The sequence below is a fragment of the Xiphophorus maculatus genome, chromosome 10 (assembly GCF_002775205.1).
Source record: "Xiphophorus maculatus strain JP 163 A chromosome 10, X_maculatus-5.0-male, whole genome shotgun sequence".
Classification (NCBI taxonomy): Eukaryota; Metazoa; Chordata; class Actinopteri; order Cyprinodontiformes; family Poeciliidae; genus Xiphophorus; species Xiphophorus maculatus.
The window spans coordinates 24,170,081-24,272,316 of NC_036452.1; the positions used below are offsets into that span (position 1 = coordinate 24,170,081).

General features: G+C 40.8%; 6 protein-coding genes across 19 annotated transcripts; 4 read left to right on the plus strand and 2 right to left on the minus strand.

Annotated features, from left to right (window-relative positions):
* Positions 1-545: 545 nt before the first annotated feature.
* Positions 546-5,938, plus strand: dcxr (dicarbonyl and L-xylulose reductase). 2 transcript variants are annotated; one of them, XM_023341375.1, is made up of 9 exons: positions 546-716; positions 834-919; positions 2,335-2,432; positions 2,683-2,837; positions 2,943-2,985; positions 3,290-3,389; positions 4,352-4,464; positions 5,051-5,168; positions 5,629-5,938. In XM_023341375.1, exons 2-9 carry the CDS (start codon positions 868-870, stop codon positions 5,730-5,732), a joined length of 783 nt encoding a protein of 260 aa, XP_023197143.1. In that variant the 5' UTR covers positions 546-716; positions 834-867; the 3' UTR covers positions 5,733-5,938. The 2 variants fall into 2 exon arrangements, with proteins under 2 accessions (XP_023197143.1, XP_023197145.1); XM_023341377.1 differs by having other exon boundaries at positions 551-716; positions 4,400-4,464.
* Positions 5,939-6,444: 506 nt separating this feature from the next.
* Positions 6,445-18,277, minus strand: LOC102224880 (Rac family small GTPase 3). Of its 4 annotated transcripts, none has more exons than XR_002753405.1 (6): positions 13,903-17,197; positions 13,013-13,130; positions 11,907-11,969; positions 11,070-11,229; positions 10,047-10,254; positions 6,445-9,927 (listed from the first exon to the last, which is right to left on the minus strand). XR_002753405.1 is itself a non-coding variant. In XM_005814356.2 (6 exons), exons 1-6 carry the CDS (start codon positions 18,084-18,086, stop codon positions 10,124-10,126), a joined length of 579 nt encoding a protein of 192 aa, XP_005814413.1. In that variant the 5' UTR covers positions 18,087-18,262; the 3' UTR covers positions 6,445-10,123. The 4 variants fall into 4 exon arrangements, 3 of the variants coding, with proteins under 3 accessions (XP_005814413.1, XP_023197146.1, XP_014330150.1); XM_005814356.2 differs by adding an exon at positions 18,052-18,262 and having other exon boundaries at positions 6,445-10,254; positions 13,903-13,974; XM_014474664.2 differs by lacking the exon at positions 6,445-9,927 and adding an exon at positions 18,052-18,277 and having other exon boundaries at positions 10,194-10,255; positions 11,067-11,229; positions 13,903-13,974.
* Positions 18,278-19,110: 833 nt separating this feature from the next.
* lrrc45 (leucine rich repeat containing 45) lies at positions 19,111-31,165 on the minus strand. 3 transcript variants are annotated; one of them, XM_005814360.2, is made up of 18 exons: positions 31,081-31,165; positions 29,138-29,418; positions 28,737-28,798; positions 28,553-28,623; positions 27,483-27,661; positions 27,160-27,288; positions 26,677-26,789; positions 26,466-26,524; positions 25,744-25,821; positions 25,332-25,467; positions 24,774-24,851; positions 23,969-24,080; positions 23,829-23,899; positions 23,366-23,458; positions 23,176-23,268; positions 22,929-23,102; positions 21,604-21,751; positions 19,111-20,521 (listed from the first exon to the last, which is right to left on the minus strand). In XM_005814360.2, exons 2-18 carry the CDS (start codon positions 29,364-29,366, stop codon positions 20,322-20,324), a joined length of 2,025 nt encoding a protein of 674 aa, XP_005814417.1. In that variant the 5' UTR covers positions 29,367-29,418; positions 31,081-31,165; the 3' UTR covers positions 19,111-20,321. The 3 variants fall into 3 exon arrangements, with proteins under 3 accessions (XP_005814417.1, XP_023197142.1, XP_023197141.1); XM_023341374.1 differs by lacking the exon at positions 31,081-31,165 and having other exon boundaries at positions 29,061-29,230; XM_023341373.1 differs by lacking the exon at positions 31,081-31,165 and having other exon boundaries at positions 28,947-29,230.
* Positions 31,166-31,608: 443 nt separating this feature from the next.
* trub1 (TruB pseudouridine synthase family member 1) lies at positions 31,609-35,633 on the plus strand. The gene is made up of 8 exons (XM_005814359.2): positions 31,609-31,780; positions 31,852-31,950; positions 32,204-32,259; positions 32,395-32,476; positions 32,554-32,626; positions 34,358-34,497; positions 34,587-34,643; positions 34,727-35,633. The coding sequence occupies exons 1-8, from the start codon at positions 31,636-31,638 to the stop codon at positions 34,906-34,908; spliced, it is 834 nt and encodes a 277-aa protein (XP_005814416.1). The 5' UTR covers positions 31,609-31,635; the 3' UTR covers positions 34,909-35,633.
* Positions 35,634-41,213: 5,580 nt separating this feature from the next.
* hhex (hematopoietically expressed homeobox) lies at positions 41,214-48,213 on the plus strand. Its single transcript, XM_023341478.1, has 4 exons — positions 41,214-42,146; positions 44,773-44,951; positions 46,946-46,996; positions 47,072-48,213. The coding sequence occupies exons 1-4, from the start codon at positions 41,726-41,728 to the stop codon at positions 47,333-47,335; spliced, it is 915 nt and encodes a 304-aa protein (XP_023197246.1). The 5' UTR covers positions 41,214-41,725; the 3' UTR covers positions 47,336-48,213.
* A 21,760-nt stretch (positions 48,214-69,973) lies between these two features.
* Positions 69,974-101,707, plus strand: exoc6 (exocyst complex component 6). 8 transcript variants are annotated; one of them, XM_023340986.1, is made up of 25 exons: positions 69,974-70,110; positions 77,856-78,027; positions 78,944-78,991; positions 79,184-79,274; positions 81,952-81,997; positions 87,616-87,669; positions 87,964-88,114; positions 88,195-88,356; positions 88,556-88,624; positions 89,003-89,086; positions 89,337-89,383; positions 89,576-89,696; positions 91,201-91,272; positions 91,363-91,460; positions 92,890-92,995; positions 93,101-93,210; positions 93,528-93,639; positions 93,778-93,912; positions 94,586-94,765; positions 95,289-95,318; positions 97,327-97,468; positions 98,574-98,647; positions 99,902-100,014; positions 100,375-100,386; positions 101,488-101,707. In XM_023340986.1, exons 1-25 carry the CDS (start codon positions 69,974-69,976, stop codon positions 101,612-101,614), a joined length of 2,493 nt encoding a protein of 830 aa, XP_023196754.1. In that variant the 3' UTR covers positions 101,615-101,707. The 8 variants fall into 8 exon arrangements, with proteins under 8 accessions (XP_023196754.1, XP_023196755.1, XP_023196756.1 ...); XM_023340989.1 differs by lacking the exon at positions 69,974-70,110 and adding an exon at positions 71,305-71,460; XM_023340987.1 differs by lacking the exon at positions 100,375-100,386.
* The last annotated feature ends 529 nt before the right edge of the window (positions 101,708-102,236 follow it).

Genomic DNA, 102,236 nt, shown 5'->3' on the forward strand with positions numbered 1-102,236 from the left:
AAATTAATTGAATTATTTATTTTCAATTTCTTATATATATCAAGTATTGCATATGATAAACTTAAGTGCTTAAATAAAAAATCCACAGAATGTGGTTATGCGATTAATTGTCATAATAATCAATCGAATAATCTTTAGTTCCCGCCCTCTGTGAGGCAGAGCGGCAGGACGGATGGCCGTCCGTTTAAACATCCCGGACTCCCTGAGTAAGTGAGTAGTGGACTATGGTCAGGTTATGACACACTGTAACAACTTCATGTGTGTGTGTGTGTGTGTGTGTGTGTGTGTGTGTGTGTGTGTGTGCGTGTGTGTGTGTGTGTGTGTGTGTGTGTGTGTGTGTGTGTGTGTGTGTGTGAGCAATTTGTTGATGATTCCTAAACGCATCAGTACATGGAGTTGATTTGGAAGCTGTGGTAGCCCAAAACACAAAACTTTATCCTCATTATTCTGAGATTGCTAAATGATAATGGGAGATTATTTCAAAATGATGACATACACGTTCTTTTTTTGTTGCTTTTGTTTATTTATCAGAGTGGCAGGTGAGCTTCCAGCCCAATCAGAAGCTGTGTGCTGTGTTGAGGGTTAGTTGAACGGTCATGTAAACACCAACTCATGCTCAGTCGATGAGAGAGCAGCAGCTCTGACCTGGAAGTGAAACAGAACTTTCCTCCTGGACTTTCAGGTTGGGTTTCTGAACCCGGATCTGCCTGCAAAAGGTGAGTTCTCTTCACGGTACCAGTCACATGAAGAACTGTCTCAGTTTCAAATGAACTGGAACTGAGACGGATCCACCGGAAACTTGACCGAAGCTGCTGTGTGTTGTCTATTTGCAGCTGATCGCAGCCGAACCGAACCGAACCTCTCAACATGGAGATTTCATTTGCAGGCAAACGGGCGCTGGTGACAGGAGCAGGAAAAGGTGGGAATAATCCTTAGAGGACCGGGACGGTACCACCGGCATGCAGAGCGGGTTCGGTTATGTGTTTATGCGGAAGTTGTCTCTCATTCCAGTGTTTTTAATAACTTTATCTCACAATCAGCGCGAGAAAAACATGTCTAACGGTTTCAGTTCCACTTTACCGTGATATTCACAAGTCAATCCTTGACTGGAATATTATATAGAGAAAGATGATTAAAATGAATTTAGTGAAACAGATCATGAAGTGATTCTCATCTTAGACCAGAAGAGATTCCTGCACCACGTGACATCATAGGTCAGTTCTGAGCTGGATGACCTGAACCTCCACAATATAATCTGTTTTCACTTTTTGAAAGTCAAATTAGAACATGTTCAGATATTCTGCTGTCTGTTTGTCTGACTCCATTAGTTGGTTTCTCTGCTCTGTAACTCGGGTCTTATAGAAACGTTCACAGTTAGTGTTCAGTTTGCTGAATTCACCACAGGCTATTTGACTTTTAGAAACATCAGAAGGAAGATCAGGGTTATGTCATCACAAAGGCTGAATAGTTATAGACCTGTCACATTTAGTTTTTTTTTCACAAAAAAAAAATATTTTTTTCATTTTTTACATTGTAACTATTTGGTGTAGAAATGAAATGAATCCATTCAGTAATAAGGCTGCAGCCTGGCAAACAGTGGCTCACTGGGAATCTTTAGTCAGACGATGCTTCAGTTCTCTGTTCTTTATTCTCCATCACAATCCATTCTTCATACTCCGGATGGTTGAGGCTTGGTGGGCGTTAAATCGCTACCACTGATCCAGTTTCCTCACTGCTTTCAAAATAAATTGTTGTACAATATTGTTAAAAATGAAGTGGTGAAAATTTTTTTGTCATTTCAAAAAAGAAATTTTCCCAGAAATATTCGTGTGTGTGGAACCTCTGGATGAAGAAAAGACGGATTTGACATAAAATCAAGAAAATGATGGACAACCCTTACCTCGTCTTTATGAGGCTGTCATAGACGGAGAGCCTTCAGTCAGAAGCTTCTTCAGATTCACTGAATACAGGATGTACAATAACTCTTTGACAAATTTGAATTAATATGACTTACAGCAATGTTTAGTTTTACTTTGGGATCGATAAAGTATTTTTGAATTGAATGTGTGTTTGTTTGTAATACCTTGTGGGGAGCATTTTCTTGACACATACTACGTTGTGGGGACCAAAGCCTGGGAAACGCTCTTTTTGAATGGAAGTCAAAGGAAAGTCCCCACAAAAATAGCCATGCAAACATGTGTGTGTGTGTGTGTGTGTGTGTGTGTGTGTGTGTGTGTGTGTGTGTGTGTGTGTGTGTGTGTGTGTGTGCATGTTCGTGGATTTGTGTGACCTGGCAGCTTCAGTCTGGATGATGATGTATATTTTGTGTATCAGGTATCGGCAGGTCCACGGCTCTGGCTCTGGCACGCTGCGGGGCTCGGGTCACTGCAGTCACACGGACACAGGCTGACCTCAACAGTTTAGTGCAAGAGGTGACCCCCCCTGTGGCGACCCCCCCAGCACACACACACACGCACGCACGCATGCAAGCACGCACACACACACACGCACGCACGCACGCAAGCACGCACGCACACACACACACCACTCCATCCCCATTCTTATTTGATACGAACTCCCTGACAGTTTGGCTTTCTGTAGCTTTGCAGACTTCTTGTTCATTCTCTCTCTGCCTTCACCTTGAAAGTAAATACTCTGATTTCCTCCTTCACCCCCCTCCAGTGTCCAGCCATCGTCCCAGTGTGTGTGGACCTGGCGGACTGGGCAGCCACCGAGGCTGCCCTGAAGGACGTCGGGCCCATCGATCTGCTGGTGAACAATGCTGCCTGCACCAAACTGCAGCCATTCCTGGAGGTCACGCCTGACCAGTTTGACCTGTAAGGCCAGAATGACACCATTTTATTCTCCTAGATACAGGTCAGGCCAAAGGGTGAGAACAGGAACTGAGTTACTGGTTTCAACCAACTGTTGTTGTTTTTCAGATTGTTTAATGTGAATGTGAAAGCTGTGCTACACATTTCTCAGGTAAAACAGCCCTAAAGTAAGATCTGCTTATTCAGCTTCTATTTGCATCTACATTAAATTAATTTATTGAATTCATCTAAACACTTTATTCATATTCTTCCTCACTAGTGATTTACTCAGAATGACCCTAAAACATCTGCCACTGTCACTCTGAGGTGGACTTTATGCTGTGCAGAATGCAGCAAAACACAAAACTGCTGATGGCTGTGAATGCTTAACTGCGATATACACACACATAGTTAGATGGGCCATGCAATCCTTTACTGTAAACAACTGAAGCTACCTGTTTCTCTGTGTGTGGTAGATGGTGGCTGGTGGGATGAAGGCCAGAGGGTCGGGCGGCTCCATCGTCAACGTGTCCAGCCAGGCGTCCCAGCGCGCCCTCAGGGATCATACTGTTTACTGTGAGAAACAGACGGCTTGACATTCACTGTCTTCTCCTTCACCACACTTGGAGAAACAAACGGAAGAAATGAAATATTTCATAAAATAAAAGTGCAATATTTCTTGCCAGCCCTCTGAGAGAGTGAAACAGTCATTTTCGAAAGAGTCATTGACCACAGATTGAAATATTTCTAGCTTTTGTCCTTTGCAGTTTTAATAATTGTGGCTATAGGTGAAGAAAAGCCAAAATTCAGTGTTTCAGAAGGCTAAAATATCAGATTAGACCAATCAAAAACAGATGCTTTGAGCACAGAGGTCAGGACTCTGAAAGGTATGTATGTTTCTGTCCACTCAATGCTTGGTCAGTCTCCATTTTCATTTAAATAACTGGATCAATGCGCCGAGGCATGGAGGCGACCAGCCAATGGTTCTGTGTAGGTGTGATGTTTGGTTTGAAATCTGCCTTCTGCTCAACTGCCCTGTTGGGTCTGGTGTCTCTCATCTTCCTCTTCAAAACAGCCCAGAAATGATCAAAGTGGTTAAAGATCAGGGGAGTTTGTTGTTCATCTTCATCCAGCTGGTCAGCAGAGGAAGCATGAAGAGCTCTAGATTCTCCTGGTCGACACTGCATTGACTGTGGAAACCCAGTGGACCAGAACCAGCAAAACATGATACCCCAAACCTTACCATGATTGGGTCCTGCTGACCCAGAGTGACCTTGGAGGCTCAGGAAACATCTGCAGGTGTTTTAGTTAATCAGATGACTGGGGCTAACACCAGGAGTTTCCAATAATAACCTTTTTCACACTATTCTGATTTTCTGAGACACTGAACTTGCATAATCATCAAAATGACTAGAAACAGTCTTGGGAAATATCACTCTATATTATATGTGATTATAATACATAATGAGTTTCCTTTTCTGAGATGACTGGCCAGATATATTGCACTTTTTCACAGTATTCTAACTTTGATGTTCTAGTAATCCCTTCCAGTGAGAGTTGCTGTGTTATCATTCGGCCTTGCTCAGGTGCAACTAAAGGGGCCCTGGACATGCTGACCAAAGTGATGGCCCTAGAGCTCGGACCCCATCAGGTACTGCTTCACTCAAACCTGCAGGAGGGATTCGCTAAAGTAGCCCAACCTCAGTCTGTTTTAAACACCAGAACAGTCCCAGAGAACTCTTCTTGAACAGAGGACAGCTGCTCTTTTTCTCTCGTTTCCTGAAGCTGTTTGACCTCTAATCCAAAAGGCCACTTTAGAATTAAAGGTCCAAAAGTGGCCTCTAATCCAAAAAAGTAGGTATCATCAGCATATTCTAAATCATATCTATATATATTCGAGCAGCTGAGCTTTAATTAAACCATAACTTCAATAAAACTTTGTCTGTAAAGCCTAAGTTCAGCATGTATCCAGTCTACCTAGCAACAACACTGACAGTTACTGTCCGGAGTTTTTAAAAAGTTTTTTGCATGACCTCTGATATTATTTCCACACAGAAACATTCCCAGCTCATGTCTGCAGCAGAAACCTTTAACTGACAGAGCGTCCTCTAAAAAACCCAGACATCAGTGACTTAGCAACAGAAACTCCTGTCAGTGTGTGTGTGTGTGTGTTCTAGACACACATCGTGATGCTGCTGTCTGTGCTCACTCAGAAACTTGTTTTGTGGTCCAATCAGATCCGTGTGAACAGCGTCAACCCTACAGTTGTTATGACAAAGATGGGTCGCCTGGGCTGGAGTGACCCGGAAAAAGCCCAGACCATGAAGTCCCGCATCCCCCTGGGCCGCTTCGCAGGTCAGATACAAAGGTCACGACCTTGTGTGCTCACAGTGTTGTTTGGTAATCTGTGCTCTTAAACAAGCAGCCTTCAGAGATTTTACCAATACTTTTATCTGAAACCTGACATAAGTAATAAAAGCATCAAGGGCGTTATGGGGAAGATGATCCTTGATTTTACTAATCAGCATCAGATGATAAAACCTAGAGTGGAATCTGAATCAAAGATCATCGAATGGACACACAACCAGACGAGTTTAATGATCTGCTGCTTTCTGTCAGCAGGTTCAATTGACCAAATAAAATCACTTTTATTGTTTTATTGCAGAAAATTCTCTGGTTTCAAGTTTCTCTCACTTTCCTCCAAATTGAATATATAAAATGAATGCAGTTTGTAGAAGCTTGCTTGGAGCTGAAGTGTGTGTTTGTGTGTAGAAATCAATGGAAAGTCCACATGTGTATTTGTGTGTGTGTGCAGAGGAGGAGGACGTGGTGAACTGCATCTTGTTCCTGCTGAGTGAGAAGAGCAGCATGATTAACGGAGTCGCCCTGCCAGTGGACGGAGGCCACCTGGCCTGCTGAACATCACCACGAGTTCCAGCTGATCAGAGGCAGATGTGCTGACAGCTCAGGGTTTTACCCCAACATTCAGATGGTCCAAAATGAACGGGTTCATTGTTGTTGAATCATGATTTTTAATTTGTCTGTGTGGTTTTGAACATCAGAAAATTACATCCCAGATGTAGATGTAGATCTCAGTGAAATAAAAGCATAAAAAAGCCATGATATCATCCGGATTGATTAAAGGGATTTTATCTATTAGCCCTCAGACAATTAAATTATAATATGATTAATTTAAAAAATAATTAGAATAACTTTTTTGTTTTGTTCTGTGTCCTCCAGTTATTACTGGTTACTAAATTAGTTGATTAATTCAGGCATCTCATTATTCTGGCAATTAGCAAACAGAAATATTTCAGCTAACTGAGCTAAACCAGGAAATGCTCTGAGTTCATGTCAGACTGAAGGACAAAAAATGTTTTCATACATTTTAAAAAGCTTTCCAGTGAAGATTAAACTCCTCCCTTCACCACTCACCTGCACCACCTTCAAACACTGCAGCGTATCAAACACACGACACTGATTCCTCTGCGTATCATGTCAAATCACGACAGCAAGCCATGTTCTTTACGTATACGTTTGTATTTAGTATACAAAAATGAGTTTTTTTAACCACACCAACATGTGAATTAATTAATAAAAAAGAAGACAAACAGCTGAAACAAGTATACAAGTCATCTTACATACGTACATGGCCGATGCATTTCATCGTACAAGCTCTCAGAAGATTTACAGTGGGCCAAACAACCAGAAAACTTCCATGCAATAATAGTATTACAGTTTTTTTTTTTTGCTGTGTTTCTCAGCTACATATCGACACCTTAGCTAGGCAGGACCACATGACATGATTCAACCACACAGCATGACAGGCGGAGACCGCCCCCCTGCACCCACCCCCCAACGCAGCCCTGCAACCAGAGAGAAAATCTGCTCATAAAGGTGCAATCTGCACTGTTTGCTGCAATGACAAACTGCACAAAGATTGGCCCCTTTATCCTATACACTGTTAGCAACACTTGTAAATTCAACATGAGCAACTAGAATTTCTTTAAAGTTAACTGTTTTACTTTTAGGAAGGTACATATTTAGGTACATACAGATATTCCTAATGCGTTGCGCATTCTGTACATCACTAGATGTCATTAAAACCCTTTTTTTTCTGCCTTAATGTCCACACAATTTTTGAAAACTCCCGTGTATTACTACAATATGAAATTGTACCAAAAACTGGACACTAAAAAACTTGGCTTAAAACAATGTTATCTTTAGTCGCCATCCCGATCAACACCGTGTCACTGCTACCGACACGAGCCTGTTCACACACAAATACCAGCGTCTATTTACATGCCTGTGACAAACTCACTCACACGCACACACATGAACAGAGAGTAGATCTAATCAGTGGGATCATGAAGACAGAGCATATTAAGACCATGCAAGCTCCTCCCTTTCTGAAGGCAGATCTCAGGCAGCAAGGTTGGACAGCTCCATGTTTGGCATGCTAGTCTGACGCACGTCCACGGCTCCAGAGCAGGAAATAAGAGAAAGCTCTGCTGTTTCTGTAGGTTTACCTTCTTACTGAGGATCACATGGTTTGTGATGTTGTGGCAGATTCGTTTAACAGTCAGACACAGAATAGACCCAGAAACACTGAAGTATTTCTGCAAAGCGAATGGAGTTTGGGCAACCACAAGGCACACAGATTACAATCAGTTAATCAATCCATCAATAACAGATACTATCCAGGTGTTTTTTGTCTACAGAATCAGCTTCTGACAGCAGCCTACTCAGAGAGGACATCAGGGGACAAGAACTTCAGTCTGAAGTTTGGTTGCTAGGTAACGCCAGTTAAAGACCATGCAGTGTGTTCAGTCTGCTGCTCCATGAAGGGTCTCACCTCCAGGTGGATGACAAACGAGAGGCCAGGAGCATCTGGACCACAGGGGAATGGAATCACTACACTGAATAAGTGAAGGTCAAAGTTCAGCTCCCCATAGAGAAGGCACATGACCAGGTTCTTCATTCTGCAGGTGTTAGGTGGTGAGGAGATATTGAGACTAAAGCCAAGCTCTACGGCATCAACTCGACCTGCTGAGAGCTGATAGGGCCGAACGATACGGCAAAAAAACCTGTCACAATGTAAGAGTTTCATATCAGTGGATATCAATAATTATTGATGCGTTTTTTTGTTTTAAATATCTGAAGTACTACCAAACCGGTGGCGTGAATTTCCTGTTTTATCCAGTTTTCACTCCATGTTATTGTTTTTAGTTTTTAGCAGTTATGAGGAACGGTGGCGAAACCTGAAACAGCTGCTATGCATGTTACTCAACAGGTTGTTGCTTGGTAACCAAAGACTAAGTGAGTTGGTTGATGTCACCAATGTGAGCGGTTGAGCAGCTAAAGCCTTTCCCCTGCCTACATCTCCCAGAGTGCTGTGCGGTTCTGGATATTGAATGTTCTATCAGACGATATTCAGCTCTAGGTACAGGATGAATGTAAGGGCCTGAAAACGGAACCACAACCAGTAAGCATCGACTAGAACGCATCACCATGGCAATGGCTTCCAGAGCTCAGATCTGCAGAAGCACCGTGCTGAAAGGTTTCTAGCGCTCCTCACTCAGATCTGTCTGACCCGCTGATGGTCCATCAGGCCGCTGTGCTTCCAAACAGCCTCTTCCACCAACATCACAGCAGGTTTTGATCAAATACTTCTGAAGAAAATTTGAATCGAAATTGCATTTTGTTTTCTGGATCTTTCGCTGACATTTTGTCTCTCTATGTTAAATTTAAACTACAACAAAAATTAGAGACTTTTCATTTTCTGAAAGCAAACCTACAAAAGCAGCTCTGATTTCCTGACTGTAGTTGAAGTTTCCCACTGATTCTTGTCTAAGATCAGCTGCTTGCCAGAACTGAGTGTTGAACAGCAGAATCACTGGTTTGATGAGCCTCACTGGCACCAGATGAGCTCTCAGCCCAAATCCCAGCTTCTAGGAAACCAGGAAGTCGAGTTCAGTGTTTCAAGCTTAAAGAATTTCCTTTGAAAAGGAAAAGCTACTATGAAATTATGACTACACGTTGTTTCTATACAGATGTAAATAAAGGAAGGCAGGTGAGAAGTTACAGCTGAGCTAAATTCTCATGGATAAATAATTATAGCTTAATCCATCAGATGGCATAACCACAGTGTGTTACTCTGACTGCAAACAGGCTGGAGATTAATTATTATAATCATTGGGCATCTTTTAAAAAAAGCCTCAGATCACATGATACAGCTGTGTTAAATATTTTACCTACTTCGTTTAGGCCTAAAATATAAGCTGTGCTTTCTGCTTTGACCATAAAAAACCACATTAGTCTGAGCTGCAGATCTGAACTCAGCGGTCAGTAATCAACTTCTTACCATTCTCAGGTGGCCTGACCAGGATGTTTTTACACAGCTAGACATGTTTATTATCTCAAAGTGCAGCTCACAAAATGATAGCTGTGATATGCTGCATTCCAGTTGTACTCGGAACTGGGAAATTCCGATTTCCTGGTTGGAAAATTCAACTTGAACGCCATCCAAAGTCAGATTTCCCAACGGGAAAGTGGAGCAACTCCGACTTTCGCGCTTCAGTATGGCCGCTCCTTGAATCAACAGTAGTAAGCTGTGGTGGAAAAAATGTTTATTTTGCAAGACACACATGTAAGAAAAAAATCAATATTACATGTAGTGCCTGTAACTCTAAACCGCACAAATTAAAAATGGTGTTTCCCTATGAACAGTAAAGCTTAAAACTATGTTTGTAAGAGATACTGTGAACAAGGTTTATGAGCTTGCCATGTTCAAATCCCGACTTTCTAACTTAAACGCCAAGTCTGACGTCAAACCCAGCCCTGAGTTCTGACTTCCCAGATAAATGGAATGCAGCATTAGCAGCCAGAAGGTTTTCAGGGCTGAATGAGCTGATCTTAGACAGGGAGCTGAGAGGAACTTCAACCCTGAACCTATCAACACCTGACGTTCTGTGTAATTACCACTGCGTTAATTTAAGCAAGCATGTCTGAGAGAGAAGAGAGCAGTAGAAAGACGGTTGTGGAAAGCTGCAGTCCTCCTGGCAACAGTACAACGGAGACGGACAGTCAGTGCCATTCACAGGGAACCTACCATCTTATTCAGGAATGGTAAAAAAAAAAAAAAAAAGAATGTTGGTCGTCTAACCAATATAGTTCTGAAAAAGAAAAAAAAGACTACAGAAAACAATCACTGAACTGCACACTCACTCTCACCAGTTTTAGCTCTCATTCTCTCAAAGAAAGTGTGTGTGTTGTTCATGATGATGTGGTGTTGTAGCAGTGCCTCTTCCTCAGAACATGGTGCATCTCTTCCCTCTCTTCTTCACCGGTGGGGGGCAGAGCACGGCTCGGATGGCCTCGTCAAATACTGTCTTCAGGCCTCGCTGGGTCAGTGCAGAGCACTCCAAGTACTTCACAGCCCCTGAGGACCAGGAAGACATGGTGGGAGAGAAGGGTGAACGTCCTAACAGGAGGATGCCCAACATGTACTCTACATGTTTACAGACAGACTATCTGAAAAGGACATACAGCTTAAGGGTGTTTTTACACCTGATAGTCTGATAGACTCGGTTTGACTGAGGACCAAAGTTGCAATGTTTGTTACATTTTCAGCTGCTCCACTTCTCTTCCACACGACACTGAGTCAAACAAATGAAACCCTTTGAGCAACCTGTACCCCCCACCCTCACCTGTGGGGGCGCTGCGCCAAGAAACATAACAAAAAACCTCCACTGAGCACAATTTCCTTCTTCACCAAAATAAACAAAAAACAAGCCATTTGTCCAGCTAGAGCTAGACTTGCATGTTTATTTTGGTTGTATTTACCCAGAATGCCCTGCACTGTAGTCCGCTTCCTGCTTTTGGAATGCATCCACATATGCATAGGCGCTGCACAAAAGAGGCGGAGCTAAGTCCATCCATGCGTTTTGCACAGCTGAATGGTTGCCATGGGGATTGAAGGATTTTTCCCAAACACGTATGAAAGAATCAAAGCAACACTCCAGGTATTTTTTTTGATGAGGAAATAGCATAGAAAAGAGTCGATTTTCCATAATACTGTCCCTTTAAGACCAAACCACCACAGTGGCCACTACATCACATCTAAAGAAACATAAACCCTGCATAGTAAACTACCTAAATTACCCATCCTTCACTTGAGTTTCATATTCTCCATTCTAGGTGCATTACTCATAAATGAGAGCTAACAAATGTGTTTTGTCTGCGCTGCACTCTCACCGATCTCCCTCGCCATAGCCAGACCCTGAGGATAGGTAATGGGAGACAGCTTCTTGTCCCGCAGCCTTTCGATGGTGTCCTTGTCATCTCGAAGGTCCAACTTCGTCCCCACCAAGATGATGGGTGTGTTGGGGCAGTGGTGTCTCACCTCTGGGTACCACTACAGCACCAAGGGCGCACACAGGGGCGTGTGCACAAATGGATTTACAGAGAGACAACGTCAGTGGAGACAAGAAACGGGAGAGTTAGCTGGATGCAGAGGATGAGTGTTACACGCCTCTCCACAAGGATGAGCAACACGAAGGAGTCAATATGAAAAGTTAAAGCTGCAGTATGGAACTTCAAAAATCTGTTTTTTACATATTGGTTGAATCTGTCCCCATGTGATGACAATTTTTTCCACAGATTATCTGTCTGATGTTACACTGATACGGTGACAGTTTCAGCAAATACATAACAAATGTTTTTCATAAAAGTTATCTACAAATAATTTGAAGGTTGAACAAATTTAAATGACATGATGAGGAAGTTCTGCAGAGGGAGGTGGGACCTTGTTCAAGGTGTGATTTCACATGAGAGCGTCTCTCTACGCTCAGCACGCCAAACCTCAGCGGCCGCCTCTCCCTCCGCAGAGCGCCAGCACTGCTTCAGGCCTCGCTTTGCAACGGCTCTCTGCTCCGGCTTCAGACGGAGTCAGCTTAACTTCTGACCATTCCAAGCCGAGGACTGAGCGGCTGCAGTGGCCGTCTCTAATGCCAGGGGGCGCTATAGATGTGCCTCCTAGTGGTCAGACTGGGCTCGGGCGGGGTAATGGAAGGGGGCGGTCAGCGTACTGACCTTAGCTCGGACGTTCTCAAAGGAGGCCGGACTGACCAGGGAGAAGCATATCAAGAACACATCCTGGGAGAGAATCAGAGAGATCGCTGGTTGACAGGAAATCTGTATGTTTGTGTGAGTGTGTTCGTGGCAACGAAAAGGTTTGAGTTTATTTATAAAAGTACTGGATCAATTAATTTCTGGATCACTATCTATAGACCAATAATCAAATAATATGAAGCTTTAGATTCAGTGAGCAACAGGAAGTTGTTTAATTCTTCTTTTACTTTAATTTACATTTCCTTATACCAGACGGTCAGACGTGTGTTTTTCTAACATATTTGGATATGTGGAAATTTTATATACATTTTTAAAAGAACAAACAGTCATAAAAAATGAATAAAAGACTTATTAAAGTGTTCTGTTAAATATAAACAAACATTTCCTGGAGTGGCTTTCTGGCTGTCTTTGAAACAGACTTTGTCTTTACTCAACATTTAACACTATTGTCTTATTGATAAACCAACTGAAAGCTTTTTTCCACACAAACACCCCATTAGAGCTAAAAGCATGATTGTTTTCCATATTTTCCTATATGTTAGTTTCTTAGATGTGCTGATTTTAATCCTTTGCTGTGAATTTTATATTTCTTTGAATCATTTTGCGATGCTGTTTTCTTGACGCTGACAGAGTCTGGTCGGTGACTGGAGGTCCAGGGCGCGTTGGCAGGAATAGAGTTCAAAATGGATGTGGAAACATTCGTTTTTCAAGTTTAAAAGATATGACCCAGAATATGATCATTATAAGGAAATAGGAAAACCAGATGTTACCTGGCAGCTTTGTTGGGAAATTTAGTTGAAGACAAAAAAATTAAGCTAAGTAAATTTTTTTAAGTTGCTTAAAATATTTACATAATGAACATTTACTGTATTATGAATTCATTTTGATATAGTCAGTAATTTATTTGAGTTTTTATGGAGGGACACCCCACCTACTGGCTTAAATGGCTAACTGCATGTCCTAATTTTTCACTTGGTTATATAAACCTATATGTACATTTGTCCGTACAGTGGTTCCTGCATGACACAGAGAGAGGAAGTGATTTTGGGAGGAAGGAGTCGGAGTACCGTCTGTGGGTAAGACAATGGTCTTAATCTATCATAGTCCTCCTGTCCTGCCGTGTCCCAGAGGCCCAGGTTCACTGGCTTCCCATCCACCATTACGTTGGCAGAGTAGTTGTCAAAGCTGGAAGAGACAGGAGAGCACGGTTTGGAAAAACAAGCATGAATTGTACAAACTCCCAGCTGATCTGAGTCCTGATAAAGAATTGGGTGGCAGCAAAAACAGATGTAAACTTAATGATGAGATCAGAGGATGTTCAGACGTGGCTCTGGAGAAAAGCTGAAACACCCTTTAGCTACACTTCTAGCGAGGTCAGACTCTTTTTCATAAATTGGTTAGTTCTTTGACTTATGTCAGGTGACTTACATGTGTTTTTTTTTTTTGCTCTTCACAATTCACTTTTTGATCTATGTGTTATATGTTAAATAAGACCAATGCAAAAATCTATGTAATTAATTAATTACATTGATTTTAAGGCATTACAAATTTTAATGCAATTAAACACATTTATTTTATGTACAAAGGTTCCAGTCAATAAATACATTATATATTACATTATTGATGTGACCTTCATTAAGATCTACGCTTGTTCTTCACACCATGACTTTATGGCAGAGGGTTTCCACTCACTGCTTCGGTTTCACTGCCTGTCTCTGTTTCTGGTAAAGAAATAAAGACTGTGTTTTATGCTGGACTGTTGATTTGTGCTTATAATGATAGAGTGTGTACTTTCTTTTGTAAATTCGACATGCCATGCTTAACAGAGAAGGTTTACTAATTAGTATTCTACTCGTTATTTTGTAGCACCATCATCCCTAACTGTTAGGGTAAAATGTGTCATCAGCACGAGTTGTTTTTTTTCTTCCTCTGGTGGAAGTGTTTGCAGCTCACTCACACAGTGGGGATGTATTCACCAGGAAAGGCATTGGTGGTGTAGCTGATCAGCAGACAGGTCTTTCCCACAGCCCTGAGGAAGAAGAGAAACGAGGGCACATTTATCAAACAGGTCCATACATGCACAAATGGAGCAGCCATGTCTGTACGGAGTGTGTGGACGAGTCAATAATGTCTGACATGCCTGGAGGTGGAGTGTGTGGACAGGCTACTACTCCCCTCCTCTGGGCCGCACACACACTGGCCCAGATTCATGTTGCCCGGGGACACAGTGGCCCTCTGTGACACAGCCTTCACCCACTACTGTGAGCACAAGCTCATTCTCTCTCTCTCACACACTCACACACACCCCCACACGCACACACCCACACACGCACGCACATGCAGGACCTGATCCCCTCCTATACTGGACTCACAGGCTGCAGGACTGTCCTCAGACTGACGATAGCATGGACATTAATGATAGTACTGTTAATGCAAGGGCCCTGTAAATCTGGGAGACTGGCCCCAAACAATCACACACTGTTTACTGGCTGTTCAGACTGGGAGCTGGGGTGGGGGGAGACCAAAGGCAGATTACTCTTGGATAAGGAAATACTTGGTTCCAGGATTGGAAAGATGTCCACTTCCAGTCAGAACAAAAGCTTGTGTTTTGGCAAAGCCTCCAACTCATTTTTTATTAATGTCCCTTTTGAACAGTACCATGTTTGATTATTCATTAACTATACAGCCAGCCCTCCATGAAGGTCTGTGTTGAGTTTAAAATACAAGCCAGAGGCTAAACTCAAGCTAAAACATGATGGACATTAAGAGAAATCACTATGAAATTTGTCCAACAGCTGTGTAACTGCAACATGCCTATGCTTTAAACTTTTATTTAAACAACACAGTTCAATTACAAGACACTGTAGAAGAAAACAACATGTGCTGAAGAGGTTGCAGTTAACTGAAGAGCCAATCCACTGACCTAAAGAAAAATGGAGCAACATTTCTGGATGGATGAAAGAAGCTTTGTTGTTTTCAGGGTCAGGGGTCTGAAAACAAAACTGAATTTGTGTCACACTACAATACAGTTCACAACACATCATCTCTTCTTTATAAACAAAGGGGGAAAAAAGTTACGTCGATCCAATGTATAGTTCAGGTTCAGTTTATTATTCAAATTGACTGAGAAGTTTCTATCTAAGGAAACCCAAAAGATTGAGTCACCGACTTGCATCAGAACCAGAACCTGAGTCAGAGTGAATGGACTGGAGACTGAAGCATGGTGGCTCAGGCATCATGATATAAGGATGTTTCTCAAACTATTGGGTCCATTTACCATGAAATTAGAATTTCAACATGTCAGTGACCTCAAACACACCAGTAAGCAGCATCTTGGTTCTACGCCAGTGGCTCCCAGTCCAATAACTGGACTTTAATGGAGTCCAATGGTCCTGACCTGGATCATAGTGTCAGAAGTTGGTCGACTTCATGCAACCCAAAAACTCCCACTGTGTCAGGCATCAGCTTTTGAAACCTATAAGTTTATTATTCTTCATTGTTCTAAAATTGAGCTGAATGTTGAACTGCAGACTGTAATGTAGAATCCAGACAGATGGATCTTTAGGGGTGTGATGACGGACCTGAGTGCAAAGGAAACACTTTCACAGAAGAAGAGAACCCAGTGATCATCCCATAGTCTTCTGATTAGCTCACAGCTAACTTCCTGAGCCCAGCTGATTAATAGTAGTAAACGTGACCAGCCAATAGTGATGCCTAATTTATTACTGAATATTTACTTAGTTTTAAAAACTTTAAATCGATTTGTTTATGGAAGTTATTAGCAAATTACCAATAGGTACAGTAATAGCAAGATTATTCTTCTGAACTGCATAGCATTCTGGGAGATGTAGGCAGAGGAAATTCTTTAGCCACTTAACCTCTCATAGTTGAGCAGATAGCATCAACTAACTCATTCACTCTTTGGTTACCTAGCAACAACCTGTGGATTAACAGGTTGTTAATCCAAAGGCAAATTCAGACTGATTTTGCGCAAAATCAGTCTGAAGTTTCACCATCGTGCCTCATAAGTACTTAACAACAAAAATCAAGGGTGTGGAGGGAAAACTGTGGAAAAAAACTGTAAGCGCCACCAGTTTGGCAATATTTCAGATATTTAAAACAGAAGAGTAATCAATAGTTATCGACATGGACTGATATGAAACTCTAATATCATGATATAATTTTCAGCCCTACTTGTGCTAACACTGAAGCCAACTCAATCTAAAAACCAGGAAATGAGAGGAGACACTACCTGCCTTCTGGTATGGAAAGCCAGTGAGGACAAATCAACGGCATGCAAACAACAGCTTTTGTTCGGAAATGATAAAAATGAGAAACAGAACTTGTCATTCTGAGTGAAGACACACAGGATGTGAACACGTCCATTCATGGTGTGAGCAAGCTGCAATTCTTGTCAGAACCAAGTGGTTCTGGAAAACCACAACCTTTAAGAATAACTGGGAGCAGCTCCACAACATGGATGGAGTGAAAGTGTGTGTGCAGCACAGCACAGGATCATTGTCAACACCTACAGTGTGTGGGCCGTTAGCGGTTTCACATCTGTACAGTCTGTACCAGAGCTCAGGAAAACTCATCACTAAACTTGTTCCAAGGCATCCAATCTAAGATTAATCCTGGCCTCTTTCCTTCCATAAATCAACAGGAAATGAATGGTTTATGAAACCACTGTAAACTCTTTGATTAACTCAGTGACAAAATGACATTGATGATATCTATTAAGCATCACTGAGCTCTCCATCCTGCCTGGAGCCACTTGAAGGCCAGATATACCACTGATATGTAGAGCGTGAACTCTTTGAAATATAAAATTGCAGTACTGCAGACTGATACTGAGATGATCACTATGAAGCATTCAGCTTCTATGCACCACAAATCTGGAACAAACTTCCAGAAAACTGCAAAACAGCTGAAACACAGAGTTCCTTTAAATCAAGGCTAAAAACTTGCCTGGATAGAGTTGCTTTCATCTCATAACTACTGGAACATTGATCAACATATTTGATGTGTATTGTTGATTTTGATGGTGGCTCGTGACATGTAAGGCACTTTGAACTACCTTGTGGCTGATGTGCAAATAAACTTGATTGATTGATATTGTGCAGCTCTAGACAGGCTCACTTTTTAATTTTTTTAAATAAAGTTTAGATGCCAATGATGATAGATGTATCAATCTATCATCATTGATACATCTATCAATGATGATAGATGTATCATCATTGAATAGATGATACATCTATTCAATCTTACAGACATTTATTGTCTCGAGTTTAATTTTATTTCAATTCTACTTCTTAACAGTTTTTGCAACTTTTCTAAGATCTCTTTATATTGTTTTGCATCTGTAAAGGAGTCCACAGTGAGCCAGGGGTTTAAAACTGCACACTATCTATGATGCTACTTTAAGATTTAAGTGCTTTTTTTAATGTAACATGAATAATTCCTTTCAGCAGGTTATGTGTACATTCTGAACATCATATTCTATGCTGCAAGTTATGGTGTCAAAAATCTCTAGAATGACGGGATTTATTCCAGAATTATACAGAGGAGGAGTTCACAGCTGTGAATTGATTTATTTATTTATTTTTGATATGTATTCTGACATTCAGCCTTTTTGAACTCATTGACTCATTCAACATTTATGAATCTGTCTAGTAAAAACAGCAGTACGGATCGTGAGCGGTGACCGCTGCAGCAGGCAGGAATCTGGGCGCTAGAAGACAAGGGGCTGGGTGAGCGGTTACAATAGCGGGGCCTGCTTGCTGCTGGCAGGGAGGGCCACGCATTCCTCAGCGTGCATCAGCACTTCAGCCTGCCTCCACTGGCCTACGATGGCCGTGTTCTCTGCGAGGCTTCCCGTGGCGCCCGGCTCCTCCCTGCACGCTGCAGCGGCCGGGATGCAGCCAGAGAGCCGCTAACAGAGGGGCGAGCCCACCGCTAACCCGGAGAAAAACGGGCCAGGCGATGCAGCGCTCCGTGAGCCCCATCCCTTTTTCCACATAGCATCCTCCCATCATCCATCTGTCGGCGGCCGCATCACATGAGCAATGCTCCGCTGCTGGCCCGTATCATCTGAAAGATCCCTTACCCGTCGCCGACCACCACACATTTGATCGCTTGCATTTGGACAGGAGCTGGACGCTTTCCGGGAACCGGGGGCTGGACAGTTCAGGGATCCGACAGTCCGCGCTGAGGGATCGGATGAGAGCAGCGGGTTAGTCCGCTTGGCGATGAAGCCGCAGTGAAAGAGGTCGATGACGGACTGCGCCGACTTTTTCCGGGAACAACCGAGTGCTGTTAAAGGGACAGGCCCGACAGAAATGCCTCGTTCCAGGATGTGAAAATGACGTCACAGTCAGACAGGCCGTTTTCCAGTTAGACGTCAGAACACGGGTGGGATTGTTCCAGTGATCAGGCTAACATCTGCTAACAGATGCTAAACTCACAGCTGGCCCAACGTAGTATTACAGTACAGTGTTCGACTTGGGGCCCCTGATCCTGTCCCTTTACCACCAGAGGGCTCCACCTTAAAGAAGAGTTGCACTACTTCAACATTTTTACTCAAGTAAAAGTAAAAAGTGGCTTTCTAAGAATTTCCTCAAGATTAAAAACGTATTTGGTGAAAAGGCTCATTTAGTTCTGGCTAACAGACCAAAACATATGTCTGATTACAAAACATGATGTATTACATTTGTTAAGAACATCTACTGTCTCATCTTCTGTTGCCAAGTTATAATGAAGATGATGGGGACAGAATAATGTAACTATGACACATGTGTTGTTAAAAATAAATAAAAATAAAGTAAAAAAAAAAAACATGATGTAGACGAATATAGAAAACTATGAATACATTCTACTATTTTAAAGACAAAAATAACAAATGAAGTTAAAAATAAATTCAGGTATATGGAGCTCCAACGAAACCATGTCCAAACTCAGACTACCACAGAGAACAGCTGCAGAATAATCTATATCCAACTTACTGAAAACATCAAATATATCTGATAATGTAACCAAAAAAACTTAAGAGGTAAATTTTATATTATCCTCTAAACTTAGATGTTCTGTAAAATTGTAACTGTGGTAACACAACGATGAAGATCATTATTTGCAAATATAATAAAATAAACACTTGTACTACTAAAACTAATGATACAAGAAAATAGACATTTATTTTGTTTTTGACAAAATCACAAAATGGAATACATTTGAAAAAATAACATGATACAAAATATTTCGTTGTGATATAAAGATGCAATTAGAATACAAAGTTTGTGTAAAAATGAACTCTATGATCCAATCAGAGGATCATCTTGCTTCACTTCCTCTAAAAAAGGAGCTCACATTAAAAAATATTTGTAAACTGGTGAGCAGGATTGAGGACGGTACATATTCCAGCGCTAACAGCGGCTCTAGATGAGCAGTCACTCCAAGTAGCAGGAAAACAGACAAAACAAAAAACATCACTGCCTCACAAATAAAGAAGTAGTTTACTGAAAACAATAAGCTTCAAGATTCCCGATACTTTCCTGCTGCTGTTTCCTTTTACTGACCCAAAGGGGAAAGTTTCCATTTTTGAATCCTGTTAGCAGAAAATAAGAAACTGAGATCAAACAACTGATCTGAGTGGTGAGATTGATTTCAGCCATCAAACGTTAAATTAAAGCTATTTATTGGTACAGTAATATTGCTTTATTCTTCAAAACCTTGTTTAGAATGTGCATGAATTCACACATTTATTAACATAAATACAAAATTTGATGAAATATAGTGAATATTGGGTAAAGAGCAAACAAATGCTGATGATCGACAGACTTTCTCTGTTTTTTATGTTCATAAACTTAAACCTAGACCTGTTCTGCTTCGTTCCACTGAAAACTGAACCTCCAGACAGCACACGACTCAGGATGTATCCCTGAACTGGACCCATTAATCCTTGGGGTTTATGTCTGTATCAGCACCACCTCAGGCCAAAAACTGCCGGACATTTTAATGTTTACAGTCTGGAGGGCAGTGGAGCAGAAAGAACAGAGCTGCTACAGCTGCACCATGAGAAGCTACTGTCTCTGGTCATCATCACCATGGTGACCATGGGGCAAGAAAAAAAAGAAAAAAAACCTTTGCATGACTGTTGTCCACCTCCAGTTACCACACAGACACTCCCAAACACACACCAGAGAGCAAAGGGACCAGAGTGGGGAGGATGAGCCCCAGCCTGGTCAGAAATGAAAACTTCTATGTTCAGAGCTCTTCTAACGTCAGTGTTTCATGGTGTCTAAAATCTGTCAGTCAGTTCCAGTGAGGTGTAGTGACTGGAGAAGGTGTTCACTGGTCATGAGTGGGATTCCACTGGTTCCACTACTTGTTGGGGCTGCTGTAGTGTCCCAGCGGGGAGCCTTGAACGTAGCTGAGGATGGCGCTCTGCAGGTAGCTGGCTCTCTGGGCCTCGTCCTCCTTCATCCGCTGGATCTCCACTTCCTTCAGCCGCAGCTTTTCCAACAGGGAAGACTTTTCACTCTCTTTGTCAAGAAGCACTTCACGGTGATTATTTGTCAGAACTACGAAAAATGAAACACACAAAACAGGCATGATATGTAACAGATGTGTACAGTTTTATGCAATAAATTAAAATATTAATGAACATTTCATGTCTTTCAGTAACTCATAAGTTATATAATATAGAGACCTCCCACATTCCCTATACTTTTTGTTCAAAATATTATTAAAATAGTTTAAGGTATGAGAACCTTTTCTTGTTTTGTAAAAGAATTAAAACTGAAAACGTCCAGATATTTCACTCTGTAAATGCATTGACAATCTTCAACACATTTTTATTTGAATTATTTATTTTACTATAGGTTAAAATAAAATAAAAAAAACAAAAAAAACACCAAACAAATGTTTTAGCTAAAGTTAGGATGATCTAAGTTATTTCTGTTTTGTACGAATCAGAATTTTCTATACACTAAGAATACTATCCAATACAAATACGTGAAGCTAATTTACAATTTTATTCTGCTAATAACTAGCAGAATAAAATCACTTTAAGAAATACTTGAGCATTTATTCACAGGCATCTAAATGAACAGCTCATCACAAAGGCAAACAATCTGTGGATTACAGATTATTTAGCTCAATCCGAAGTCAAGATGAAGACATTCTGCTGTGAAATGTTTGCCTGCTGTTAAACCCAAAATTATTCACACCTCTAGTAGATTCAGATTTAAGATTATTTTCATTCCACAAAGACATTTGTCTCTGATCAAACATGTTCTATCAGATAATAAAACAATGCAAAATAAATATTTTTAACTGTTTTCAATTTAAATTTGTATAAAAATGGACATGTTTTGTTTATAATTTCCTCTTTATATTTATTAACATTACAACAATCAAACCCTAATCTGTAGTTCTGTTCACAGATTTATTCCGGACTCTGGCTGGGCCGCTACAAAATATTAATGTTACTTCTGATGGGAAGAAACATGTAGATCAAGATAAAATATTCAATTAAACCAAAAATCTGACAGGAATCTGAATGATTTTGAGCAAACTGTTTACTAATAGATCAGATTTTTGAGGTTTCCAAAACATTATGCAACTTGAAACAAAGCAGCAAACTAAAAAGTGGATAATGTACCTTTCATCTCTCTCTCCAGAGCACCGATCTTTGCTTTGAGCCCCTCTTGTGCCGTCCTGTCTGCTTCCAGCTGTCCAATCTGCTCCAGCAGCTCCAGTCTGACCCTGCTCACCTCAGCCACCTTCTCCTGCTCTTTTCCAGACAGATCCTGCAACAACATGCAGTGTAGGAAGGATCCACACCAAACCGCTGCCGGCAAACCTACCCAATCAAAGAAGGGCTGGGTGGTACGGCAGAAAAACCTATCACCATGTAAGTGTTTCATTTTAGTCCATATCAATGATTAGTGATTACTTTTTTGTTTTAAATATCTGAAATACTGCCAAGCTGGCGGCATGAGCTTTCTTACTCAACAGGTTGTTGCTAGGTAACAACCTTTTTTTTCTCTTCACATAGAGGGACTATCAGTCGACATCGCGTTGCGTCAGCAGCCACTCTACTGCCGCCTGCAGAAGGCAGGCAACAATACATTATTCTAACTATTTAAATGATTTACAATCAGACTGATGAAATCATCAACAACTCGCCGCCAGCGCAGATCACCTCTCTTCACCCGGCACAAACTGACACACGCAGCTTTGAGGGACCTGCAAATGTCAGAGGCTTTATTTTTAGTACATCATCTGTGAACCTCGAACTACCTCTGATTCAACCTGCTGCTTTTTTGATTTCAGCTGATGGCTGAAGAAATGATTGTATTTCATTTGTCCTTTGCCAAATATGAATTTCGGGGGTTTTTGTTCGTTTTTTCACCTTTTTTTAAAAAAACTAAATTTTTAGGAAAACTCTATTCCAGTGCTCATCTTATTTAGAGAGACTCGGCATATCTTGTTGAGAGCTGATGATGTTACCATGAATAAAACTGCTTTAATATTGCCAGTAATATTAATATTGCCACTGCAGTTTGGGCCATTTTGTCCTCATTTATTCACTCACCTGCATGTAATGTGTATTAATGGGTCACTAATATATTGATATTAGTGACCCATTAATACATGGTGGCATAACTTATTTAATCACGCAGTGATAAACAGCTGAAGTACGCTGACAACATAATAGCTAATATTAAAACAGCAAGATAAATGTGGGTAACCATGGCAACCAGTGAGCACTTGAAGACTGTCGGGTCTTTCAGCAGCATCCGCTGTGTTTACAAACAGATAATCCCTCTATGGGCTCCACCTGGTCTGGTGTTGGTGTTAGGGTGTGAGGCCTTCCACAGAGCACATCCTGTGTGTCTCAGTTGTGTCTGAATTCATTTTGAGCTGGTTTTGTAGAACAGCTGATTAACAAACAGCAGCAGCAGCAGGCTACTGGGCGCCTACCTGCTGAAGCTCCTCTATCCGGCGCCGCAGGCCGTCCATCTCCACGCTCTGGTGGCTGCTCTTCACCTGCAGCTCAGAGATGCTCTGTTTCTGCTGGGAGCAATGCAGCTGCAGCTGCTGCATGGACGCACGCAGGGAGCGCAGCTTCTCCTCCAGGGACGACACGTGCTCCTGCTGCTCGTGGGAAGAAGAGTAGACGTGAAGTTTTGAGAGCAGGAAGACTTTCTCTTCTGTTCAGACGTCTTACCTCCTCCAAGCGCATTTGAGTTCGCACTTTTCCCAGTTCCTCCTCTGCCTGGGCCCTCTCTGTCACAACAGCTGCTTTCGTTTTACCCAGCTCCTGCGGCAAGGAGACAAAACCAACTATCTGAAAAACTCTTACACACGGTTATGAAATTATTCTACTCTGCCAAACGGAAGGAAGCAGGACTGGTGACCTCTTCCAGCTGGATCCTCTGCGCCTCCAGTTTGAAGATCCGCTCCTGCAGAGCTCTCTCACTCTCCTCTAGATGCCGGCTGACGTTCTCCACCTGTACGAGGATGTAGCTGTTAAAAAATGTCCATTCAAAAGTTGGCTGCAGTACTGCAACTTTAAGCATGCAAGCAATCATATATACCAAATATTTATATCAACTCTTTGAAACAAGAAAGGCAGCAGTTCACAAAGGACCAGGTCTGATATCACTACAAGTCTTTTACCAGACAAAACGCTTTGAAGGATGTTGAATTAGCAGAATTACAACATTTCATTTGAAATGAAATGTTGTAATTCTCAATAAAGTATTTCTGAATTTTGCACTGGATTGAAACTGAGAATAGCATGTTATTCATGCGCGGGTTCCAGCTGTGATGTGATGCATGTTGTGTGAAGAGTGTGATGATGGGTGGAGGACGCAGCACCTCTTTGTGTCTCAGGCTCTCCATGTCCTCCAGGGTTTGCTTGGACCGCCGCTTCTCTGACTCCAGCCGATCTGCGGGACAGACGGGACATGAGCCGGGCCTTGTGTGGGAACACGGCCTGCTCCAGATGCTGCTGCTACCTTCTGCCTTCGTTAGCCGCATCTTGAGCTCTGCGGTGCTGTTGGTGAGCTCCTGCTTCAGCTCAAAGATCTGCTGCTGCTGAGACTTGCACCTGCATTCCAGCTCCTCCACCTGACACACATCTATTACTGACATGATCGCCACGTTCATACACTACAGGTAGTCAACATTTCCTCTGCTGCACGCCATCAAACAAAAGCTCAACTTTTACATTTGATGCTGGTTTCAAAGACAATATCAAGAAAAAGTTCAGGAAATGCAGTATATAAAAGCATAAAAGTAAAAAAAATGGTTTGCATGTCAGTAAATCATTTTTGGCCATTCTGCTGATGTGATGCAGGAAGACTCCACCATGACATTATTACTGTTCTGACCTTGGATTTCACAGGAGTTAACCCCATTGGCCTCAAGCGACCTTCAGATCATGATCAAGCCTCTCCTGTAAAGCTGGAGGCTTTCACACACAGACGACGTTATGATCCAGAACATCTGTGCATGATAACCTGATTTATTTCTGAACTGTTTCTATTGAAGGGGAACAAATACATAATTCACTCAATGACACACAAACAAATTTTCTACTTTGACCTAAGGATTTTTTCTGATTTTCTCATTGGTTCTCTTACTCTCTATCAAAATATGAAACCAGCATAAAATGTACAGAATGAGCTTTTGTGTATGTGTGTGAGAACTTAGAGAATCAGCCAGGGATCAAATACTTATTTCCCACGTTATGAAATAGTCCTTGTAATGCCACAGGTGTGTAAAGTTAGACACATAATACTCAACAAGCAGGGCTCATACTTTATTCCTGAGTTGGCCGTTGGTTTCCATCAGGTTCTGGATCTCTCTGTGGAGTTTTCCCTCCCTGAGGGAACTTTCCTAAAGGAAGGGAAGACAAGCACAGAGGATCATAGCATAGTCCTGTATTGACTAATGTTCATTTGTTTGTTTGTTCTTTCGTTCATTGAGAATCTGTGAAAATTGATGCTCTCTATCCAATCTGACTGAGCTTGAGCTGTTTTAGGAGAGCTCTGAGTAGAAATGTTCACCTGTAGATGTAAAAGCTGGTAGAGACAAAAGACCTTCAGAGGTCACTGCAGCAAAACGTGGTTCTACTGAGTCTGAACTCCAGGGCTGGACACATTTTAAGATTTTTATGTGTGAAAAAAATCCAATAAAGTACAAGAGAGGTTTGTTTTATAATATGAAAAATGTGGCTCAGTTCAATACCTCTGCAAGGCGCCTGTAAATACACACTGTGTGTGAGCGAGTCATCTATCCAGATCTGTCCGTGTAACTGCCGCTTTAAAACACATAACTCAGACGACAGCCCTGATGATCTCCAGGGTTTCCGCGTACCTCTTCCTGCTTCTTCCTCAGTCGGCTCTGCTGCTCCTTCTGCTCTTCTTTCTCAGCCTTCATGCGAGACAGGACCTCACCCATACTCTGACCTTTCTGCTCTGAGAGGGCCAGAGCTGCTTCTGTCATCTGCAACCTGCAATGTCAACAGAAACACCCACAAACCTCACTGCTTCCATCCATTCCTGCAGTCGTCAGATATAGCTTCTTCAGAGTAACAAAACTCATCATAGTTAACTAAATATCTTAGGAGTTTGGGGAACATGTTTGAATTTTGTACAGCTTTAGCTTAATTACTGCTCTGGTTGTGACGTTCTTTCAGAAAATTGTCTTTTTTTAAAAATCTAAAAAATGAGTCTTGCTCTTCAGCAGGAACATCTGAATGTAGCATGAAAGAATCTGAAGGAATTACTTGGCAGTGAGGGAGTTGATCGCTGACTTCCTCTCATTCAGAGCTTGTTGGAGTTGACCAATCTGAGCAGAGGTTGACCTAACATCAGAGGAGGTAAACGGGTCATATTTAAAGAGACAGTAGGTCTAACATATTAATTTTGTAGGTAATAAGTCACAGACTTCATAAGTAAATTTGATTCCTTTATGGTTTATAGTGTCTAATGGTTCATTAGACCTGATGACCTCAGGAGAGTGACCAATAAGGTCCGTTACGGATGTTTAACAGGCTTAATGACAGTCAAAGCTACACTGTCCCTATAGAGAAGACTGCTGTCCATAGCTGAAGTTGTATGTTTAGAGGTAACCAAGTCTTGTATGGTAAACTGTGTTTGCCATCTACAATCCAACTCTTATGTCTCGTTTCCACTGATCGGTACTGAACCGCTCCGACCTTTACTGCTTAGTGGAAGATTGATCTGCTTAGTGGCATTAGATTCTTCCCAGGTCAGTGTAGTGATTACTAATATAGACTTGTCTAAAACAAGTCTATAAATCCTCCTTTACTCAGATAAGTCTGTGTCATCTCACCTTGTCATTAGTGAAGGAACTAAACCCACTTAAAATACACTTTAGGTTCATTTAATAAGTAAGTGTTTAAGTCTTTGTATTTAAAGAAGGTTGTGTACATCAGCTTTAAGGCTAATTCATCAGCCAGTAATTATACAAAGTAAATGAACTCACTTGGTGGAGCGTCCCATCTCCTCCCTCTGCCTGTCTATTGTCTCCATCAGGCTGAGGAACTGGAGGACAGTTAGGACAACCAGAGTCATGGTCAGCATAAGAAAATCACAAAACACTCATTTGAAATAAGACACAGTAGATAAGATAGAGAGAAAACTCTCTCTCTACTTACTGTCTTCTCCAGACAAAATGTGCCAAACTGACAGCTTACCTGGCGACCCTTTTCCTCCTTCAGTGACTGGATCTCTCTGCTGAGGACATGGGTCTTGTTGCGGCTTTCTCTCAGCGTGAACTCTCTTTCAGAGTTGTGTCCTGTGCTCTGCTCTAGAAGAGTCCAGAAAGTTCACAAAATGAGCCGCAGAGATGACAGTGGGTTTGTTGAGGCAGGTATATGACTCCAACTCCACCAATAGGTGTTTGTTCTCTCACTCAGGTGGACCAATAGGAGTCTCTCCAGAACCTTCAGCTGTGTTACATATGGAGCTGCCCAGTCATAGAAAAAAGACTCCTATTCACTATTATTCCTGTCAATACTAAAGTTATTTTGGTGACACTGCATGTGTAGCATATTATAAAACAAAATATGCATGTCAATCTGGTGATTTCACTAATAGTATTTTTGGATGATTTTTATTGTTTTTGCTATATTTTAGTGGAAATCACACTTACAGGAGGAAATGTGTGGCAATCTTACCCAGAGCTTTGAGAATGTCACTGGGAATGTTGTTTCCTGCCATCTCGAGCTGTACTACGCTCTTGTTCTTCTGCAGGGCCTCCAGCAGGGACCTCCCACCCAGCAGACCGATGTTGTTCCACCTCAGGTCTGGAAAAGGAAGAGTGAACTATCATTAGTCACACAGCAAAGATGTTTGGTTTATACCAACATCTCCACTACATCAGGAGAAGTACAACAACAACAAACACAACAGGTTATGGACTCCTGAGACATTGAAAGATGAGTCAACATGTCTGTTGCTCTGCGGTTGGTCAGGACTGATGTGGTCAGTTCCACTTCACCTAGCTCCTGCAGGGTGCTGTTGCGTCTGAGGGCCAGCGCCAGCTCTGAGGCGCCGTGGTGGTTGATCTGATTGTTGCGCAGGTCCAGGTGTGTCAGAGTGTTGTTGGACGCCAACCCATCACAGAACAGCGAAAAGGACTCTTCCCACACACCCAGAGCATTCCACTCCAACACCAGCCTGAGAACAGTGTTCACACTGGGTCACTATTATCACATTATAAACGTATTTCCCTCCTCAGGCTGCAGGGATTTCATATTTATTAAAAACAGTGGAAACCTTAGAAACCAGTGCTGTCACAAGATTCTCCAAAGGACAACATTTTGTTCATATTTGTAGTTACACCACTATATCTTATACTGACTAAAACAAGTAAAACTGCTGTTATAGTTTTACTGACAGCATCATCTTAGATACACAGGTGAAAATGACTGTGTTTAAAGATAACACAGTGGTTCCCAAAGATTTTCTGGGCCCCAGAAAATGGGGAGATTTTTATTACAATAAAATCCCCCCAAAAAGAAAAAAAAATCAACTGGGCACACACATCATTCAACAATTCATAAACCTATACACATATTTTGTTTTCAAACTCCACAGAAGTTTATTTCTCACTTCAGGTTGCAACAAAACAAACTACAAACCATCTTTACAGTGAAGCACTTTTGTGTAACAGTTTTATTTTTTCATTCATCCATACCACCCCACACTTTGGGAACCACTGCATTAGGAGAAATGTATCAAAAATGTTCTCCCTCCTCACAGAGAGATGAATAAGAAATATTAGATTGTTCAAAAACAGCAATGTCAGCATTTTTTCTTTACAAATTCCTACAATGTCTGTAAGAAGTAAAAATGTTTGAAGATTTCTCGTTCCTGATTGAAACACTTTGTGATTTTTGTCCATGACAGATGCTTTACTAATCACCTTTACTTCAGACAGCAGCTTTCACTACACTTGGTAAACATTTTAGTGAAAAATCACTAAACATCATATTTTCCCACAATGATAAAAAGAGGATCCCTAAGTTAATATGTTTTCAGTTTTTTTTTTTTGACAGATAAACTCACCTGTGCAGCGTCTTGTTACATCCCAGCAGCTTGCCCAGAACCTCAGCTCCTGTAGATCTCAGGTTGTTTCCCTGGAAACAGTTTTCAGAAACTCACCAATAAAAAGAGAGTTTGCGTTCAGAAGAATTATTTTAAAGTGTTTCTGCCTGTGTTTTTAGTGTGTGTCAGATTTGACAGATGTTACCTTTAGATCCAGACATTTCACTGATGTGTTGTGAAACAGTCCAGCCAAAATCATCTTGGTGCCTGAAAGTCACGTCAGAAATGTAGACTGTTACATATATAGACATTTATTATTCAAAGATGAATAAGATATCTTGATGGCTTTTTGTTAATGCCACAGTCTCTAAACAATACATCCCAGTGGTTCCCACTATTGACTTGTACATGGTACCTTCTCTTTCACTCATCTTGATGCAGAACAAAGTCGTGCAGAGGCCTGCTAACGAACCATTCAGCTGATTATGGTGTTGGACCAGAGAAACATCCAGAATAAGCAGGGACCCACCTGGGTTTTGAGGACTGGAGTGTAGCACCTCTGTTTTATAGCATCATAAAGCCAACATGGCTGACAGTCGTACACACCTTCCTCTGTTAGCATGCAGTCACTAAGGGAGACCTCTGTGAAGACAGCGTCCTTCTGGAAGGCCCTGGCCAGGACGCTGCAGGTGTCAGTGGACAGGCTGTGTCCACTCAGGTCCAGCCTGGAGCTGTGGGCAGCCCTGCTCTCCTGGAGCTGAGCCACAACACTCTCCTGGGGCTCCACCCCGCCCTCCTTACACAGCTGCAGGTACGTCCACCTGAAGTCTTCCATACTGGATGGAGCTGTTCGTTCTTCCTGCTGCCTGCCAGGACCTGAGCATCAGCTGAAAGGAAATGAGACATTTTCCTCAACAAACTGCTGCTTCATTCATTTCTGACACAATGAAGTTAAATAGTTTCTAAGTGTTGCTTTCAAATTGTGATCATTTATCACTTTCAGACTCTTCATGAAGCTGTAATGTCATCCACCGTTTCACTGCCGTAAAGGTTAGAGGTCAACCAACTGTGAGCGGTCAGTGGCAATTTAAACATTAGTGGACCTGTGGGCTGTTGGCTGATTTGCTTTTTTTCCCCATCTGTTATTTTTTATATGAAGGCAGCAGCTGATGCTAAGTGGCTATGCTATCTGAAGTTGAGACATCACTGTGGAGGAACTCTGGCCCACTCCGCTTTGCAGAATTATTGGAATTCTGTCACATTTCTGCCAAGACCTCCATTTTCATGGTCCTGCATAATAAAAGTGAGCTTGAGCTGCTTTTTGTGTTTATTCAGGTTAACTTTGTCTGATCTGAAACCCAGTTTGATGATCTGAAACATCCAACTGGGACAAAAAAAGAAATAAAGTTTAGAAGACATTATAGACCTGTCATTATGGTATCAACCTTCCAGACCGCTCAGGGGTTCTGGTTCTGGTCTGCTCTGTATCCCCAGAACCAAACATGGAGAAGCAGCATTCAGTTTGTATGCTCCTCAAATCTGGAACAAACTTACAGAAAACTGCAAAACAGCTAAATTTGAGTTTCTTCAAATTTAGATTAAAACCTGTTCGTTTAGAGGTGTGTTTAATTCACATAGATGAATTCCAGTCTTCATTCTATTATTTTATGACAATGATATTTGATGATATTTAAGAAAATTGCCTATTACTGAAATATGGTATGCAAATAAATTTGACTTGCCACAGAAATCTATGTTATTCTAATACCCCTAAATAAAATCAAGCGCAATTGCCTTTATACATTACCTATATAGTAAATAAAGTCCACCTTTGTATAATTTAATCCCAGTAAAGGTTGGAAGCATTATGATGTGGGGATGAGTTTCTTTGGGACTGACAGGGTCGATGGGAAAATGGATGGAGGTGAGTCCAGGATAATCCTGGAAGAAAACTTGTTGTAGGCCACAGAAAACCTGAGACTGGGATGGGGGTTCACCTCCCAGCAGAACAAACTCCTTAAACGATGATCGTTTCTCTCAAAGTATCACAGATGTTCTCCTTCTAACTTGACTGATTGTGAGCAATTTTGCAAAGCTGATAGACACAAATCAGAAAACACCTGCACTTATAAAACCCTGTTGTAATATCATATTAACTATGTGAATATGCACAACACATTTGTCAGATTGTCATTTGTGAAAATGTTGAAAATCATGCATCTCCCCACCCCCCCAACTTTGCAATTATGTACCATTAAATGTATTGGCAATTATCTTGAAGTTATAATAAACAACATCCGGAGAGTCACTTAGAACAACGCAGCTGCAAAGTCTATCCCGGAAGGTTCTGAAAACCCACCGTCATATTTGACCATATTCTATAAGACAACCATTATGATGGTCCACACTGATGCAACTGTAAGTTTTAGCTGTAACTGAACCACAACATAACCGCGTTAACACAGTGAAACCCACAAACAGCGACGGTATCCAGAGAAACATGGCGTTTACTCTACAAACTAAAAATAGGGACAAAAATCAAGACCAACCTCTGAGAGCAGGAAACGACTACCTAACAGAAAGCGGTTGTTTCAGACACAGAAGCTAACAGAAAACAAGCCAGCGAGTAACCAGGAAATGAACTAGAGACGCAAAGCATCGTGGTCTGTGTAGTTTTGTAAAAACGCCTTAGCGCTAGCTTCAGTTGACATCTTTTGCATAGCTCTACCGCCCTCTTTTGGCTAGGGCCTAATGATAATCAGAACAGACGAGTATTATGAGACGAGATAGCTATGTAATAATTATGAGATATGATCTCAATATTATGATACTAATTAAGATTCAAATTAAGTTTGAATCAGCATACTTCCATTTAGCTGTTTCATGCAGAAATATAGATCTTTCTTTATAATATAATGAATATCAAATGTTTCATGTAATTTCAGTACTCACTGTTATCTCTTATTTTGGAATTTAAAAGGCGGCAAAGATTGGAAGTCATTTTCCAGATGTGATTGTTTACTTCCCCAAACAGCAGAGGGCAGTAAAACACCATTAATTCGCTCTCCATAAAAGAAGAAGATGAACATTTCACAAAAACAAGCATGGCTGGGAATGTGAGCGGCGCAGCGGGACCAATAAGTTCTCTGTCTAAGCTTCAGTCTTTAAATGGCTTGTTCGCCATATATAAGAAACAAGGGCCGACATCTGCTGATGTGTTAAACAAGTTCAAAGAGACTTTGCTCAGAGGTAAGCCTGCGCAAACAACAGCAACACGGAGGGCTACTGCTCATTAAAAGGCTTTACTTCTGTTCGTCCAGAGGCGGGAGTGCAGAACCCAAACAGCAGAAAGAGGAAGAAGCAGTACCTGAAGATGGGCCACGGAGGGACCCTGGACAGCGCTGCCAGCGGGGTCTTGGGTAAGAGGCGTTCACTGTCCGCCAGGAGATCTGAGCGTTAGAGTTTCATTCCACTCCAATTCAAATAGGTACCTGCATGGCAAACAATGCGGCTGTCATAAATCATTCAGTCCAATTTAATTCAATTCAAAATGCCAAGTCCAATATAAGTAAGCTGGGTTATTTGATGAAAGAAGAAATCCTATACCATTAATTTTACGAGCTTCATTTTTTCCTGAAAGGAAGAAAACCATTCCTCACTCTTCTCTTTCAGTTGTCGGTATTGGGAACGGGACAAAAAAGCTCAGCACGATGTTGACTGGTTCAAAGGTGAGTTTGGTAAAACAGCATATGAAAGTGAGGCTCAAAGCAGCAACACTTGAGGATAAATTGACACTGTTTCTTAGCAACGCATCTAATCGAGGTTAGATTTCATTTTTGTGTACTCTAATTATATCCTTCAAGAAATACGTGGCTGTTGGAGAACTGGGAAAAGCAACAGATACCTTTGATGCCACTGGAACGGTGATCATGGAGAAAGAGTTTGGTAAATGTTTCCTTTGCAGCAGAGTTCCTACAGGTTTCTGCAGGGCCATAGTAGCGTTTTCTGTTCTCTCCTTCTAGAGCACATAACCAGGCTGGACATGGAGGAGAAGTTAAAAGCTTTTACCGGTGACATCATGCAGGTTCCTCCACTGTAAGTAACCCCATCTGAACAGAGAGGTGTTTATATCGGAGGAGAAATTTACACATCTGATGCTAAACAGGTGATTATCGGCAGACATGGGTGGGAAACTTACAAACCGGGAGGCTGGCCCCAGTAACAAGCTCTGTGTGGAAACAGGCCTGCTGGGACCTTCACAAGTCATCACATCCTTTAAACCTTTTAGCATTTGGTCTTGTCACAATCAGACTTTGAGAGATTTAGTGCGGCAGACCAGCTCCAGGTAGTGCATCATTTGGAAGCAGATGGACAATCTGTGGTCTTCAAAATGTTTTACAAATAACCTGAAAACTTCCTGATGTGTTTGTATTGGCTCCTTTAGAGTCCACTCGTAGAATCAGGTGTTTTGGGGAAATGCCATGTTAATAACAGGAAGGATTTTTCTAACTTTTGAGTCACTGACACAATAAATTAAAATGACAGCAGTAGGAAAGAAGTGTATAATCTAAATTACACAACAAGCAGGGGTTCACTGGGCAACAAGGCAAGATAAAGTTTATCTCATTAGTGCAACCAAAACATTTGGATATTTAGGCATGATGATGACCCAGCAAACCTCCCAACTGTACAGGACAGTCTTTGTTCCAGCTGCCAAATGAAACATGTTTGAGCTGAACGTCTTTATCAATATTTCCCCAAGGCTAATGCAATAACATAATATAGCAGGACATATGGTTTATTAGAACTTCATTCTTTTTTTTTTAGATCTCGTTGCCAAAATGTTTTTTAATTTGGAGCAGTCCCAGAAAATGTGTGTGTGTGATACATTTTCTCTATTTCTATTATATAGAAATAGAGAAAACATAACAATATAACAAAGTCTATTATATTTTGTTGTACTGATCAGATTTTTTTTAATCCGTTTTATTTTAATGTCAGGTCCTTCCTTCACCTTTGTGGCTGCTTGTCTGGGTACCGCTGTTGTTTCCCAGCCTGTCAGTGCAGCTGTTGGTGGGCCGTCCTCTCTCCAGGTCCACTTCATGGATCGTTCATGTGGTTTTAAAACCTAGCCCTGATTTGAACTTCTCCAGCTTTCTCCCTGAACTAAATTATGTGAGACGTGAAGGTAGTCGCATGGCTGTTGATGTGACTCCAGAGTCAGACATGAGTAGAGCGTATAAGGCAACAGTTGGATACTTAAATATTATTTTTATCAAAGTTTTTATCCATTTACTGCCAAATTACATCAGTCTCTCCAGTTTTTTGTGATTCTGTAAACATGGAAATGTATACAAAATCAACACATGCTCACTTTTTTTGCATTAGTGCATTATTTATTTATTACGCTTATTCCAAATTTTCCACAATGATCAAAGACATTGGGTTTAAGTGGCTGCTTCCTCCCACCTGCAGATGGCAGTATGTCACATTTACTTCACTTCTGCCTCAGTCTACTGATGTCAAGTTAGTCTCTAATTGACATGATGAGTAACAAAAAGTCACATTTACTGTCGTCCAGAAGTCCAAACGTTTGAAAATGTCCATTTTCTTCCCCAATGATGCACTTCTATGTTTTGATCTGTGAGATGGACTTTGTGATTATAATTTTGTGGCTCCTTTTGCAAGACAATGTATGTGCCATGGAAACCGATGGGAGGGTTCCACGGAAACATGGGCATGTGCAGAAAACCGTATTTCCCAGATGAAGCTTATGTTGTCTGAACTCTAAAATTCTCAGTACAGTGAAGTTTTGTTGTTTGCTAGCTTCTCCGCCCTGAAGAAAGACGGCCAGCGTCTGTCTGTGTTGTTGAAGAAAGGTCACCAGGTGGAGGCCAAACCTGCACGGCCCGTCACCGTGCACAGCCTGACTCTGCAGGAGTTCAAACCTCCTCTCTTCACTCTCGGTTAGCTCAAACTGCTCCATCCACTCTGAGCTGTTCTGTGCAGCATGACGACTGTCATTCCTTCCCTTTCCACTCTGACTGTGTGACAGATATCGAATGCGGTGGAGGGTTTTATGTCAGAAGCCTGGTGGACGACCTGGGAAAAGGTAACGCTCCAGATGATCTCGGTGAAAGCATTGGAGCTAAAATTGGTGTTTTGTAACGTGGCTGCTGTGTTTTGGTGCTGCAGCTCTGTCGTCATGTGCTCATGTGAAGGAGCTGGTCAGGATGAAGCAGGGCCAGTTCACCCTGCAGGATCACGTGCTGCATGAGGAGCAGTGGACGCTGCAGAGCGTCGTTGGGGCGCTGCAGCCCTGCCCAGAGGAGGACCAGAGGATGGACTCTCCCAGATCCCCACAGATCCCTACCTAACAGCTGGCATCGGGCAAAAGGAAGAGCCGTTTGGTGCCATCCTCTACCTGCTTTGTCCTCCAGAGAGAAGATCAGATGTAAACATCTGAGATCGTTTGGTTTGTTTAGTGACTGGTGGCAAAAAACTGACTGATGGTAAAACCATCGTTGCTCTCCTGGAGGTCAGTGGACTAGTCTGAACTGCACTGACTCTGCTTTTTGCGGTTGGTTAAATATAATTATTGCTTTTGTTGAAGGTGCAGTTTAACTATTATTTGAATTGTTTTTCTTTTACATATTTGTTAAAACTGTCACCATGTAGTGACAGTTTGACATAACCTGAAAATATCGATCTCCACCTCCTCCCTGAGCTATTATTGATCTGCAGAAATGCACCGTACCCGACCAAAAACAACAAATCAGAGCCAGGAGGCGGGTCTTAGCGCTATCATTGAATGTCATGCACTCGCTGATCAGTGCGCTAATGGCTGGAGAAATGACTTTACCTGCCACACAGTGCCACATGAAATAGTGATTGACAACAGTAAGACCCTCCTGGCTCTGATTGGTTTCTGGGTTGTTGTTGTTTTTGTTTGTCTCATATTGTCATGACATGGTGACAGTTTATACAAATATTACAAACTTAGAGCCTTAGGGACCATTATCCTCATTGAGCCTTTTCATTTCACAGCATCATTCAAATTAAGTTTATGGACTTTCTTGCTGTAATAAATGTCTCCACAAGAGGTCCCTACTGAGCCTTCTCTTTGTGTTGTGGTTGAACGTCTGCAGGTTCAGACCTCCAGCATCCTTCCTCAAGATAATCCTGACCATCTTCTCATTCTGGACCCTGGGATTATCTTAGATTATTTTAGCTAAGCTTCAGGCTTCCTCCTTTCTGTGTTCAAGGATTGCTTTTTTTATTCTTTCTTTCCATTTGTACAGATAGTTTCTCTCCTAATTGAAAGGGTGTGTGTGTTATCCAGCTTTAAACTGCAACATAATATCCAAAGTGACATACAAGCAATGAAAGAAAAAATAAGAGCAAACTGAAGAAAACGATGGGCATAGGATCAGATATTAGTTTCAAATTTGTCCTGGAGAATCTACCCTGATTGCACTATTGCTAAACAAGATGTATTTATGATTATTGATTTTTTATTATTGAACAGCTACAGAGTTCTGTCAATGTGAAATGTTTAGAAAAATCAGGCATGAATATTTAAGACAGTAAAAGTGACTTTCCAGGTTTCCTGGTGGAATATATGTGAGCACAGTTGTTACAGAAATACATAAAAAATTGAAACAATCCCATCTCAATACTTTCATGCCACATTTCTGATGTTAGGAATCAGTGACCAATACAGACAGTCCAGTTTTTATCGGTTCACCAGGGCTGAGGTCAGTCTGATCTGTTTTGTTTGCGAAGCAGCAACTAAACGTCTCGTCATTCCTCCATGTTCACCGTCTTTACAGGCTCTGCTGCTCTTCATCCGTGGATGTGATGGCTCTGCATTAAAATTCATCTTTTTAAAAGATGGGACGATTTCTTTTTAATTTAATTTTTTTTTGGTTCATCTTCATGCCAGTACCTTGCCTCCATTTTTCTGTTACCTGGTTTTGACCCATCCACTTTAACAGTGGGGAAAGGCCAGTTCAGTTCAAAAATACTTGGTCTGGAGAGAAAATCAATGTTGTAACCATACAGTTATCTTTAGACTAGTAGATGCTGATAGCAGGAAGGATCTCCTGTAGTGGTCTGTATTACAGTGACTCTGAGGCAGCCTCTGACTGAAGAGATGGTGGTTATATAATGTTGCCTGAAGAGGATGATCAGGGTTGTTGTTAATGTTCTTGATTTTATGAAGAATCCTGTTGAATGATTAGATTCAATAAGTGGATGTTTCCTCAGTTGGATGTCATGCATCATCCTGGCCTTGCAGACATTCTGGCAGCAGAGACAACAACCCGGTTCTGCTGCACACACCGACTGGCTTCTAGATCCAGCTGAGCAGAACGGACTTCTGATTGTTTTTAAAGCGCATTAAATAGTAATTTAATCAGGTTAGGTTTTCTTGTTTGTATTTCAGTGATAGCGATACATGTGATTCCTGTTTGAATTGAGTGTTTGTTTTTTTGTAAGAGGAAAATAAGAGAAAGTAATGTTTCGTATTATAAACAAGTTCCTGAGTCCATGTTTCATATGAGCTGAGGTGAAGGAGGTTGGTGGTCAAGTGGAGAACTTCACAGTGTTGGGGTCAGTTGTGTGTTTGATATGTTACTCCTGAAACGTGTACTGCAGACATCACTGCACTATTAATGCATGCAACAGAACACACATTATATATATATATATATATATATATATATATATATATATATATATATATATATATATATATATATATGAGATATACTGTATTTCAGGTGCTCGGTCCTCTTCAGTGGACGGTGTCCATCATTAGCATGTCCACATGTCCACCAGCTGAATCTGGTGTTTGAAGGTCCTGATCGCCTCTATAGTGACTCCCTGAAAGGACACAGGATGTAGACGGAGCCTCTGCTGTCAGACATCCACCGCTATAACTACAGATACTATATATATATTAGTTATCTATATGGATTTTTGATGGATTCATTCAAATATTTGTTCTTATTAATATGCGAAATTTTTGTTTAAACTGAACGAATGAAATTATTATTATTATTATTATTATTATTATTATTAGAAGAAGAAGAAGAACTTATACGATGTAACCTTGCTGTTTGTAGGGAAGACTCAGCAGCCATCATAGTGATCACCATGAGGGAACACACCTGCAGACAGGTGTTACTCCATGACACACATCAACATGGAGGAAGGTGGCGCCAGCTGCCAGGGCGGATGGGAGAAGTTATCAGTAGATTTTGGACAGGAGTCTGACGCCAGGAGAGGCTGGTCGGATCAATATGGCGCAAATATTGGCCGCTGAGAGCTTCTTTTAAGTCTTCAAGGCCGCTCATTTGTGTGTTTGCTGACTTTATCTAAATTACGGCCGTTAGAAAGTAGCATGTAGCGGAGCGCGCTTTAACCACGTTATCGAGCCACTGGATTTATTGTGGGGACCCTGAGGCCCTCCCACGCCGTGGTGGGGGGGTTAGTAGCTCTGATGGACAATAGCGCGTGCAGGAGGGGCGCCTGACCTGCCGTGTCCGTGCTGTAACTCTGAAACCCAGGAGTCCCAGGTTATTCTTTAACACTTACTGAAACCTGCTTGACGGAATAAACATGCACTTTGGGAGCCATTACAACAATTTGCATTTATTGCCATTATCATCACTTCACTGGTGATCTCCTGATACATGAAATTCACGGGAAACCTCCAAACATTCAAATTATGAGTTAATCTCCCTCCATTCAGCTGCTGTCCACAGTGGATTGCAGCTGAATCCACTGTGGAAGGCGTTTAACTTCCAATAATAAAGATAACACTCCAAACTGTTTGAGACCTGAGGGTAAATCCAGGGCCAGTGTTGTGGTTTAACATGGCCTCCTGTCAACTGACAACCTTCGTTCTGCAGAAAGCGTTGGTGCTGGCTGCTGGCAGATAGGACAGGTGTTACACCAGATTCTGGGACCAGCACATATTCAGTTTGGTTTATTTAAATTGTTCCGTTTCATGACAAGTGTTGCACAAGACAGTCAATTCAGCCATATTAACAGATTCTAAGCAAAATCTGTTACTTTTGTTATAAACCAATGCAGTCAAATTCAGTTTATTATTCCTATTGCTTCAGTTTTCTATCTAAGGGAACCCAGCAGACTGATGCACTCATTGACCTGTGATAGTAGTCATTTGCATTTTGTCGTTGGATTTCCCTCATACTGAGCAAGCATGTGGCGACAGTAGAGAGAAAGAAATGTCCTTTAACAGGAAGGAATCTTCAGTGGAACCAGAACCAGCCTGGCTGAATGTGACCTGCCGTCTGCAACGACCGACTCAGATTCTGAGAAGACAGAAACCCCAGAAGAACTCGTCTGATCCTGATAAATAAAGACTCTGAATCCTTTCTACACTCAGGAACTCTAGGATCCAGCAGTAGACCGGCAGTGAGAGCAAAGCGCTCTGTTAGAAACGTTTGGAACGATACAACGTCTGATGGAACTTGACTGGCTTGAAGAGCTTAACATGTTAGAAGACAAACTTCAGTTTCTGTTCTGGATTTCACAGGAAGTAAATGAAGGGAGGCTAAAATAGGAGAAATACAATCTCTCTCTTTTTTTTAACTTTAATCAGAACTCTTGCTGTGGCATATATTGTGGCTCCAGGGGGCGCTGTTAAAAAGCAGGACAGAAATACAGATTGCTACTGAATCAGAATCAGTTTTACTCGCCAAGTTTGTGCACACAAAGGAGTTTGACTTTTACTTTGCTGTTCAGTGTTCATCAGGAGGCAGCCTGACCCGTATGGGATAGAAACTATTTTTTTTTGGCAGCCAGTTTTTACAAACTCCTGAAGGGGAAAGTTCCAACAGTTTGTGTCCATGATCTGTGGGGTATGCAGAGATGTTAGCTGACCTTTTCCTGACCCTATACCTTTAAAAACCCTGGATGAAGATTGGCCCGTATGATCCTATTTGCAGACCTGATTGTTTGCTGCAATCTGGCCTGTCCTGCATGGTGGATGAGCTGAACCACAATGTGATGGACGAACACAGACACATGTAGAACATCACCTGCTCCTGCGTACTTCTTAAATTGCCGCAGGAAGTGCAGTCTCTGCTGGGCCTTGCTTTTTCTTTATTACGGTCACAGCTATGAAAATATGTAATCATATGTGTTCCGATCGTCTTGAGTCAATTATGGACAATCACAGAATCTGGTGTAAATCAGAGCAGAAAGCTGACCTGTGTCCCAATGTTACACATGAGTGTCTGGTGTAATGTTTGGTTATAGAGAGCAGTCACAGATAATCTCAGTTCAGCTGAGTTTATTCATACGCTAGAGTCAATTCATATATATTTAAAAAAGCCAAACAAGTCCAATACACATACAGTAGAGTAAAAGTTATTATAATTTAATCTTGGTATTTTACATTTCAAGCCAGTAGTGTACAGATAAAGATATGATTGAATAGAAATAATCATTATTTCCCCTCAGTAGGGAAATTCAGCAGCAAAGTGATTGGGCACCTTGAAGAATGAAGACTGATACAAATGTAGACATATAAAAACAGAAGAATAACCTAGACTGAATTTCAGAATCAGAATTTCCATTCAAATCCAGTAATGCAGTTCTACTCAGCTGATTGAAAAATAAAAACACAATACAAAACACATAAAACACTGTAGACATTGAATTCATTTTTTTGATTATTTGATAAAATTGATAGTAGAACATTTTAAAATGTGACTTCATAAAGTTGGATAATCTGTAGCAGACTTTTAGAATAAAGTCAATGACACAACGTAAGTGATTATTACCACGAAGTGAAGCTGCAAGTCAGTGACTGTGTGCAATCTGCTGCTGGGTTTCCTTAGATAGAATTTTTTTAAACTAATTTGAATAATTAATCACTGTACTGAATTAATTAGAATGTATGTATGATTGAAATGAAATTAGTATTTAATTTTTTTGTAAAGTGCCTTTAAGCAACATTTGTTGTGAGTTGGCGTTATATAAATAAACTGAATTGGACTGAATTAACAGTCAGCTAAGTTTACCAGTGATTTAACACATTAGTGGAAAGACCGATAGTCTATTAATGCACAGAGCAGATCAACCTGGAGCCACGCCAGAGCTAACAGCCTATAGGACAACAGATCACTACAGGTGCTGAATCTGATGACTTTGTATTTTGGTGTTTATGATGTAAAGCACTTTGAATGGCTTTGCTGCTGAAATGCGCCGTACAAATAAACATGATTGACTGATCTGTAATCCAGACTCTTCGTAGAAATTAAGACTAAATAATAAATCACTTACAATTAAAGGTGTTTGTTTTTGATTAGGAAAGTAGTCAATAAAGGTTTTTCTTTTCTTCACAAATGAATCCAGGTTACATTTTGACACTGAAATGAAGCTTCTGGTGGATAACGGAGCAACTCTGGCTCTGGAAAAAAAGTTCGTCTGATAATGGTTCTAAAACTATTTTTGATATCTTAATAACATTAAAATGGGAACCATACTTAAAAAGCTTTGGTTTAAAAACACGTTTAATCTATTAACTCAGTTCTCGAAAACGATTCTTTTTCTAGGAACATACCTCTTTCTTTTTTATTCATCTTCTGTAAAAGATGCCAAATTAAGTCATTTAAATATGTACTTATTTTGTTGCCTTTCAGTTTAAGGCTGAACTTTAAAAAAAGTTTCTTCTGGTCTGTAGCTGAGTGTTTAAAGGGATTCCTGCAGCCGTGTGTCATTACACTATACTGAGCTGCTGAAGCGATGTGACCACATTAACTATATTCTCAGTATTCATCTCATCCAGCTGATATTTGGGCTTTCAGACCTGAGATTCTCCTGAAAAGCAGAAAAAGAAAAAATAATCTCCCCTCACTGCGGGGCGAGTTTGGGTCTCAGACAAAGCCAATCAGAAACGGCCACCAGCCACCTGCAGGAAGTCGGCCGTCCATTTATCTCCTCCCTTCTGCGCGTGCAGTCAGATAACAGACCCAGCGGTTGGATCGAGTGTCAGCTGGCCAGCAGTCCGACCTGATGGGCACCAAAACACTGTAACGGCCCCTGCGCAGCCCGGGGACCCTCTTGGTTAGTGGAAGTGGGGAAAAGTGCGCTCAGCTTCAGAGCTGGGAGTTACAGAAGGCTCTGGATTGAAGACGTGAGAAAAGTGTTAGATTTATGCTAGAAGAGACGGAGAGACGTAGCGCGTCCGCAGCGGCACACACCATGAGCGTCCCGCTTTACGCACCGACCCCCATCCAGCCGGCTCACCCGACCCCCTTCTACATCGAGGACATCCTGGGAAGGACTGGCTCGGCCGCCATCTCTTCACCTTCGTCTTCCTCCTCCTCCTGCTCCACTCCGGTGATCCCCACACCGACACTCCCGTCAGCGAACTCCTCCTTCACCAGTCTGATTTCTCCCTACCGGACACCGATTTACGAGCCCACGCCGATCCACCCGGTTCTGTCCCACGCCGCGCTAACAGCGACTTACGGCCCCGTCGGAGCCTTCAGCGGCTCCATCTACCCGTTCCACCAGCAGCAGCACCGCTCCATGGGGGAGTACGCACAGGCGCTGCTCCGACAGGACCCCCTCGGTGAGCAGAGACCAGCGCCCCCTTTTCACTTTCTCCATTCTGACAGTTGTTTAACTGACAGCTGGTCTCTTTCCTTGTGCGTAAACTTTGTTCTGACTCAGGGTGGATTCTTCCACTTCATCATCAAGTCCCATTGTTACTGTTACTGAGCAAAACTGTGTTTTCGGGTTTCCATTGACCGTTACATTAGTTTGTCTTCCCATTGTTTTGTGTGAAAACATATCTGGGTAAGGGTGTCTGAGTTAACATATCATCATTTCCCAACAATCAGGTCTAAATATGATCAATTCTAAATTCCGGCCTCTATGACTGTAACACCATTCTCTCTGACTCAGTGCAGGCGCTTTTCTGCGTTAACAAACTTCGTTTCAGTGCCAACGAAACCGTTTTTGCATGAGTATCACGCTTGGTGGTGCATATCGAACTTCAGATCTTCTCCAGTTGCATGTTCGCTATGTGCAAAAACACATATACGCACGCACGCACGCACGCACGCACGCACGCACACACACTGTGCACAGGACCACAACCAGCTGGAGACTTTTGCACAGTTTTCCAAAGAGCTTCTGCGCATGATGGCTGACCACGCACACGTGAGTCACGCTGTTATTGTGACAGACAGTTAGGGCCACAATAGCTTCAGGCATATCCATTCAGCGCGCTGGGGTTGCGCTGGGGGCCCTGAGTGGCCGACCTTGACTTGTTCTCCGGGGGCCCATTGTTCTGGAAGATCAGAAGAATCTCCTCTATCATGAGCAGCTGACTGTTGGTCTGGAAACGTGATGATTGGTGTGATATCAAGCAGGCCTGGCTGGACTCGGCTGAGTTCAACTTAAATTAGATATGATTGATAGTGGGTACAGGACGGTCCTCTGAAGTATAGTGATTTTGGGTTAGTGAGCAAGCCGGGCCTTTTTCCGTTCATAGCGGAAGCTGTGAGCCTGTCGATAGGAGTAAATCTGCTTTCAGAAGCTGTTAAATGTTTTCCTGTCTCACCCCGGCCAGCCGCTTCCTCGGGAGGCCGCTGCACGCTGCTGATTATTTTATCGACATCCTCAATACAGACATATTCAGGAAACACTCGGCCTCTGATAGCCCGGGATCCGTTTTTCACATATTGTTGCACTTCCTCTGCCGGGCCCTGCGAGGATGTGGCTGACTTTCTTCATGGCAGGCGGCGAGGCAGAGAGAGAGGGTAGGGGGTAGGGGGGGGGGGGGGGGGGGGGGCGCACAGAGAGGGGCCCCGGGCCCGGTGGGACCCCCACAGCAGAGATGGAACAAGAAGAGCCTCCGGGTTCCAGACTGTGAGTCGCATGACTGCGGCTCATAAACTGATCACCTCTAAAGAGACTCCAGTTCAGTTTGTTGAAATTATGTAATAATCTGGTTATTTTAATAGAGGTCTATAATTATTATTTTTTAAAAGAGCCGCTTTGATGTCAAACGGGTTTATGCAAAAACTGCAACAAAATGTACTTTATTTTACTTGTAATAAAAAATATATAAAAGTTTGCAAATAACTCTAAAAATGGAGTTTTGTAGTTGTTTTGTAACAGTTTGTAATTGTTCAGCGGAGTTGATTTTAGCCTCCAGTGGGACTGATTCTGGTTTCTGTGTTTCACGTTCCTCCAGTTTTGTGATGATTAAACTGAAAACCGTCTGAGTGGCGATTTGATGCTGAAATCTGAACAGATGTGAGTCCAAAACGTCTGTTTTTGGTTTCTGAATGATTATTCAAACAGTTTATCATTTAACTAAAACCTTCACAAAGAGTCAACACGAATGGTTCCTCACCATCCACTGACAGGATGTGACGTGCGTTCGTTTGTTTGTTTGTTTTGCCTTATAAACTATTAACAGACATTAATAGAGAATAATTGCCGGATACTAGAGTTGAGCTTGTCTTGTATATCAGGCCAGTAACACCTTTTTTGGCCTTTCCACAGCCTTAGACCATCATTGTGGTCATAAGAGGGTGAAAATGCCGCAGATTGCATGAAAAGCTGCACATGGCATCATAGTGAGTGAGAGCAGAGGCCTGCTCAGTGGATAGCTGCCCTCCTCGTCTGTAATCACAGCAGAAAGCAGGAAGCACATGAAGCGGATATTTGGCCATAGTTTTCGCTCTGTCACGACCTTCCTGAAAAGACAGCATGCAGCAGGCGGCTGGCTGCTGCTGTTTGTTCCACACCATTATTACTGGGAGGAAACTGCGCTGATTCCGCACATCTATGCGGCCCTTTTCTCTGCTGAAGCTCCCAGTATTGCTTTCCTAATATGGGCTTCCTGTATAATCCAGGATGCAATTAGAAATTCTAATAATCACATATGAAGCTTTGTTTTTGTTGTGTTTATTTCTTCATATTTTCATTTTAATATTGCGTTTCAGTTTGCTCTGCTTTCTGTCTGTATTGTTGAATTGTTGTTTTCCTGTGAAACATCTAACATCCAGCAGCAAAACTAAAGCGGGAACCGTCTGATAGGGCCGGGTCACCGAACAGAACCCAGCTGATAATGCAGGTGTGTGTGTGTGTGTGTGTGTGTGTGTGTGTGTGTGTGTGTGTGTGTGTGTGTGTGTGTGTGTGTGTGTGTGTGTGTGTGTGTGTGTGTGTGTGTGTGTATGAAGGGAAGCCCCTGCTGTGGAGCCCGTTTATCCAGCGGCCCCTACACAAGAGAAAGGGAGGCCAGGTCCGGTTCTCCAACGACCAGACCGTCGAACTGGAGAAGAAGTTCGAGACGCAGAAATACCTGTCCCCTCCGGAGAGGAAGCGTCTGGCCAAGATGCTGCAGCTCAGCGAGAGACAGGTGAGGAGGCCGAACCCGCCCAGAACCGACCGAACTTTGTTTCATCTCAGCCTTTTTCCTGCGGGAAGACGGGAGCTCTGTCTGTCTGGCTTCAATAATAATAATAATAATAATAAAAATAATAATTATTATATATATATATATATATATATATATATATATATATATATATATATATATATATATATATATATATATATATATATATATATATATATATATATATATATATATATATATATATATATACAATCTGTTTTAAATATATATACAATCTGTTTTAAATATATATACAATCGAGAAAGGTTTAAAAATCCTATAAGCCGCTGAATGCACCTCAAAGTTATGCGGTTTTTTGTTTTTCATTTAGTCATAAACGTTAGCTTCGTATTCGATTTGAAAATAATATTTGATCTGTTTTTATCTAGACTTGGACAATTATTTCTCCCCTTTTTATTTCTGACCGGGACAAACAGCAACCCGACCCGCTGCGGCTCCGCTGGTTTTCACTGGCGCTAAAAGTAAAAGACGATTATAAATCCAAATGTTCCATATGGGTATGAATAATTTTGGGATTACTAACTGTGAATGGACAATTTTTTTACGCTGTTTAAAACAATAGTTGTTTAATTTTAAAGTCATTTCTTAATGCGAGAGGACTGACTGAACAGCAGTTCAGAAATCTCTCGTTCAGTTCGGGCTGGATGGGCATGACCTCCTGGACTGTTATCGTTCAGTCTTTTTAAGAGATTCTCATGCTTTATGTTTAGTGAAATTAAACTATTTTAAAAGTGTGTTTATTATTATTATTTGACCTTTATTCATACAGGTTTTCTCATTCCAGCAGTATAACTCAGGCTCTCCGCTGCAGGTTAACCTGAGTAAATAAAAGCATCAAGTCTGATGAGCTGCAGGAGAATCCTCCGCCTGACGGGCGGGGAGGATTGTCCAAAAAATTCAAAAAATAAAAAAAATCAAACGACACAACTTTCGGCCAAGGCATTTATTTTGAGTTGAATTTTAATTTGACATTTTTCAATTCAAGTCTTTATTTTAACCATTAAATGAATCTATCCCATGTGTCATTTTTGCATTTCCCGTTCACATTTTTTCACAACACTATAATTAATAAATGTTCTTTTTTTATTCCTTGATGTTGAAGTTTCAGGTTTCAGTGTTTACCAGTAAACTGACTGACTTGAAGCGCTTTTCTAATCATCCCGACCAAAGTCCCATGCATGTGTCATGGTGCTTATGGCGTAAGCTAATTTGCAGCTCATGGGCTTTTCTAATCTAAAAACTATCAGTAAGTGAAATAGTAATTAAATAGTAAAACTTTCACTTAATAGTAATTAAGTGAAAGTTTAGAGCACTTTAGGCCTGCTCTTCCCACGGACCCACAGTGAGGGTCACAGTGAGCCTACATGAGGGTCATTCTTCTAAAATATCTACTTTTTGCCGATTTTACATCCAAAAACAAAACAAATCCAGCATGTCCACGTTCAATGTCCACCTGTCGATAAAACCAGCAGACAACAACTTCAAAACTAAGAAAATTACGCATTTATTATCATTGATAAAGCGAGGACAGGAACTGCCGTTCATAGCAATAGAAAAGCAATTCTATTTTCTAATAATTCTTTGACCTTTTATAAAATATATGAATTTGTGTCCAGTGGAAACAGGCAGTGAAGAGACAGCTAAGAATGATCAGTGACCATACGGGCTACTTTCTATTCTATTGTTTTTAAGCTAAGGCCTAGCCTGTGTTTAAATTGTATAGCGATTATTATTTTTTTATTGATATTCTTATGCTTTATTATTTGATATTATTTTTAAATAGTACAAATTTGAATCACATCATAATTTGTCAACTTTGTTTTCTAAGTGTTAAACATTATATTGACTTTCTTTGTTGTTTAATTCTGAGAATGTGACAAATAAAAATTTGTGACATGACAGGCAAAGAACATCCGAGTGTTTTTGTGTTTCAGGTGAAGACGTGGTTTCAAAACCGACGAGCCAAGTGGAGAAGATTAAAACAGGTGAAGAGCTTTTTAAACAAAGTCAGCATAGAAACATCCGTGTGGGCTTTAAATCCATCTTCCTATCTGTGGCAGGAAAATCCCCAGGGCGGCAAGCGGGAGGTGGAGGACGACAGCGCGCTCGGGAGGAACTGTAAGTCGGATAAATTGACGGAGCAGGTGGGGATCCAGAGCCTGGAGCACCGGCAGACAGGCCCAACCCCACTCCTGACCCCCGGGGGTCACCGTGTGCACTCTGGGTCTGTACAGTCCCCCACGGAGCTGGACTCTGATGTGTCCGATGATTCAGACCAGGAACTGGATATAGAAAATAACAGTGAGTTAACACTAAACCCATAATTGTGCAGCGTAGGTCAGATGGCCTCTCATTGTTCTGGCTGGACGATGAACTCTGTTTCTAAAACTTGCTTTATGTGCCTTCCTGGGAAGTAGGAATGCAGAAATAAGTTCAAATAAAAGACTCAGCCCGGACTTGGAAATGTTTTCAGTTTTTTGACTGAACCTTGTATTGCTTTATCTCCAGCCATGGCTAATGCTGCTTTCTGCAGCTCTGATTCACAAATCTATTTAACATTCAGTCATCAGTGCTGTGTTTACCTCTTGTATATCATGTATAATAGTTTTTGGGTTGCATTAGTAGTGACTACTAACGATCACTGTAAATATATGGTATTTCCCTCTATCTTTTATTGTGTATGTTCAAATTGTTGTATACAAATGAATAATCAGTGAAGCTTACGATGTACTTTTGGAGTCATGTTTAAGAGTCCGTTTTCTTATCTGAATAAAAACATGTTAGCTTACATTTAACATAAATGTCATTTTTGTTAATCAGGACAAAACTGCTTTTAAAGAAAATCTATTTTTAATTTACCGTTAGCTGTATGACTGGATTTTTACAGTTTATGAACTTCAAATACATGAATAGTACTAATAAATAATAATAATAAATAAATAATAATCTACATTTAAATGATAAAATATATTAACAAAGGAAAAATACCAATGTATATATTTTCTTAATATGATAACTGGATATTAATCCTGCTGTTTACATAGTTTTAGCTGACTAAGGTGCACAAATGTATTTGTATGAAAACTACTTTGAACCATATTTTTAATCAAATTAGATGTTTATCTCGATGTGCAAAATCTGTGCAGAGTTCAAAGAAGACTTATTTGTATGGATTTTAGTAAACTGACTTTGTTTCAGTTTCTGTTTTGTCTTTTTGCTCTTTATTCTTGTTGCACTATTGATCATAGAAAAGATTCCATAATCCCAAACATCTGAGCGACTCTGTCCAAATGTTCTTTAGCTCCTGTCTCAGTAATTGTGATATCACCAGAACACACACACACACTTCCATCTTTTAATTTAAACCTAATCACCGTTCTTCACTGAGCTGCTTCTCTTTGTTCCCAGATGTTGAAATAAAGACAGCCACAGATTAGCGAGCCATTCGGTCCATGTCGATTGTTGTCCCATCGCCACATCCAACTTCAAATAGCTTATCAAGCTGCCATGCAAACAGTATGAGTGGGACTTTTTCAGTGAGTAGATTAGGTTAATGATTGAGTGAACCTTCAGAGAAGCAGGAACAGAGAGAGCTGATAGACATGCGACAAAAACCCGGGTTGTTCACATGCAGGACATTTTCACAGGAATAAAAAAAATGAGCAGATTTCAAAATAATCCTAAAAATTCTTTAAATGCAACCCAGACCTGTGACTGTGTGTGATAATGTGATGCATATCCAGTAATCAGCTTGTTTGGGTGACATTACTGCGGTTCAATGGCCTCCACATGCAGGACTATTCTACAGTCAACAGAACATTCATTGATCTCAGCTTCTGTATTGTGTAATGGTTCACAAATTGTGCAGAGTAAAGTCAACATTTGAAAGAAAGCACACACAGTTGGTAGGTGAAATGTTCAGCAGCCACACACACACACACACACACACACACACACACACACACACACACACACACACACACACACACACACACACACACACACACACACACACACACACACACACACACACACACACACACACACACACACACACACAAATACAAAGGATATTGATAAAGAAATCAGCAGTGATCACAGAGGTTTGTTTTCTGACATGATAAAAAAGAAAGCGGCTTTTATATGAAGCTGATGGATTTAAGCAGAGCCAGTCTTCCTCGTTTGGTCAATTCAAGCACCAAATGAAGAACAAATACAAGGTGATTAGAGTCTAATGACTAATTCACACACATACATTTCAATGGAATGTTTGAAGAGGTAATGAATGAGTGAGGAGTATTGTCAGTCAGCCCAGTGTGTGAGGGCGAGGTGAAATCTGACTGTCAATGTTTCCCTATGAGAACACTAACTGTAATCAGAAAACAGACAGTTATGTCTTTATTCGTTCATATGTAACGCTCGACATGTTTAATGAGGAGGACTTGGAACTGAAAGATAATCAGATAAATAAAAAATCAGATCCCAGTGAGCTGGAGTGTTTTAATGAGACATTTATCCTTTTTATGCTCCCTGATTATGAAAGCTGTCATCTTGTACCAAATGTTCTCCTCCAGTGTATATTTGGGGGAGCAGTTTGTTGCCATGTTTCTATGAATGGCAGTGCATTTAAAAGTAAAATAATGTAATTTATTTATTGCTTGTTTAGATATTGAGCTCAGTGACAGAGCAGAGTGAGGAAATAAAACAGAACTAACTGAAGTGAAAATGATGAGAAACAATCAGATCCTGAAATTATATGGAGATTAGACAGAACAAGTCCACTAAAACACACCAACTATATTTTCCTGTATGTGTGTGTGTGTGTGTGTGTGTGTTTGGTGGTATTGATGGACACAAGTTAATGTGTGGATATATTTGAACGACTGAGGAATGTGTTGACTGTTGACCTTGGCCAAATGGAAGCCATTATCTCCCCCTGCTGAGCCCCCGCAGCCCCCCCCCCCCCCCCCTGACTCTGTTAAACTGATAAATTAATGAGGGACAACATTGCTCACATCGATACTGGTGTCGCCAGCCGGGACAGAGGCGCATGTGGAGAGGACACACAACAGAAAAAAATGGCAAGACTTTGATGAGAAGCTACTGCTTAACTGTCTTTATGTCTAACCCAATTTCATTCGTTTATTTCTCAAAGTCAAAAGAATATGAGTAAAGATAAAAGTCAAAAGCCAGTCCCTCCACTCTGAGCCAGCCGGCCTCCAACACTTTGACAATTAGAAACATCTGAAGGCAGCCTGGTAAAAAAAAAAACCCTCCTTGTTCTACGCTTTGCTTAGAACAAGGAGGGTTCTGGCTGTTGAGAATCGATTGCTTCCTTCTGTGGACATTTTAAATTTGACCAAATTGCTAACATTTGTCCATGATGTATGTAATGCGCCAGTTTGACACTATGAAGCTTACTGGAAGTTCCCTGTGCTGTAACCAACCGTCCTCCACTGTGAAGAAAGAACTGGTCTAAATGAGGCAACTCCATCCATCCATCCATCCATCCATCCATCCATCCATCCATCCATCCATCCATCCATCCATCCATCCATCCATCCATCCATCCATCCATTTTCTAACACCCTTGTCCCTATTGGGGTCGGGTAACCAACCAAGAGGCGGGGTACACCCTGGACAGGTCGCCAGTCTGTCGTAGGGCAACACAGAGTCAGACAGGACAAACAACCAAGCGCACACACACACACCTAGGAAGAATTTAGAGAAACCAGTTAACCTGACAGTGGGAGGAAGCCAGAGTACCTGGAGAGAGCCCACCATGCACAGGGAGAACATGCAAACTCAATGCAGAAAGACCCCGGGCCGGGAATCGAACCCAGGACCTTCTTGCTGCTAATGTTAATTCAATATTTTGGAAGTGTGACCAACATGGACTGATGGGCTTCGTTCACTTCCTTTGGTGGCATTTCTAAAACTACAGGCAAATTCTAAAACGGCGCAGAAAATTGATGTCATCCTTCTGTTCTCTGATTGGCCCGGTTGAACCTGGACTGCTAGAGGTTTTGGCCCATGATGGTATTTGTTGTTCAAATCTAAACATGTCACACAAGCAGAAATCTAAAATCTAAAATATGAACCATTTGGATCACCTAGCAAGAACGGAAAGCCACAAGTGCCACAATTAAATGGATTTTTAAAAATCCTAAAATAGAGTTTTTTCATGTGATTATTTTTATAAAACTTGACACCCGTGTGTCTGTTAATCCATTTTATCTTAAGAAAATAATAACTCTATAAACTTTCTTTAATATAAGTCTTTTGCAACTATTTCATATCTATTTAGCCAGTTATGAGTTTCAGAACTTTGTGAATTTATAATATCTGTCCCCTGTCTAAAGTCACTCAGTGTGGCAAAATATACTACAGTATAGGTGATTGGTCTGCAGACAAGTTTCTGTGCAGATCTGTTCAGGAAAGTCATTTCAATTCATTCAAACATACATTCCAATTGATCCTAGATATCAAGCAATTAATCCAGTCCAGTTCATTATTCAGATTAGCGCATATGGTTTATTATCTAAGGAAACCCAGCAGATTAAATTGAGTCATTGACTTGCAGCATTCATTCCTCCTGGACCAGCATCGTTTTATTGTTGACTTTGCAGTAATCCCTCATACTGGGTGGTATTGAACAAAGTGACAAGGGAATACACAGATTCCGTCAAATTGATTAAAGAACTGCATCTCATCCCCATATAAATATAATATGGGTTGCAGAATATATTTTATTGCATCTGTTCAGTCATTTGGCCACCTTTGAGCTCAAAGTTAATTAGCCGGATGATGATTTGTGTTGAAGGAAGGCAAACATCTCCTCTGATGTGTCCCTTGTAGGAGCTAGCTGCGCTCTGCGCATCTTAACGGTGACAGAGGCTCACTTTGGGATGTAGCATGTGAGAAAAATGGCTCTGCACAAGATTACATTGATTTTATTTACATTTTAATTTGAAACAACAAAATATAGACATATTGCACTTGGGTCTGATGGACAAGAAGAAATTATCCTCTGTCCTCAGACTGAATATGACTGACAGTTGGGACTGAAATAACTAACTGAATGTAGCTGGATTTGATTAGAACCCATCTGCTTTTATAGAAAGTGCTCTGAAATGATTTTTATGGAGTGATTTACTTCAATAAAATAGACCGAGTCAAACCTTTTTCAGTTAATGTCATAGCTCTTACACTCTTTGTATGAATGTGTGTGTGGGGTGTGTGTGTGTATAACATCAGTTTTTTTTTTTACCTAAGTGCCTGACAGATAAATGATCCACTCTTGGAAGCCATCATAAATGGTTTGCTTTATCTGTTGTGTGTACAGCGACACCCTCTGAATGGAAGCATTTTTGTTCCTTTGGCACCGCAGTCAGTGCGGACTGATGCACATGACCCATGTGCATGTCCACCCCTAAAACCATCCAGTGGTGTTTGAACAGCTACAGAATGCAGACTGTACGATGGTATTTATCTGGTATAATAGAGTCATAAATAATTCATTTACGTTATGAAAACGTCTCCTTCTGTTCTTCAGAATTTCTCTGATAGTTTCCTCGTAACACCACACTGACATCCATGGAGATTATTCAGCAACACTAATGAGGTCATTTGTACCCAGAATAGATTAAGTTTGAAGGCTGCATGCTGAGTGGACAACCAAGTTAATGCTGACACAAGTGCCTAAAATAAAGAAGTGAAACCGTTATTTACTCCAAAGAAAACTCTAACATGGGCAGCATCAAACCTGCAGCATGTGATACAAACTAACTGTCTAATTGAAATATCCAGAGAAAAGTATAAATGTTTGAGTCATCTTTATTTATCTGTTTGCTGCTATCATTGTTAGCTAGATGTGTTCAATTATAATTTACATACTTACATAACCAAAGCAGAAATACAAATAAAACACAAAAAACGAAGGATCATGACAATGTGGCAACAGACAAATATCATCCATGATGCTTCCAGTACGTTGTTGTAGTATAGTTTGATATGAAATACTAATTACTACACAGCAAATTCAAAAGTGTTAAATGTTTTGGTGTTAGTAGAGTTTATGCAAAAGCAGAGTTAATTTGACTCTAACAGAGTCACATTCTGTTTATGTAACTCTGGGGTGTATCATATTAGTAGTTAAAATCCAGTGTTAAAACAAAGTGTTTCCGTATCAAATCTAGAGGTGTTCAAATGGAATCAGCAACTCTTGACTTCTTAACTCTGAACTCCTACAGCGGCTGTAACACTAAAGGATTTCCTTCACTGACTCCGGCCCAGAATCACAGGTTCCCACCGACAGAAGCCAAGTCATTTCAGGACAATTTACTTTCCACATGTCTGAGTTGTTCACTGTGCTTGGTAAATACTTTTTTCTGAGATGGTTTATAACTATTATTTTGAGTTGAGATCAAGCTGTATGACAGACATCACGTTCGCCACACGGCTCGGTGTTAGGATATTTAGCTTAGCATGCTGAATGTTTGCGGAGTATAAGGGTTGAAAAAAAAAAAATCGAGCCGGTGAACATTCAGTCAAATTCTTGCCTGACGAACAGATCAAATGAAATGAAATCAAATCTGACAAGGTTAATTTGGGCCTGCTGGATTTGCTGAGTAGGATTATTTCTAGGTATTACCACTGTTGTATTATTGCTAAGTTCTGTTAAAAAAGTTGTGAACACAATCTGCATTAAAGGGCAATGCTTGTAGAATCTAAAATTTACTTGAGATGGATCAAACAACAAGAAATCCATGCAATGGGAGAGAGTTTGTTCAGTGTTCAGCAACCGAGACAAAAACCCAGTGACTTACCTGAGTTTGACCACTGGCAAAATCCTTATTTCTAATATACTGGGATAAATCTTAACAATGTGTGGGCAGTTTTATCTCTACCTGGAGCATAACTTCCAGCTCTCTTTTTTTAAAAGATGCTTCATCACCCTGGAGCACAAACCCAAGAGCAGACCAAAAAGCCTTGGGACTGGAACAATTAGGTCTTCTTATTTACATATTACCCAAATCACAATTCACTGTGTAGTTCACAGGAGAATGTTTTCTCTCTCCTCTGGCTGAATTCTGGAGGCACTGAAATTTGGGATTTTTCAGAAATGTTCTGAGTCTTAGCAGCAGCTCACCTGAACTATTTGGTAACACTTTATTTGACTGACGTGACTCTATCAGAAACATGACAACAACTGTTATGAACATGAAGGAGTATTCATGAATGTTTATGACAGTTATGAAGTGTCATTCAGTAAATAATGACACTTTTAATGGACTTTACATGCTAGTTTAAATGGAACTTAGCTTTAAAACTGTGATTATTTACCTAACAATGCAAAGTTCACACTTTTAATGGTCTTTTGATGCACATTTGCATAAAAGGTGTCTTGTGTCAGGCCTAAGTGAAGACATTTTGCAAACAACTCATTCATGATCAGTTTCTGATTATTACTGTATGTGGAGGTGATTTCCTATGTCTTATAAAAATACTGTTCCTGTACAGCTCTGGTTAATCAGTCCAGCAGCGTTCCGTGTCGCAGATGGTGAGTCAACATTTAGGGCATGAAGCTGTTCCAAAAACCACTTAATCTGTGTGTGAAAAGGTTAGACACTGAAACATTAATCCCCCAAACAATAATGCAATAGATAATGTGTGACGGAGGCCATTTGAAGCAATGGAAAACAGGAGAGGTCAAAGAAGGCTTTCATTCCTCCGGCAGCTAAGGAGATATCACTCACCGATTCATGGGTGCAGTCAAGTGTGCTATTTGCTTTTCAATTAGGCCATAAGCAAATGGGAGATAGGGAGGTTTTAAAAGTATTCACCAGATACTTAGAAGAGTACAGGATTTTCTGCCTCACCATCCAATTTACAATGAGTCCACCTGAACAATTAACTCTTCAAACAAGCCATCCTGGCACGGCAAGGCTACAGATAATAAATAGTTATGGCCAAATGTAGCAAACATCCAGGTGAATTAAGGGACTTAAAGAGCACAGGGAACAGTTTGGGAACAACATGAACTGTGGTGGTAAATATCTATATGGGGAGGGGAGAGAGGAGGACAGAGCAACGAGTCAGAGAGAAAATCTTAAAGGCAGGTATTAGACATACTAATCATTATTTCTGTATCAAAATGTTGTTTTTTTGTCTGATGTATTATTCTTATCTTAAATGTACTCTGTGTGGAAGTAGTTTCTAAAATGAATTTCTCTGTGGCAGCAGTGATCACACCCACTCCAGTGTTGGATCTTCAAAGTGAATTGATTTTGAGTGTTAGGCTGGATGCTCCAGAAATAACTGAGTTCAGAGAATTTGTCAGCTTCAGGTGACCAGAGAGACTGTTTCTCTGGAGGTGTGTGTGCAGTAAGAAGAACTGTTTGACTGCCTTGTGTTCTTCATGAAGTGACAGTAACTAATTACTAAAACACTAATTACTTCCAGCTATCAGCAGTGGGACAATTAATGACTGTCTGGATCTTCTCTGGATCTGTCTTTACCAGCCCGCTTTCAGGTATGTATTCATAAAAATATGGAGCTAGAACTTTTCTGCCTCAACATAGAAGTGATTCTTAAGGAGACACTGAAGCACTGGGTGAACATGATTCTGGTGATTTCTAAGGGACTTACAAAAGATTATCCAGATGAACAAAGACAGGAAGATCTTAGAAGTTAATAATATAACTTGACATAAATGCTTATGCTAATAGTGCAGTGGTGTGATACATATGATTGAAAATACTAAGCAGAAGATGTGATGTTGAATGGTTTTGGTGGGACCAAAGTTCATACAAAGTCAAGTTCATCAGAGGAAGATCTGAATGTTTATCAAGTGAATCAAAATGGAAACTTTCATGAGTCCCAAGAAAACTGCCAGAGGAACAATTGAAGAACATAACAGGAAGACAACAGGGAAGAATGACGGTGTATCAAAGATAATCACAGAGGATCAGGTAAGGAGCCATGGAAGAACAATGAAACAACAACATTAAATTTACACTGAGGAAGGAGTGGAGAATGAGGAGCTAAGCCTTATGCTTATCATTTTCCTCCATTTGTTATGTTACAAAATGCATTCTTACCTTTGTGTAGCAATTTAATAAAACTTTTTATTTTTATTGAAGAAATGAACAACACGGCAATAAATCTATCAAACAGTATCGTGTCAAAAACAGAACCAAACTCAGTGATAAAACTCTGTCCTATCTGCATGTCGGCATTCAGACAAATCAAAAAGCCTCAGCCTGGACGGGCTTTAGCAGTTTCTCCTATATAGTATTTGATTGTAGCATTTCAGATAGCATGTGAAAACAGCAAGTTAAAATAAATAAATACAATTTTTAAAAACGGGTGGCATTTAGGAGCTAAAAGGTGATAGTATTTTACCTATCTTTTTAAACTTAGTCATGATGGGTCAATTACATCATTCTAAGCACCATGAAGGTAGAGATTTTAGGCATTCCACAAAGTGTGTCCACTTGTGAGTACATTTTGCTGAACTGCCCCTCACTGCTAATGACATTTTTTCTATCTTCAAAAATGTTCTTACAGCACTAAGCCATTGTAATGTAGATGGAAAGAAGAGTAAAATACAGCATCTGGCAAGAAGAGAACAGAAAGCCAAGATCTCATTACATTTAACCTGCTAGGGGGACAGATTAAATGTAATGAATTTACTGAATGACTCATCCAATAATTAAATCACAATGCTACTGCTATCAAAACAATGGCCAAAACATCATATCAAAATACAAGAACGTCATGTCTAATTCTTTTGTTTGCAGCTTACTGCTTTGCTGTTTCTGTTATTTCTATAGGGAGAAAAATTTGATGCTCAATTTCACAAAGTCTTTTAGCAAATCTTTCTTGACACTGGCAGAGAAACACGAGTCAGTCGTCCTTGAAGTGTTTCACGCAAAGGAAGATGACTTTCTCCACTTTTCCATGAAAAATATACAATTTAACTGGACCCTTCATAGAGGTTCTGATGTTAATAAAGCCAACAACTGAACATTTTATCATAGGCACTTATAACATCAGCATCTTTGAACAAAATGTTTATGAGAAATAAAAAAGACGCAGTCACAAAATAGAAGAGCATGACCTTGTTTAGCAGTTCCGCAGCAAATATTGTGACGTAATAGTTAATAAAACATAATAGGGAATAGAGAAAAAAAGACCATGATGAAAATATGATCCAAACAGAATACAATATCTCTTCAGCACTAGGCGATGCAAATTTTAACGTTTCTGCACCCAAAGAGACAAAATGTCTAAAAAGGGGATTTTGCATGATATGCCACCTCTAAACAGACAAATGAAGGGTTTCAGGAAACTATTATGGTGCTGATTTTCCAGCTTTAATGTGACTGCACAGAACAATGTGGTGTTAATTTGTTTGGTTTCCGGCAAAGGACTGTGAAAACAGTGATGGTCTTGCAGACAGGAAAGGACAGTATTAGGTGAAGGAATGTGGGAGTCTGGGTGAGGGGGGATTTTTCTTGGCCAAAAGAGGATGTTAGACAAGAAAAGGGATTAAAAGACAGCAGAATGCAATGCAACAAAACTGAGTCAAGGTGAGAAATATCATGAAGATAATGAAGAAAGATCACACCCAAAGCAACACCAGGCCAGGCTAAAATCACTTCCATTCTCTTCCCTCTATTACCTAGCAGGGTGGGGCAGAGGAATGGTGCCTATGTCCAACATTCAGTAGGAAACAGGTCAAGTATACCTGGAGAAGATATGATCAAATCAAGAGATTTAAGTACACTTTTCTTCATTCCAGTTCAATTTATATTCAAAAACACTTTATTGATCCCAGCGGGAAACTAAATGTTGTTACAACACATAATTCAAATTCTTCATAGTATACAGTAGCACATGGTGATGGTGGTTGGCAGGAAAGATCTCCTGTAGCAGTCTGTATTACAGCGTATTTGAAGAGTTTGAAGAACTGACTAAAGACACTATTTTTCTAAGACAGTGAAGAGATGGTCTTCATGAGATCATCCTCAAAATTTTCATAATTTTCTTGATTTGATGAAGAATCCTTCTTTGCATCTTCATCTCCAGAGTTGGTCTGACATCTACAACCATCTTCTTTATTTTGTTCACATTCAACATGAGATGATTGTTCCCATATTGTGACACAAAGCACTCCACCAGCTCTCTGTACTCAGCCTTTTGTCCGTCTCTGACTCACCCGACAACAGCAGAGTCATCAATTTTTCTGTAGGTGACAGAAGTCAGATTTGTGCTGGAAGTCTGAAGTGTAGAGAGAAGAGGAATGGTGAGAGTACAGAACTCTGTGGTGCTCCTGGGTTGCTAACCACATTGTTAGACAAACACTAAAACACATATTTGTCATGGAGTATAAACTGTTCAAACTGAGATGATTTGCCTTTCTTTAATCAGTAGTTTTCATTTTCTTTTAAACACTTTCTTGTAAACTGGAACACTTTAGTCAAGTTAGTTCTGAAAGGTGTTGATTTACATTCAAGAACAAGCTCATTATCAGAAAACAAGCTGTGCACCCAGCTACATTTCTGTTATCCATGGAAAGTATTATCTGAGACAATGCGGGTAACAGGATGAGCTTCTTTATCACTTCCTCCCAGTTGCTCTTTGTTTGGACTGCATCAAAGCAAGAGGACGGGAAGGAGGTGAACTGAAACCAAAGGATTCAAAGAATGGCATGTTCACTGAAAATTTATTTAACAAGAGAAATCCTACCATTTACTGACAAAGAAAGAGTTAAATGCTTTAGAATCTCAAATTGTCAGAATGTGGGCTGCTGTAGACAACAGCATGGCAAAAACAAAACAATGCATGATGTGCTAGTGATGACAAAAATATACTGTATTTATTGGATTTACAGTATGTATGGTAAGTACTGTGTATTAGGAATGTTATAATTACTGCAATCAATCAATCAAATCAATCAAATTTTATTTGTATAGCACATTTCAAAGTACTTTACATCATTACAAACACAAAAACACAATGCAAGATAGAATCAACAATCAAAACACAGCATTAAGTAAAGTTCCATCAATAAATTTGTAATTGATTACATTTCAAATACAATCCTAAACAGGTGGGTTTTTAGTCGAGATTTAAAAGAAGTCAGTGTTTCAGCTGTTTTACAGTTTTCTGGAAGTTTGTTCCAAATTTGTGGTGCATAGATGCTGAAAGCTGCTTCTCCTCCAATGTCACCAGTTAAGACATATCACATAAATTTACATCATATTAGAAGCATAGTCATTTGATTGTACGCTGTTTAGATACTGCAAAGATCTGTAACTCCAACAATGATGGGAAAACATCTGAACCTGCTCACTAAAGACAGCTCAACAGACAGAGAAACTATGTAAAATGTAGTCCACAAAAGAAAACCATATGCTAATGGTCAGAATAATATTAAAGAAATTTGCCAAGAGAGCTCCTTGTTGGTGGTCACTTTTGAAGTATGTCTTCCCATCATAGGATTTTCCTGTAGACCTAGACTCCCTCCCAGGATTGTCCTTTTGAGCCCTTCTTAATTGATACCAGTCTTCTCAATGTCTGTGTCACAATGTCCATGAATCTTCTCCAGGGTCTTTTTTATTTTCCTCCTGCCTGGCAGCTCCATCACCAACATCCTCTTTCCAATGTGTGTCCACAGGACTGGTCTGAACCATCCCGGCCTTGCCTCTCCAAACTGCTTCACCTTAGCTATGATTTGTTCATTCCTAATCCTGTCCATCCTGGTCACTGCCAGTGAAAATCTCTGCATCTTCAATTCTGCCTCATTCTCCTGTCCTTTAGACAGACTCACTGTTTCTGATACTCACGTATGTCTCACACTGGTCTTATAGAGTCTCTGTTTCAATCGTGAAGCTGTCCTTCTGTCACATCATTCCTGACACTGGCCTCCATCTGCCTGCACTCTTTGTCTCACCATTATTTTACACTGTCTACAGTTTTTGATGGTCGACCTCAGGCTGACCTTAAAAACAGGGAAGAACTATCATATCTGTTGTCTTGTTTTTCTTGAATTGCATTTTTTCGCTCCTGGGCAAACCTCCATCTATATAAGTTCTCCTTCATCTGTTATCTGTTTTCACTTCAAATTCAATGTCATCTGCAAACATCATGTTCCTCCCAGTTTCCTGCCTGACTTCATCTGTTGTCAACCTATCCATCACCATCGCATAGTGGTCAGGGCCTACCTTGAGCCCATCAGTGACTTGGACTCAGATGTCAAAACTGTCTCACTCTCTTCGTACATGTCATGTACCATCCTGACTTTCTGCCACCCTGACTTTCTCACCCAGAACCACTGTTCTTCTCTTGCCACCCTATAATATGCAATTTTTGGCCTAGAAAGAAGCCTGCTGCTGGTTCTGTCTTCAGGGAACATATTAAGTTAGATTATTGGTTTTTCTATGAAATTGTAACGCTGATGAGAGCTGAACTGTTTCTCCCTTCATCGTCCTTCCTGGGGACTAGCTGTTAGCAGGGCTGCAAAATCCTGGCTGTTCCCTCCAAATGTCAATGCATATGGTCATGGTGGTGCTTTTGCAGGTTATCAACCGTAGTACATTTTTTGAGAAGCGCACTTGCTATTTCAGAAATATTGAGACAGATGTAAGAAATGTAGCACGCCCCTGAAAAAATTGTAACTTACACATTACTGTATTTTGTGAGTTAAATGAGGACCAGACACTGAATTTGTGTTTTTCTTTTCATTGCAAATGCTCTTTGTAGTGTTGTTCTAGTTTGTTCACAGCATTGTGCAAAAGCAAAGTGGAAACATCTTAATAACAAACCATCAGTGAAAGCTGAGGTCAAACAGAGAGAGAGTAAAAAAAGAATGAGATGCAAACCATTTGCTTGGCAGATTTTGACAAGTTCAACAGTTTTGCTTGCAATAACTCAAGCAATGAAATGACTATTAGTGTTATAGGGAATGACTATTCAGCATTAATATGTATAGTTCATTTTGACATAATATGAGAAAATGATAATGCTATAAAATCTTGTGAGCTTTAATTTCCAGCATCAAGTGAAGAGAAATGCCTTGAGGGTTGGGCTCCACACAGCACTGGTGCCTAGGGAACCCAAACAGCTAGGGCCGGCCCTGCCTCTAAATGTATTAAGTTATCTTTATTTCAGGAGCCAAACAGGCTTTAGATGAATTTCATTTAAAAGAAGAGAGACCAAAAGCACACTGTAAAAACTATTGACCTCTGTCCCTCAACATTTGCCTATCAGTGGCAGCACATGTTCAACAACAGGAGGCAATCTAAGACCCCTTCACGGTGTGCAACTGCACTGCTTTGATAAACACTGTGTATCTTTGCATCTTTTTCACTTCTTCATTCTAAAAGCATGCTGAGCCAATTGCACAACAATAGCAGACAGACCAGACTGGAACACGCACACAGTGACACACACATCTTTGATATTATGGTATCCAACAATTATTTGAAAATGGGCTTAAAAAAAAGAAACATACTCTTAAAAAATGCTTTGTCATAGAAAATATTTGTTGTTCTTTATTCTTGACTTGTGCAGCAAGTAATAATGTAACAAACAGCTTTCTGTGGGTGTAGAGGTAAGCTAGCAATCATCACTACTCAGGGTGACATGTACAGATTATGTAAGCATCCAGCTGTGGAACACAAAAAACAAACAATTATCAAAATATCTGTATTTGTATTGGGAGCACTGAATGAATCTCTAAGCCATACTGTCAAAGTCATCTGAGAGTAACAATAATTTGACAATGCTCTAATAAAACCATTTTGGTTTTGCATGCTGTTTTAAACAGCCAGCAGTTCTGATAATCACATAATAATGCTAATCAATAGGTTTCTTATCAGCACCAATATCTGGAAAAGAGGAAAGTCAGGAGGACAAACACAAGGTTGGAGCATATCACCATCTTTCCTTCCACCCCTCCTTCCCACTGCCTGCTTAACTCTGTTCACAAAATCTTGACATTTAAATCTGTATTATAGTTTTAATAGCAGCAAATGTGCATAATATAGATTCAGCACACAGCACTTACTGTATATGTTTGCTTTATCCCAGTCTGTGCTCTGTCCCATTCTGTCATTTCTGTCCAATGGAAGCTATAATATTTACGCATGTGGGACAGGGGGTCAGCATTGATGATGCTGTGCTTCTCAGCTCTGGACTGGAGCTGCAGAGGCTGCTTGTCTGCTCCTTCAGAGGAATTGCTGTGAGGGTGAATTCAAGACATCTATAATTCAAGGATTCATTCTGCAGAATTCAGAATAAAACCAGGATCAAGGCTTATTCCTTCAGGTGAATTACATGGATCCAGAACTCCTTTGGAAGGAGCCGGCCTTCCTCCACCAACATCCACTTTTCTCAAGAACCGTTCCCATGTTTGGCTACATTACACTACAGTTTTATCCTCAAACAGCTCTGACTCACTTGGTGCCAGTGTTACAAACACTGAATAGCTTTCTGGAGTCTTTTTTGTCTTTCTTCCATCAAGCTGTATCTTCTTCACTCTTCACTAGCTCCCTCTCAGGTGAGCCACATTTGACTGATAAGATGACTAAAGCATATAAGGCGCTTCACACACAAACAGGGATTCTCTCTCTCCTCATTACACTGTTTATGTCACAAAGATAAATGCTATCCTATTTAATAGAAAACAAATCTGGTATTACATTGGTTTAAAGGAGAACCTATATATACCTATATATACTGTATATATATATATATAAAAAAAAATTCCCTTCTCACCCACAGCGGGTGGTTCTTATCCTCTGAGCTCGGGTCCTCTACCAGAGGCCTGGGAGCTTGAGGGTTCTGCGCAGTATCTTGGCTGTGCCAAGGACTGCACATTTCTGGAGTGAGATGTCTGATGTTGTTCCTGGGATCTGTTGTAGCCATTGGTCCAGTTTGGGGGTGACTGCCCCGAGGGCCCCGATGACCACAGGCACCACTGTGGTCTTCACCTTCCAGGCCCTCTCCAGTTCCTCCCTGGGGCCCTGGTATTTCTCTAGTTTCTCGTGCTCCTTTTTCCTGATGTTGCAGTCGCTTGGTATTGCTACATCTACCACAACGGCTTTCCTCTGTTGTTTATCCACTACGACAATGTCTGGTTGGTTCGCCATTACCGTTTTGTCTGTCTGGATCTGGAAGTCCCACAGGATCTTAGCTCTGGCGTTCTCCGCCACCTTTGGGGGTGTTTCCCACTTTGATCTCGGAGTTTCCAGTCCATATTCTGCAGAGATGTTTCTGTACACTATGCCTGCAACTTGGTTATGTCGTTCCATGTACGCTTTCCCTGCCAGTATCTTGCACCCTGCTGTTATGTGCTGGACTGTCTCAGGGGCCTCCTTGCACAACCTACACCTTGGGTCTTGTCTGGTGTGGTATATCTGGGCCTCTATTGCTCTGGTGTTTAGGGCCTGTTCCTGGGCGGCCAGGATGAGGGCCTCTGTGGTGTCCTTGAGTCCAGCTTTTTCCAGCCATTGGTAGGATTTACTGATATCAGCCACTTGGGTTATTTGCTGGTGGTACATCCCATGTAGGGGCTTGTCCTCCCATGATGGTATCTCTGGCACCTCAACCTCCGTTCCCTGTTGTCTGAGACATTCACTGAGCACATTGTCTGTTGAGGCTTTGTCCCTGATGTATTTATGGATCTTAGTTGTTTCGTCCTGGACTGTGGTTCTCACACTCACTAGTCCTCTGCCTCCTTCCTTGCGCCTCGTGTACAGTCTCAGGGTGCTGGATTTGGGATGGAACCCTCCATGCATTGTTAGTAGTTTTCTAGTCTTAATATCTGTGGCTTTTATCTCCTCAGTATATATATATATATATATATATATATATATATATATATATATATATATATATATATATATATATATATATATATATATATATATATATATATGTATATATATATGTATATATATATATATATATATATATATATATATATATATATATATATATATATTCAAATCTACAGTATATATATATATATATATACTGTAGATAGATAGATAGATAGATAGATAGATAGATAGATAGATAGATAGATAGATAGATAGATAGATATAGATAGATAGTAGATAGATAGATAGATAGATAGATAGATAGATAGATAGATAGATAGATAGATAGATGATAGATAGATAGATAGATAGATAGATAGATAGATAGATAGATAGAGATAGATAGATAGATAGATAGATAGATAGATAGATAGATAGATAGATAGATAGATAGATAGATAGATAGATAGATAGATATCCCAGTTTGAGAGTTGTGGCAGCAAAAAGCTATACTGGGAAGAGTGGAGTGAACAAAGTAGTCATCCAATAACAAGGTTTCTGTTTTTATTCAGTGCTATCAAATCAAACCAAGAAGAAAACAACATGATTACTTTAAAAACCATTAACAATCCCTTTACGTAACCAAAGCAAACATTTCACTATTTTATCTATGTAAAATTGTCTTGTTGCAGATTCAAAACTTTTCTGATTGTTTTGATGTTGACTCGACAGAAGGTAGATGAAAGCCATTAGCTTTGTTTGACTTCCCCTTAGTGTTTGATAAATCTGTGTAGCCGGGTGAGCTTGACCTGTTGTTCCAGGAGGATGAAGGTGAAGAGGAGCTGACCGCCATGGAGGAAGACAGACTGCACTGCAAACAACCTGGTCTGCTGCGACTCAACCTGCACAGTGGCTCCACCATTCTTTGTCAAGCAAAGCCTCTACTTCACTCATTATCACTTCAACCAGAAAACCTAGAAAATTTTTATTTCTAAATGTAGCACAAGATAAAACCATTACAATATTAGATGGCAATTTACTTTTTTTATCAATAAAAACAACCAACAAGGTCCACATTTGCTTTAATATCATCAAAAATTATTTTCTGTAGTGAAAACGCCAATACTTGGATCACTGTTGATTTTGTAGAGTGTAACAATGAGGGACATAGAACAGCAGACACAGATATCCACTGAGGAGGATGTTTGCATTTCCTCTGGTTCTCAGTCAGAACCTGTCCTCTTTAAGGAGGCTGGAGACAAAGCTAACAACCTCTGAGGGGTTTGTGTCTGCTAAGCAATAATTACAAATGCCATTTCTCTCTCTTCTGTGTGTGTGTGTGTGTGTGTGTGCGTGTGTGTGTGTGTGTGTGTGTGTGTGTGTGTGTGTGTGTGTGTGTGTGTGTGTGTGTGTGTGTGTGTGTGTGTGTGTGTGTGTGTGTGTCTTCCTGTGTAAGTGATGAACATGACTGAGTACACTGAGCAAACTAGGCCCTGAGAGAGACACTTATTGAGCTAGTCAAGCTTTTTGTTGGGCTCACAAGAGCTCTACATGCATACTTACTGCTACATAATGGTGAGGAGAAGGACCCTAATGCAGGAGACAGGAGCAAGAGAAAATAAACTATTTTACTCAAGAAAATTTAAAGGTTAAAGCCCTGGCCAATCTAAAATAATACATCACTAGAGGAAAACTAGGAAACCAGCTGGTGGGAATAACAGCTGACTGCAGCTGGCTGATAGACGTTTAAGTTAGAGAGTTGATTACTAAACCAGGAGCAGGTGTTTGATTAGAAATTGGGTCCAGAAGACAAAACTGAAGACAACTGAAGATGAACCGAGGAAGTGTGAAATATGACTGATAGAACACACAGGGAACAATGGTGCAGAATACCATTACCAAAATAAACCCAAAGTCCCAAAGATTATGACAGAAACTCCATCTTAAGGGTGGGTTCTAGATGGAGGAGCTCTGGTGTGCTCCATGGATACAGGAGGAACCTTCAGAAGAAAGCAGGAGGCCAGTCAGGAGGTGACGGGGTCCAAGGTAACTCGAAAGCAAGGCAAGCCCAGGTGGATGCCCTTGTGGGAGAACGCATGAACAGGAGACAGACTAGCCCATCTGAGGACTCTTATTTGGAGAACCTGGGAATAGGAAGATGTGGTTGAGGTTGATGATGGGGCAGGAATGAAGATATTGACCAGACTTTCTGGAACTGAAATGGAGATGTCAGCCAGACCCTGTGGAATGGGAGTTGAGGCATCTTGAAGATATCGAGGCCTAAAGCATGAGGAAGAGAAAAGAGGAGATGCTAACACAGGTGGTGGAGAGTATGAGAAAGTGGTGGGAGGTTCAGGGATCAACGATCAAGTAAAGGACTGAAGCTGTTGCTGAAGTAAAGGCGGTTTGTTAAATAACTATCCCAATTTAGTCTGGTGGTTCCATTCCAATTCCTCCAACAGCCTCACAAAGCCCAGAGAATGAAGCAGAGGACCCCAGCACCACTGCTGACACTTACAGTTTTCTGGTGAACAGGACTTACTCCAGATCTCAAACTGCATTCCTTAAGGGTCAGATTCTCCAACTTATAATGTCTCTGATTCAGCAAACCAATCTCCAATATTAGCTGATTAGCAGAGCTCGACTGCATTCTAGTAAGGCAGTTTCACCATTTAATTTGAATGTGTAGGTCAAGGGACACACCTTGCAATATTGTGGCCTTTGAGGAACGCAGTTTGAGCCCACTGGTTTATATACAATCCAGAACTGAATCAGAATCAGCTTACTGACCAAGACTCTGTGCAGAATCAAGTGATATGACTTCAGTTTCAAGTGCTCACAGCATACAGACATCAAGTATAGATATCTAAGCTTTAGAGGACATAAAATAAAGGATAAAATACTGGAGGTTTGAGAAAATAGAGCACAAACAAAAAAAGAAACTGAAGTACTGATCCAGGAGTGCTTTCTATATTAGTGAAAAGTGAGAAGTTAATCCTCCCTAAGCAGTTTCATCTGGGAGAGAAACAGATAAACTCTGTGCCGGTTTTAAAGGCCATAGGATGAAAGAGAGACCATACAGTCAGTTGCAACAAGGCCAATAACTTCAAGAGAGATGCAGTTAATCCCCCCCATCTACAAAATTGTCACAGCTACATAGAACACCAGGCCAGATGTAGAGAAAATGTAGAGAAAAAAGATAGAAAGTATAAAATTAGAAGTTGAAACAAGTAATGCAAAATTGCAGAAGAATATAACAGAACAAGGAGAAATGGTCAGTTTGTCCTCCAGTAGCCTAAACCTGTGGCAGCATAACTACTGACATGGCTACATGGCTCAGGCTAACCTACGCAGCTCCAATTATAACCTTCATTACAAAGGAAAGTTTTAAGCATAGTCTTAGAAGTAGACAGAGTGTTTTCCTTATAGACAGATAAAACTGGGAGCTGGTTCTTCAGGAGATGTTATCTATGTTTTTAATTTTCATCAGAACTCTGTGCAGCATTTTAGGTCAACGTTACCAGATCTGGGGGATTTCCTGATAATAAAAAATGACAGCAGTCCGGCCTTGAAGTAACAAATGAATGGAATCATTTTCAGAATCACTCCTGGACAGGATATTTTTGATTTAGGCATTATTCCAGAAGAGAAATAAGCAAATTCTAGAATTATGTGATTTAAATTACATTTTCAAGTCAAAGATAACACCATTCTTATGTATTTTATTACCAAAGATAAAATTAACCACATCTAGAATAAGTCACCAACTAAACAGGATATTCAAATGGATAGATTCAGACTCATTTACTTACATTTCAGTGTATTCAAGTGATAAAACTAAGAATATTGTTGAAAGGATACATCTACTTATTGACATTTATAACTTTTTTTGTTTGTATTTTTACTGTAAAAATCCATTTAGGAGCTGAATGTACATGTTGCATAAAGTACTACCTCTAGCTCATGGCAAATTGTCAGAGTGAATAGACCTAAACAGGATACCATCACACACAATGGTGAGGACCAGATGCCTTTTTCATTTGATCTCTAATGATTTCTGGGAGTTGAAAAAATTATTCTAAGGATGAAACATTACATACTGACACCACAGAATACATGGAGCATTACCGCCATCTGTTGGAGAGGTTACAGTCTGCTCTGGCTTTGAAAGCTTAGTGTGAAACAAAGAATAAACGCCAACTTGTTAAGATTCATTATGAAAGTTCAACTGTAACATGCTAATCTAAATCCCATTTAGATTTAATCAGGCATTAATTACACTGTAGAGACAGTTTGGTCTCTACTTGCAGACCTAACTCTTTTGTCTACTTGGAGACTTTTCTATTCCTGTATCTAAACTTTATAGATATAGACTTTATATATTGATATATATATTGATATGCTGTTTATACTGCAATTTCAAGGATTTGACTTGTTGCTTATCATTAACAGATAAGAGTACATAACCAAGTCCACAAATTAATAAAATTGGAAAAACTGATGATTTTTCAGTGTCAAAACTTTGAGAGACTTTGTCAGAAATGACAAGCTCTTGGCTCTGAAATTTAGCAGACATCCTCCAGTTGTATTTGTGCAGAGAATAACCTACAATGCAGGTCAAAAGTTGCATAGCAGCTTGTGCCCCGGATGCACACAAAAAGCAGTCAGGAAGTGGGCAGGAAGCTGGCACAGCATGGAGAGGAAGAGTACATGGAGAATAGAGGAGACAATAGGAACCTCACCACCTCACTCTTCATTTGTTTAATAAAACACATGCACTTAACATGAAGAACATATTCACACCAACACTCAATTTAATATTCAATATTTTAACCACAGCATTCTGGTGGTTGTTGGTTAATACTGCCAGAAGTAACAGCGCTAAAACAAATTAATATTAAAATTATTTTATATTTTTTTGACCAAAACCATTTTTGGCTCAGTTTTCTGTCTGGGTTATAAAATTCCTTATTTTTGCTCCAACTCGGCATTATTTTTAACTTGCCTGCATTTGGGTCCCAGATTCCACATAAACCAATGAGGCACGATGTAGAGGAGAATGTCACACCATCGCTCAAAGTCATACTCTCTCTTCACTTCCCATTTTTGTTCTCTGTCAAAGCATTTTTTTCGGTCAGATATAATTTTGCAACTTTTGGCCGTTACGGAATAGGCCAACTGTTTTGTTATGTAATTGGCCTCTTACTGTGTTTGCATGACTGCTGCACAGAGAAGTCAGAACTCTGTTTGCATTTATTGATTTACAATAACTTGCATCACTACTAAACAACAATAAGACAGAAAATTTTTTGTCTATCTTTTTGTCTGGGCTGTCTGCAGGAACAGTTGTTAGTACTAAGACCCTTCAGCAGGAAGATCTTAGGTTTGAATCCTGGCCTGGGATCTTTCTGTTACTGCCAGTTGCCACGACTCTCTTGTAAGAGAGATTTTTCATCTCAAGGAGTTTTTTTTTTAACTCCTGGTTAGGTAAAGGTTGATGATAGAGCTTGCATGATCTCCTCTCATGTTTTGGTTTTTTGTGGGTTCTCCAACCTCCTCAAACAGTCCAAAATACGCATGTTTGGTAAATTGGTCTCTATTAATTGTTATCAGGTATAAGGGGGTGAGTGCGAGTGTGTGTGTGTGTGTGGGGGGGGGGTAGGCGTGTGTGTGAATTGTTGTTTGTCCTGTGTGTATTTCCCTGTGATGGAATGGCTTCCTGATGTTAAATAGTACATTTTCAAAAACATACTTGGAGTGTTGCCTTGATTTTGTTGCATGTTTGAGCAATCCTTTAAATTCTCAAAATCCATTTTGGAAAGAATAGAAGGAAATAACAAAGTGGGTTGTGAAAGCTGCCCTTTGCTTAAGCTGCTCTTCCACAATATATCTATATATAGTAATTAGTCATTTTTAAATCTGCTTCTGCACCAAGCTTTATAAGTGTAACAGTCAAGATTTCACTTTTGTTGGTTTCAAAGTCCAGGGAATCACAAGGTCTCTTTTTCCTGTTGCACCCTCATTTTCTGCTGACCATAGCAGGTGCCCTGGAATTCACCCCCCGCCTTCTTGTCTCCATACACACACACACTAATTTTTTGCTGTCTTTTTTATTTAGTTCTGTTAAAGATGGACACTGACAGGGTCCATGCAGCTCTACCCGACCCACCAAGTCAAATCGAAGAAGAAAAAGTGGAGGAGAAGGCCTGTGGGAATTTTTTTGCTGAGTTAGAATCTGTGGAGTTGCCTCTAGGAACTACTTTAAGGTAAATTTATGGACAACTCATTATCTGATCATTATATCTTAACTAAGAAAATGAGTTAAAATGAAATTCAAGCAAAAAGCTTGAGGAAGTTTAACCAGCCTCTGAGAGGCATTACAGCAACTTTTCAATGTGGAAAAGTACAGAAGTAATGTACTGCAATGCAGCAGTCATGAACTGCAATATTATACTGTGCTACATAGAACTCATTTAGAGGGAATTAAAATTTTAATCAAATCACTTGTTTTACTGGGATTATTACATAAGAAGGAAAGATGCTAAAAGAAAAATATAACCTGTGTTTGTGTTAATTTTATTATGTGTTAACAATCTCTCATAAATATAATTTACTAGACTCACATAAGGGATACTATCTTTGGAAATGGTAGTTTTCTATCCAGCCTGTAGAAAACTCAAGAATTGTGCTTAGTCACATTCCTCCTGGATTTGTGATATTGGACTTTTTTTTGCACATACTGCTTTCTACTGCACCTATCCCATTTATTTAAATGAAAAAATAAGAAGTTTTGTGCAGCCATGGGCAAATATTTAGAATTGTTATTGTTGCAAGGTCTTTATTCTTTAACAAGAACTTGAAGATATGAACTTCAGTGATGAAAAACAGGAACTTCATGAAGTAGCTGACCGGTCAGATTTGCAAGATAGAACACTGCCATTTACCTTTTGTTTTAATTGGCACCATGCATTCAGATTCAAACTGTTTGTTGGTCATGCTACTGAATTTTGCATTCTTATGCTTTTAACAAGTTTTGCATAATGGAAGAATGTGCCATCATCATAAAAGAAGACTTTCATCACCAGACCTGCCCTTAGTGGATGGAATTTGGATTTTTACTTTGAGGAATATAATAACTCTTTCCAATCTTTCTATTGACAGCTCTTTTGTTGGGGCCATGTTTCCTTAATAAGGCTGTTTTATTTCTGATGGATCTAAAAATTGAAGATGTTCCTTTTGTCACAGTATCGTTTAAATGTTTCTTTTTGTATTTGTTTTAAATACTAAATCATTGTATGTAAACTTAAGTACTCTTGTTACATATTGCTGTTCTTATGGATAATGTGATTCTGACTTTGACCCTAGCATGTTACAGATGTGAACTATCATTAGTTGAACAATGTTAGAGTTGAATTGAATGATAAATATATCTCTTAGAGCGCCCCCCAGAGGCCGGAGCTCAGTCGGACTGTTCTGTGGAGATGCAATCAAAACTGTAATACACTGTACATAACAATCATGGCGGACAATGAAACCCTGGAGTGTGTAACGGAGCATGAGCGGATACTGCAGGAAATTGAGAGCACCGACACGGCTTGTGTCGGTCCGACTCTCCGGTAAGAGCCTGTGATGCTGTCCGCGTGCGGTTGTTTATTCTCCATGATAGAACCTTCATTTAGAAACATCCACAGCCTGTAAGGCCAGGGCTAGCACTGGTAGCTAACATCCATAGTGATGAAATGAAGCAAGAGGCTACACACAAACTAGCTAACAAAGCGCTTTGAATAAATGTAATAAATCTTTAGTAACACCAGACTCGTTTGTGATTTCGTAAATGCTAAATAAAGATACAAAGCCATTGAATTAACAGAGATGTCAATATCGTCTGTTTGTGTGGACGTTGTATGTCTTCTTATTGTTATTCTACTGATGTTAGCTGACGGCTAACTAGTAACAATCTTGTTGTTTTGTACAAATCAGAAAGTTAAGATTCACGACAGTCTGTCGTAGGACGCGGCTCGGTCTGTGGGAAGGGTTTGAATTGATCCAGTTCCAGCTCTGTTGTATCCTGGATCAGTTCTGTTTGCAGTACTAGCTTCCGTAGTAGCTGTCAAGGCCACCATGAATGACATCAGTTTGATAGGCTGCAAAGTGAACTCAGCAGCAACCTTTTCCGTATTCATGCCTTGAGGCGATGACTTCAGGTGTCAGTGAGTAAAACAATGAAGATACGTCCCGAAGGTAACGATGCAGAACTCTTTCAGTTTTGTTTGACGTTTATTGATGCATTTCTGATCACACCACTAAGTTTCATTCTGTAAATAGTACATGTGGTTAGGATGGATATATTCCTGCGCGGTGGGGTGTGTGTGGCAGTTTTAGCTTTAGAGAATGGGCTCATGAATTTAAAAGGGTCATAGTAGGCTTAAAAAAAAGAAAAAGGAAAAAAGTTGAGAGGAAAACATAAACGTACATGTACAGCATAATCTTTAAACTACATAGTAACAACCTGAACTACTATCTCTGTCTTTGTTCCCTATCTGCGTTTTATTTGCATACTCTCAATTAGATGCTTTTTTCTTCTCTTTTCTTTTTTGGTTTCCATTTCTCTATGTAATGTTTCTCCTCCCTTTCATTCATTCATTTTTACATTGGTTGTGGCAGAGCTGCATGTTGAATATGTAATTGCAGTGGCATTGCTGAAAATTCCAATAATATTCAAAATGATTAACACACATTTTTTGACCCTATTCTTTTTCTATACCACATAACATGTCATCACCACGTTCTTTGTGCTCAAAGGTTATTTTCTTCACTTCTCCTCTCTGTGCAAGGATCTTCACTCCTAACTATAAAAGATGCTTCTATCATTTTAACTGGACTGTAATTGAAGTACTAAATAATTTAGATTATGCATCACATGTATAAAAAGACAGCCGGAGAAGACCTGCATTCATAAAGATGGTTTAAAGTTCAGTAAATGATCTGCAGAATGTGGAGTGCTAGAGCACTCACTGGTGCTATAGCTGAACGGAATGTTTGAATATTGTCACATGAAGTCGAAGGTACTTGCCAGTACATTCTTTTCTGCTTCTCTGTTGAGACAACAGTCTCAGTCAGTTTGTGTGACACCAACTCGCAACAAATATCCTCTTAAGGGAATAAAAGAGGTCAACTCAGGCAAACCACAGATTCCAGTTCAGTCAATACATTCTAATTGATCCAAGCTATCAAACAATCCAGTCAAGTTCATTTTATTATTGAAATTGGTTTAAAAGTTTTCTATCTCAGGAAACCCCGCAGATTTCATCGAGTCATTGAATTGCAGCGTTCACATCTCCTGGATGAGCATGTAGCAACAGTGGGCAGTTGCTTGGTTTGTGTTGGTAACTTTGTAGCAATCCCTTAGTGAGCATGCACATAGCAACAGTGGAGAGGAAAAATCTACTTTAGCAGGACGAAACGTCCAGCAGCACCAACACTTGGCTCGGTGTTTATGATCATGTTGCTGGGGGTTTGACAAAGCGAACACACAAGAAATTCAGATATCCTGACCAAGAAGTAATGACTGTGTTTAAGAAAAAGTAAAGAGTTAAATGGTAACAGTAGCTCCTTCTGCGGCGTCATCTCAGAGAGAAACACAGCTAAGCAGATGAGCTCTGAGTCAGTTTTCTGTCTAGAGCGCGTGTAGTGAGTTGCAGTGATAGATCAGCCAATGGCTTTGTTGAGGAGAGAGACAGGTTTAAACACTGAAGACAGGACCAAGTGCATCATGAAGATATCGGCAGCAACTCAGCTGATGCACCCTGTGAAGGAAGGTGTCACAGGTAAACAGAAAGACAAACCGGATGTGGTTTCTATGAAGAGAAAAACAGAGAAACAACATGAAGTTAAAAGCTTAACTTAGAAAATAACTTCGATTATTTAATTTTGATCACTAAAGGATCTTCCTCCCATTCTACTGCTAGAACCTCTGAACCAGCAGTAAACCCGCAGTCCGTTAGGGACATATGGACCGATCAGATCTCTAATATGTGAAGGAGATGATTATTAAGGGCTTTATATGAGAGAAGAATCTTAAATTTTATTTTGGGTTTAACAGGGAACCAATGAAGAGAAGCTAAAAGAGGAAAAATATGATCTCTGTTTTTAATTGTCATCAGAACTCTTGCTGTAGATTTTGTCTCAGCTGAAGAATTTTAACTGTAATTTCTGTTGGTAAAGAATTACAGTAGTCCAACCTTGAATAAATACATGCATGAGATAAAAAAAAAACTTTATTGTGTTGTGGTTGTTGAAATTTTCATCTGGATCTCCAACCATAAAGTAAAACACATTCATAAAATCACAGTCATGGACTCTGGATATTTCCAATATGCTGATCAATAGCATGATGATCTTTGAAACCTGATTGAAATTCTTCAAGCAGGTCGGTCATTGCTGTGGGACTGCTCACACACCTAATTAGCAACTATATAGGAATGATGTCTTTACAAACACAAACAATGGGCTGATACATGGAAATACAGGCAAAGCTTGTATTTACATGTACAGTCACTCAGCTTGTAAGTTTGTTAACACACAGTGATGGGCAGACTGCCTGTAGTTTCATGTTACAGAGACTGTAGTTAGGCTTAGGTGTGCAAATGTCTTTTGAAAAAAGGTCCCACCATATTGCTTTGCTGGTTTGATGCTGGTTGCTATGCTGATAGGTTCCATGTGAAATCTACAAAGAGAGACTGAACCAGTTAGCACTGAAGCATGTAAAGGAAACATTCTTTGAGAAAATCATTAACAAAAACATCCTCATTGCTCATACCTTATTTGTCACAGTGTACAGATTAGCAAAGGTTTTGCCTATCATTGAAATGCGACTGAAATAGTAAATTCATCCCTCCTACACAGTTAAATAATTTCTTAACAATGACCAACCACTTTGATGCCTTTCTCACTACAGTACTGAGTCTACCATTGTTAAAGTGTTCAATGATATCCATTTAAACACGGACTGTGGAAGAACCACGGTGTTGGTTCTGCTGGAGCATTTGACACGGTTGACCATGAGAGCTGGGTCCGACTTAAAGCTGCTGTAAATGACTGGTTCAAGTCTCATTTAGAGATGTGAACCAGTCCTTGTCCTTTAGGTCTTGTATCACCTATTGGACATTTCTAGGATTAAATGACTGATGTCCCAAAAGATCTATAGAAACTCATCACTTTAGTTGCATTGATTACTGCAACAGCGTCTTCACAGGTCTGCTTATAACAAAAGAATGCTGCTCCTGGCATTCTGACTAAAACCAGGAAGATAGAGCACATCACCCAGTTCTCAAGTCCTTCCACTTAGAGAATAGACTATAAAATATTGTCTGTAGTTTATAAATCTGAATGACTAAGCACCAAAACATATTACAGACCTGTTGTATCACTGTATCACTGAGTTCCTTTAAATAAAGGCTAAAACCCTTTAATTAATAATAACTGAAACATCAACTAATTCTAGTCTGGAGTACAATTTTTTATTACTTCTTTTTATTTTGCAACTGTAGTGTTTTTTGTTTTTTTCATTTGTTTATCGTGTTATGTTTTTATCACTTTGAACTGCCTTGACTGTTGAAGTTTTCTACAAAAATAGCAATATTCCTCCTTGCAACTGACTTCTGTAAGTCCAAATGAATGAGGAAGTTATAAACACTGAGTCGAGTCATATGGTGTAAGTGACTTGTCTTTCCATTATGACACTAACTAATCAGTGACTTGGGCGTTGACTTTCAGCTGTAATCATTAATGCTGCACTTTCAAGCAGCTACTGTGTAGGCCCATAATATACCGCATCCTTGGGAGCCAAGTAAGCTCATTCTATTCTCTTTGAAGTGTGTGGAATAATTTATATGAATGTCCTGAGACTGAGAGTTGCAATATTAAGATTCATTTTCCAATCAAATTAGTTCAGTATTAGTGACCAAGGTGCTAACACTCAGAGAGCATTTGGGGACATTATGGTGATAGAAAACAACTGTATGGATGCGTTCTCTTATTGTCCATAAATTAGCTTCAGCTTTATTTCATAAAGCATCTGAGCTAGATGTATTAGTATTGTATAACAAAGAATAAACATACATTGTGTTCATGACTCAGCTGTTCCTCTGTTTGTGTGGAGAGATAGAGAAGTGGAAGTGTTCATCTGGTCTTTGCTGATGAGGACTGATTGCTTTATATGGATTGTAGATGCAGAAGTAGAGTTTCCACACCAACGGCGTGAATGTCCGAGTTCATATGGTGACATGGAGAATGAGCAAAAGAAATGAAATGGTAAAACTGTCCTGCCATACAACATTAGATTTTTTAGAGGTCTACTGCAGATGAAGTGTTTGAACAAACCGAAGAGTCAGAATCTGTTAAAAAAGTTTTACCATAACAGAAACCCTAATGTCTAATTGGCTCCGGTTCAGTTATGCTATTTACTTGTTCATATCCCCATTTTCATGCAAATCCATTACCATTCATTCCTCCCATTTTCATTTCATGTGCATATGTACTTGCATCATTGTGTATCAGTTTATTTGTCTTTGTAGTTCAGTATTTTCACAAATTAGAAAGAATAGTGATAAGATCTAATATGTAAGGTAATGTAAGAGGTATTTTCTATAAATCTGTCTACATTGACTGGGGTTCTCATCCCCATTTTGCCTGGTTGGCTCTTGAAATATGAGATTAGAACCCTTTTGGAAACCAAAATAACTTTGTGACCTGGGGATTTTGAGGAAACATCATTTTCTTACAGTAAAAAAATTGCCATAGTTGGTTGTTAAAACGTGGCTATGATGAAACATCCATCTGGTGCAGGAGTGTCAAACTGCAGCACGTCACTATTTTCTGTTTATCTTCTTACTTAATTTTACTTATCATAGAAACGTTTTGGCAGGGTGTCCGCACATTCTTAAAAATGCTTAGATTCATGTATCTAAAACCTTAAAATACCTTAAATATATAAAAAAAAATGTGAGTTGGCCACAAGTCTTAAATTGTGTCATGGCAGGGCTATTAAATCTCATATCTGTGCTGTTTTCTCTCATGGGGCTTTTCTGTCAGGCTTAAAATCGTACTATAACCTGCAGAGATCTTGTATTAAGAGATTCTGACTTTAAAGTCAGAATTGTTTTCTTTTTTTTTCGGTGACCCTACTCCTGTTCTGTAGTAAAGGTGTTTAAATGTTGTACATTTAAAATAATTTTAACTGAAGTTGGTGAATTCTGTCTACTGTTTTCTAGTTATTGATTAAAAAATGATTGTACTTCACTTAGTGTCACTAGATGGAGACATTGTTCCTGAAATAAACCTTGGATTGTAGTTGGGAACTGACAGTGTTCTTGCTGTGCTCATCAAAAAACTTTAAACATATAATATCCACATGTAAAATGCTATACAGGCCTGACTGCCTCTAAGTCCTCTCTGTGTAAGGCATTTATTTATTATTTGTGTGATTCTGTAAATAACTATAAATCTTTCAGTTTTGAATTTACATGATTTTATATTTAAGCAAGTCGCTTAGTGAATAAAATGACTGAATTGCAACAGACTGTCATAAATTATGAAAACACAGGAAATGTGTTAAATGCAATTTATGCTGACATGCCGACTGCTGTTACAAAATGCACAGCTTTGTCAAGATAACATACAACTTTTGCGACTGAATGCAAGAGAAAAGATTTCCCATGCCCCCTTGCAGGCTGTGCACAAATAAAAAAAAAACTGAAAAGAAAATAAACTGAATTGAACAAACTAACACAGTTGAGCTATCAATTACGGCTACAGCGCCTGCAATGTAACAGAGCCAAGGTGATCAGCAAACAACTTAAAGCAAAAATTAAACTCTTTTACTATGGACATAGACACATGTAAAGAGACACAGGATAAAATGAATTGCTTTGTTTATCTACATTTTCTAGAGTTCTCACCCTCTTTTTTTTACTCCCCCTCCCTTTTCATGTTCCCCTTTTGTCTTGTTTAGGTCCATTTATGATGACCAGCCCAATGCTCACAAACGGTTTATGGAGAAGCTGGATGCCAGGATAAGGAACCATGACCGTGAGATTGAAAAGATGTGTAATTTCCACCATCAAGGCTTTGTGGATGCCATAACTGAACTTCTTAAAGTGCGTGCTGATGCAGAGAAACTGATGGTAAGAGTGAGTAGGACACACAAGACTTCAAAACAAAGTCATGTTTGACATATATATATCGTTTTCACAACGACTGAAGGTAACATAGTTAGTGATTGTGCTATAAAATGGTACAATGTGTCTTTAAAATACAAAATACTACTCTTTTAAGAAACTGCATACATTGACCAAAAGTAACTTTTTCAATAAAACCTTGCTGCTGAGATGGAAATAATAATTTCCATTTTCTTTCTTAGTGTTTGTTGTGAACCCAGAGTATAAAGTGTTGCTTTCTTTCTCAGTATTTGTTTGTTTACCTCAAGTCATAATGTTATCGCAGTGTTCACCAGAATTTTTTTTTTTTTCAAAAGTTTACAATCTATGTTTTGTAGCTACAGGGACAAAATTGTGCTGTTAGTATATTTTCATGATTGGATTCTTCATTGCTTAAAAAAAACAACAAAAAAACACCAGTCCTCAAAAAGCTCACTGGTCAATTAGGTCATGGCTCTCAGTAGTGTGACAAGAGCCGAGAGTTCAAAAATCCAGATCCAGAATTGAGAAGTTTGTCACTGAATCTGTGAGAAAGAGCCTGTCACAAGCCATTAAAGCCCATGAAAGGCCCAGTGCACCGACCATGGGTTCAGGTCCCCGCTGCCTGGTTAATCGGAATTTACCCGGCTTTGTCCTTGCTCCTTCATGGACAATGAGTTGATAACGAGCCTAAGCAGCTGCTGGGAGTGAGCTGCAGAGGGCATGAAGCAGAGCAGCAAATGCACTCTAAATTATTCAAAATCCTGTAACACAAAATTTACTCTTCAGTCAGTTCAGAAATGGATTTATTAGTTTTTTTAGAATTTGTAACTTAATCCTTAAAAGAGATGAGTAAGAGGAGATATTTCAGAGCTTTGATGTTGATGTCTGTTTGTTTTCAAAGGGTCAAGTGACAGACACTAACAGGAGACTACAGGACGCAGGGAGAGATGTAAGTTCATGTATGTGTGTAGTCCTGCATGTGTGGAGGACAAACTGTGCCTTTTGTTTTCCTGCCATGACAGATACATGCTCATTATCTGCAAGAATAGTTCTGCGGTGGACATGACCGTTCTTTAACCTGGTAGTCAACAGGGTGACCTCTTTTTCATTGTCTTCCCCAATTGTGTGGTCCCTCCCCCAGGTAACAGCTCAGACAGAGGAAGTGATTCGCTGTCGGATCCAGCAGAGGAACATGGCCACCACAGTGGAGAAACTTCAGCTCTGTATACCAGGTGACACAGGTTACTGTTACCTGAGAGACCTCATCCAGGGGTAAAACACTGGTTGCTAGTCCCTGTTCTGTTCTGTTCTTCTGGAAGGAAGTTCAGTCCCTTCCTCAGAACAGCCAGCCGTTGTTTGTGTGACTGTTTGTGTTACAGTCACAAGTGATGGTATGTAGTGTTGCTACAATACAGACAGAATGGAAGTTTGAGTTTTTAAAGATTTTTGGACTCAAATGAAAATGATAAACTTTGTTTTTATGTATATTATAAAAGTGGACATCAATAACAACTATGTAAAAAAAAAACACTGATATAAAACTTTGGACTGATGTCAATATCCAATATTAATGTTGCTGTTGTGGATGATTACTGATATTTACCAACAATATTTATATATTTTATATTTCACTACCCTCTTGACACCTTGAAAAACGCAACCACGCCGCTGACTTGACCACTGCTTCTCTGCTTCAGTCAAACTTCCCACGATCTTTTCTGAATCACTGTCAATGTCACCTGAGCAAACAAACATAACATGACCAACTTCCTGCCCTCCACCTCCAGAAACAAATGGCAACAGGATGGAAATAAATGTCCATTGTTAATTTTGTGTGATAAAACCACTGTTCTTTTGTGTTTATATATACACTGCTCAAAAAAATAAAGGGAACACTTAAACAGGTGTTTAACACTTAAAGTGTTCCCTTTATTTTTTTGAGCAGTATATATATAGGGGTTGGACAATGAAACTGAAACACCTGGTTTTAGACCACAATAACTTATTAGTATGGTGTAGGGCCTCCTTTTGCGGCCAATACAGCGTCAATTCGTCTTGGGAATGACGTATACAAGTCCTGCACAGTGGTCAGAGGGATTTTATGCCATTCTTCTTGCAGGATAGTGGCCAGGTCACGACGTGATGCTGGTGGAGGAAAATGTTTCCTGACTCGCTCCTCCAAAACACCCCAAAGTGGCTCAATAATATTTAGATCTGGTGACTGTGCAGGCCATGGGAGATGTTCAACTTCACTTTCATGTTCATCAAACCAATCTTTCACCAGTCTTGCTGTGTGTATTGGCGCATTGTCATCCTGATACACGGCACCTCCTTCAGGATACAATGTTTGAACCAGAATGGTTCGGTAGTCCTTGGCAGTGACGCGCCCATCTAGCACAAGTATGGGGCCAAGGGAATGCCATGATATGGCAGCCCAAACCATCACTGATCCACCCCCATGCTTCACTCTGGGCATGCAACAGTCTGGGTGGTACGCTTCTTTGGGGCTTCTCCACACCGTAACTCTCCCGGATGTGGGGAAAACAGTAAAGGTGGACTCATCAGAGAACAATACATGTTTCACATTGTCCACAGCCCAAGATTTACGCTCCTTGCACCATTGAAACCGACGTTTGGCATTGGCACGAGTGACCAAAGATTTGGCTATAGCAGCCCGGCCGTGTATATTGACCCTGTGGAGCTCCAGACGGACAGTTTTGGTGGAAACAGGAGAGTTGAGCTGCACATTTAATTCTGCAGTGATATGGGCAGCCGTGGTTTTATGTTTTTTGGATACAATCCAGGTTAGCACCCGAACATCCCTTTCAGACAGCTTCCTCTTGCGTCCACAGTTAATCCTGTTGGATGTGGTTCGTCCTTCTTGGTGGTATGCTGGCATTACCCTGGATACCGTGGCTCTTGATACATCACAAAGACTTGCTGTCTTGGTCACAGATGCGCCAGCAAGATGTGAACCAACAATTTGTCCTCTTTTGAACTCTGGTATGTCACCCATAATATTGTGTGCATTGCAATATTTTGAGCAAAACTGGGCTCTTACCCTGCTAATTGGACCTTCACACTCTGCTCTTATTGGTTCAATGTGCAATTAATGAAGATTGGCCACCAGGCTGGTCCAATTTATCCATGAAACCTCCCACACTAAAATGAGAGGTGTTTCAGTTTAATTGTCCAACCCCTATATATATATATATATATATATATATATATATATATATATATATATATATATATATATATATATATATATATATTGAGCATTTGCAGTAACAACCATAATTTGGAAATGAAAAGTTTGAGTTGCAAATTTACTGTGTAACGAGCATGGATCACCTTTATATGAAAGTCCTTTTAGTTGTCTCCATGTCTGTGTAGTAAAATATTTCTCAAATGTGAACCAGTTGAGTGGCATTAGCTGCACACTGTCTCTTTAAACTAAGAGAATCTCCTGACAAAACCACTGTTCTTTGGTTCCGAAAAATTACAAAATTCATCCTCACATTTGTTGTCCAGGCATAAACCACATATTTTGGATGTTCTCTTTTCAAAGAAAATAATTTCTCAATAGACTAACTCAAACATGTAACGAGATGTAAATACCAAAGCTGGAAATGGCACGCTGCGCTACAAAGGTGACACAAATTATCAGGTACAATGCCTGCATGACTTTGTTATTGTAGTGGTTCGTGCTTAAGGGTGTCACATACATGATAGATACATTTTTATCATTAGAAGATGTTTGACCAGTTTAGATTCAATAACAAGTCCCTAACAATGTTTGTATTTCTTTTTCCTCTGAAAAATCTCTTTGACTCTGAATCAGCTGAAAAATGAGATCTCATAAAGACAACAAACTAATTCTGTTTTTTATGTTCTGTACCATTCTAGTGCTTGAAATGTACAGCAAACTGAAGGAGCAACTGCATTCAAAAAGGTAATGACCTCCCAAAACATTTCCTTACAAGCTAGATTGTAACAATGGAGATATTCTAAAACCAACCGGAGCTTGGACCGAAGTTAGGTCAAGCTAGGTCTCAGCTAATGAGAAACAACAGGTTAATTGTACAATTTGTATTTGCAACAAAAATCTTTAATCTTTTACAGTTTTCAAACATGAAACACAGAGGGGTTGCACAGGCTGTTTTTATTTTGTAGATTCAAAGGTGATGGTAATATGCATGCTGCCCAGGTGAGAGGGGCTTCTGTAGTGGTGTGATGGGTTTCTGGGTGGGGGCCGATGGCTGTTGGGGGTAGTTCACTCCCTTGATCTCTGTGTGGTAGTCTGGCCAGGTGGAATGGCTCGTCTCCCTCCCCTGCTGGTCCTGTCTGATGTAGATTCTATCACCAACCCAGGGTCTACCTGGTGTGAGCTGGTTATGAGGATGTGGATTCATCCACGTCCTCCGTCCTACTCTGTGGACGTGTCTTTCTGCCTGTAATTGTCGTTTGAAGTTTAAAAAGCCATGACAACATCTTCTAGGTAATCTTAGTGCATGTAGAGTCAATACATAACAAAAGTAAATGAATCATTCTTTCAGACAATTTATTTAAACTCTCCAGATGATGCTTCCTTTTTACCTCATGAATGTCCACTTTGGCTGTTGCTGAGTAAGATAAGGACAGGGTGTTTGTTTGGGATAGGAAAATAATGACCCGTTTACTGTGAACCAAAAGAAGAAGCTATTCACTGAAAGGACAATTGACCCTCACTGTGCCCTTGTTCACAACAAAGCCCCCCCTGCCTGTCTGCTAGGGTATAGCATTGGCACCCAGAGCCAGGCTCAGCCAATCACACTGCAATAGTTACCTTTCTGGATTTGCCAGTGAATGTATGATATGTACTTGTCCTATATGTCTGTTATATGTGCTATATGCTTTAGTGCACATTACAGTGTTATGTAAACGTTGGCGCTCTGGTCAAATTCCTTTCGGTGTCCAATGGTTCGTAGCGTTTGTGTCCTCTCACTCTGCGTTCTGACGAACCTTTTCATCATGAGTTTTATAAGAATGTCTTTCTATTCATTTGTCCACAACGCATTTTACATTCACTGACCAACCAATTAGATCCCTTCACAGCCCGCCTATCAGCCTAATGATGAGAGCTAACTCACTGACCCGACGCTGAACTCATACAATTAATACACATACCAGACTCAGGTCAATAATAATAATAATAATAATAACAACTAGAAAAATTCCCAAAGAAAGTTAGATGGGCCCCACTGCTGGGACCAGAGCCAAAGGTTCTGTGGCCATGTTTAGTTGGTCCTAGTGTGCATCAGGGTGAAGAACTTTTCATAAAAGTCCTTCTGTCTGTTATACCATCTTGTTTGGGTCAAAGGTCATCTGTACATGTGTTAATCTGATCAGCTGTTCTAGCCTTTTCAGTCCTGTCTAGATTTTTGAAATGTTCCATTTCAAATAGTCAACTCTGGATGTTAAGTCACTGGTGTTCAAATCACACCTCCCATTCCACCTTTACAAGTAGTGTTGTGTTCACTGTAGCGGATTGCATTTAATTAAATCCATGCTCTTCTTTGTCATGCTATGGATTATTTGCCTGAATTTCTTTAATGTTCTTGATATATTGTTTCAATTGTTTTACTGTTTCTGGCTATTTCTGTGAATCACTCAGAACAAATATTTCAATAGTGCGTTTTATTAAGTTCAGCAAACCTGTCTTCAATATTGCAGGGCTGTCCATTGCAGATCATAATAAATGCAAACTCTCACATTTAAACCATCTTAGCACCACAATACATTAAAGATCTGCTGTTGTTGTATCATCCCTCCAGACCTCTCAGGTCTTCCGGTTCTGGTCTGCTCTGCATCCCCAGAACCAGAACCAAACGAGGAGAAGCAGCATTCAGCATCTATGCACCACAAATTTGGAACAAACTTCCAGAAAACTGTAAAACAGCTGAAACACTGACTTCTTTTAAATCCATCCATCCATCCATCCATCCATCCATCCATCTTCTTCCGCTTATCCGAGGTCGGGTCGCGGGGGTAGCAGCTTCAGAAGGGAGGCCCAGACTTCCCTCTCCCCAGCCACTTCTTCTAGCTCCTCCGGGGGAATCCCGAGGCGTTCCCAGGCCAGCCGAGAGACATAGTCCCTCCAGCGTGTCCTGGGTCTTCCCCGGGGCCTCCTCCCGGTGGGACGTGCCCGGAACACCTCACCAGGGAGGCGTCCAGGAGGCATCCTGACCAGATGCCCGAGCCACCTCAACTGGCTCCTCTCGATGTGAAGGAGCAGCGGCTCTACTCTGAGTCCCTCCCGGATGACTGAGCTTCTCACCCTATCTCTAAGGGAGAGCCCAGCCACCCTACGGACAAAACCCATTTCGGCCGCTTGTATCCGCGATCTCGTTCTTTCGGTCATGACCCAAAGCTCATGACCATAGATGAGGGTGGGAACGTAGATCGACCGGTAAATCGAGAGCTTCGCTTTTTGGCTCAGCTCTCTCTTCACCACGACGGACCGGTACAGCGCCCGCTTGACAGCAGACGCTGCGCCAATCCGCCTGTCGATCTCCCGCTCCCTTCTTCCCTCATTCGTGAACAAGATCCCGAGATACTTGAACTCCTCCACCTGGGGCAGGACACCCCCCTTGACCCGGAGAAGGCACTCTACCCTTTTCCGGCTCAAGACCATGGCCTCGGATTTGGAGGCACTGATCCCCATCCCGGCCGCTTCACACTCGGCTGCGAACCGCTCCAGCGAGAGCTGCAGATCATGACCTGATGAGGCCAGTAGGACCACATCGTCTGCAAAAAGCAGAGACGAGATCCTAAGGCCACCAAATCGGATCCCCTCAACACCTTGGCTGCGCCTAGAAATTCTGTCCATGAAAGTAATGAACAGAATCGGTGACAAAGGGCAGCCCTGGCGGAGTCCAACTCTCACCGGAAACGAGCCCGACTTACTGCCGGCAATGCGGACCAGACTCTGACACCGGTCATACAGGGACCTGACAGCCCGTATCAAAGGGCCCGGTACCCCATACTCCCGGAGAACCCCCCACAGGGCTCCCCGAGGGACACGGTCGAACGCCTTCTCCAAGTCCACAAAACACATGTAGACTGGTTGGGCGAACTCCCATGCACCCTCCAGGACCCTGCCGAGGGTGTAGAGCTGGTCCAGTGTTCCACGACCAGGATGAAAACCACACTGCTCTTCCTGGATCCGAGGTTCGACTATCCGACGGACCCTCCTCTCCAGGACCCCTGAATAGACCTTGCCAGGGAGGCTTAAGAGTGTGACCCCTCTATAATTGGAGCACACCCTCCGGTCTCCCTTTTTGAACAGGGGGACCACCACCCCGGTCTGCCAGTCCAGGGGAACTGCCCCCGATGTCAATGCGATATTGCAGAGTCGCGTCAGCCAACACAACCCTACAACATCCAGAGCCTTAAGGAACTCCGGGTGGATCTCATCCACCCCCGGAGCCTTGCCACCGAGGAGCTTCTCAACCACCTCGGCGACCTCGTCCCCAGAGATTGGAGAGCCCAACCCAGAGTCCCCAGGCTCAGCTTCTTCAATAGAAGGCATGTTGGTGGGATTGAGGAGGTCTTCGAAGTACTCTGCCCACCGACCCACAACGTCCCGAGTAGAGGTCAGCAGCACACCATCCCCACTATAAACAGTGTTGGTGCCGTACTGCTTCCCCCCCCCGAGACGCCGGATGGTGGACCAGAATCGCTTCGAAGCCGTACGGAAGTTTTTCTCCATGGCCTCTCCAAACTCCTCCCGCGCCCGAGTTTTTGCCTCAGCAACCACCCGAGCCGCATGCCGCTTCGCCTGCCGGTACCCATCAGCTGCTTCCAGAGTCCCACAGGCCAAAAAGGCCCGGTAGGACTCTTTCTTCAGCCTGACGGCATCCCTCACCGAAGGTGTCCACCAACGGGTACGAGGGTTGCCGCCGCGACAGGCACTGACAACCTTGCGGCCACAGCTCCGACCAGCCGCCTCGACAATGGAGGCACGGAACACAGTCCACTCAGACTCCATGTCCCCCACCTCCCCCGGGACGTGTTCAAAGTTTTGCCGGAGATGGGAGTTAAAGCTCCGTCTCACAGGGGATTCCGCCAGACATTCCCAGCAGACCCTCACAACACGTTTGGGCCTGCCAGGTCTGACCGGCTTCCTCCCCCACCACCGGAGCCAACTCACCACCAGGTAGTGGTCAGTGGACAGCTCCGCACCTCTCTTCACCCGAGTGTCCAAGACATACGGCCGCAGATCCGATGAAACGACGACAAAGTCGATCATCGAACTGCGGCCTAGGGTGTCCTGGTGCCAAGTGCACATATGGACACCCTTATGCCTGAACATGGTGTTCGATATGGACAATCCATGACGAGCACAGAAGTCCAACAACAGAACACCATTCGAGTTCAGATCGGGGGGGCCGTTCCTCCCAACCACGCCCCTCCAGGTCTCACTGTCATTGCCCACGTGAGCGTTGAAGTCCCCCAGTAGAACAAGGGAGTCCCCAGGAGGAGCACTCTCCAGTACCCCCTCTAAGGACTCCAAAAAGGGTGGGTAGTCTGAACTGTCGTTCGGCCCGTAAGCACAAACTAAAGTCAGGACCCGTCCCCCCACCCGTAGGCGGAGGGATGCTACCCTCTCGTTCACCGGAGTAAACCCCAACGTACAGGCGCCGAGATGGGGAGCAACAAGTATGCCCACTCCTGCCCGACGCCTCTCACCTTGGGCAACTCCAGAGTGGAAGTATGTCCAGCCCCTCTCAAGAAGGCTGGTTCCAGAACCAGAGCCGTGCGTCGAGGTGAGACCGACTATTTCTAGCCGGAACCTCTCGACCTCACACACTAGCTCCGGCTCCTTCCCCACCAGAGAGGTGACATTCCACGTCCCAAGAGCCAGCTTCTGCAACCGAGGATTGGATCGCCAGGGTCCCCTCCCTCTGCTGCCACCCATCCCACACTGCACCCGACCACTTTGGCCCCTCTCACAGGTGGTGGGCCCATGGGAGGGGGGACCCATGTTTCCTCTTCGGGCTGAGCCCGGCCGGGCTCCATGGGTTAAAGCCCGGCCACCAGACGCTCGCCATCGTGCCCCCCCTCCAGGCCTGGCTCCAGAGTGGGGCCCCGGTGACCCGCGTCCGGGCGAGGGAACGCCAAGTCCAATGTTTTTATCCATCATTGGGGTCTTCGGGCTGCGCTTTGTCTGGTCCCTCACCTAGGACCTGTCTGCCTTGGGTGACCCTACCAGGGGCATGAAGCCCCAGACAGCATAGCTCCTAGGATCATTGGAGCACTCAAACCCCTCCACCACGATAAGGTGGCAGCCCAAGGAGAGGGCTGCCACTTTTAAATCTCAACTAAAAATCCACCTGTTTAGAATTGTATTTGAAATGTGATCAATTACAAATTTATTGATGGAACTTGACTTAATGATTGATTCTATATTGCATTGTGTTTCTGTGTTTGTAATGATGTAAAGCACTTTGAAATGCCTTGCTGCTGAAATGTGCTATACAAATAAAATTTGATTGATTGATTGATTAACTGAAACTCTACTGCCCCCAGATATTATGCTGCATTGAAAACCATGGAGCAGCTGGAGAAGGTGTATATTCCAAGGTAGGATCACACAGTCAAAGTTTGTGACTGCAAATTCTACAAGAAATGTTTGAATAGCTCCTAACTGACTTTGTAAAAAGGTTTTCTGGTTGTGATTTATTAAATCAAAATCATATTGCATAAGATATTAAAAAGCTCCAAAGACAAAACATTTAACTGACAGAGCCCAGTCATATCAAAGAAAAGTTGGCAATTAATGACTAGTGGCAGGCGGCTGTTGTAACCAAAAGTCAACATGTTTGATTAAAGTGTAACTTCACAATGGAAGAACTGAGTATCTGTGACCCCCAACAGGGTTAGTCAGTACAGGTTCTGCCAGATCATGGCAGAAAATCTGCCCAGACTGAGGGAGGAAATCAAAGAGATATCAATGTCAGACCTCAAGGACTTCCTGGAAAGCATCCGGAAGCATTCCGACAAGGTTGGAGAGACTGCGATGAGACAGGTGGGACTGTTTCTTCCAAACCTTTAACTGGCAGACGGATAGAGCTGCATGTTTGATTTGTGTATGGTGCTTCTGCCCAGGCGCAGCAGCACAGGACCTTCAACAGTGCTGTGGCAAAGCAGGTCCACACAGGACACTACAGCAAGCCTGTGTATTCTCTGAGCGGACGCACACACACACACATCTCCAACGGCCTGCTGACCCATGACGACGCTGGAGACGAGGAGGAAGCAGATGAAGAGGTGAGACTAGGATAAAAAAAGTGTTTTACTTTAAATTATCACAGCTCTCTGTGTCCACATGTCCCAATGTCTTATCACAAATACACATTTGTTTTTATTGAAGCCATTATTAAACTGACTAGCAACAAACTGTTGGGAGTTTCACTTCCTGTCTTAAGTGAAGGTTGTGTAATTACTGATGTTTTCTCTCGTCTTCCAGGTTCTTACAGCTCAGGACCTGGTGGATTTCTCCCCTGTCTACAGATGTCTACATATATACACTGTGCTGGTAGGTGATTCTGCTGCTAATTCACGCGACAAGCAGGTATGACACATGATGTGTATACATACAGTCACATTGGAAAAGACTGAATGAAAAAAACTACCATACCTTATTCATTCTTCGATATAGTCATTAGAACATTAGGGCATGCAGCTGTACGGTTCTGCTTTGTTCGCTGATTTATTCAATAAGTTTATAAGTCAATAACACTCAGTATTTCTCCACATCTACCTGTTATTTGAAAAGTTTATGGGTTTTGATTCAAAAAAGCAGATTTATTTTTTATGCAAATGTTTTCCTGCAGAAAGCTCATTAAATTACTCTAAATGCTGTATCCCAAAATCCATCTGTTTTAGTCTGTTCCTATAAATATTGTGTCTTCAGGGTGACAGAGAAACATTTGAGAACTACTACAGGAAGCAGAGGAAGAAACAGGCCCGCCTAGTATTGCAGCCACAGGCTAACATGGTGAGCACCTCGTGTCTTTCACTGCATGTGCAAATGTAAATTATTGGTGCGCAAATAAAGATGTTATTCTCCAGTTCTTTGTCAATAAGCAGTGTTCTGCATTTATTAGTTGCAAGACACAAAATACAAGAATCAAAAGTAAACACTCTGAGACCTGCCTTTTTGTTAAACCATGCAACCTGTGTTAAAGCAACACGGTATATCACAAAAATGTCTGGGTATTAAAATGATGTGTTTTCTCTGTTTGTAGCATGAGACTGTAGAAGGCTACAGACGATACTTTAATCAGATTGTGGGGTAAGATGTGCCTTTCAGTCTGTTTGGCTCCTGGGTGCACTAGAAGTTTCTGGACTGAAGACGTGTGGGTGTGTGTGTGTGTGTGTGCATGTGTGTGTGTGCGTGTGCGTGTGCGTGTGTGTGTGTGTGTGTGTGTGTGTGTGTGTGTGTGTGTGCGTGTGTGTGCGTGTGTGTGTGTGTGTTGGTCGTCAGGTTCTTTGTAGTGGAGGACCACATCCTTCACGCCACCAGGGGGCTGGTCACCAGAGCGTTCACCGATGAACTGTGGAACATGGCCCTGTCCAAGATCATTGCTGTGCTCCGCACACACTCTGTAGGCCGACACTCACACTAAACATGTACACACACACCATCAGCCGCACTGGCTGCATTTTCATTGACCTTAAAATGGCGCAAGTTGGAATTACAAAAATAAATTTGCTTAATGGAAACATGGCAAAAAAACCAAAGTTTTTGTGCTCTGATGAGGTGGGTTTCCAACTGTATCAAAATGAGTGTTTCCCAAAAACTGCAGTGGAAACAGTTTTTTCACATCACACGACTCATGATCAACAGCAGGAGGCTGCCACTGGCAGAAAGATGAGGAAGATGACAGGAGGATGGATGATGGCGCGGCGTGTTTTCTAATGACTTATCGGACAAACAAACTTACTCACGTGTTATTTTTAAAGTTATTGTGTTTCTTATTTCACGGAAACGCCGCAAATGCAACATTGTGTTTTTTTCAGTTAGTGGAATATTGACATATGTAAACACAGATACATTCTGTGGAAGAAAAGGAGACTGTTGAGTTCAAAATAATTATGGAGATCTGTGTTTCTGGGGAGAACTTTCCTTTACTGATACTCATACATAATAGCACAGCGGAGGTGAGTGCACCCACAGGCACACTGATGATGTCATTCTCAACACAAAGGTCAAAACCCACGTGGCCCATGTGGCCAACGAAGAGGTCACTGGGGCTAAATGAGAGACAGATTGCAACAATAACAGCAGATTTAGAGGGTATATTCCTGACTGCTGGACTCCTCTCAGTTGTAAATGACTGAGGGATTATGCTAACCGGTCAGAGAATGGGCTACACAGCATGGGGGGAGGGGTGACTGACAGAAGCTGAGTCACAAGAAGCTTCACTTCACAGAGAGGATTGCAACATGTTTCATTAATATTCACTTACAGGCATTTTGCCTTGTAATGAGCAGCAAAGTGTTTGTGGGGATAATTGCTGATTATTTTTTACTTCTTTAAAGTTACTATATTGAACAAAATTGGCATTCTAATCATAAATATCACCAGACCTTCAATGGTAATGTGTACCGTACTGAACAGAAAACCGGTTCAAAGTGCTGTCCCTGTTGGACTCTGGTCCTGATGTTGATTTACACACTTCAGACAGGATCCTGGTGTTAGCTTTAAGACATTGTGTTGCTTTCAGCTCATAAATCGGTTCGTGCTTCTGAAAAATGGAAGGGCTTGTTGATAGTAGTTCAGTCACATCCCCTCCCCCCTCAATGGTTACCCTTTTCATAAAATACATTCAAGTCAAGGCTGAAGCGTCTTCCTCCAGTCTGAGACGATTCATGAGACGACTTTAGAGGGTTAGAATCTGTCTCCTTTTTTTAGAGTAAAGTCACCATTATAATTTTCTCACAGTTTCCCTGTAGAAACATAAAACTTAAAAACTGGAAATATAAATATTTCAATAAGATCTGTTCATGTTTTTAAAAGTGTTGTTTTAAAAATCAGAACATCTTTATTTTCTCATCTAGTTTAGTTCTCTTGGTGTAAGTCTGATAGTTGACCACTTTCTTCTCCAGTCTTACTGTGATGACCCAGACCTGGTTTTGGAGCTGAAGAATCTCATAGTCATCTGCGCTGACACACTGCAGGTTTGTTCAGAGTTTTGCTTTAATTAATCAGCTTGCATGAAAAGCTTGACTGAGACATGTGGATTTGTGTGCCTCTATGTGTTCACACAGGGTTATGGTTTCCCAGTGAACCGACTCTTTGACCTGCTATTCGAGGTCCGAGACCAATACAATGAAACACTGCTGAAAAAATGGGCCGTGGTTTTCAGGTGAGATTCCTTCTAAAACTATCTTTGTATAGGGAAGATGCCTCCTTCAGATAGGACATTTTTATTTTATTGAAACAAGAAAGCCACAATAATTAATTGACCAAAATCTAACACTTCTTATTCATTCTTTTTTTTATTGTTTTTATTTTTGTCAGCCTTAAAATATTCTTTACTTCTGTTGTGGAATATATAGTTAATCCCACAAACCAATTTGTACCAACCAAAAAGTACGCCATCTTTCTGTTCTTTGCTTTTATACATTAGTGTGATAAATTGAATCTAGTCATAGTCATATTTTAAAGCCATTTAAATTTAACATCAATACAACAGATTTAATACTAACTAAGAAGTCAAAGTGGAAACACTGCATGTGAAACACTAAGTACATCCTCTGATCCAGTAGATACTAGAGCCAGCATTAGTCGCAACAATTTAAGTGCTGGAGATATTTTCTGTCTGACTCTCAGTCTCTCATGTTGTAGAAGGATTTTGCTCTGTTCTTGTTTCCAACGTTGCTTTAGTTCAGTTGATTTTTGAAACACGTTAACACCCAGTGCATGTGTTAACACAGGAGAGCCTTTTAGTCATGTTGTGATCTGGACTGTCTGGGCCCATAATTCTCAAACTGTGCCACCGTTACCACTGTTTGGGCTGCCCTTAGCCGTACTTAGAATAAATGTTGGTTTGACGTTTATGCTGGATAAAACATGGAGGTGATTAACTGCCAACATGAGCTACCGGCAAAGCCATGAGTTGTTGAAATAGCTTGAGCTTTTCTTTAAACAGGAACTCATCACAGAACACAAGAAACTAAGAAAAAGTAGATCCTTTGTCATACTGTTGTTTTAAAACATTTGTTATTTCTTTGTTGTTCATGGGAGTCTTGGTGGGAATAAAATGCTTGTTCAGTTAGTGTTTTTCACACAGCTTTTCCAATTTGGCTTGAGGTGTTAAGACACTTTGGAATCTGTTGTGTTTTTCTAAACAGCAATGTAAAAGTAAGGAATAGTGTGGAATTATATTCCCCAAATCTGGAAATATAAATTAGTATGAAAATGATTTGTTCCCTCGCTTTACTCTGTCTGATTGTCCAAATCCATCCATCCATCCACTGAGGTATATTTGTAGTAAATCTTGTATTTATACTTGAAAACTGACTAAAGAGCACTGAGAAGTCTAGATGTTAGTGTGTGGCAAAGTATTGGTATTAAAACATGCATGAACCCTGTTTAAATAGCTGACCATAGTAAAACCCAGAATAAACCAGATCATTTTTAACATGCTGATATGTTGATCCTTAGAAAGAGCATGGCCCTTTTTTCTCCCATGAGTGAGATTTTCATAGACAGCCAAGTGAAGCCAAGGCCTCTTCCTTCTACTGCACTAAAATCTAAAGTATAACCAAGCATTAAATGTTATTTTTGCACAGAGAGATCTTTGAGTCAGACAACTACAGCCCTATCCCAGTGGAAACAGAGGAGGAGTATAAACTGGTGACCAGCCGCTTTCCCTTTCATGATCCTGAGATTGAAAAGGTGACAAGAACCAAAACTGCATAATGCTCTCATAAGCATTACTTTCACATGACCAACATGCCATTAACGTTTTGCTGTTCTTTGTTCCTACCTGTGTGTGAGCAGCAGGACTTCCCTAAGAAGCTGCCGATGTCCCAGTCTGTCCCTCAGATCTACACACAGGTCAAAGAGTTCATTTATGCCAGCCTCAAGTTCTCAGAGTCCCTGCACCGCAGGTATGGCACTCTTACATTTCAGATGCTTGCATTAAGAACAAAGTTCATCACCTTTGAAATTATGACATTTAATAGAAACTGAACATAATTTGCAACAAGCTTCATCAATTTTCTCACTTGTATTTAAAGGCTCCCATAATTATACATGAACAGGTTAGAAAAGCATTGAAACCACTTTAGAAGTGATTCTTTTATCCATTTTCCATTTTCTCCTGGAGGTTTCTTCACACCTCATATCCCCCATTCTCTTACTCTGGGAGTTTTGTAAAAACTGAAAAGCTGAACCTGCAGGAGCTAAATGTTGTTTGTGTCTTCAGTTCAACAGAGATCGACGACATGCTGCGAAAATCAACCAACCTGCTGCTGACCAGAACTCTGAGCAGCTGCTTGCAAAACCTCATTAAGAAACCACACATAGGACTGACTGAGGTGGGACTGGATCTATCTCTGACACACACACGCACGCCCACCCCCACACACACACACGCACATACATGCCATCTCACCTATTTCAATGTGACATAGCATTTAATCATCTGCTGTAAAAGCTTCACCTTTCCTCTACAGCTGGTGCAGATTATCATAAACACCACTCACCTGGAACAGGCCTGTAAATACCTGGAGGAGTTCATAACCAACATCACCAACGTTTCACCTGAAACAGTTCACACCACAAGACTCTACGGCTTATCCACATTTAAGGTAACAGAGTAAAAACCAGATGGAAGCAGAACAATTAGGTCACATCAGGACACATTCATCTCAGATTTATCTTCTGTTTGATGAATCAGCTTTTATAACAATTTAAAGTACTGGAGCAAAGTAATGGCAGTGACACATGACATTTAAAACTATAACAAGACATTGTAATTTGTCATTTGACTGTTGCCGCCATGGTGCTCTGCTGATTATAAAGTGATACATTCACTGTCAAAGCTTAAGTGTAGCTTTACGAACAAAGTGTAAAATAAATTTCCTTCATAGCATCCTGTCAGGACAGATGGGGGGACGAACTGCACCATGCAAACACAAGATGTCAGAGATCCTGCAGATCTAGTGGTCAAAATCTGGTTTCCATTCATATAATATGACATTTTTCCTTTAATATTAACATTGAAGGAAAAATATAGTTAGTGCATTACCTGCAGTAAGTGAATTAGTAAAAAATCTACATTGATAGGGCCTGTTACAAATTAAAGAAATTAGAAAGCAGCTAACCTGGTACAAGATAGCAGGATACAAGTCAAGCAGTACTGCAGACAACAGCAGCACACAGAACAGAAAGTGACTCAGAACCTGTTTGTGCTTCCTGTTTGTCCTTTATTTTAAGGTTGTGCAGAAAGATAAAGATATTAAGTGTGAATTCTGTTGTCAGGACGCTCGCCATGCTGCAGAGGGAGAGATTTACACCAAACTAAACCAGAAGATTGATGAATTCATTCAGCTAGCAGACTATGAGTGGAGCATGGCAGAATCTGATGGCCGAGCCTCAGGATACCTCATGGATCTGATCAACTTCCTTCGTTCTACTTTTCAGGTCTTCACACATCTTCCGGTAAGTTTAATGAAGCCTCTAACGGACACATTGAATGTACAGCCGTGTAAACTACGACTAAAGTCACTGTGTTGTTGGTCTTAAGAGACATTTTTGCCTTTATTTAATGAGGTGATTTTTCTTGTAAATGTGGAGGTGAGGAATGTTTTGGTTCATTTCCGTCCAGCTCCCTCTAGTCTTCTGTTTTTACATCTGAGGCTGATCCTATGCTGGTGTCCCAGTCTGAGTGGGCCACTGGTTGGTGGGCTTTTCAGCACCATCTGTTGTGTTTTCTTTCAGTTTGAGTGTATTTTGTTTTTTCCAGAATGCATCCTGCCTCCCCATTAACACCTTCTCCAATGAAATGTTACTTATGCCAGTTTGTTTTATTCCTTGATTTTTATTTTCACTCTTCAAGCATCCAAGATAACTGGTTGAATTTGCTTCCTCCTTTCCATTTATTGTTGCTGCATTTTTTTTTCCTGTCCTTTCCCTCCTCCCCCCCTTTCTTCTATTTTTGGTTGGTTTTGGGTTTTCTGCTCAGAATAACAACAATGACCATGCATCAATGTCGGTGAGTATATTTGCTCGGATTTTATTCCACTTTGCTGCCACTTTGCAGCCTGCTGGGAACATGAATGCATGCTTGTTTGACTGCAGAAGCTGCTCTACGGTTTCACTGGCAAACCTGTACTCTTTACTGATGACGTTCATGGAAACCAGTAACATTTAGATTCTCTGCAAGAGCTCCTCTGATAATGTATGATGTTGAATAAGAGAGGATCAGTGGATATGCAGTAAAGCTGATACAAGGACCTGAGAGAGTTCTTAAAACTTTTTGATTGTTTTCTGTTCTATGTGCTTCCAGAGGCTAAAATGAACAAATCTTTGTAGTTAAAAGATTTTGTAAATAGAGTACAGCAATACTGTGGTCACTTTAAATTTGATTTTGGAACCGCATAAAACCAACTATTCACTGTTGCAGTTTTGTTTGCTCCATTTTCCTGGTTGCACGTGTTTGTTCCTGGTTTTAATTTCTGTCTGTTGAGTTGAATGTTTCCTATCAGACTGCATGGGTCAGCACCATGATGTGTATCAGAGGGTACTGAGAGGTGGTCGAAGCTCCACGATGTTTGACAATACCTCAGTGTTTGTTTAGTGTTCATTCTGCATTTCTTCAAGCATTGAACTGAAAGTCAGCTTTGGTCTAGAGCCATTTATGAATGCTACTGGACAGGAACTTCTGGGTTGCACCAAAATATATGTTGACAGAATTTATTGAAGCAGTGTTTTGGGGATTGGCTGTTCTAATATTTAAGATAAATACCACATAAGGTTTTTTATTTTAAGCATAAGGCAAAATAAATGTATTTGTATACTCCAACACGCCTCAAAGTGCAATGCACGTAACACCAGCACAGGTGATTAAACTGTATTACTTTTTGTGGTTCTACTGTGAGAACCATAAAGGTGACAGTAAGAACCATTTATTACTACTTTTTAAAGGCGACTGTATGGCTGTGACTGCATAACAATCAGAGCACTGCAAACAGAAATACTGCTGTTGAAAAACATTCCCATTCGTAATGTGCTTCATTAGGACACCAGTCACATACTGAGGGGAAAATAGTAAAACTAACAATCAAGATGGACCATTTTAGAGAATTTAAAACACCATTAATTGGAATTTATTGTGATAACGATAAATCAGAATTCTTATCATGATAAGAAATTTTTCACATTAAATGATAACACAACAAATGATAAATGATCAAATTGTGATAACTAATGTAGATCTGTAAGCACTTTGTTCAAAGTAGCACTCAAACATTAATAACAAGATGAGTCGCTGTTTTGGATATAAAGAAAAGGAAGTTAAACTCTCTCCAATGTTTTAAAAAGTAGACCCAAGCCAGAAAGATGTAAAAGAAAACTAGCATTGAAATGGAACAAATTGGAATAAAAATAACAAAAGAATAAATCCTTTTTAAAATAAGAGAACTACTGCAACTGTTTTTGGGAAATATTGCAGCATTTGTGCAGAAAGTATCTAAAGTTTGTCTAGAAGTTGCTGAAGTTACTTTTCCTTCTCTCCCTCCTTGAGCTGTTAGCTATGCCTGGCAGAGCTGTTCTTATTTCAAGTAAAAAAAACAGCATTGCCAAGTTCAAAGTTCCCCAAATATAGTAAACCACGTGTTAACAGAAAGAAAGAAAACTTATTCTTCACAACCCAGAAGTTCCCTCCTGCTCAGGTACTTGGGCTTGTAGAAAACAGGAAATGCTCTGACTCGTTCAGATCCGAGTTCCTTCACTACATTTATATTCACTGTTGATCCAGATGGTTTGGTGGAAGAAAAGCTGACCCCACATCTGTTCATTGACCATTTTCCTCATTTGTCTTTTGTCCTTTTCTCATATCCAATCCCTTCCTCCAATTCATTCCTTCTATTAATGTTCAACACTGACCTCTTTCCGCACTTTCATTTCCCCCATTTCTTTCACCCTCGTCATCTTCCTTTCTTTCCTGACTTGCTTCATGCTTTACGTTATTACCACCCCATCCCCAATTTCTCTCTCTGTAGGGGAAAGTGGCCCAGACAGCGTGCATGTCAGCTTGTAAGCATCTGTCTACGTCGCTTATGCAGATGCTTCTGGATACAGAACTCAAGCAGATCAGTATGGGAGCCATACAGCAGTTCAACTTGGATGTCATGCAATGTGAACGTGAGTATGAAGAAAGGTGAAGTTTTTCTCAGCTTGTTCTACTTATAACAGTAGCTGCGGTTCCATTTACCCTAAAATTATTTTCGTAATTGGAATTACGAAAATAAATCAACTTAAAACCCTTAAACCCTCACCCCCAGAAAATACAGTGGAAAAACAGCAAGGGGGTGTTCTGTTGCAGGAAACACTCCAATTTTGAAAAAACTCAGGTTTTTGTGCTAAGATGAAGTGGTTTTTCAGCCGTATCCTAACACTTCTTTTTAACATCACTCAAATCACTGTGATCAACAGCTAGATGTCACTCAGGGCGAAGAAGACTACAGGAAGTAGTAGAAGGCTGATGGTTTGTTTTTGTTTTTTGCTGACAATGTGCAGCTGGCTCCACCAGCATCTCACAGTATCACACAGTTCAGAGCAAGTTGTCATTCTAACGTGTTGAATCCATAGCTCTTCTGCAAAATGGCCGACTACAATTTCCCCAAAATGTCACAAACGTAGCTGCTCCCAAGTAGGCGGGGCTTGTCGCTCCAACGCCTAATAAAACGCTAATGTCTCCTCTGATTGGCTGATAGATGCTGAGCGCCAGCACCATGACTGAATTATGAATGTATCACATGTGACTCTTTATATCAGTCGCTGCCATGGTTGTTAATGACTTATCGCATGAACAAACTTATTCATGTGTGATTTTAATTTAATTTCTTATTTGATGTAAAAAGTGCAATTGTAAAAATGTGTTTTTTCAACATTATTTTTCACAGCTAATGTCACAGCTAAGGTTTTAAAATATTTGTAGTTTTAACATACAGTTTTATGTTTATGTGTTGATATGACTTGAAGCTGAGTGTATAGTATAGTTATCTAGCTCTGTATTTTGATCAAATGTTACATAGCAATATGATAATGTATTCTAGTTATATTTTTGTATCATACTGATGAGATTTTTTAGAAAAAAATAATTTCTTTGCATTACACCGTCTGTTGACACCGGCTAAAAACATTTTAATTATTTAACCCATTTCTATGAAAAAAAAAAAAGAGTCAAAAGCTCCCAGAAATGAACACAAAAATTGTTAATATCAGGCTGTGTTTGTGTTTCTTCCAGTGTTTGCCAGTTCAGAGCCAGTGCCCGGCTTTCAAGGCGACACACTCCAGCTGGCCTTCATCGATTTACGACAGGTGAACAGTCAGACTGCCTGGCCTTTTAACCACAAGCGTAGCCCGGCTGTTACCACTTGGCCTGGGTAGAGACTCGCTTCTGAGTAGAAAGCCCCTCTGTCTCACTGGTAAAAGTCTGGTTTGCTTCTAGACTCACAGGCTAATCCTAAATTCTGTTAGAAATGAACATCCATCAGTTTTACAGCATTAATTCATAAAGAGTGATTGAGATGAAGTGAGGAACTTAAAACAAGCTGCATATGTAGCTACTCAAACATTCTCCCAGCTGAAAGTGAGGACTGGGTCAAACCTCTCAGAGACTGATAGGGACCAAAATAACTGAAATAAATAAATAATCATGTCATTTCTAATGTACAGTAATGTAATTTGTAGTTGCAAAAATCGTTCTTTGTTATTAGTGTAAACAATTTTTATACTTCTAGGTTTCCATTGGTGTCTGGTTCTCCTAAATGCTCAATAAACTAACCTAAGTTTTCATAAGTGATAGGACGAGTAGTATCCTATGAAATGCAATGATTTTTATCAATCTAAACTGGAATTATCTTTCAGGAGTTACAACAGCTTCTTATCTAATGATTTAATATTAAAAGGTTCTTTGAGTACCTAATTCTTGCTCTGAGCTCAGTACTGAACTCCAGGTGGGAAGGATGGGGTTTTGCTGAGCCTCTCTGAGTGTTGGTCTCTCAGCCAGATAAATAACAATATTATCACTAAGCTGCTCTGTAACTGCTCTTTCAGCAAGACCCACACATCCAGCTGTTTCACCTTGTGATGTTACCATACACTGTTATGGGGTGGGGGTGGGTCATCTCCATCAGGTTAACCACAGGTCAGTGGGGAGAGCAGAAGATCATGTAGATTTATAGCAACATCACATAACCTGATCCTCTGAACAGAATCACAGTTCAACAGACCTTCATCCCACCAAGGCTGTGTGGTTCTCAAGGCAACCATTAAGGTTCCTATCAGTATCGTCACAACGTAATTCAGTTTTTTTCCTACCAGCAAACAAATAGTCAGAAATATCAGAAACAATATCAGAATTGTCTGTGAAAGAAGTGGAAGTTGTACATTTCTGGCCATTCCTTTTAGAGAGTACAGAGGTTGAAGGTATCAACTACAGGGGCAGTTAATGGACACTAAAATGTTATATCTGAGAAAGATGTTTTCATAAAGAGCTTTATGAAAATCATCATAAACATCATAAATCTCTGGCTGTTGTTCTAAACCTGAAGCTCTGCTTTCTCTCTGCAGCTCCTGGACCTGTTCATGGTATGGGACTGGTCAACTTACCTGGCCGACTATGGTCAGCCAAACTCCAAGTACCTGAGAGTGAACCCAGCCACTGCGCTGGCTCTGCTTGAGAAGTAAGTGCCTCTCACCACCAGACACTGCTGGGGTTAAAAATAATTCACCAGGTTTTTTTTCACCCTCAATTGCTGTGAAACCAAACATGGTTGTTCTTGTGGAAACAAATGAAGGAGTTTGCTTACTCTACCTAAAAGCTTCTTCTCAACAGTTTGATATCAGTTCTGTTGGAATCCAAACTCTGACTCTGGACATAACTAAAATATGAACTCATTTAGGAGATTTTAGTTGTTTCTACTGAAGCTATGGATGGAGATGGTGACTTTTGGCTTTCTCTGAGTGTCTCGGTTCCATAGCCTCATTTCTTTCTCACTAAAATTTGTTTTTTTCTGCTGTTTTTTCTCCTGCTGCTGTTGCAGAGTCTACAGGGGGTAGGTCCACCATATTCACTTTCCCCTTTTTACATACATGCGTTTAGTGCACAAGTAATGCTTGGTGACATTGTACTATAGAATTGTGTGTCATCTGCACAGCTGTGGTAACAAATCTAATTACTTGTTATAAGCTGAGTTAATGGGAGGATGTTGTTATTAAATAAGAGGAGTCCCAGGATTGAACCTTGGGGTACGCCACATGAGACTTCTACCTGCTACGATGAACAGTCACCTGTTGACATAAAGAAGTCCCTGTTCTATAAGGTCAGACCCAAACCGGCTCAGAGAGTCCGACCCAGCCTTCCAGTTGTTTACCATGTCATGGCCATCAGGGTCAAATCCTTTCTGTCACACAAGCAACGATTAGCGACCTCAGTGTGAAATAAAGACAATTAAATATAAAATCACAGCAGCTGGTGTTTACCTCTGTTTCCTTCATCTTCTGACAAATAACCCTGTTTATGACAAAAACCTGATACGTCACCATCAGTACAACAAATAATTGACCTAAGTTAAGTTTATTTGTGTGGATAGAATGTTTTTACTGTTTATCATTATCAGGGAAAAATAGTGTGATGGCAGAATTGTTATTTATTGACAAAATGTTAAACTAAGTAAGGTTATCTTTGTTACGTTTGCTGTGTGAACTGTTTTCCATATCATTGGTCCCAGAGCATCAATCAGTGTATTTGTGTGACTGAAGGCACCCATTGTTCCCTGTTCAGCAGTGTAATGGAGTAATGGGTTTTACTTTGAAAGCAGTTTATGTTTTTGTGGAGGTCTGACTGTTTGCAGTGACGGATCTGTGGCTAAAAACTTAGAGAAACTAAAGTGATGATTGTTGTCACTTTCATTATTATCGCAGTAATATCCAGAACCATGTTAGATCTATCTGAAATCTAAATGACCCATCTCTGCTTGTTAGCTAAACATGGTGAACTCTGACCAAACACACAGTTGGTTAAATGGCTGCATCAGGAACCTGAACACTTGTTCCAGTGTGCCAGTGACAGTCAGACATTTTCACACACTAACAGATGATGTCAGGTCTGACTCGTCTGGACCAGAACATTCACAGACTCCTGTTTCTGCTTTCAGAATGAAAGACACCAACAAGAAGAACAACATCTTCTCTCAGTTCAGGAAGAATGACAGAGACAAGCAGAAACTGATCGAGACTGTGGTCAAACAACTGAGGAGTCTCGTCAATGGCATGTCCTCCTAGAATAAAGCATACATGTTATTTGTATGTGCAATAACCAGATAAGATGAGTGAAACATGCATGCATTCACATGCACACATAAAAAAAAAACGCCCTGAACAATATTGGTTTAATACACCACAAAGCAATCCCATGCAGAGGATCATATTCAACATACAAACAGCTGAGTTCTCATACTTCCTGGGCGCATGGTCATAGACATCAGCTGAAGGCTCAGCATTACACTGTATGTAAAAAGCCTGCAGGGAACCCCCTGCCAGCAAACATGATATCATTTCCTGCCTCTGACTTCAAACCTGTCAGAGGATTTCTGCTAAGTTATGCACACACTCCAAACTATTTACTGAACCCTCAGAGGCCTGCAGAGAAACGATCTGTCAGCGGCTCATTGGAGATAAACTGTTTTGTACATTTTTTTAAACTGGAATGATTGGAGAAGTAAACTGAGAGTAGGAAGTACAGGAAGTGACAAAGTATTGGGGCAACGAACCCAAAGGTCCAAACATACATACACTCAGCAAGAACATCCAGTTTGGCACCTGGATTTTCTTCAGTTGGTGTGTATTTTAATGTAACTTTATTCTGAAGAATCACAGATCTTGTTAATCTGAGATGATGACGTCA

What these genes read in the sequence shown, in the direction of transcription:
- trub1 (XM_005814359.2), top strand. Translation starts at nt 31,636, where the DNA reads ATGGCTGGGAATGTGAGCGGCGCAGCGGGACCAATAAGTTCTCTGTCT. An exon ending in CAAAGAGACTTTGCTCAGAG is followed by an intron (nt 31,781 to 31,851) that starts GTAAGCCTGCGC and finishes CTGTTCGTCCAG; the next exon opens with AGGCGGGAGTGCAGAACCCA. An exon ending in ATCATGCAGGTTCCTCCACT is followed by an intron (nt 32,627 to 34,357) that starts GTAAGTAACCCC and finishes GTTGTTTGCTAG; the next exon opens with CTTCTCCGCCCTGAAGAAAG.
- exoc6 (XM_023340986.1), top strand. Translation starts at nt 69,974, where the DNA reads ATGGACACTGACAGGGTCCATGCAGCTCTACCCGACCCACCAAGTCAA. An exon ending in CACACATAGGACTGACTGAG is followed by an intron (nt 93,640 to 93,777) that starts GTGGGACTGGAT and finishes TTTCCTCTACAG; the next exon opens with CTGGTGCAGATTATCATAAA. An exon ending in CCTTCATCGATTTACGACAG is followed by an intron (nt 98,648 to 99,901) that starts GTGAACAGTCAG and finishes TTCTCTCTGCAG; the next exon opens with CTCCTGGACCTGTTCATGGT.
- dcxr (XM_023341375.1), top strand. Translation starts at nt 868, where the DNA reads ATGGAGATTTCATTTGCAGGCAAACGGGCGCTGGTGACAGGAGCAGGA. An exon ending in GGTGACAGGAGCAGGAAAAG is followed by an intron (nt 920 to 2,334) that starts GTGGGAATAATC and finishes TTTGTGTATCAG; the next exon opens with GTATCGGCAGGTCCACGGCT. An exon ending in TAGAGCTCGGACCCCATCAG is followed by an intron (nt 4,465 to 5,050) that starts GTACTGCTTCAC and finishes TGGTCCAATCAG; the next exon opens with ATCCGTGTGAACAGCGTCAA.
- lrrc45 (XM_005814360.2), bottom strand. Translation starts at nt 29,366, where the DNA reads ATGGAAGACTTCAGGTGGACGTACCTGCAGCTGTGTAAGGAGGGCGGG. An exon ending in TGTAACAAGACGCTGCACAG is followed by an intron (nt 27,662 to 28,552) that starts GTGAGTTTATCT and finishes CACTGTTCTCAG; the next exon opens with GCTGGTGTTGGAGTGGAATG. An exon ending in GCGGCTAACGAAGGCAGAAG is followed by an intron (nt 23,900 to 23,968) that starts GTAGCAGCAGCA and finishes TCTGTCCCGCAG; the next exon opens with ATCGGCTGGAGTCAGAGAAG.
- LOC102224880 (XM_023341378.1), bottom strand. Translation starts at nt 14,042, where the DNA reads ATGGCTGCTCCATTTGTGCATGTATGGACCTGTTTGATAAATGTGCCC. An exon ending in CATTGTCTTACCCACAGACG is followed by an intron (nt 11,970 to 13,012) that starts GTACTCCGACTC and finishes ATTCTCTCCCAG; the next exon opens with GATGTGTTCTTGATATGCTT. An exon ending in GGCTATGGCGAGGGAGATCG is followed by an intron (nt 10,255 to 11,069) that starts GTGAGAGTGCAG and finishes CCTGGTCCTCAG; the next exon opens with GGGCTGTGAAGTACTTGGAG.
- hhex (XM_023341478.1), top strand. Translation starts at nt 41,726, where the DNA reads ATGCTAGAAGAGACGGAGAGACGTAGCGCGTCCGCAGCGGCACACACC. An exon ending in TGCAGCTCAGCGAGAGACAG is followed by an intron (nt 44,952 to 46,945) that starts GTGAGGAGGCCG and finishes TTTGTGTTTCAG; the next exon opens with GTGAAGACGTGGTTTCAAAA. An exon ending in AGTGGAGAAGATTAAAACAG is followed by an intron (nt 46,997 to 47,071) that starts GTGAAGAGCTTT and finishes TATCTGTGGCAG; the next exon opens with GAAAATCCCCAGGGCGGCAA.